The sequence below is a fragment of the Pleurodeles waltl genome, chromosome 12 (genome assembly GCF_031143425.1).
Source record: "Pleurodeles waltl isolate 20211129_DDA chromosome 12, aPleWal1.hap1.20221129, whole genome shotgun sequence".
Classification (NCBI taxonomy): domain Eukaryota; kingdom Metazoa; phylum Chordata; class Amphibia; order Caudata; family Salamandridae; genus Pleurodeles; species Pleurodeles waltl.
Genome location: NC_090451.1, coordinates 694,188,894 through 694,333,072, shown reverse-complemented (window position 1 = coordinate 694,333,072; position 144,179 = coordinate 694,188,894). Strand labels below are relative to the sequence as shown.

The window sequence follows — 144,179 nt, the reverse complement described above, 5'->3', positions numbered from 1 at the left end:
AGCCTATCCATGTCCTTTTGTGAAAGGACCCAAACCTGCCTGCTGTCCAATCAGGCACCAGCACCCTCTATAACCTTCTCCAGAGAAGCTCCCTCCCTCAGATTTTCCAGCACGAGAGTGAAAAATTATAACCTGAGAGGAAATGCGAGCATCAAAGGGGAGGAGGGTGGGTCACATGTGAATTTATGAAAGATACCAATACTGGATAACTGTAGTTACAGGTAAGTAACTTGTTTTCTTATCCTGTTTTGTATCTTTCATAAATTCACATGCTTGAATCTGAATAGACAGCAGTATGGTTGATAAACATTGTATCCAGCGTGGATGGAGGGTGCGAGCATGAAGGCCCTCTGTCTCCAATATAAATAATAATAATAATAAACTCATACATTTCTGTTGTGAGCTTCGAAGGAATACAGATACTTTTAAGTACATATACATAAATACTGAAATTCCTGCTGTAAATGCCGATATAAATATATGTATAAATATATAAATATATATCTATAAATACATACATACACATTACATATTCATATGGAAGCATAATAGAAAACATGGTTATTTGCATTTCAAACCATTTGTCTATAACTAAGGAAATGTCTCACCTTAATGAAAGAGATGGCGTAGAACAGCTTGTCCTACTAGAGAGTCTGTTTTTTGTGATGACTCCAAACAATAGTGCTGCGTAAAGGAGTGCGTAGTTTTCCATGTCGCAGCCTGGCATATTTTATCAAGGGCAATACCTTGAAACAAAGCAGCCGATGTGGAGACTGCTCTTGTGGAGTGGGCTCTCGGGCGCCTAGTCAACGTTTTTCCTGCCTTGGTGTGACAAAACTGGATTGTCGAAGAAATCCATCGGGCTATGGTGGCCTTGGTTACTCCTGTTCCCTGTCGTCCCAGAGAATAAGATACTAGGAGTTGGTCTGATTTTCTGATGAGCTTGGTACTTTGAAGATAAAATTTTAGGCATCGTTTGATGTCCAAAGAGTGGAGAGTTTTCTCTGCGATCGTAGTAGGGTTTGGAAAAAAAGATTCGTAGAATAACGGGTTCATTGAGGTGGAACGAAGATGGAACCTTGGGAATGTATTTGGGATTGGTTCGGAGCATAACGAAGTCTTTAGAGAAAACTAAAAAGGGTTCTTTAGTAGTGAACGCCTGTATATCACTGACTCTCCTGGTAGAGGTGAGAGCGAGCAAGGTTGACACTTTCCAGGTGATGTACTTGAGCTCCGCCCTATGAATAGGTTCAAAAGGAGCTTTCATGAGCTGGGAAAGGACAATATTAAGATGCCACTCTGGCGGAGGTAAGCGTACCGGAGGAAAAGTGCGGAACAGCCCTTTCATAAACTGTTTGATGACTCTGGATGAGCCGATCGATGGTATGTCAGCCGATCGCCTGTAAGAGGCTATAGCTGCTAGGTGAATCTTGACTGATGCATGGGAAAGACCAGCTTTGGAGACAGAGAGCAGGTAAGAAAGAATTTGCTCAATGTTAATCTGAAATGGGTGAAAATTATTCTGAGAGGACCAAACACAGAATCTCTTCCACTTGAGTTTGTATGTCTTGTTCGTGCTCTCTGCTCGTGCCTTAGATAATATAAGTCTACATTCTTGATCAATGTTCATTTCGTGGAACTCTCTGTACTCAGGAGCCAAGCATGCAAGTGTAGCGAAGTTGGGTTGGGATGTAAGATGAGACCCTGATTCTTCGTTAGAAGATTGTGGTTGCAAGGCAGGCGGACTGGATTGGCTACTGACCGGTGTAGGAGCTCTGTGTACCAGAACTGCCTGGGCCACTTGGGGGCTATGAGAATGATCCGGCAGCATTCGGTCTTCATTTTCCTGAGGAGCCTGGGAATCGGTGGAATGGGGGGAAAAGCGTATGCAAAGATCCCGGACCATCTCATCAAAAGAGCATTTCCCCACGACCCCGGGAGTGGGTATCGACTGGCGTAAAACTGGCATTGGGCGTTCAGATTGGTGGCGAACAAGTCTAGGATCGGCCGACCCCATCGTTGGAAGATGTCCTCGAGTATGGTCTGGTTGAGTTCCCACTTGTGACAGTTGTCGTCCGTCCTGCTGAAAGAGTCCGCTAAAGCATTGTTGACCCCAGCCAGGTGCTCCGCCCTGAGGCGGACGTTGTTCAGTGTGAGCCAGTTCCAAAGAGACTGAGCTTCTCTTGAGAGGGAGAGGGATCTTGTTCCTCCCTGCTTGTTGATGTAAAACATGCTTGTTGTGTTGTCTGTTCTGACTAACACTGATGATCCTGCGATGCGTGGCAGAAAAGCTTTGAGCGTGAGATGAATCGCCTTCAGCTCTAACAGGTTTATGTGCATCTCTTTTTGGAGCTTGGACCATCTGCCTTGAATGAGCATGTCCTGTAAGTGGCCTCCCCATCCTTCCAAAGAGGCGTCCGTGGTGATGACCAAGTCTGTTATTGGTGCTAGAAAAGTAAGCCCGTGGGAGAGGTGGTTGATGTGAGACCACCATTCTAACGCCTGCCGAATCTATGGTGTGATAATTATTAAGTCGTCGAAGGATCCTTGCGACTGGGTCCATTGAAGTTGCAGTTCTTCTTGCAGCGGCCTCATTTTGAGACTTGCTACCCGTACTAGGACTATGGCTAAGGAAATCATGCCCAGGAGCGATTTGAATAGTCGTACTGAAACAAACTTTTTTGCGGAGATTGTGACAGCCAATTGGGTCAGCTTCTGCTGCCTTGCTAGGGTAAGATATGCCTTGTTTTGGATAGTGTCTAATTCTGCTCCCAGGAAAACTCTCCTGCATGCGGGAAGCACAACTGACTTCTGTAGGTTCACTGTTAGACCCAAACCGTTGAATAGTTTTAGGCAGGCGTTTGTCGCTTTGGAAGCTAGTAGAGATGATGGAGCTTTTATGAGCCAGTCGTCCAGGTATGGGAACACCTGGAAACCCTTGCTTCTGAGGAAAGCTGCGACCGGGCAAAGCATTTCGTGAAGATTCTTGGAGCTGATCTGAGGCCAAATGGTAGGACTCTGAACTGATAATGGGCACCGGCTACTGTAAAACTGAGATATTTGCGATGTCTTTGGTGTATTAGTATATGGAAGTAGGCGTCCTGGAGATCTAGAGTTGTCATAAAATCTCCGGGATTCAGGAGGTGCAAGATATCTGACAGTGTGATCATCCGGAACGATTGTTTCCGAAGGAACTTGTTGAGTTTCCTGAGGTCTAGTATAGGACGCCACTCTCCTGATTTCTTCCTTATGAGGAAAAACCGGGAGTAGAATCCGAGACCCCGTTGTTGCACAGGAACTGCCTCTATAGCTCCTTTGGCAAGAAGGCTGAATACTTCCGCTTGAAGAAGACGAAGATGGAGAGATCTGCCTGATGTTGGTGGGTGAAGCGGTGGCTTTTGTGTGAATTCCAGGGTATGACCTCTTGTCACTATATCCAGCACCCATCTGTCTGATGTTATTTTCTTCCACTCTTGGATGAAGTTGGAAATATTTGCTCCTATTTGCTGATGTCGTGGGCATTGGGGAAGCATAGCCGGTGCCTGTAGAAGATCATTGTTTTCTGGGTTGATCTCTGGATTGCGAACCCTGCCTACGTTTACCTCCTTGTCTGGTATAGGAAGCAGTCGATGATTGCCTGTACTGTTGGTGGTATGAAGGCCTGTACTGGGATTGCTGATATTGCCTGTGAAAGGAATCTCGAAATGAGGTGAAACCTCTTCCTCTAGCCCCTGGAAAGGGCTGTTTCCGATACTGCAGGGTACCCAGGGACTTGGCGGTGTCCGTGTCAGTCTTGATGGCTTGAAGTGCGTCATCTACATGTTTGCCAAATAGAGATTCGCCATCATAAGGCATGTCTAGGATTCGGGACTGCACTTCTGGTCTAAAAGATGTGGCTTTGAGCCAACCTTGCCGTCGTAAGACCGCGGCACCCGCTAGTTGGCGAAAACCAGTAGAGGCTATGTCAAGAGCGCAGTCGATAATTTCTTCCGACGTACGCTCACCTTCCTGTAGGATCTTTCATGCCTCTGCTTGTTTATTTTCAGGGATGAGGTCCAGGAAAGGCTGCATGTCGGACCACATTTGGCGGTCATATCGACCTAGAATCGCTAAAGAATTTGCTGCCCTGACAGTGATTGCAGACATGGAGGAGAATCTTTTGCCTATATTGTCCAATCTTCGTCCTTCCTTGTCCGGAGGAGTAGAGGTAGGCGTCGATGGGTTTTTGGAGCGCCTTTGAGCAGCCTGTGAGATCAATGAGTCAGGCTTTGGATGGCCAGTAAGGCATGCCGGAGAATCTTGGGTTGCCTTGTACTTCTTATCCAGTTTTTGCGGAACTGGAGGAACCGTAGCCGGGTTTCGCATAATCTTTGTGCCTTCACTCCATATGAAATCAATAATCGGAATGGACCGTACCGACTTCCGTGATTGTTCCTTAAAATCATGTAGGAAACATTCCGACTGGGAGACAGATGTTGGAAGGTGAAAACGTACCGCGGCTCTGATTATGGAAACCACCTATGTCCTCGGGCGGAGAATCAGAGGGGCGAGAAGGTGGTGGAGAAGGAGTGGGGGCCAAGTAATGATCCCATTCCTCGGTAGGATGCTGTGGAGTAGAAATTTCTCCTTCCTCTTGTTCCTCTTCCCCTGAAGTGGAACCTTCATCTCTGGGGGGTGCAGCTAACACCGAGTGGGATGTCAATCTTGGAGTAGCTGGAGGAGGAGGGACATTAACTGGTGTCACCGGAGAAACTGGCGCTGGTGGATGATCTTCCGCTGCCAGTGGGAACCTTCTCCTATAATCCTGTAGCATAGATTGTAAATCCTGGATTAAGGAGGAAGGCATCTGTACAGAATCTCTGTGTTGAGGCTCTCGTGTTTCGTAATATTGTTCCTGATGAGAGTAGTATGGTTGGTATTGTTCATACTCATCCTCGTCATCCTCATCTTGGTACTTGACATGGAGCTGCGAGGGGCTATGTGCATCTCCGAATGGACCCTCGTCAGATTCCTCCCAGTCCAGAAGATGACTGGGTACTAAAGCTGACACCTTGTTTGGAAAGGTGTCTGTTGGATAAATGTCCGATGCGGGTAGAGATCTGATCCTGACCATGGCTCGGAGATCTGGAGACCTGGAAGAGGCAGGAGTGGCCTCAATCTGTCTTGCTGTCGATGGCGTGAAAGTTGATGGAGCCGTGGATGGTACAGATTTTTCCATCGACGATGGTCTCGTCGACGGTGGTCTCGTCGACGGTGGTCTCGCCGACGATGGTTTCGCCGACGCTGGTTTCGTCGACGGTAGTGTCGTCGACGGTAGTGTCTTCGTCGAGGATGACTTCTTTGACGGTGTCTCCGTCGATGGCGAAAACGCCGATGACAATGGCGTCGCTGACGTTATAGTCGACGGGGCAGTTGTCGACAGTGTTGTAAGACGATGTTTTTGCCGTCGATGATATACTTGTCGACGGAGTTTTGAGAGAGGGGATAGGATCCCTTACCGTAGATGTTAAGGTAGTCGACGCTGACGACGGTCTCGTCGACGATGTAGTGGAGACGGTAGTTGTTGGAACCGTCGTCGTCATCACGGTCGTCGACTGTGTTGTCGTTGTCGGTCTGATTTTTAGAGTCACTTTTCCAGAAGTGGAAGGCTCTGAGGAAGGAGATAGACGGTAGGACTCCTTCTTTTGAAGAGGAGAAGAAGGCTCAGAGGAGACTGAAGTCTGTAAGCCCTTCCCATGATGTGATTTCTGCCTCTTCCTGGATTTTTCTGTGTGGCCCAGGTCCTCAGATCTGGACCTTTTGTGTGGCCTCTCTGACCCACTCTCCTCACCTGAAGTACAGGGTTTGGCCTGTAACCATGTCAGGAGCCTGCCCTCACGGTATCTGAGGGTCTTTGTGGAGAAGGTGCGACATATTTTGCAGTCCTTAACCTGGTGTTGTGGGTAGAGACAATACAAACAGTCTTTATGTGGGTCATCCACATGGAGCCTTTTCTTTCCACAGGTCTTACAAGGGCGGAAAAGGCCTTTCCTAGAAGAATCCAACATATTTTCAACTCTTTTGAGAGAAAACGTTCTGAAGAAAAAACTGAGCAGAGCTCAGGGAGACTCCCTTCACACGACGTGCAGTAGAAAATCTGAGGAAGGAAGCTTCTCTGGAGAAGGTTCTAGAGGGTGCTGGTGCCTGATTGGACAGCAGGCAGGTTTGGGTCCTTTCACAAAAGGACATGGATAGGCTATGTGAGCAATTGCTGGCTCCATTATAGCCTATGGCAAACATTTTTTATTTATTAATTATTGCTATTTTATGTACCGTGGGACTCCCACTTCGACGACGGGGATGATTCATGCATGTGAATTTATGAAAGATCCAATACTGGATAAGAGTTATTACACCATTCATACAAAATATCTTCAACAATCATTTCACTTGCGTTCATCCTCAAGCCTCAATATGACCATATTTCTGATTTCTTGTCATATGTGGCATTCCGCAAGTCATTCATATCTGCGTCTATATTAACACACATAACTTACATCATATTCTACCAACTGTGGTGGGAAATAGTAACGGTAAAATGACTTCATGCTAGACCACAGGTCATGCTTAAGTTGTTACTTGTTATATTATTGACATCTGTAATCATAGTTTACAGAGATCTATCAATGCTACTAATTTGTACTACTTCCAGGGTTCTGTCCCTCAAGGTCAGCACATTTGGTTTCTTTTGTTGTTTATGATGTATATTCATCACCCGGATTTCTGATTTTGTCTATTTAATTAACTTTTGCATCCATTGTTTGAATAGGTGGAGTTAACTTCCACTTATGTGTGCAATCTCTTACTCAGAGTGAATGCTAACTCTTTATGGTCGCTTACATATTTCCTCAGTCTTGCATAGGGCTTCCATCTGAACCAACAACTAGGCCGTCATGTTCTTTGTTAGCTCAGTTTTAGCTAGGTCCGCAGTGGTTCGAATCACTTGCCCCCAAAAGTGCAAAATTTCCCTGCAGGGCAAGGGCAAGTGAACCAAATCTGCTTGTGTCGCCAAACATCTGGGGCATGGGTTCTCAAACATTGGGCACATTCTGTGGCATCTCTATGGGGTTAAATATATTTGATGGGGGATGTTATATTGAATATGTTAATTGAAATAGATTTAGAGTATGATAATACGTGGTTAGATTCTGGATCCTCCAATATCTATATTTTATTTCCCCTCAGGGACTATAGAGCCCTATAAATTCTAGTCACAGCTTTAGTTTAATTGCCAGATTCTACTATAGTTTCTAGCACCACGCATGAGTGTGGAGGGTTCTTCAGTGGAGGCCACTGTTTCTTAAACACTTAAAACAGTGCACTGAACATTAAAAGTGGCCTACAGTGACTGTCTACTCCTGCTGCAGGCTATGGAATATATGTAAGACCTCCCATCGTATAGTTCTTCCAGCATTGTAATACCAGCATCAGCTCACACCCTTACACCTCACATCTGTGTTACCTGCAATTTGTTTGAATTCTGGCATACACCATAATGGAAGCACAGGGACATAAACTGGTGTGTCCATAGTCTTACCACAGTATGCCAGCATCAGTTGACTACCTCTACCAGTGAAATGTGTTTGCGTGTCAGAGATGGGCAGATATTTTGGTTAGTAGGCTGTCATTCCTCTTCTGTGCTTTAAGGTAGGGAGGATCCTGTGGAAGCGGATATACTACTGATCAAGCAAACCACAGTAGTTGTGCAACTAAAAAATACTTTTAAATATTAGGTGCAGCTAATCCTTCTGACAATGGAGGGGCCTTCTGTCTAGTTCATGCAACTTTATGTCTGTGTCCTTCCCAGAGTAAATCGTTCAGGACCATGTCAGTTACCACAAAAAATCATTCCTGTGGGATCAATTGTAAGGTGAAGAACAAATATATCAATTGAGCGCCATGATCATCTTGGTAACTGCTGTCTTGTCCAATAGGGAGAGGGGAACTTTATTCCAGAATACCCTCAACACTCAGACTCCTTTGGAGGCTGTGTCTAGGTTGCCACCAATTAGGTCTTCTTTCTGGTGATATATTATCTGCCCCAGATATCTGAAGGTGGTTGGTTCCCATTGCAAGAAGAGGTTAGAAAGGCCCTGATCATTAAGGTCTGGGTTTAATCTCAGAGGGAATAGGCACTATTTATTTTAGTGGCACATAGGCCTTGTGTATCCCCATACACCAGGATTCATCTGCTGTAAGGGTGTAGCATGTACCAACAGGCACCATGCGACCTGGTCTTGTCCTTAGTAACATTTTCATTTTCTGCTTATGTACCCTCATTGCATGCCATACACTTTGTAAATTCATGTATCAGAGGGCATATTTTCATTTATAAATGTGTTTTGCATATAGTAATGATGCACATGTACAAAATATAATGTTAGCTTCAATACAATTTGATAGTGCATTTATAGTTTATAAATATGTATTATTGTGATTTATAATAGGTGTTAGAATCTACTGAAGGTACAATAGAATTCATATGCTAATTCATGCAGTTTACCTCATTCATCCCATGGCCTATTCTTTATAAAATAATTAGAAAAGTGTATTTAAACTGATATAGACATGTATTACGCAAAGAGGAATGTTCAGCTTCCTGGGAGATTGGTGCCAGCTGACTTGCAAACATCCCTAGCAAAGGCCACCTGGTCCTCAGGGCCAGGAAGTCCTTAGTAGTAGGCCTGTGCAGAACTCACAGAGTTTCACGCCACGGAATTCTGCAGAGTTACAGAAAAAATCCCCAAGATTCAGCGAAGTTCCGCAAGCGGATGGAATCGGGCATGTTGCGTTGCTTGCGCTGATTTTTAGTGCTGGGTGAATGGCGCTACACAGTGCGCCAGAAATCTCTGCTGCTTGAGTAGACGTTCTACACAAACAGTCGTGACCAGCCAGAATCACCTGCATTGAGAAATCTCAGATGGAGGTGTTCTAGCGCCTGAAAATCGCATCAGGTGACACAAATTCTCTCTTGTAGTTGTCAACTTAACATGGGCGGGCTGTGTGTGAGAAAAAACTCTGCCATGTGGCAGTTGTGAGAGTTTTTCCAGAACTCCCCGGAGCGCGGAGTGGTCAAAACTCTGTGAACTCCGCTGGCAGAGCGGAACTTTCACCCACCCCTACCTATTAGCTCAGACACCATACCTGAGACAGAGAGCGACCCCTTCTTCAAGTACAGAAGTTAACTTAACAACAGGTGTATTGTTCAGCTAATGTATACAGAGTAGAGGCCACCTAATGAAACTCTGAAAAGCTTTTTGGTGCTAAGAAATATTAGCTAGGGGCTAGAAAATATAGGTTGTTATCGAAGACTGATTACATCATTTTATTCAATGAATTATTGAACTACCATCACAGTGCTGCAATTCTTTTTAATATTTTGCTTACTAACCACTTTCATTGCCGCTGCTGTATTTATTTTTATAGTTATAGCTAGACAAAATATCTGCCGTAGATTAGGCCATTGGCAGGGCTGGTCCTGTGGGTGATTATTAGGTGATAATTACATATTGTAGACGATTTCCATTTCGATTAATGGTATGTAAACTTATCTCGTTGCTATCCCAAAAATCTGATATGAAAAAACATACTACTGACGCAATTTGGTAAATCCACCTTTGAATATATTACTTCCACTCTTACATAGAAACCAGAAAGTATATACTGGATCAACAACATAGTGCACAAGGTTCCTCAAAGCAGACACCACAAAGCCTAGCAAAAACCCACCCCTTAAGAGGTTGCATATTCTTTCTGGGTTACAATGATCTGTCTGGAACTCAACATAATCACACAATTTCGAGACAGTGGCCCAATGTCTGGCATAAACCTCCAGTATTATTGGGCATCTGGCATGCTGAATGTCTGCAGCTTCATTCACTAAATACTGGTGAGATCTTACATTTAGCATCTCAAGTTTCACGCCCCAGGATGCAGCCAAAGTAATGCCATTTCATCCAGGGATGGGTTGATCGGGGAAGGACTGACTGCAAATACACTACGACTGAAAGTCACAGGAGATGCCAACTGCGACAGGGTCAACTAGGGACTACAAGCAGCACCCAAGCATGGTCCTCCTCGATGTTTTGAATCATTTTTGGGATTAAGGTAACTGGTGGGAACACAGAGAGCAGACACGGACCTCACATAATAGATGGGGCATTGATTAGTTGTATCTCCAAGAGGCCCTTCCAGAGATAAATCACTTTACCAAGTCTTATTATCATAACATAACATCTCTGCTTGATGTCCAACGCTCTAATTAATTCGACCATATGTCTTCAGTAAGCCATTGTAGCATTAATTCTGATTTATTCCCTCGCTTGGCTGATATTGCTGCATTTAATACCACCCTGGTCAGAAGTGAAACATATTGGGTTTGTGACTACAGCTTGAGAAGATGGCTGCTTGGCCTGTGAACTCCGCTGCAGCATGCCGGCTAATGCCTCCTAAATATAGACAAAGGGTGTATTGATCCCGGTACAACCCTGAGATACGGAGGAAGCGAGTAAACCACAGAAGAAGCAACCGTGAGGCTGCTGCCCACCACCACCAACATTCACGCTAGACCAGCCTTCGACACGGCACCCAACCTACGGAAATACAACGTACACCCAGCGTGGTGAATGTGGGGTGGCCTCACTGAATATCCGGGGGCAGGTCCAACAATGTTATTGCCCCCGGACCACTGGCTGCTGGTGGCTTCAGACTCTTTCAACGCAGCACCTGGGACCCTTCTTGCCTGCTTCACCGAAACCGCTCTGTGACGCTTTGACGCACTTGACCCTAAAAGATTGCGATGTGGCCTTAAAAACCAGCTAATGAGAAAAGCCCAGGCCGTGCGCTACTCTGTGTGCTGTTTTGGGAGACAATGCAGGCAATACGAGGGATCCATATTCTATAGCCCACTTACCGACATCTTTTCGTGAGTACGATTTGATCCGGTGAATAATCATACCTCCTGTACTGTTCTTGACCCCAAAATGGAGACCATCACTATACTCCCTTGAAAGTGATTGTCTGCATACTTTCCAGCCAATATCTTATACCAAACAAACCTTAATTGCTATTCAGGTGGCACTTCAGCCCTCATTTAAGCAGCTACACTCCAAGTTGAGCCTATCTGATCACTTATACACTGATTCACAGTGTCCCTGATGTATGACCACTGAATCCTACATCAAGTTATTTCTCCACAACCCAGGACACGGACAATGGCAGACCACAAACATGAATCAAAGGAGTCAAAACGTACATTTAAAGAAAATAAAGCAGGCCAAAAGCGATCTGACTCACCTATTAGTGGCAAATCAGATACTACAGCCTCCTCGGATTTGTTTGTTCAAAAACATGATACCCTATAAACTCTTGCTTGGTCAACAAAAACTTGTACAGAGAATATGAAAGCAGACATATCCTATATTAAATCTGATCCCCACATACTGGGAGGGAGGTCAATGAAAGCAGAATCAACATCAGCTTATTAGAAGACAAGGCCTGTCTCATGCCAGAAAGCTAGCACAAGTTAGCAAGATGCTGACAACTCTGGAACAACACATCATTGAACTCAAACACTGCAACCGCATAGGGCATGTATGCATCTCTGGCTTGCCTCAAGGGACAGAGTTTCGTCTTGCAGACATTTTTGGAACACTGGATACCACAAACACTGGACATAAACTTTGCATGGGACTTGGAAATTACAACACATAGGGGGTTATTACAACTTTGGAGGAGGTGTTAATCCGTCCCAACTGTGACGGTAAAGTGACGGGTATACCACCAGCCGTATTACGAGTCCATTATATCCTATGGAACTCGTAATACGGCTGGTGGTATATCCGTCAATTTACAGTCACTTTTGGGACGGATTAACACCTCCTCCAAAGTTGGAATAACCCCCATAGTGCCCATCTTTTGCTCAATCTCTGAAATCACCCAGAACACTTATCTTCAGACCCTTACACTATGCCCAGGCAGAAATTATATTTGCCTATATGAAAAAAAGCCCAGATAATAACCCGGGAGGGGGCAACAACAGAGATCACCCAGGTCTACTCCAGAGAAACCATGCAAAAAAGGGAACAATTTTTTATCAAAGAGGAATGCACTGAAATCCCTCTCCATTCAATTTTCATTCATAGGTCCAGCCAAGATGTGAATACACTTTTGAGGGTAAAATACAATTGTTAATGGCCCTGCAGAGCTAGATACATTTCTTTCTGACGTTAATGACTCTTAGATGGCCACCTGAGCTTTATACTATCTGGACGAATTTGGATCACATCAGATTAATGCATATGCAGTGTTGTCCCTACGGGATTAATTACCAATTCCTAACTGCGGTTCACTAGTTAGTACTAATATTACTACTGACTAAATCATAGGAACCATTAATATTAAGGCCGACTGATTACTAATCATCATTAGGCTAACTATATCACTAATATCGCTTCACTAAGAGTGAAATCTATGCTGTGGGCCTTTAATATACTAATCTTGCACAAACCTTAATCGTGACTCATACAGGAGCTATTACTAAGCAGATCTATTCTTAGCTAAACAACCTTCACCTCACATCTGTATACCAAACTCCATATTCCTCCCCTTCTGATGCCTACCCAAAAGCTGTACATACTTGCTTGCAGTAACTAGACTTTCCATTACCTCAGCTTCCTGCCTACTGACCTGTCTGAGAACACTCAATTTGTACAATGTGATTTGTGTTGTCACATGTTTTTGATATACAGGCTGCCATATATGGTTATATGTTGGTTATAAATGTTGACTTTTTGAAATTGTTGATTAGATAACAACCTATTGGTTACCACTAATGTTTACACAGATATGCTTTAAACTGTTATTATCCTCTCAAAGCCGGTAGATTTACCTTCCCTATGCTTTGCTCACTGACTTCTCTTCCAATAAATGTTATAGTCGTTATAGCATCCCAAAGATATATACTCAAATATTTTTGACAGTATGATTTCCCAGGCTGACACCCTCACATCCTTATATGTTATTTTGATACAGACTTTTTTTTCCTAAGCAGCTAACGTCCCTAACAGTTCTTACTTACACTTACGTACATGGTGAAGGCTTGTGTTCTCCATGTGAACCACTTGTGTCCTCCACGGGCTTACCACATCCTTCAGGTGGCCTGGGTGGGCGGTGGTGGGAGTTCTCTGTGTATTTCAATTTATATATCTCTATCTTTTTTCTTTTTCTCTATCCAATCCCTCACTCCCTTTACTTCCCATGGCTGGGACATCACCACTTCAATCATTATACCATCATCTTACCTCTCACAGACATAAGTCATCAAAGGAATACCCATTAAAAACTAACCCAGATATATACACTTTATTCCACATTTAGGATACACATTCAATACATAAAATAAAGATACAGAATATTTAACTATTATCTCAACACAAAAGGCCTAACCCACCCTGTTAAAAGACAAAAAAAACTCCAAGCTATTGCCACAAAATGAAAAGAAACTTCGTGGTCTTTCAAGATATGAAAATAGGAATAAAGGAAGCTATCTTACAATGCAAGGGATGGGTCAATGAAGTTGCACGTTCTCCAGCTATAAAGAAGAAGAATTGATTGGTAACACCCATTTCCAAACATACAAACCTCCAAATTAGCTCTATAGAATCAAACGGTTACTCACTAGACTACAGAAGAATAATATGGAAATATATGTGAGGAACATTTACACCCCTACATCTGACGATCCTGAATATTAGATATAGTTAAATAAAAAGCTAACTCTGATTTTTCACAAATCCAAACTGATCTTGGGGGACTGCTTCAATATTCCCAGGGATGGAGTCACTGATAGGCAGTCTAAATGTGCTTTTGGACCCTATAAATCCCATAAACAAATTATGAACCTCTGCAATACACATAGACTTAAATTTATATGGTGACTAACCAACCCTTCTAAAAGGGAGTTTAGACTCTTCTCCCACCCCTACAACTCACCTCAAGAACAGATTATCTACTAGTGGACTGGGATAGCATAGGCACTATCTCCAACTCTACTACTGAACCGCTTTTGATATTTGATCATACATGCATAATCATGTCATACTCTCTCTCACGAGCTCCCACCCCCCACCCAAAATATGGAGAATGAAAAATATCCTAGTGGAAGACCCCAAAAACATAGCAATAATTAAACAAGGCATCACAAACTACCTATCTAAAAATGCTGACTCCTGCACTAACCCGCAAGTTATTTGGGAAGCCCTAAAAGCCATTATTCCTGGGGTCATGATCTAAATTATGCCAAGATCAACATAGAGAATAATTCCAAATTCTTGAATCGTGAGGAGGAAATCAATAACACGGAAAAAGCTTTTATCTGTAATCAATCTAAACAGGCGTTAAAAACCTTAGTAAAACTTAAATATGAATACAGTAAAATTTAAGCAACAGAGCCCACCTCCTCACACAAAAAACAAAGATCTCAACTTTTGTGGCCACAATAAATCAGGCAAACATTTAGCTTCCTTTCTAAACCAAAACATATAAAATCCCAAAATGACAACTGTCACCACCAAGAAGGGTCAAACCTCTTCTAAAGAATCATTTATCCTAGCCTCTTTTTACAAATATTATTTCAAACTTCACTCAAAAAAAGCTGCCAGGCAACTTCTGAAGAAACCATAAAGCACCTTAGAAAACTATGAAACCCCCAAATTGATGACCACTCAAAAGAACTCCCAAACAACCAATCTCACATTAAGAGATTATCAAAGCCAGAGTCTCACTACGAAAAGGAAAAGCCCTAGGACTTGATGACTTCCCAGGCATTTTTCACCATACGTGGGGTCTGTACCTATCACATCCTTTTAAAACTCTGATCACTTTTCCCACAGTGGATTCGTTACTGGTACACGATCTAATGCAACTATCATAATTATCCCAAAGGAAGGCAAAGACCCCATATAACCTAAAAATGACCGTCTGATACCCCTTATAAATTCCAACAGTAAACTTTAGCACTCATACTGGACCCCATTCTTATATCGATTATACACCCCACATAAACTGGTTTTATAAAAGGAGAAGGAGTGCAAACAACATTAGGATATTTAGTCATGCTATAAAAACAAATACATTGGACATCCCTGCTTGTGCCATAGCACTAGATGCTGAAAAGTGTTTGACAAAGTACCTTGGACTTTCCTTCGAGCTACCTTCGACGCTTTCCACATAGGACACAACTTCACCAAAATGACCTTATCTCTATACAACCAACCTATGGCCAAATTTAATATCAATGGTGATTTAACTAGTGGTTTAGTCTAAGAATAATCTAAGAATAAACTGAGATATCCCAGGATTACCAAAATGATGCTAGCACCACTGATCAACTTTCTCCTAAACATGTCCGCTATTCTCCTCTCTGGTGACTTCTTTAAAAGACTGGACAGTATTTTAAATGACTTGTTGAGACTGAGGATAGCACTTAAAAACGTAGACTACCAAAACATTTGGTGGCCTTAACTTACCATACCGTCGTATGTACTAAATAGCGTTCTTGGCCAGACACGGTATACACTGGCTCAATCTTTCCTCCCAAAATGATCTTACTTGGCTAGCCATCGAACAGAAACCTGTACACCCTTAAAACCTTATATCCATACTTTCCAATTGGAAATTTTTACCAAGCACTCTACATTAATACTTTCAGGCACGACCCAAGCTATCGGCAAACTAGATAATAAACTAAATCAAAAAATACCCGACTCCTCATTTGCCTCCCTTTGGCACAATACCAAATTCAAAATCAAAGGGAAAGGCATATTCTATGAAGACTGGGCAGAAAACGGAATAGTGCTAACTAAAGACCTCAGCTCCCCTTCTAATCCCCTTCCCTTTTCAATTATGAAATGTATATTCAAAATTGGTTTTTTAGACTTCTACACCTGACCTCTTCCATCGCACTTGGCATATTTCCTACACTGATAACCAAACCCTTCAAGAAAGCAACACTATTACTTGACATTATTATTACAATCGGCCTCAAATCCATCCTATCTGAATTTGAAAGACTTAAACCAACAATCAATTCACACCTGCTGGTCATGAACACAATTAATTAGAAGTGCTGATAACTCCCTTGACATATTTCTTTGCCTCAAAAAACCCTCAAACCCTCAAATTTGAAGAAAACTAGATGATTATTCGTCGTTCCACAAGCCCCCATGACCATCTCACTAACGTTGGGCCACATTACTTACAACCCTTGACCATCCACATTAAACGTATACCCATCTTCCTTTCTCATTGAATTGACCAACTGATCCAAAATCATTACAAAAAGAAAACTCCCACCCATAAGCATCTCCCTGGTGATGTCTCTCCTCTTTCCTTATTGCCCCTCCTCTCTCTTCCTCCTTTCTATATCTTACTTGTGTGCTTCTCAACTGCTTCTAAATTACTATTCAATATCTTTTTGGCTATCACTTTTAGTTGTTTGGTGTACAATATATTACCCCAGGAAATACACAATAAACTACTGTTAAAGTGGGACCGCTCACTCACTCGCTGCTTGTGCGCAATGAAGGGGCGGGGCTGTGCGTGGGGGGGGGCAAACTTTAAATAGGAAAATTGTAAAACTTACCTGACTCGCTTCCACGCCGCACTGCTGCTCCTTCTTCCTGGTCACAGGAGGCACAGGCTCCCAGCCTGCCTTGCAGCCAATCCTAACACAGCATGAAAGCAGAGTTAGGATTGGCTGTAGTGTCCTGTCTGGGTGCTCCCAGGCAAACTGGGAGCCTGTGCCTATTTTCTCCAGCAACACAGTGCCGGGTTGGAGAGAGCACAGTGCACAAGTGTGTTTGGCCGGCCAGAGGCCGCCGGCCACACATATATGCGCATTCGCCCTCCTCATCCCCAATGCCCGCCCATTTAACAATGAAATGGTAATAAATATACTTTATTATCGTTTCGTTGTTAAAGGTTTGCAGTGGCTGCTGCTGGCGGGGGATGCCGATGCTCCTCCACTATAGCGGAGAATCCACCGCTGCGCTCACTAAATATATTTGTATGCTTCTTTTCTGATGCCATGTATCACCGTACTAATTGCAATTGTTGAAAAAGTATTAAAATGAATTGAACAAAAAAAGGAAATGAAACATGCTGTTAATACTCTCTCTTGGCTGTTAAACACATCATAAAACTGTTTCACTTTAGTTATTTATGAATAAAAGGTGCCAAGGTGTAGAAATTATATTTTATGTTCGCAGTTATTTATAGCGTGAACTTGGCCACATGTTTAAGGCACAAGAAGATTGGGAGTTTTGCCTAGAATCACAGGATGTTGGGCCGAGGCCCGGATTCAGACCTGGTTCACCAGTTCCACCATCTGCAGCAATGTCAATAAAGTCACATCTCATCCATTGTGTTTGTTCTTTTTGGGTTTTGTCCTGGCAACATTTTTCGGATACCCTTCCTTCTTCTCATTGGCATCTGTGTTTAATTGTGACTTTTCACATTTAGTTCCTGTATGCTGTTTACCCTGCACACTGCAAACCTGCTGCTGCTTCACATTATCTTAGGTTGCTGTGGCAAATTTGTTAACACAGATGCCACTGCAAATCCCTGTTCTGGTTACACAGCAGGGTGAACTTTGTTTCCGGGTGAGTTTACACTACATAAATAATACATACATAGAAAACAAATGCATACATATAGTTCACTGAAAGACCCTACTGAAATGTTTTTTGCAGGTGTTAGATTTTAATGTGTAATTCAGTTTAGGGAAGTCTGGGGGGTCTTCGGTGGCCTGGCAGCTGCCTGTCTTCCATGTGTCTGGAGTGTGGAGGGTAGGCGGGTCTAAATGCCGAGGTGGACCTTTATTTCATTATGATATAGTATCTTTTAAAGAGGTGCATGCTCAGCTCTTGGTTCACTCGGACCCTCTTGGGTTCATATTTGACTTTTGCATCGAACTGCTGCCAGTGTAGGAGCCCGGTTCTTGTTTTTGGACAAGGCAATGGAGGACCTTGGAGGATCTGGCTCCTGAGCAGTGGATCTCAGGTCAGTAGTCTGAGTTGGAGGATCATGTTGTCCAGTCCAAAGGGTAATCAACCACCTTCTTTGTGTCTCAAAGCTTCACTTCATCAGCGATCTCAGTTATTCTCCCACAAGCAAGGAAGTAGCCAGAAAAATACAATACCCCCACTTTGAGCCACAAGGAACAAAATGTCCCTGCAAAGTGAGTGACCCCAACCCTTTCTAGTAGGGAGACAGTGGGAATTGTTGCCCAGAGGAATATGCTTCAGAATGATACATTTACAGCATAAACATAATTTGGCCAGAATTGCACATACACCAACACTGACTTCTTACTTTTTATGTATATTTTCCTTTTTCTCTTCATGTGTCTTTCCTACTTTTTATTTCTTTCTTTCCCTCCTATTCATTCTCCTCTCAATCTGTCTTTCCATCTTTCTTTCATGCTGTCCACTCTTCTTTCAGGTGTCTTTTGAGCTTTCTCGCCTTCTTTGTATCCAAGTTTAATGTTATTTCCTGCTTTCTAACTTTCCTTTCCTTAGTCCCATTCTCACATTCTTGTTCCTTCCTTCCTTCCTCCTGTTCTTCTTTTGCCCCTTATCTCATTCCTCTTTCTTTTTGTATTCCCTCCATTTGTTAATTCTTTATTTTTTCCTTCCACCAATCTCCCATTTCTTCTTTCAATTGTTTCACTTTTTTCTTCTGCTTTCCTTTCTTTATGCCCTTCCATTTTTATTTCTTTGTTTCCTTGTTTTTTCTTCTTGCTATCTCTTTTTCTACATTTCATTCTATTCTTCCCTCTCCCATTTTTTTCCCTTTTCCATCCTTCTCTCCTGCTTTCTGTTCGTCTTTTGTGCCTACGTACCATCCTACTTCCTTTTAACATTCTTTCCTTATTTCCTTATTTGCATTCTTCTTTCTCCCCCAGGCTATTCCGTTCCATTTGGCTGTACCCGGCTTTTTTATTTTACATTTAACACATTACTTTTCCATTCTGTCACCCCTTTTCACTTTTTTTTGTAACTCGTCCAACCATTCCCCAATCTTCCAGTATTTATAGGTCTTAGCTACTGCCTTGCAATGACCTGCTAGACAGAGATAAAAGTTAAGAAAGGCTGTAAAACATTTAAACCTGTTCCAGCCACCCCCACTTACACTGCATAGTGTGGGCTTCACTATGTGTTTGCCACAAGCCTATGGTCTATTAAATGTCAGTGCTCCGAATACCCAGGCTGCGTACCCTTAAATATACATCAGGTCCCTCTAGTCCACCACCAGACACTCCCTGCCCCTTTATATCTCTCTTCCAGGTTCCTGCATTCTCCATGTGTGACTTTTTTTTCCATCCTTCTCTTCCTCCTCCTCTCCCCTTTGTGTGTTTCTACCTCTCTTGCTCTCAGTAAATGTCTGATGAGGAGAAATAAGTGTCAGTCCTCAGAAAATAAGTGCAGGTGGGCCCCAACGGGCTGAGTATAAGAACTTGGTGTACCTATAAATTGCAGATTTGCATAGAAATTCCAAGTGATATCCTGGTTGAGGCTACAAAAATGGACAGGGCCCTCACTCATCACGAAGGCCCCAAATATGGTTGCACACTGGAAACTGGAGGGAGGGAGGGGGAAGAGGTCGCGTCATGAACCGACCCCCCCCCCCCTCCTTTTGGCCTGATTGGCAGATGAGAGGCACGGCACGGAAACACTTAAATGCTTTTGGGCTGAGCAGGGTAATGACGCCCCCTACAGCATGGAGGAATCCGTCGTGGAAGCTCCATTGTTGTATTTTATGCTGTTATGGTTGGAGGGGTGAGATCATGACTTGGGGGGACAATTAGGTGTTATTTTCTTACCTCAGCAGCGGCTGATGAAATTTGAAAGTGGCAGGGTGTAAAAATCATTCCCGACTTTGAGTAAGCAAAGCAACTATGAAAAATGGAGGGTAAAACTGTGCATTTTGCAACACATTTTGATTTTAAAAATGTGCTTAAAATGCTGCAGGTTTAAATGATAGTTCTGTATTTCTGTGCAAGGCACAGTGTATTCTCCACATAATGCTCTCTCGCAGAAGTGGCATAGGTAAAGCTTTTCACTATGTAACACACAACACACACTAACAGAAATGACACATCTGCAACAGAATCAGCCCATCAAGCAGTTTGTGCTCGTCTGTTTGTGCACAGAAGGATAAGTTACTTACCTGTAAATCCTAGTTCTCTTCCAGGGGTATCCTCATCAAAGTCATAAACATTGAATATTCCCGCCCTTGTGCGGGGACCCCGGAGCATATATCAAATATACACATATTATACATGTGTAATAAATAATCATGCAGACTATCATGTTAAAAACAGGCTAAAAATGCTTTATTTCTATGAATTTTTTTAAAAAAATTTTTTAAAATATTAAATACTACAATAGAGCATAAATATGTGCCCAAGCTCCTAAAACTAGGATTAGTGAAGTGAGCAGTAGCAAACTCTGGAGAGAAAATAGAAAAAAACTGCATTGAAAAACACTGAAGCATTCTTAGCCAATAGGCTGCATGCAGGTTAACACAGGAGAACCATAAAAACTTTGGCACCGTGCCTTTAAGACCCTGAGCACCTCCAGTATCCCACCATGCCTCAGGGGTGAAGGAAAGGTGACAGTTGGTTCACAGTTAGGTCAGTTCTTTTTACGGTGACAATTTTCATAACTGATTCAAAACACAGTCTGTCCTGCACTTCTAGGAGACGTGCGTCCGGGGAGGAGGGTGGGTTGTTTATGACTTTGATGAGGATACCCCTGGAAGAGAACTAGGATTTACAGGTAAGTAACTTATCCTTCTCTTCCAGGGGATCCTCATCAATAGTCATAAACATTGAATAGATTAGCAAGCCCATCCCTAAACCCAGCGGACTGTCCGATAGAAGTGCAGGAATAGATAGGTATTACGCAAATAGATTTCTTAGAGAGGCCTGCCCCACTTGGGCATCCGCGCTTGCATCTGAGTCTAAACAATAATGTCTTGTAAACGTATGGACAGACTTCCATGTAGCAGCCTTACAAATCTCAGATATTGGAACATTGTTAAGGAGAGCAGCAGTAGCCGCTTTACCCCTTGTGGAATGCGCTTTAGGCCGCGCTAGCAATTGTCTATTGGCTAGCTGATAAGTATTAACAATGCAAGAAACTATCCATCTTGATATTGTACGTTTAGATGCTGCCTCTCCTGTCCTTAAATGACCATAGTTTACAAACAAACGGTTAGAGTGTCTAATCGACTTTGTCTTGTCCAGATAAAATTTTAGCACTCTTTTCAAGTCTAATGAGTGCAATGCTTTCTCTGCCGGAGTCTCCGGATTGGGAAAGAACGTCGGTAAAGTAATGGTCTGATTAATATGGAATTCTGACACCACCTTCGGAAGGAAAGATGGGTGAGTTCGTAGAACCACTCTATTGTCATGAAAAACCGTGTACGGTTCTTTTGCCGACAAGGCCTGGATTTCACTGACCCTCCTCGCTGAAGTAATGGCCACTAGAAAAGCCGCCTTCCACGTAAGGTGTTGTAAAGAGGCCTTATGGATAGGCTCGAAAGGAGGGCCCATAAGTTTTGCCAGGACTATGTTCAGTTCCCACGGAGGAGAAGGCCTCCGAATTGGCGGAAAAACTTTCTTCAAACCTTCTAAGAAATCCTTGACTACAGGTTTTGTAAAGAAGGATTCCTGAGAAGGCGATTTGTGATAGGCAGTAATAGCAGACAAATGTACCTTAATAGATGATACCTGCAGACCTGACTTCGCTAGATGAAGCAAATAGGATAGTATGACATCCTCCTGCGCCTGTATGGGATTATGACCTTGCTGACAGCACCATATGTAGAATCTCTTCCACTTAAAAGCGTAGGAACGCCGCGTGGAAGGTCGTTTGAACTCTTTCAAGATGCTCATGCACTCCTGTGAGAGCCCTAGGTGCCCATACTGCAGGAATTCAGGAGCCATGCTGTTAAGCTCAGAGAGGGTAGGTTGGGATGTAGAATCCTGCCCTCCATTCTGCTCAGAAGATCCGGTCTGCACGGCAGCCTCCTGTGAGGTTCTTCCGACAGGTTGAGGAGATCCGTGTACCAGAATTGTCGGGGCCATTGCGGCGCTATAAGAATCATTCTGGTCCTGGATCTGTAAAGTTTGCTGATCACTGCCGGAATGAGGGGAATCGGCGGAAAAGCGTAAAGAAATATCCCTGACCAGTCGATCAACAGGGCATTCCCTCGAGATCCCGGACGGTAGAACCTGGATGCGAAGTCTGGGCATTTCTTGTTTACTTCATCTGCGAAGAGGTCCAGTTAGGGCCGACCCCATTGCGCAAAGATGTATTCTGCGACTTCGCCGTGCAGGACCCAATCGTGAACGTCCTCCAGGTGTCTGCTTAGAAAGTCTGCTTCCACGTTCTGCTGACCTGGCAGGTGAACTGCTGTAATTGACATTCCTCTGGCCAGGAGCCAATGCCATATCGCTTGGGACTCTCGCGATAGGGGTAGGGACCTCGTTCCCCCCTGTTTGTTCAAGTAATACATCGTGGTTGTATTGTCCGTCTGTATCAAGAGAGTTTTCCCCTGAATTAGCGGTATGAAAGACTTGAGAGCGAGATGGACCGCTCTGAGTTCTAGCAGATTGATGTGGTTCTGCTTTTCCTTGTCTGACCACAGACCCTGCGCTTGAAAAGGACCCAGATGAGCCCCCCCCATCCCTGAAGAGATGCATCCGTTACTAGGGTGTCGGATGGAAGCACCTGGTGAAACGGAGCACCCACTGACAGGTGAGGTCTGTGCATCCACCATCTCAATGACTGAAGTGCTACCTCCGGTAGCTGCACCGTGTCCTCCCAGCGACCTGTTCTTTGGCTCCAGTTGGTCTCCAATGCCTCTTGGAGGGGTCTCATGTGGAGTCTGGCATTTGGGACAATAAAGATGCACGATGCCATGGAGCCTAGTAGTGATGTCACCTGACGTGCCGTAGGTGCACTGGTTCTCAACAAGTCCTGGCACTTCTTGTTTATTGAGGATAGTCGTTCCTCCGAAGGATACACTTTTTGTATTTCTGTGTTTATGATAGCTCCTAGGTAGTGAAGATTCTGCGTTGGAGTCAATGTTGACTTCTGGTAATTGACCTGAAGACCTAGGGCTTCGCAAACTCTTAGTACAATGTCCCGATGGCTTCTCGCCTGCTCCGGAGAAGAAGCCTTTAGTAGCCAGTCGTCTAGGTATGGATATATGTATATCCTTTGTCTTCGGAGATGTGCCGCCACCACTGCCATACATTTCGAGAAAACTCTTGGGGCAGATTTCAGGCCAAAGGGTAGAACGCTGAACTGGTAATGCTGTAACGCTACTCGGAAGCGCAGGAATTTCCGATGCTTTGGAGCTATTGGGATGTGAAAGTACGCATCCTGCAGGTCGATGGAGCACATCCAGTCTCCCTGATGCAGTTGAGGGAAAATCTGGTGAAGCGCTAGCATTCTGAACCTCTGCTTCCTTATGTATTTGTTCAGCAGCCGCAGATCCAGAATTGGCCTGAAAACGCCCTCTCGACCCTTCTTTGCCACTAGAAAGTAACGGGAGTAGACCCCCTGTCCTCTTTGTGCAGGTGGAACCTTTTCTATGGCGTTCTTTCTCAGGAGGGCGAGAGCCTCCTTGCGTAGCAAGCTGAGGTGAGATGGATTGTCTCTGGTTGGTGGCAAGCGTGGTGGAGGCTGTTTGAAAAGAAGAGAATAGCCATGTTCGACAATATTGAGCACCCATTTGTCTCTTGTGATAGAGTGCCACTCGTGAAGATAAGCCGTAATACTTCCCCCCACCGGAGTGGTGTACAGTGTCGAGGGAAGCAAGATTTCATTGCTTGGTGGGTGCTTTCGGAGAGGACTGTTGAGGTCTGCTTGACCCTCGCTCCCTTGTGTTTCTTCGTTGAAAGAGAGGGCGTCCCTGTCGCTGTTGTGACCTTTGCGACCAATGAGGGGTTTGAACCCTCTGCTGGAAAGGGCGCCTATCATACGGCCTGTACCTCCGCCTGAAATCTTTCTTTCTTTCGAGGCCCACCGCCTTCAAGGTATCCACCTCGGTCTTCATGCGGGCCATCTCTTCGTCTGCATGGGCACCGAATAGAGAGCTCCCGGCAAATGGGAGATTCAGGATGCATTGCTGTGCTTCCTGTTTCAAGCCTGTGAGCCTCAGCCAGGAAGATCTCCTCGCACAGATACCATGTGCATACCCATGAGCAGCCAAATCCACCCCATCCGCTGCCGCGCTGATAACCTGGTTGGATACCAGGCATCCTTCTTGTAGTATCTCCTGGAAATCTTGCCTGTCTTCTCTGGGCAATTTTTCCGTAAATCTACTAAGGGAATCCCCCAGGGAACGATCGTACCTGCCCAGGAGCGCAGACGCACTGGAGACCTTCATTGCTGAAGCCGCCGTCCCGCATATCTTTCTCTCTAGAGAGTCTAAATGCCTGCTCTCTTTATCCGGGGGTACCGTGGATGAAGAAGCCACCGAGTGGGTCTTTCGGGCGGCAGCTATGATCACCGAGTCCGGTGGCGAATCTTTTCTAAGGAATAAAGGGTCTTGTTCTGGAGCCTTGTATTTCTTGAGAATCCTAGCCGGTGCAGACTTAAGCGAGGCTGGGGCCAGAAAAGTGTCCATAGTTGGCTGCAGCAAGCCAGGCACCAGAGGCAGCAACTTTTTCGACGCTGATCTCTGTTGTAGAGTCTCAAAGATAATCGATGAGGAGGTAGATGGTTCTGGAACCTCAATGTTGAGTTTCTGCGCTCCTCTTAGCAACACCTCGTTGAATGTGGTAATATCATCCACCGGTGAGACTCTAGCAGGTGGTGAATCTGTAAGGGTGGGTGAGTAACGCCCGACAGAAGAACCTGATGAAGACCAAGAGGGTGATCTTCTTCTTGACCGCGACCTGGATCTCCGTTGAGAGCGAGATCTGCTGCGAGACGCTGTAGCAGAGCGTCTAGGCCTCGCGGTCGGTTGGCGAGGAGCTGAACGAGCCCGTTCTGCCCTGGCTGTCGGTGATGGCGTTCTTGGCAGGGAGGCAGTAGGTGAATACATTTGCGAATACTGCTAATCTGGGGATGCCGCTGGTCTGTTGAGGCTCTCCAGCCATCTCGGAGATAGATTGATGGGCGAGACATGCCCAGATGATGCCGCTCTAGACCGAGAAGAGCCGCTCGGTATGGAGACCACTGGAGATGGTGCCTTGTCTGGCGTGGGGCGATGTTCTGCTCCCTGTGGGACAGGTAAAACCTGCATCGACGTCGATGGCTGTTTCGACGTCGAGGGGTGCCCAGCCGTTTGTTCCTGTCTCGCCGTTGAGTGCCTCGACGTTGAATGTCTTGACGTCGAACGACGTTCCTTGGACCTCGACCTGCTCGCCGTCGTGTGCCTCGACGTGGAGCGATGGGAGGTTGACGGCGGATGTTTCTCGTGCCGTTGTGGTGATGACGACGCTGTGTGTCCTGACGTCGGGGGGCGCACAGCCTTTGGCGGCGACCGGGCACGCCGGCGATGGCTCGACGTCGATCGGCGGGCTGCCGTCGACGGAGACCTGCCCCTGCTCTGATGTCCCTTCGACGCCGTTCCCTTCAACGTCGGGTGTGTCGCCGTCGACGGCAATCTATGCCGGTGAGACGGTGGTAGCGACGACGTCGACGGTAAACAAACAGGTATTTTCCTACCTGTCGACGTCGACCGGGCCATTCTCTCCTGAGAACGGCCTTCTGGATGTCTGGGAAGTGAGGAGGACGATGTTCTTTTCCTCTCCTGAAGCCCATGAAGCCGGATCTTCTCTCTGTCTTTCAGAGTCCTCCTAGACATGTTCTTGCAGTACTTACAAGTGTCAGGGCAGTGACTCTGAGGCAGGCACACTATGCACAGAGAGTGGGGATCTGACTGGGCCTTCTTCTTCCCACAAGCAGGGCATTTGACAAAAAGAGAAGGCATTTTTCTGTCAGAAAAAACCTTCCTAGCTCAGACAAAGATGTTATTTGTCGAGTGAAAAATGAAAAACGCTTTTTTAAATAATTTTTCTGAGAAAAAACTCAGAAAAACTGAGAGCTCAATGCTCCAGGATCCTCTCAGAAGAAGCCGGAAAAAAGAACTGACCTAACTGTGAACCAACTGTCACCTTTCCTTCACCCCTGAGGCATGGTGGGATACTGGAGGTGCTCAGGGTCTTAAAGGCACGGTGCCAAAGTTTTTATGGTTCTCCTGTGTTAACCTGCATGCAGCCTATTGGCTAAGAATGCTTCAGTGTTTTTCAATGCAGTTTTTTTCTATTTTCTCTCTAGAGTTTGCTACTGCTCACTTCACTAATCCTAGTTTTAGGAGCTTGGGCACATATTTATGCTCTATTGTAGTATTTAATATAAAAAAAAAATTTAAAAAAAAATCATAGAAATAAAGCATTTTTAGCCTGTTTTTAACATGATAGTCTGCATGATTATTTATTACACATGTATAATATGTGTATATTTGATATATGCTCCGGGGTCCCCGCACAAGGGCGGGAATATTCAATGTTTATGACTATTGATGAGGATCCCCTGGAAGAGAAATCACTGTTTCTGCACAACATGTCTGTCAGGTTCCTTCCCAGAGATTTTGATTAGAGACTGAAGGAAGCTCCTACATCGTGGTTTTAGGTCTGCTCTTTTAATCCTGATCTACTTGAACCCACATTTATTCCAAACTGAGAATGGGGCTGAAATCCGTCAGTCTGATGGAGGGACAGACAGGAGGCTCTTTGAAAGATTACATGGACCCATCAGAGCTACCTTGGGTAGGAGGTAGTGCTCTGGCCATCATGAATGACCCGAAATAGTGGGCAAAGGCTCAGGTGGCAGGCACTCCTGGGAAAGTTACACACACACCTGGCAGTGCTGTGAAACCATATGCAATACACCGAGGGCCTGATTTAGAACTCGGCAGGGGGGTTACTCTGTCACAACAGTGCCAGATATCCTGTCTGCTGAAATCTTAATGCCATAGGGTAGAATGGGATTTATATTTCGGCAGGTGGGATTTTAGTCACCGTTGTGTCTGAGTAACCTGTCCTCCGAGTTCTGTATCAGGCCCCAGTGCGGTGGCGTAACAAAGGCCCCTGCAGCTCCACCAGTGCAGGGGGGCCCTGAGCCCCCCAGGGGGGCCCTTCAGCACAGGACCCTGGCCTCGGAGCTCCTTCGAGGGGGCAGCTCTATGTATAGTGCAGGGGGCCCCCACAAGTTTAGTTACGCCACTGACCAAATGTCTTCAAGTTGTGAAGCAGCCTGCCGGAGGGGGGAGGTGGGGGGGGGGGGGGTTCATAAATGTCAGGGGGCTCCAGGCTCTGGCCAGGAGAAGCATTTATTATCTCCCTGGGAAACAAAGACAAACGTCATTCTGAAAAGGGTGTAACATCTTTTGGGGAAGAAAAGAGAATAACAGAGTCACACTATAATGGTCTGTCAGTAATATTTTTGGATGCCCGGTACAGACACTGTTGTCGAAGGCCTATTATGGACAGTACCTCCCTCCCCCACTCAGCACCACACCTCAATTGTTGCTCCTTTTCCCCTCCTTAATGATTATTTTTATTTGTTAATTTTTTAATACCTAAATACTTTTTGGTGCGGGGCTTCCTTTAGTCATGTCCTGACTAGAAGTAGGTGTCAAACTCCCTAATTTCTAGTTAAATATAATATTATAGACACTTTCAGGGTGACCGGCAATCATGGATTTGGCTGCACCGCACTTTTAAACAGGATGACAAGACTTATCTGTAATGTTCACATTTCTATACAAGCCCAGAGCTGCCAATACCCCTGATTCTTGTGAAACACCTTCAGTCAGTCCTGCTCCAGTTTTGCCTGCATTTTAGGGAATGTTCCTCAAGCTCCATGAAAACCTTTAGATTAGTTCCAATATTTAACATATAAGAGAACAATTTGAAAAAATCTGTTCTGCTATTTTGGGGTGGGTGGAAGGAGAGAGGCCCACTGCAGTGGACGGCAGCAGACGCCTCCTGTAGCTTGCAGTGTTGTGATAAATATGGGTGGGAGACAGTACTGAGCCATGGACCACTTGCACTAGGAAACAACTAACAGGATATTGAAAGACTCATTTATATCTAAAAGTTTAACCGCATAACGCTCTCCTTGGACTGCGATGTGGGCGCAAACGATAATTTTCACTCAAATTGGGATTACAGTTGTGCACATCTGGTGCACATCTATCCGTGCACATGTCACCGGGTAAATGCTAGCTATATTTTAAAATGCTGTTTAAAAAGAAGCAAAACGTGGTAATCAGTGTTAAAAAATCTGACTGTACGTGCTACTTTACCGTTATCACACACCCTGTATATGCCCTGATTTTGAACTAGCTCTGAGTGAATCAGAATCAAGAAAATGTATTCAGTCGTAAAGCAGCCATAAACTGTGCAACTGCAATACCAACTGACATATTATGCAAGTTATCCTTGACTTTTACCATTGATTAACAACCAACTTAAAACATACGAGTATAATAATACAAATCGTCAAGATACTATTATGTAAAAGGATAAACAGTAAAGACGAAATTAATCAAAGTATATTTAGACCTGAAAGAACTTACATAAAAGTAAGTCTCATCATCGGGTAACTGCTGGAGATGGCAGTAAGCCTGAGTGCAATGCCAAACGTTTCTAGATTTCATTAAAGGAGCTAAAACATTTTCGTGATTTATTTTTTATAAAAAACACAAAAGAAGATAAAATGTATAATTGTTTGCCCAGAGATATCATTGAATGGGCACAGTCTAGATTCAAGGGTGCACTGATAACTGAGTGAGTCAGCAAACAATACAGAGTAAATAAAACGTAGACGTCTGAATGTCAAAGCCACTGTGAGCCTACTATGAACTGAACGTGTGCACATTTCTTGATTTGCAGTAAATTCATGTTTGATAATGACAAAGGGTAAATCTAATCTTCAAGTAGATTTAATACACCAGACTGGTATAATCTATGTGTGAGCAGAAGGGAGTATCCAGGAAATAAAGTATTTCCTCCAGGGCTGGGCTGGGAACCCAAAGTGGCACTGGCAATTATGTCAGACCAGCCTTCTTTTTATTACTGGAGGCCGGTATTGCAGCACTGCAAAACCGGTCCCCACCCCCTCCGAGCCTCCTGGGGAAACGCAGGATGCCCACTACAGCCAGTCCGGCCTGACTCCCTCCTCAGAGCCATATTCAAAGTATGCTTGTTGGGGCGGGCTACGAGCTCTGCATTTATTTGGTTGCTTCTGTGAGGGGATTAGGAATGCAATGAGACTGTAGGGGGCACTCACACCTTAGTGCTCAATAACTTTAGTAATTCATCCATTTAATATTCTCTTCACCCTTGCCTTTTCATTCTATCCATCCTTCTCTCGATCCCACCTTCATTTCATCTTTTTATTTCCATCTTCTGAGCTATCTCCATTCACCCTTGTGTCCATTGATCTGTTTACCCAGCTCTCCACCCACATATATATTTATCCGTCCACCCTTCCCTGCTCCTTAGTTTCATTTGCTACCCCTCCCCACAGCTCAAACTCAATATTTTCCTGCAATGGCTTTTATGTTTGGAGACCAAAGGAGCCATAAGGTTGTCAAGGTTTTATATTACAAATACTGTCCAGTGCACCCCCGCACACCCCTACCCATCCCCCCACCCCCAACACCGAAACCCCTCTCACCCTCCCTCCCACTGCTCTAGCTGTTAAACCCAGGGTAGTGATTCATTTGTAATAGAATGAGCAATGTTGGTGCCCGAATCTCTGCTGAGAAGCCCTACATTGGTGCATTTAAACATCAGTGCCAAATATCTTCAATCCACCTCCTGCCTCTTTAATCTACTACCAGACAGGCTCTGCCCCTTCACCTCACTCTTGTGGGTTCTTGCTTTCTCCCTGACGAGAGTTTTACCGTCTTTCTCTTCCTGATTTGTGTGAGTTTTCCCTCTCTCGCTCCTGGTAAATGTCTGACCAGGAAAATTAAGTGCCCATTCCCATAAGTAGCCACCGGCAAGCACCTGCTCACATTAAGCGCTCGTGTGGGATCGATAACGCCCTTTCAGCACATCAGCTCCCAGCCGGGGTCGAAGGTGGCCTTTCCACGGCTCTCTGGCTGCACACGTCACCGCGTGAATTTGGAAGTCCCCTGTTGGTTGTGCGGCGCCTTTGGTGACTGGCGGAGCGGTGAGCAGAAGGAGAGAGGTCTGGAAACAGGTGAGTGCGAGGGTGCTGCCACCCGGGAGGGGTCAGCATGCCGTCAATAAATAAAATAAAAGGTAGAAAGAGAAAAAAAAGAAATATATACATTTCCGGAATAAGTGCATGTGAAGCCGCACCGCAGGTTCGCAGAGAAGTCGGGTTTACCGCCTAGAATCATTGAAATTGTATTTATATAGCGCTTACTATCCCTGAAGAGGCGTCGATGCGCTTTTCGGTGAGTACCACGCTACTCAGGAACCCAAGAGGAATTAGTGGAGAATAAGTATAGGGAAATATATAGTATGAGTTAATATGAGATGAGGATATGTGAGTTTTTTTGGGATTGACTAGAGTAACGGAGGGATCAGGCGCAGCTGCAAAACTTTTACTGAAAAACAATAATAAACTACATTTATTATTGTTTTTTTAGTAAAAGGGGGGCACGGGCTGTGACAAGCACTGAGGGGGAGTGCACAGCACTCCTCATTGCGCATGTATGTTTACCAGGCCGCCTCGGGCCGTCCAAACACACATGCGCAGTAGGCTCTCTCCAGCCTGGCACTGTGTTGCCGGGCTGGAGAGAGCAGGCACAGGCTCCCAGTCTGCCTGGGAGCGTCTTGGCTGAGCAGGATCAGGACTGGCCGCAGGGCAGGCTGTGAACCTGTGCCTGCAGCCTGTAGTAGAGAAGCGCTGCGGTGGTGACGGCAAACGGTGGCCACGATTCAGGTACGTTGTTTAAAAAAATGAATCCCTGCCTTCCCCCAAAACCCCTCCCCCGCATGCTGCCCTGCCCCTATTAAGCACCGCAACCACTCCTGAAAGGGATAGAGGAGGGAAGAATCCAGAAGTGTTTATTGGGAGTTTATAGTAATAGGATGAGGCTTGGGATGAGTAAAGGAAAGATGGAGGAGGGAAGAGTCTGTGGAAAGGGATTAGGGAGATCATAGTAGTAGAAAGGTTTTTGGATGAGTCAAAGGTGAGATAAAAGAGGGGGGATTTAGTAGGGTTGAATGGGAGATCATGGTAGTAAACTGAGGTTTGGGTGAGCTAGATGTGGCAGAAGAGGGAAGAGCTTAGGCAGGGTTATTTTGGAGATGACAGTAGTAGAATGGGTTTGGGATGAGTCAGAGTGGGGATGGAGGATAGATTGATAGAGATATAGGGTGATGGGGAGACATTTATTTTAAAACATTATTTAATATATATATATATATACATATATATATATATACATTTTTTATTAATAATTGTATTTTATTTATTTATTATTAATATATATATATATGTGTATATATATATATATTAACTTATTTATTTGTTTATAATTTGAATTTTATTTATAGATTTTATTTTATTTCATTTTATTTAATTTTTCTCTAGTACAGTAGAACTAGAGATAAATAGATATGTAAATACATAGTAAAGTAATATAGGTGAAAGGAATATAATATTAGGTATAATAATATGAGGAGAAAAGTGATATTGTATAAACACTGACTTTCAAGATTTGTAATATTTAAAGTTAATTAACTACTGTACTTTTCTAACAATTGTTTATCTTTCCTCAATTTTTGAATAGCGAAATGCTTATGATAATAAAACATTTGATCGATGTTATATTAAAACGAAAACAGGGATTCATAAGTATCTAATATAACAACGTATCTAGGAGCTATGCAATGACCTATGAACATGTTAAGCATAGAATAATATACACACACACAAACACATATCTCTCTCTCTATATATATATATATATATATATATATATATATATATATATATATATATATATATATATATATATATATACACACACACACACATACATATGACATAATAACAATACATATTTCCTAAAGAACTATAGATATCTAGAATATACACATACTCAGATTATAAATATTTATCAACACAGGCATTTGCAGTCCATTGCTGATAGGATATGGTGGTTATGAGGGAAAGAGACAACTCTTGAGTAGTCTTCTGAAGGCAAGATATTCATCTGTGGATCTTATATTTGGGAGTAATGAATTCTATTGTTTGGCTGCTTGGACGGAGAAGGATGTCCCACCTATTGTCTTCTTGAGCGGAGATTTCTTTGTTGAATGTATTTGGTTATTTTTTCTTTCTGATAAAAAGCGGTCCTGGTCCATGTATGGCTTTGTGGGTGATACAAAGCATCTTAAAGGTGGATCTTCTGGCAACGGGTAACCAGTGTAGTGCTCTTAAGGCAGGGGAGATGTGGGCTTGTGGCTTTTCATGTAATAGTAGCCTGTCAGCAGAGTTCTGAATATGTTGTAGTTTTTTCATAATAGATAGAGATTATCCACGGTAGAGTCCATTGGCATAATCTAGTTTGGATAGTATGAGAGAAATAGTAGCCTGTACCTTGTGTGGAAATCCGAGGTGGGTGAAGATGCGTTGCAGAGTCTTCAAGGTTATGAAGCTTGACTGTGCTAATTTGTCCATTTGAGCATTCATTGTTAACTTGGAGTCATTGGTAATTCCAAGGTTTTTAACTTCCTTGGATACTTGAGGAGGGGGACGGAGATCATCAGGCCAGGCGCACAATGGATCATCATTTTTCCAGTCACCGCATAGGAGTATTTCCGTTTTGGAAGAATTTAGTTTGAGATGGCTCCAAGTCATCCACTGATCAATAGCTCTGAAGCAACTGAAGATTTGTGAGTTTTCAATGTCTTTGGGGCATTCCGACTTAAGTAATATTTGTGTGTCATCTGCATAGTTGTAGCATGTGAGTTGAAAATCATTGATCAGTTCTGGTAATGACATCATGCAGATGATGAAAAGCAAAGGTGAGATGATTGATCCTTGAGGAACTCCAGCTTCTGTGAGGTAGGGTTTGAACGAGATAGGGGAGAATAGATACTATTATTTCTGTTTTGAAGGTAGGATGTAATCCAGTCAAGAGCAGTCCCTTCTATGCCGCTTCGTGGAGTTGCTGAATTAGGGTGTCATGGTCAACAGTATCAAAGGCAGCTGAGAGGTCCAGGAGAAGCATTGCAGCACCTCCAATGCAGATCATATCAGATTGCTATGAGTGCCGAGTCAGTGCCTCTTCTTGGGCAGAATCCAGTTCGGTAGTCTGAAAGTATGGAATTGTTTTCAATGAATTGTGACATCTGGGCGAATGCTGCTATTTCTATCAGTTTGCCAACGAAAGGTCCACTTGTAATTGGTCTGTAGTAGTTGGGGGTCCTGTGGGTCTAGGTTTGTTTTCTTTAATAACGGACGTATGTATGCCTATTTCAGGTCTCCAGGAAAAGTTCCTTTAGTTAAAGTTGTTGATGATGACTCTTCTTACAAGTGTGGCAGCAGAAGTAGATAAAAGAATGTTCTTGAAGATGTGTGGTGGACAAAGGTCTGAAGGGCAACCGGAAGGCCTGCTTGCTTTGACCAAATCTATAAATTCACCTTGTGACATTTGTTTGAAGGAGAGCAGAGGCCGGGTTGGTTTATTCTTGGAGGGGATTTTAGGAAAGGGGTTGGTGCTGATGTTTTTTTCTGTTTTAAAAAGGAGTCCAATGTGTCTGCCTTGGTTGTGTAATGAGTTGTCAGATTGTTTGTGAAATCTTGAGTAGTGGGATGTCTTCCTTCCTCGCATTTAGGTTTTTGAAATTTATTGAGAATTTTATAAATTCTCTGGTTGCAGATTTAGCAAGTAGAATTCTGTCTGAGTAGTACCTTTTTATTTAGCTTTTTTAATTGATGGTTTGTATACTTGGTTAAGTTTGTGTGGCTGAAGTTTGTCTTGAATGTTGTTTATTTTGAGCCAGGTCCATTGCAACTTCTGATGTGTTGCTCTATCTTTTTAAGTTCTGGGTTTTTCCTAGGTATTGGTTTTCTTTTATGCTGTTTAGTCTTTCTGAGTGGTATTAGGATATCGAAAGCTTCCTGTAGCCACTCAGAAAGTTTTGGAACAAAATTAATTGTATCTAGATCTGTTTTGGCTGTTAGTTTTGTTTCTAAGTCTTTAAAATTGAGTTTGCTCCATGGTCGAAAGATGCATGTATGTAAGATGCTATGGGGTGTGTTGATTTGTGGTGTTTTATGTTGGAAAGTTATCAAATGGTGGTCTGACCATGTGATTGGCGCGATGCTATGGACGGTAACTAGTTCAGGCTTTGCAAAAATGACATCTAGGATGTGTCCAGCAATGAATGTGGGATTGTGTACAATCTGATGTAGGTTCAATCCGAGTAGGCCAGTGGTGATAGCTTTTGGATGGGGTATATTGGGCTTCTCAAACCAAATGTTTAGGTCCCCTGGAATGCATAGGTTTGAGTATAATGTTATAAGATTTGAGGCAGTATCTAGACAAGTGTCTGAGAATGTTGAGTTGTTAGGGGGAGGTCTGTAAAGGAGGAAAAAGTTACAGGAGGAAGTTTGAGTAGGGTTGCGTCTGGTGAGGACAACCAACCAAAAATATATTCTGAAATTCTGAAATATCTTTATTTCACGATTAATAAAAACCATTGCAATATAAAACATATTAAACATGGTAAAATATCAATTCAAAATGACCAACTGCAAGAGTCAAAGGTTAAGCTCTTAAAAATGCTTGAAAGCAATGAGGACTAGCATTTTAACGGAGGCTGCTTAAGGTCATTAGAAGCCCTGCCTAATTGGGCTCATTACAGTCATTGATAAAGCTGCCTATTTGGACTCAGGAGGAGAGATAGCCTCTATGATCATGGATAGGTTTTAAACAAAAATCAAGAAAAATTGTAAAACATGTGAACTAACATTTACTAGTTGACGGCCAAGGCACTCTACTTTTCCAAACTTATTGCGAGCATTAATAAGACTGCCTGTTCTGAGACAGTGCTGAAGCATTTGTGAGCCGTGTGTTCATAGATCATAAGAAAATGAGTTACTTACCTGTAACTGTGGTTCTCCAGTATTGGTATCTTTCATAGATTCAGATGCTTGAATCATTCCCCGTCGTCGAAGTGGGAGTCCCACGGTACATAGAAAGCAGTAAATAGAGAAAAAACTTTTTTTTTTTTTTTTACTGAAATCCATAGGAAAAAACACATTCAATTATAGAACTATCAGCCTCTTTATAAAGAGCCCAACATTCAACCAATCAGGCGTGACCACCTCCTTAGAACCCTCAGCACAGAGGCTCAGTCTGTCAGATTTCTCTGCACTAGAGTACACAGGAAAAAATCCCAGAAGGTGAGCCTCTCTGGGGAGGAGGGTGGGTCGCATGTGAATCTATGAAAGATACCAATACTGGAGAACCACAGTTACAGGTAAGTAACTCATTTTCTTCTCCAGTATTGGGGTATCTTTCATAGATTCACATGCTTGAATCAGAATAGCCAGCAGTAAGAACAAATTATTACTTTTTTGTAGTACCAATAGAATGCATAAACATAATGCATGTTGTCTGAATGTATATAAGCAATTAACATCTGCAAATTAAGTGCTAACCATATTAAGTACATATAGAATCCATCTATTATATATATATATATATATATATATATATATATACACACCTCTACCTAATAAAAAACATATGTATCCATAACTGCACATATGCAAGTATATACTTTAAATTATACCTCAAACAATACACAGAGGACGGAGGGTAAAGATTATAGGCTCACCTTATGTGAACAAATTGCGCAAAACTGCTTGTCCTACCGCAGCATCCACCTTGTCAGAAGCTTCCAGGCAGTAATGCTGGGTGAAAGTATGAGCACGTGTCCATGTCGCCGCCCTGCAGATCTGGTCCAGAGGGATTCCAGCGAACAGAGCTGTGGAAGTGGATACCACTCTAGTGGAATGCGCCCGGACATTGGATGATAATGGCTTCCCCGCCAACTGGTGGGTCAACTGAATGGCAGAAGAGATCCAGCGCGCTATAGTTTGTTTAGTAACTGCGTTACCGTGATTGATCTTTCCATAGCTGATAAATAATTGTTCAGATTTACGGAAACCACTTGTTCTTTCTATATAGAACTTTAAACAGCGTTTAATGTCTAACGAATGCAGAGCTCGTTCCGCTGCCGTTTGAGGATTTGGAAAAAATGTTCGTAGAACTACTGGTTCGTTTAAGTGAAAAGATGATGGAACTTTAGGTATAAACCTTGGATTTGTTCTCAAAATGACCACCACTGGCTTGAATTGAAGGAAAGGTGGAGAAATTGTAAAGGCCTGAATATCGCTGACTCTCCTTGCCGATGTCAAGGCTAAAAGAAGGGCCGTTTTAAAAGAAACGAACTTTAGATCCACTCTATGAATAGGCTCAAACGGATGTTTCATTAATTGGGAGAGTACAATGTTCAAATGCCATTGTGGTGCAGGACGATGAATTGGTGGAAACTTTCTGAACAAACCTTTAAGAAATTGTTTTATTATTCTGGAGGACCATAGTGAAGGTGACTGAGACGTTCGTCGGTAACGTGATATGGCAGCCAAATGCACCTTAATCGATAAATGCGAAAGACCGGATTTAGCCAAATGCAATAAATATGGCAAAATTTGTTCAGGAGATGATGTTAGAGGATGGATGCTGGAAGCTGCGCACCACAAACAAAACCTCTTCCACTTGAACTTGTATGTGCGATTTGTAGACTGAGCTCTGGCGCAGGCAAGCACCTCTCTGCAATCCGGAGGGATATTCAATCCATCGAATTCACAGAATTCAGGAGCCAGGCTGATAAACGAAGAGATGTCGGGTTGGGATGACGAACCTGACCCTGGCTCATTGTCAACAGATCCGGTATTGCCTTCAGCCGAATGTGAGGTTGTTCCGATAGCAATAGAAGTTCTGTGAACCAGAACTGGCGTGGCCACCTGGGAGCGATTAGAAGAATCCTGCATTGTTCCCTCTTCATCTTTAGCAGAAGTCTTGGGATGAGTGGAAGCGGGGGAAAAGCGTATGCATAAATCCCTGACCATCTGATCAAAAACGCATTCCCCTTCGAACCCCTCTGCAGACGCCAGCTTGCGAAGTGTCGGCATTTCTTGTTGTCTTTGGTCGCGAACAGATCTAGAGTGGGTTTGCCCCAAAGACGAAAGAGACTGTCGAGAACCGATTGATTGAGTTCCCACTCGTGGCAGCTGGTTCGATTCCTGCTCAAGGCATCTGCCCAGGTGTTGGTGATCCCTGGGAGATGTTCTGCTCGGATGGAGATTCGATGCTGAATCACCCAATGCCACAGCTTCTGCGCCTCCAGAGATAATGCCCGAGATCTTGTCCCTCCCTGCTTGTTGATGTAATGCATGACCGTGGTGTTGTCCGTCCTTATCAAAACTGAAGAGTCTCTGATGTTCGTGAGGAAGGATTTGAGTGCTCTTAACTCTAATACATTTATGTGGAGAGTTGATTCTTGAGTGGACCATTTTCCCCTCACGGAAAGATCCTGTAAATGAGCACCCCATCCCTCCAGGGATGCGTCTGTTGTTACTATGTGCATGGTCCTGTCCTTCAGAAATGACAGTCCGTCTGAGACGAGGGGAGTTTCCTTCCACCACCTGAAAGCCTGTTTCGCTGCAGGGGTGATTTGTACTAGCTCGTCGAAAGAGCCTTCTGTCTGTTTCCATTGGTTGTCTAGTTGTAGCTGAAGAGTCCTCATGTGCAGACGACAGTTCCTTATCAACGGAATGCAAGACGATAGCATCCCTAGAAAAGACTTGTAAGTCCGCACTGAAACTGACCTTTTTCTGCTGAGCCGTGTTGCTAAGTTTCGAAGTTTCTGTCTTCTGTCCTGCAAAGCAAAGGCTTTCGCTTGTAAAGTGTCTAAGATGGCTCCTAGAAACGTGATGTTCTGAGTGGGCTCTATGTGAGACTTGGGGTAATTGACTGTCAAACCCAAAGCTCCGAAAAGGGAGAGACATCTTTCTGTGTCTCTGGCAGCCTTTGACGCTGTACGTGCCTTTATTAGCCAGTCGTCTAGGTACGGGAACACCTGTACCCCTAATTGCCTGAGGTGGGCTGCCACTGGCGCCAAAACCTTGGTGAACACTCTTGGAGCCGACTTGAGGCCAAACGGAAGCACTCTGAACTGGTAGTGAATGCCTGCGACCCTGAACCGCAAGAATTTCCGATGATTGGGGTGAATTGGAATGTGGAAATATGCGTCCTGAAGATCTAACGAGGTCATAAAGTCCCCTCGGTTGAACAGGCTCAGAACGTCTTGAAGAGAGATCATGCGAAAAGATTGCTTCTTGAGGTATCTGTTGAGCGAACGAAGATCGAGAATAGGCCTCCAGTCTCCGGTCTTCTTCCTGATAAGGAAAAAACAGGAGTAAAAACCTGTTCTCCTCTGGTTTCTTGGCACGATCTCTATTGCTCCCTTGTTCATTAAGATAGCAATCTGTTCCATAAGCTCGTTGAGATGGGCTGGCGGGGGGCCTCTTGGTGGTACTTGAGGAGGAGGTTGGTTGAATTCTAGTGTATGCCCCTGATTGATAATATCCAAAACCCATCTGTCTGTTGTTATTCTGGACCATTGGTGTAGAAATTCGGAAATTGTGCCCCCTATACGAGTGTTGATATAGGGGCTGGGTGCAGACACTTGATGAGGGTCACTGCTTTCTAGCTGTTTCTTTGTTTCTGAAAGCAGACTTTCCTCTCGTTTGTTGTCTGAAGCGAGCTGATGATTGTTGACGAAAGGAATGCGGCTGTTGCTGGCCATAGGTTGAGCGAAATTGCCCTTGGTAAGAGGAGTAAGGTCGATATTGTTGAAAACCTCCTCTATGTGAAAAGGTTCTTCTCCCTCTCGCTCCCCGAAAGGGTTGCCTTTTGTACTGAAGCGTTGCAAGTGACCTGGCTGTTTCAGTATCTGCCTTAATAGACTGCAATGCATCGTCGACATGTTTGCCAAACAAAAGCTCGCCATCATACGGCATGTCCAGAACCTTCAATTGAATTTCCGGCCTAAAAGAGGTAGCCTTTAGCCACCCTTGGCGTCTGAGTACCGCCGCCCGGCCAATTTTCGAAATCCTGTGGAGGAAACATCAATGTCAGAGTCTATGATTTCAGCTGAAATCTTTTCTCCTTCTTGCACAATTCTGCGTGCCTCTGCCCTACTGGCCTCAGGTATCATATCAATGAATTGTGACATGTCAGACCACATCTGACGATCGTATCTCCCAAGTATTGCTAGAGAGTTAGCCGCTCTAACAGTGGTGGCAGCCATAGTTGATTTTTTTTTACCTATGGAGTCCAACCGCCGTCCTTCCTTGTCTGGAGGGGCAGTCAGAGAAGCCGACGGATTCCTGGATCTTCTCTGAGCTGCTTGTGAAATAACCGAATCCGGTTTAGGATGGCTGATTAGACATGCTGGGGAGTTGTCAGGTGCCTTATATTTCTTTTCTAGTCTGGGCAAGACTGCAGGAATGGAGGACGGAGTCTGCATGACTTTTAGGCCCTCTTCCCAGATGAAATCGACAATGGGAATGGCCCTTACCGATTTTCTAGTGTCTTCTTTAAAATCATAAAGAAAGCAATCTGATTGTTTTGACGTAATCGGTAGCTGGAATCTTTTTGCAGCTCTTTCCATGACACTATGGAAACCCCCAATGTCCTGCGGTGGAGAGTCTACTGGCGGTGGTGTAGACGGAGATGGAGTCTGGATCTGATACTCATCCCACTCCGGTATTAGAGAGTCTGAGTCCTGTATCTCCCCTTCCTCCTGTTCCTCCTCGGATGACGGTGACGCAATACCCTGAACCGATGGAGGTGCTGTGGTAGGGTCTGGGAATCCGGAAGGCCTAGCTGGAGTGGACACTGGTGTCTGTGGAGGCTGTACCGGTGTAGAAGAACCAGGCGGGGGAAACCTTGCATAGTAGTTCTGAATCATTTGTTGAAGGTTGTTAATCAATGATACCGGCATTTGTACTGTCTGCTCTTGTTGTTCGAAATGCCCCTGATCCTGTTGGTGCGGAAAAGGCTGAAGATCCTCCTCTTCATCTTCCTCTTGGCATTTTATACATAGTTCGGACGGACTACGCGCTACCGGAAAAAATCCGTCATCAGAGTAACCATCGCCATCATCATCATCATCAGCAAAAAGATGCTGCGGAGGAACGGGTGCAACCTTGCTGGGCGATGTATGCGATGGCAGCAATAAAGACGACCTGCTCTGCACAGGTAAAATCCTTTGCGGTAGGTAATGAGATGTTCCAGGATAATGAACCGTCGACGGAACTGTCGTCGACGGAGCACTCGTCGATGGTGTCCTCGTCGACGGTGCAGGCGTCGACGGAGCAGGCGTCGACGGGGCCGTCGGTGTAGTTGGTTGATGAATGCGTCGACGGCAAAGATTTTAGCTTCTTACCCGTCGACGGCTTCTTAGTGATCTTGAAAGTGTGCGACGACGACAGACCATACTTTAGACTCACCGATGTTATCGTCGTAGACGACAGCGGAGACAAAGTCACTATCATCGGTGATGGAGGAGCTGTAAACGTAGCCGTCACTGTAGTCGTCGTCACAGGTAGACCTGTCGTCGACGGAGCGCTCGTCGACGGTGTCGATTTTTTGGACGTCGACGGAGGCAGTGAACTTGAAGGCTTTTTAAGCTTCTTTGAAGAAGAAGCAGGTGTTGATGGCTCTGAGTAAACCCTGCCACATGCTACCTTGGATGTTGAAGGTAGATCCCCGGTGTCCTTAAAAGCATGCAGCTTCTTGGCTGACTTACTGCTTGTAGGGGATAGGCTCTCCACAGACCTCTTTCTTTTCTTTGAGGCCACTGAAGTGTCACTCTCCTCTTCAGAAAGAGCTTCTCTTGCCTTCTTTTTCTGGAGCCAAAGTAGGAGCCTGGCTTCTCTGTCCCTCAGAGTCTTGTTAGGAAAGGTCCTGTAGATCTTACAGTCCTTGACCTTATGCTCTGGATGTAAGCAATAGATACATTCTTTGTGAGGGTCCTCACAGTGAAGTCTCAATTTGCCACAGGTCCCACAAGGCCTAAAAAGACCTTTTCTTGTAGACATGATGGAAAAAGTCTTGTAGAAAAAAGTCAAGTGAAAATTTCTAAGGATTTCTCTTGAAGAGATAGAAAACTGAGCAAAGCTCAGGGAGACTCCCTTACACACGACGTGCGGTAGAAAATCTGACAGACTGAGCCTCTGTGCTGAGGGTTCTAAGGAGGTGGTCACGCCTGATTGGTTGAAGTTTGGGCTCTTTATAAAGAGGCTGATAGTTCTATAATTGAATGTGTTTTTTCCTATGGATTTCAGTAAAAAAAAAAAGTTTTTTCTCTATTTACTGCTTTCTATGTACCGTGGGACTCCCACTTCGACGACGGGGAATGATTCAAGCATGTGAATCTATGAAAGATACCCCAATACTGGAGAAATATATATATATATAGGGAGACACCATTGCACTCCCAGAGGTTTAAGCACACTCATTTATTCACCAACCTTAAAATGAATGACCCACAACACGTTTCGACATCTGTTTTTCTCAAGTGGGTATAGTCTCTCATAGTACATGTTTCTTCACTTTATATATGGTTAAGGCATTGTGGGAAATGTAGTTTCTCTATTACTATAGTATTTCAATGAAAGCATAGCGCTAGTCTTTAATACATTTACCAATTTTATATTACGGTCAACAAACATTCTGCTATCCTCCGGACCCTTACTCCCATTTCAATACTGGGCTGCACCAGTGTTTTGGATACAAAGGACATGCACTCTCCATCTTGTTCAGAGAGTATGTCCAAAGAAATGCTGAAGTCACGCTTGATGCATTGGAAGTCCCGGCTCCAAGCCTATTTCTGTCTTCCAAAGTTAAGGACACGCGTTGGAAATTTGTATCCCCTTGCCAGCTTCTCCAATTTCTTATGATGTTAATGGGAGTGCAGCAGTGTCTCCCTTTGTATTATCAAGTTTGAAGGGGTTTTGTGGTCTTTTACCCCCTAACGCTGCACCGGCAGGGAGAGCGCGTTGCTTGGAGACCACGTTTGGGATGCATAAATTTATATATAAAGTAAAGGGACGTTCTAATTAGGTTCTGAATTTGCTCGCACAAAACCAGAGAAATTCAACTGTTATAGTTAGATAGTTAGAGTTATTTTAAGTAACTATTACTTGCGGCCTAAGGTAACTATTACTCCCGCCCCCACCATGCAGTTTTTTCTTCAATAATTTGACTTCTAGTATATCATTGATATTTTTATTGAAGTTATAAAAGTTGTCATGAATGCTGTAGTATCTGGGGTAATTAGCAGTGCATGGCGAGGGCGCGAGGTATAGTTCTTAGGCCGCGAGTTATATTTATTTGAAATAACTGTAACTGTAACTTCTGAATTTCTCTTGTTTTGTGTAAGTAAACTCAGAACCTAAATATAATGTCCCTGTGACATTTTTTCAGTGAATTTCTATGTTTTTTTATTCTATTTCCTAACTATAGCGTCCCTGTAACCTTTGTTTTTTCAGAGAATTTCTGTGTTTTTTTTTAACGTAAAGTAATTTTCATTACTATATGTTAATCCAACCCCCGCTACGCATGGCTTTTGGCTACATGCTGTAGGGTTTGGCCACAGGGCCTGTCTCTTTCGATATGAGAGGGTGTCTCTGGGTGTAAGACTGGGTGTGAGAGTGTCTGGGTGTGAGAGTGGGTGTGAGATGGTCTATGTGGATGTGAGACTGGGTGTGAGAGTGGGTGTGAAAGTAAGTGGGGGAGGGTGTCTCTAGGTGTGACAGTGTTGTAAACGTGTCTCAAGAAGTGGGTGTGTAAGTGTCTGTATGGGTCTGTGAGTGCATGTATGAGAGTCTGAGTGGGTCTGTGAGTGGGTGCATGAATGTATGAGTGGGTCTGTGAGTGGGTGCATCAGTGTCTTAATGGGTTTGTGAGTGAGTGCATGAGTCTGAGTGGGTCTATGAGTGGCTGTGTGAGTGTCTGAGTAGGTCTGTGAGTGGATGCGTGAGTCTCTGAGTGGGTCTGTGAATGGATGTGTGAGTCTTTGAGTGGGTCTGTGATGAGTGTGTGAGTCTTTGAGTGGGTCTGTGAGGGGGTGCATGAGTCTCTGAGTAGATCTGAGTGGGTGCCTGAGTGTGTATGTGGGTCTGTGAGGGGGTGCAAGTGTCTGAGTGGGTCTGTAAGTGGGTGCATGAGTCTTTGAGTGGGTCTGTGAGTGGATACATGAGTGAGTGAGTGCCTGAGTGCATTTGTAAGTGGGTGTGTGAGTGTGGGGGGGTCAGTAGCTGTGTCAATGACTCTGCCACATAGGAACCTCACCTGCCCTTTCAACCAACAAGAGTCCACAGCTTTGCATGAAATATCGACCGAAGTGGAGTTCTTCCTGCTTCCTTGGGTAAATATCCAGTATTTATTCTACACTATAGCTGTGTAATGGAGCACAAGGAAATGTCACCATTGACTTTGTATGTGTTTTGGCAACATGATTGTTCCTGATGCCAGTTTCTCTAGAATTCTGTGATAACATGAATCCTCCTATAGAGAGGCCAACGAGACTACAAAGACATGAACTCCACCAAACAGAGTCCTTCCTCTTATCTATATGACGTAAGTGCTTCTTTGTTTTGTGGAAATGCCCTCAGATTCCTCTCTGTCAAGAAAGTGCTATCAAAACTGAGGCAAACATACTGGGGGGTCCTCTCTGGTGTCTTTTCGGTCTTGTTGGCTTTTCTATAGGAGGATTCATGTTATCACAGAATTCTGGAGAAAGACGCATGAGGAACTATCACAATGCTAAATGCAGACAAGGTCGCTGAAGACTTTTCCTCATAGTCCATTATGCATCTGTAGAGTAGAATACACTATGGGCATTTACACGAGGGAGCACTTACAAACTAACCAATAGAAAGTACGCCTGTTGGGTAGACATGTTGTGCAAAACTGTGAACTTTTGGATAAACAAGCAATTGAGCTTCCTTTCAGGGCATAATGCTCATTTTACAGAAATACAAACCTCAACAGGAAGCACTTACAAATATAAGCATGGCAGGTGCCCCAGTTGAAGTTACACTTCTAAAAAGGACAAATTATCCTAATTCCTGGGCTGGACAAAGGCAAAGCAAGTGTTTTTACTCATCGATTCCATATTGGAAAATGATCTGAAATCCTTTGTGGAGGTGAATACATCTTTTATCTATTGGGACGCAATCTGTATGTGACTGTGACAATTGGGTTCTCTCTTGTCCTTTCTAGGGGGGGGGGCACATTGCCCCCCCTTCCCTGGCAGGTTTCAGCCCTGGGGACCCGGAGCCGATCTCTATTCAGTGGGGGAGGTGGGCCACGTAGCCCCCTTCTCACAGCCAATTGTGGTCCCCCAGTGACCCATCCCTAGGGCCCAGCCACCCAGTGTGCAATGGGACCACAGAGGTAGCTTCAAGGTCTCCATGGTCCCAGCGAGCTCCCCACCTCCTGCAGGAGCCAGCATTGCTGTCACAGACAGGGAGCTGCTAAACATGCAGCTCCCTGTCTGTGAGAGCAATCGTTTGACAGGTCTTGCTAGCTGGGAGCAGAATTGGGTTTTCTCTGCCTTGGTGGGACCTGTGAAAGCTCCCCCCAGGTCAGAGCAAACAGCTATGTCGCAGGGGTGGGCACCCCGAGACATATCAGGAGCCTGCCCTGGGGGGGGTGGCAGTTCCTAGGGCCATTATTGGCTCCTGGAGGGGGGGGGGGGCACATGCCCCCCTTAATTGTACTAACTTATCCCAGGTAGATGGAAGTCCCTGGGTGGTGGGGGGCTGCACGCCCCCCCTGCACAAACTCTTAGGGACTCCCCAGAGACGTGGCGGTCCCCAAGGCTTTGGGGGAGACTGTAAGGGCCTCCCCCATATAAAATAAACATTTTGCCCCGGGGAGGTGGTGGTCCCCGTGCGCAGGGGAGCTGCTTGGCCATCCCACACATTTTTGTCTAATCGCCCTGGGGAGGTCGTGGTCCCCTTGGCTAATATCAGCCCGAGGAGGGGTCCCTGTGCGCACCCATCCTTTCTCAATGCCCCTGTGACCTGGCCCACCCAGGGGTTAAATATAAGAAAAGGGGGGACACTGCCCTTTTTTTTTTAATTCTCAGAAAAATCCACAGATCTGGATCCGTGTTTTTTCTGAGATCTAAACAAAAGAATGCTTTTATCCCTGGTGAGGTTTGTAAGTGGACCAAGGCCAGGGGCTCAGGGTGACACTACCCTGGCCCTGTTTTATTTTTTTGCTTTCTTTTCTGGAACTCGGCTGATGCCAAGTCCCAAGATGGCTGCCAACTCCTCCTTGTGAAAATGTTAGCTGCCAATCAGATATCAGCACAGGGACAGATTGATTCGTGGAGGTTCCGCATCTCTATATATCTATATTATTTGACCTTAATATCTTCAAAACTACTGAACGGGTTTACACCAAATTACAAAAAGCACAATCTGAGCAGCAAGATCTACCTTCCTGACAAATTTGGTGTAATTCCGTTCAGCAGTTTGGGCTGTAGGCATGTCTAAAGACCCTATGGAAAAATGAATGGGGAAAACATGTCTTGGGACCCCCTTTTTTTCCGGCCCCGGCTTGACGGATCATACCAAACCCAAACCTTTCAAGACAGTAGATGAAGCCACTGAAGTATAAGTTTTGAAATTTTCATGAAGATTCATCAAGCGGCACCAAAGTTATTGGCGAAACAAAAAAACACTCTTCCTAACCAACTAGGTCGTAACTAACACTACCTACCTAGGTTATATGTGTATATATATATATATACATATATATATATATATATATATATATATATACATATATATATATATATATATATATATATATATATATATATATATTCACTTAAAAAAACAAAAGTTACAGGGACATTATACTTAGATTCTGAATTTACTTGCACAAACCATAGAAATTCAGCAGTTATAATTATGGTCAGCTCAAGTAACTATCACTTGTGACCTAAGGTAACTATAACTCGAGCCGCCGCCATGCACAGTTTTCTCCTCAATACTTTTACTTTTAGCAGTGCATGGTGAGGGCGCAAGATATAATTACCTCAGGCATGAGTTATAGTTACTTGAGCTAACTCCTGAATTTCTTTGGTTTAATGCGAGTAAATTCAGAATCTAACTATAAAGTCCCTGCAACCTTTGTTGTTTTTTAGACAGTTGCTATGAGTTTTTAATTTTTTTTATTTCCTAACTATAATATCCCTGTAACTGTTTTTTACAGTGAATTTCTATGTTTTTTTAATGTAAAGTTATTTTAATTACTATACGTTAAACCAACCACCACCACGCACAGGCTGCGGCTAGGCCCTGCAGCTTAACCCCTATAATCACTCAACCCCATGACACTCACAGCCTTTGGCCGGGCATGATGGGGGTTGGCTGCAGGGCCTGGCTATATTTTAAAAACATGCGTTGGACTGTGCGGATCTCCTTCCCCTCCCACCCAGGGCCATATATGACTCCACCAGGGGCGCCAGGGAGGTGGATGTCCATAGTACCGGGGTTCCGCAATGGACCCCCTTCTTAAAAGTATTTATAGCCCCTTGGAGGTAGCAGTCCCCGGGGCTATTTTTTTGTCAGGTGTTGCCCTGGGGAGGTGGTGGTCCCAGGGGTGTGGGGGCCATGAGGCCCCTCGCATAGTTGTAACACAATGTTCCTAGGAAGTGGCAGTCCCCAGGGCCAGTGGTGGTCCGCAGGTCCCCCCTTTTAAATTCATATGTTGCCCCAGGGAGGTGGTGGTCCCCAGGGTGTCGGAGCTGTGCACCCACCCTGCATATTTTATAAACATAGTTCCGAGGAGGTGGTGGTCCATGGGGCATGGGGGGTGGGGTCTGCAGGACCCCTCTATTATTTATATAGTATGTTGCCCTGGGGAGATGGTGGTCTCCAAGGCATAGGAGAGCCGTGTGGCCCCACCACATATTTGGAAACAGCCCGGGAAGCAGTGGTCCCAATGACCAGGGGGTCTGCAGAACGCCCCCATTATACTATTTTATTTTTAACACTGGGGAGGTTTTGTCCCTGGGGCGCAGGTTGGGCCATGGGGCCCCTCACATATTTATAAAGCCTCGCCCTGGGGAGGTGGTGATCCCCAGAGCTTGTAAAAGCCCTCGGAAGGGGGACCCGTGCACCCAACTCCTTTTTTTAACCTCATAATGTCCCCAGGACCTCCCCCACCGAGGGTCAAAGCATTTTAAATGCGTGAGACCTTGTTTTTTCTTTTAATTTACAGCAAATTTTGCGAATATTGGTGATTTTCACTATGATTTTTTTAAAGAAAGCTTTTTTGCCCTTGTGGTAGTACCAGGGGTACCCTACACCCAGGCTAGGAGGTTAGGGTGAACATACAATGCCCCCTTTACTTTTTTTTGTTTGTTTTTGAGACTCGGCTGAAGCTGATTCTCAAAATGGCTGCCAACACTTCCTGGTTGAAGTATTAGCAGCCAATCAGATCTCTGCACGAGATCAGGAGGATTCACGAAGCCTTCGCATCTCTAAATTTACAAATTTGGTTTTCTTTTAATATTTCAAAAACTTCTGGACAGATTTACACCAAATAACAAAAAGCACTCTTTCTGGACAAAGAGCTCCCTTCCTGCCAAATTTGGTGTAATTCTTTCTAGCAGATCAGGCTGTAGTTGTGTTCAAAATCCCTATGGGAATTAAAATGGGAAACTCACTTTTTTGACACTCCCCTTTTACTTCGCCCCCGCTTGACGGATCACTGTGAAACCTATAGACAAAACCTTTTTTTGCTAGAAATATCTGCCCAGGTAAACAACTCATAATTCTGATTTGGGCATAACCTCCTTTTACTGCCTGAATCGCAATTTCCATCAAACATCTAATGAGCACATTAGCATTTTAAGGGTGATGCAGCTGCAGCATGTTTTCAAAACAAAAACAATTACTTTAGTTGAAACCTTCATTTTATGCTATTACTAGGGGGCCATGCCCCTAAAATAAATATTCCTGGGTACAACCCTGCTGAACAGGCCGGAGCCTTCCAAGTTCCAACAGACGGGGCACCAGCTAAGGTGCTGCACACTTCCTTGCTGCTAGAGCGGGTAAGACTGGTTATGGGACTAAAGAATAAGTTACTTACCTTTGGTAACGCTTTTTCTGGTTGATACAGTAACTACCTGTGGATTCCTCACCTAAAGAATTCTCCCCACGCGCCAGCCTCGACGGAAATTTCTTCTAGCTCTGCACGTCGACGTCACAATCGCCCGACCACGCGACGCAGTATGATGTCATCTTGGCAATAAGAAGCTCTCGTCGACGTGCAGACGTCAGTTATCACCATTTTTTACGTGCCAAAGAGGCGAACAGGTGAACAGTGACCTTAAAGAGAACATAGTCACATCAAATGGAATGAAATCACAACATTTATTACAATAAAGATAAAGATAAAGCCAGGTAACCGCAATAAATGCTCTATATAAAAAGAAGGATATGTCAGACAAGTCCAAATATGTGTTCCTTGAACTATCTAAATTGGTGAATGAAATGTATATATACATGCTCCAACCATATATATAATAATTCAGGTATATACATATATACAAAACAAAGGATGCTCACCCGTGGATTTCATGGTATGACCAGTCAGGCAACGGGGAGGCGGGTGGGACCGTGAGGAATCTACAGGTAGTTATTGTATCCACCAGAAAAAGCGTTACCGAAGGTAAGTGACTTATTCTTCTGATGGATACACCTACCTGTGGATTCCTCACCTAAAAAATAGAGTCCCAAAGCAGTACTACCTCCGGAGGTGGGTGCCCGAATGGTCAAACCAAGAAATCCTGCAGCACCGAGTGAGCAAAATGGCCATCCCTCCTAACCTCAGAATCCAAACAGTAATGTTTAACAAAAGTATGGAGGGACGCCCAAGTCGCCGCCCTGCAGATGTCAGCCACAGGAACACCCCTAGCCAAAGCCGAAGAAGCAGCCTTAGCTCTGGTGGAATGGGCACAAAGCCCCACAGGTGCTTCTTTCTTCACCAAAGAATAACAAATTTTAATACATAGAATGACCCACCTGGATAGCGTTCTCTTGTGGACAGCTCTACCTTTCCTCTTCTCCACGTATCCAACGAAGAGCTGATCATCTTGCCTGAACTCCTTCGTCCTGTCGACACAGAAGCTCAGTGCTCTTCGTGGATCCAGCCGGTGGAGCCTCTCTTCCTCCTTGGAAGGAAGAGAGAGTAATAGACTGCCCCAAGGGAAAGGGTGTAACAACCTTCAGGAGGAAAGCCGCCTTGGTCCTTAACACCACTTTGTCTCTATGGAAAGAAAGGTATGGGGGCTCTACACTAAGAGCCTGAAGCTCACTGACCCTTCTGGCTGATGTTATGGCCACCAGGAACCCAGTCTTGAGAACTAGCAACCGCAAAGAGCAAGAATGCATCGGTTCAAATGGGGACCCCATTAAAAATGTTAGTACCAAATTAAGGTCCCACTGAGGCATAACAAATGGTGATGGTGGAAATTTGTTAGTAAGCCCCTTTACAAACCTTAAAACAATAGGAGATTTAAACAAGGAAGCCTGATCAGGAAGGCACAGAAAAGCTGACAGTGCAGATAAATAACTCTTGACTGTGGCAACCGCACAACCTTTCTGCGCCAGGAAAAGAGCAAATGACAATATGTCAGACAAACGAGCCTTTAAGGGATCAATTCTATTCTCTCCACACCAGCATACAAATTTAGCCCAACAACTTGCATAGATCGATTTGGTGGAGTGTTGCCTGGCCGATAAAATAACATCCACCACCTCTGGTGGGAAAGAAAAGGAACTCAGATTGCCCCGTTCAATCTCCAGGCATGAAGGTGCAAACTCTGGAGGTGGGGGTGTAGAATCTGCCCCAGCGACTGCGAGAGGAGGTCCACCCTGTAGGGGAGACAGAGCGGTGGGCACTGAGAGAGTTGGAGAAGGTCTGAATACCACACTCTTCTTGGCCAATCCGGATCTATTAAGATGACCTGGGCTCGGTCTTGGCGGATCTTCCTCAGAACTCGAGGAATCAAGGGTATGGGAGGAAACGCGTAAAGCAACTGACCCTTCCAGGACATCTGAAATGCGTCCCCCAAAGCTCCTTGCACCAGATACTGGAGGCTGCAAAATAACGGGCACTGTGCATTCTCCTGAGTTGCAAACAGATCTATCTGTGGATATCCCCACATCTGGAAGATATACAGAACCAGATCTGGATGAAGACGCCACTTGTGGTCGACCGAGTTGCGTCGACTGAGAACGTCCGCACGCATGTTCAGAGCCCCGGCCAAATGATGTGCTACCAAGCAGATCTTGTGATCCTGAAGCCAGGACCAGAGTTGAAGAGCTTCTCTGCAGAGAAGATACGATCCCACTCCTCCCTGTTTGTTTATATACCACATCGCGGTAGTATTGTCCATTCGGATCTGGACTGACTGACCGCGAATGGAAGGGAGGAAGGCCTTGAGAGCCAGACGTACTGCCCGCAATTCCAACAGATTGATGTGAAATCTCTGTTCCACTGGAGCCCAAAGGCCTTTGACCTCCAGGTCCCCTAGATGAGCTCCCCACCCTAGAGTGGAAGCATCCGTACCCACTGTGGCCACTGGTGGCGGTAGCAAGAACGGCCTTCCTTGTGACAGGTTCTCGACCGCTGCCCACCACTGAAGATCCACTGCAGTGTCTCTGGAGATCTTTATCGATTCCTCAAGATCTCCTTTGTGCTGAAACCACTGCCTGCGGACGCACCACTGAAGAGCCCTCATGTGCCAGCGTGCATGAGTGACCAGCAGTATGCAAGAAGCAAACAGACCGAGCAGACGAAGGACCTTGAGGACTGGAACTACCGCTCCATTTCGAAACATTGGAATCAACGCCTGGATGTCCTGAACCCGCTGGGGCGGAGGAAAGGCTTGATTCAATGTCGTGTCCAATACTGCCCCTATGAACAGGAGGCGTTGAGAGGGCTCCAGGTGAGATTTGGGCACATTGATTGAGAAACCCAGGTCGTACAACAATTGAGTTGTCGACTGGAGATGACGCTGCACGAGCTCCGGAGTCTTGGCTTTGATCAACCAATCGTCCAGATAGGGAAACACAGCTATCCCCCTTCTTCTGAGCTCTGCCACTACCACCGCCATCACCTTTGTAAAGACTCGAGCTGCTGAAGTAAGACCAAACGGGAGGACCGCAAAACTGATAATGCTGCGATCCCACCACAAACCAGAGATACTTCCTGTGCGATTTGAGGATCTGAATATGGAAATATGCGTCCTGCAAATCGACAGACACCATCCAATCTCCTTCGTTCAACGCCAAAAGAACCTGTGAAAGGGTCAGCATTTTGAACTTTTCCTGCCTGAGGAACCAATTCAAAGTCCTCAAGTCCAGAATTGGTCTTAACCGACCATCCTTTTTGGGGATCAGGAAGTATCTTGAATAACAGCCCTGACCCCTCTCCTGCTCGGGAACCAACTCTACTGTGCCTTTTGCCAATTGGGATAACATTTCCTGTTGTAGTAACAGAAGATGGTCTTCCGAACAGAAGGATGGGTGGGGAGGGAAGGAAGGAGGGAACTCCCGAAAGGGAAGAGCGTACCCCTTCTTCACAATGTCGATGACCCAAGAGTCTGTTGTTATAAGCTCCCACATTGGAAGAAAATGGGCAAGTCTCCCCCCTACCGGAGACAAGTGACCTGGGAGTGGTGGAGGACTAAGGTTGCTTTCCCTGCTGCACCCCTCCCGAGGAAGAGGAAGAGGCAGAGTGCTGCTGGGTGGCTCCTCTTGTACGGACTCTGACCCTGCCCCTGAAGGATCTGTATGGCAGGGAGCTTGCAGTTTGTTGTGGTCCTTGGAATCTGCCACGAAAGGAGGAGCCACGTCCAAAGCCCCTATACCTCCTATAAGACCTAAAGGAGGAGGAGGCAGCCGACTGAAGTCCTAACGACCTCACTGTGGCTCTGCTCTCTTTAAATCGCTCAAGAGCAGAATCTGCCTTTGTTCCAAAGAGTTTTTCACCATCAAAGGACAGATCCAGGAGAGTCACCTGCACATCCGTTGAAAAGCCAGACGAACGTAGCCAAGATTGTCGTCTGGAAACTATGGATGTGCCCATAGCTCTTGCCACTGAGTCCTAAGTGTCTTTCCCCCGACTGGAACACCTTGGTCGCCGCCGCCTGAGCATCCATCAGCAATTGTAACACTTCCTGTGACAAGTTCGGGTGGCCTTTTGCTTCCTCCATAAGGGCATGAATATAACGTCCCAAAATGCAGGTTGTGTTGGTTGACTTTAAGGCCATACTACATGAAGAAAAGGCCTTTTTGGCAGAATGGTCCATTTTCTTCGATTCCCTGTCCGCAGGAGTTCTGGGAAAGGAGCCAGGAGAGGACCTGGAAGAACAGGAGGCCTGAACTACCAGGCTCTCCGGTGTCGGATGCTTGGAGAGGAAGACAGGGTCACCTGGAGCCGTCCGATAGCGTTGTGCTACCGCCCTGTTGACAGCCGCAGAAGACACAGGTTTCTTCCAAATGTCTTTGATAGGATCTAGAAGAGCGTCATTAAAAGGCAAGAGAGGCTCTGCCGTCACAGAAGTTGGATGTAACACCTCTGTCAAAAGGTTCCTCTTCACCTCCGCAGCCGGAAGAGGAAGATCTAAGAAGTCTGCAGCCTTCCGTATTACTGCATGAAAAGACGCAGCTTCCTCAGTATACTCCCCAGGGGAAGCAAGATCCCACTCAGGGGAAGTATCAATGCCACTTGCAGTATCCAGCCCTTAAAAGTCACCAGAAGGCTTTAAGATCTCACCCTCTTCCAGGTGTTGTCTGCTGTATTCTTCCTCCTCCAGAAGGCGCAAAGCCAGACGTCTGGATTGAAGTCTAGATTAGAAACCCGGCGTTGATAAGGCGTCGGCCGACGCCGAAGATCTTTGTCGGCGCCGATCCTCGGATCCATCCGACGCCGGACCCTCTGGCTCCACAGGAACCTTGACTGTGGATTGGATCTGAGGCGAATCCATCGGCGCCGTAGCAGGGCATCGGCGCTGCTTCAGCTCCAGCAGACAAAAATGGCGTGAAAGGTGTTGACTTATAAGACGCCGGAACACCCAAATTAAAGGCCAAAGGGCCGGACGGACCTGCTTGTCCTCCACCCAGCGCCATGGTGGAAAAAATGTTAAACATGGCATTCAAAAAAGCCGTAGGATCCGTACCCGGCGCCGGGAAAGCCGGGTATTGCTGTTGCGCCGGCTTAGACGCCAAAGATGGGCCAAGCAACTCCTGGCTAGGAGAACCCTCTGGCCTCTGGAGAGGCTCTACCTCGAAAACCGGCCCAGATGAAGTCGGAGTCATAGGAGGTGGAGGGGTGACGGTCGGGCTAATCTCCCACGTCGGACGGCGCCGAGCTGACGGAGATGCCGATCTGGACCTGGACCGTCCTTTACTCAATCGGTGCCGGGAGTCGTGACGGCGCAATGAGTCTCCATGGCGATGATGAGCCCTCAAGGATCTTGAAGAGGACTCTCTCCGATGACGCCTCTCCTTCTTTTTCTTAGAACGGGCCAAGAACAATTTTGCCTCTCTTTCCTTAAGCGCCTTAGGGTTCATGCGCTGGCAGGAGCCGCATGACTCGACCTCATGGTCAGAGCTAAGGCACCAGAGGCAATTCTCATGGGGATCGGTAACCGACATTCGACCCCGCACTGGTTACAAGGCTTAAAACCGGATTTTCTTGGTTGCGACATTGTAACCGTTGATACGCAACTGTAGCTCCCTGTGAGCCTCGAAGAAAAACCGTTACTCGGAGGCACGGAAAAAAGGGAACTGACGTCTGCACGTCGACGAGGGCTTCTTATTGCCTAGATGACGTCATACGGCGTCGCTTGGAGTTGGGCGATTGTGACGTCATCGTCGACGTGCAGAGCTAGAAGAAATTTCCGTCGAGGCTGGCGCGAGGGGAGAATTCTTTAGGTGAGGAATCCACAGGTAGGTGTATCCATCAGAAAGGCCCCAGAGGACTTGCTACTAAGGACGCTGTGTCGCCAGGACACTTGTGACTATTTTCTAAGAGTTAGAGTGGACTCTTGAGTAAAGGCCTACTAGTGGACATTCCCTGAATGCAGCCACTAGTGAGTGGTGAATACCCCCAACCACATTAATAACCCCAACCCCATTAGGAAGAGTGGATAAGACTGGGATTTGCCAGTGAAACACTATAGCCCTGTCCTCAGTGGGAAGTATGTTTTTTGTTTCTAAATGCTATAACCTTTCCTTGAATGTGTAGAGTTAGAAATAAAGGGCCAGATGTAGGAAGCCGTTTGCATGGTGCAAACTGCGAAAATCGCAGTTTGCGCCATGCAAACAACCTAATGTGATGCTCATTCACAAATTGCGAGTCGGTACCGACTCGCAATTTGTGAATGCGACTCGCAAATAGGAAGGGGTGTTCCCTTCCTAATTGCGACTCGCATCGCCATGCAGAATTGCTTTGTGACCGCGAATGCAGTCGCAAAGCAATTTGCAGTTACCACCATTGTCACACTGGTGGTAACTCATTCTCAAAAGGGAAGGGGTCCCCATGGGACCCCTTCCCCTTTGTGAATGTGGGCATAAAGGTTTTTTCAGGGCAGGCAGTGGTCCAATGGACCACTGCCTACACTGAAAAAACGAAACCAAATGGTTTCGTAATTTTTTTCATTTTGCAACTCGTTTTCCTTTAAGGAAAACGGGCTGCAATTTTTTTTTTTTAAACTGGTTTATTCAAAAAGCAGTCACAGACATGGAGGTCTGCTGACTTCAGCAGGCCACCATCCCTGTGAGTGCAGGTACTCGCTATGGGGTTGCAAAAAGCAACCCACCTCATTAATATTAATGAGGTGGGTCTTTGCGACCCCATAGCGTGAGGCAGACGGTGTCTGAGACACCGTTCTGCATCCAAATTTGCGATTTGGAAATTGTGAGTCGCACCGGCTCGCAATTTCCGAATCGCAAATTCGGACCTTACTACATCTGGCCCAAAGTTATTTTTCTTATTATAAAATAAGTATTTGGATGGACATTTGTATATTGTCTCTGCTGTGTGCTCTTTGAGATATGAGTTGCATCTTCACACTTTCCCCCAGTCTCCCCAGGGATCCTTTGGCTGCTCGTTCACAGCTACCACTGAGAGTCAAACGCAGAAGGGGTACTTGGCTCAGGATTGATAGTAAGTCAGACACCGGGACATCAGGAGTGAAAGGCCTCAACCACCACGGTTGGACCCAGTAAACCATGCGTGCCCTGTGGCCTGCAAAAGAGGTTCTGACAGGGGGTTTGAAGCCCTTGCCTATATGGGTAGCACGCTACACCATGTAGGGTGTGTGGTTGGATGAGTCGCTTTTGTTTTCGATCCTACATGGGAAGTGTTTGCATGATGTACATGATACCAGCAAGGTGCAATATTCGCTTTGTAGGACGCAGATCCTAGAGGTGTGATAAATTAAGAGATGTAAAAGATTGGCATGCTGTTTTTGTTTTTCACTAAGCTGACAGCTTTGAACAGCTCTACGGGTTCCTTTAAGGCAGTGGTTCCCAACTAGTGGTCCGGGGATCATTGTGGGTCCGCAAAGCCTTCTCAGGGGGTCTGTGAGTCCTAAGAAAATTAACTAATATTAACAGATAAATAAAGTGTATATAAATAAAGTGAATAAATGTACAACTGAAATTAAAACTTACTGTAAATGTCAATATTTTTTAAATTGGAGACTAAAAATTAAATTAGTGTCCTCAGATTGATTCTTGGGAACAGTGCAGGTGTCTCAAACAGAATACAGTATGGAGAATGTGTGGCTTCAGTTTAGTTTAGAAAAGCTCTAACCTTCCTATTAAGATTTTTTTTTTATTTGTTTGCAAATTAAATAAAATGTGTTAGTATTTGTGTATGTATTTATATGGAATGCTTATTTCTGAATTTTTGGTTTATTGTTTTACGGTTCAAATCATCAACAATGTTTAGGCCTAGGTCCCTGGCTTCCAGGAATGACTTAGTGGGGGTCCCCGGATTCCAATAATGATTCAGTGGGGGTCCCCGGGTTCCAGTAATGATAAAGTGGGGGTCCTCAGAAGTGAAAATGTTGGGAATCCCTGCTTTAAGGTATTTCTCATGATCGTAAGCCACTTAGCTTGTTAGATCATTAAGTTGCCCATTCTGAGATATCTTGTTTACTGTTAATGATCCTTGACAAGTATAGGCTGGAGGGAGAGTGGAGAGGTCTGCTGGGATGGACTTTGTTAATATTATCTCATAACTGATTGTCATTGTGAGGTGTTAAGGGGAGACTTAAGGCGTTTATCCATGGACAACAAAGGGCAACTGGTCCATCGTGGAAAGAGGGGGGTCATTGTTTCAGGCAGTGAAGCGAAAAGTGCCCTTCAAACTTCTGACTTTTTAAAGGTCACAGGGCCTGCTTACCTCCGCCTCCTGCTGGCAAATGCCAGTTTTCATGGGCAACTGCACCCCGTACTTTGACCCCAGATGTCGCTATTGGGGACTTGATGCCCTCGCCCGATCACACACCAGCTAAAAATCTTCTCTTTTAATTCTGCTGCCTCCCCACCATGACTCCTGTACCGCTCCTAACTACATCGCTCCCAAAATTTGGTAGCATCTTTGTGCATTCCATTCTTTATAAGGTGACCACGTGTCATGGATTTGCCAGCATAGTCCCAATTTGTTACCAGCTGTCCAGGCTGATTTTGGCATATTTAGGAAGTGTCCCGAATTTCACAGAGGGGCGATTCAAAAAGAGGACGGCAAGTTTTTGTTTTCCAAAGCAGGACGAGTTAGCAGTCCTATCGAATAGAAATTTATTAGCATGTATGATGCTGGGTTTAAAATTCACATTTCATGTAGTTCTCTAGTGCCTCATTGTCTGTGTCCCTATGTTGAAGAGTGGGTTGTATATTGGAACAACAAATTCCTTTACCACGCATGCCGTTACTCCGCCGTCTTTACAATGAATGGGGAGGTATAATTTACTATTTCAACTCCAGTCTGCACAACAGTATAGTAAGCTTTGGACTTTAAGTCCTATGTCACTTTCCCTAAAGCATGCCGTTGTAACAATATGCGCGGTAAAATAATGCGTGGTAAAGACGTCTTCGGTATGATGCCTGCGTTGTAAACGCAGTGCGTGGTTCGCGCCATTTTGTAAATGCTGTTTCCCTGATGAACGCTGTCACATAACTAATTAGGAGCCTGATTTAGGTTTTTTAGTAAAGTAATCACTCCATCAGGGTGACGAAGTAAAATACTTTGTTGCCCAGATGGAGAAGTCATACTCTGAATTTAAAAATGTCCACCAGCCCAGAAGACATCTCTTAGCAGTGGAAGGACTCGCCATCACGGTGGTTCTTGTCAATGTATTAAAAGTTTGATGGATGGTGCCATCAAAATGACAGTAGTGTCAATCAAAATTTTAACATGTTTTTGTTGTGTCAAAGACAAAATCTCAAAGCGTGTTATCGAAAAAAAACAAAAGTTAATAACCTTCCCACCATGGGAGTTTCTACTCTCCCTTTGTTCCACGTTTTTCACTGCGGTATGGAATAATGAAAACGGGCCATTGGACCTCACACAATTTGCGGGTGGTCGAAAGGCCAAACCTCCCACCGCCCTTTTCCCATCAGGCTGTCTGACAAGGATGCGAGAGAAGAGCTGACATACAAAGGGTCTGCCTGTCTGTAAATCAGGCTGGTGCACGTTTACCCTGGCAGAGAGGGTACCCCGTTGTCACTGCGACAGAGTACCCTCTCCGCCAACTCTAAACTCTCACACACACACACACCACCTCCCCTAGCATCCTTCTATAGCAGTGTCACGGACTCGCCATGGCTACGAGATGTCCCTGGGTTTAAGCCCTGACGCGCTCCTCCCGCTGTTGTGAACTTCATGTTTAAGTGTCTCCACGGCAGAGGCGCGCGTCTCCGCACTCTAGGCGCTGTGCGGTCAGAGTCGTGGCAGGCAGGGAGAGGTCATGAGGTCATGGAGGTGGTGGGGGGGGGGGTGGGCGAGACATTCGTGCAGAACCGGTTAACTGGATTCCTCCAGAGCAGGTAAAGCGCCAACACGTCCTGGTGGCGCTCAGTCGTGCGCAGAGTTTCCCGTAGGTACCTCCAGGCGGGACTAAGAAGGGACCCGGTTACCGACAGGGGGAGGCGAGAGCAAGGTCAGAAGACAGAGCACAGAGGGAGAAGAGAGTCAGGTTGGTACAATAACATCTGTGTTTATTTCTGAATATTAAAGATAACGGGATGAGATGGCGCGACCTCTGAGGATGTCATTCTTGTGAGAGCAGTTCTATGTTGTCACCATAGAGCCTGGCTGCAAAAATGTTATTTCAGAACAGGATCCAAGTCGAGCTCAGCTAATGCACCTCAATCCTGGTGCACAGCACCCCTTCAAATCACGTCTCAGCCGATGCCCAGCATTCCTCAGCTGGAACACCCTGTAAACTCTTCCAGCAATGCTTACAGCTCAGCCAATGCACCTTGTCCTGGAGTTAGAGCATCCCTTGTTAATCTAATACCAGGACAGAGCAGCCACACAGCTCTGCCTCAGCGCCGAGTCCTGCGCTTGCCTTTCCAATGGTGGGGACTCCAAGACTCTCGCACAGCTCCGCCAGTGTACCTTGTCCTGGAGTTAGAGCATCCCTTGTTAATCTAATACCAGGACAGTGCAGCCACACAGCTCTGCCTCAGCGCCGAGTCCTGCGCTTGCCTTTCCAGTGCCTGGGACTCCAAGACTCTCGCACAGCTCCGCCAGTGTACCTTGTCCTGGAGTTAGAGCATCCCTTGTTAATCTAATACCAGGACAGAGCAGCCACACAGCTCTGCTATAGCACCGAGTCCTGCGCTTGCCTTTCCAGTGCCTGGGACTCCAGGACCCTCGCACAGCTCCGCCAGTGTACCTTGTCCTGGAGTTAGAGCATCCCTTGTTAATCTAATACCAGGACAGCGAAGCCACACAGCTCTGCCTCAGCGCCGAGTCCTGCGCTTGCCTTTCCAGTGCTGGGGACTCCAGGACCCCCGCACAGCTCCGACAGTGTACCTTGTCCTGGAGTTAGAGCATCCCTTGTTAATCTAATACCAGGACAGAGCAGCCACACAGCTCTGCTATAGCACCGAGTCCTGCGCTTGCCTTTCCAGTGCTGGGGACTCCAAGACTCTCGCACAGCTCCGCCAGTGTACCTTGTCCTGGCGTTAGAGCATCCCTTGTTCATCTAATACCAGGACAGAGCAGCCACACAGCTCTGCCTCAGCACCGAGTCCTGCGCTTGCCTTTCCAGTGCTAGGGACTACAGGACCCTCGCACAGCTCCGCCAATGCACCTTGTCCTGGAGTTAGAGCATCCCTTGTTATCTAATACCAGGATAGTGCAGCCACACAGCTCTGCCTCAGCACCGAGTCCTGCGCTTGCCTTTCCAGTGCTGGGGACTCCAGGACCCTCGCACAGCTCCGCCAATGTACCTTGTCCGGGCTCGCAGGACCCCCTGTGACCTCAGTCCTAGGAGCCACTGACTGCTTTGCCAGTGGATCTCAATCCTGACCTTCAGCTCTCCCGGCTATTCCAGTATTAAGAGCTCCACACAGCTCTGTCAAAGCACCTCAGCTCTCACATGAAGAGGAGGACTTTGGGCTTAGTGGGTGGCTTTGGAACCTGGGGACCAAGATTCTAATGCCCCCCTCGGCCCAGGACCAGCAATCTGTGATTCTGGGCATCTCACACATTCTACCTGTGTGGCACTCCGTGCACTTCACTTGAATTTTGTGTTGTGTTATGTTCTGTTATGCTGATTTGTAGAGCGCACTATCACCCGTAGGCTGTCCTGGTGCTGATCAGGTGGGAGTCCAGCCAAAACCAGGGCCTAATGGGACAACTCGAAAAACCAGAACTTCAGCTTCTTGCACAGTTCAAGAGAGGAGGAGGTCATTATGAGTACTGGCAGGGCGTTCCCTGCTTTAGGAGCGATGTAGGAAAAGGCTCAACCACCAGACCTTGTTTTCCGTATGTGTGGGTCGTGTCCAAGCAGGAGTGCAGATCACCATCGGTATCTGGAAGGTTTGTGAAAGCAGATGTGAATGTTAAGGTAATTTGGCCCAGGGTAAGTGTGGGGAAGGATTTAGGATTGCTGTGTACGGAGAGCCAGTGGAGCACCTGCCGATGTGGTGTGATGTGAGTGCAGCGTGGGAGGTTGAGAGTGATTTGGAACGCCAAGTTCTGATTGGTTTGCAGCCTTCTGGTGAGTTTTCTGTTGATGCCGACACAGAGGATATTTCCACACTCAGTTTTCGGGGGCTGATTGGGAGCTGTTTGAACAAACGTATTCAGCATTTTTAGGGTCTAGAAGTATGAGGTGGTGACGGTGTTAACTTGGGTGGTCATGCCAAGTTTCTTGTCGATGGCGATCCCGAGCTTCTTGGTGTGGGTGGTGGGGGGGGGGGGGGGGGGGGGTGGTGTTGGTCTTAACTCTGTTGCCCCAAGGTGAAGTGCTCTTCACGAAGATCATGATTTTAATTTTGTTGGTGTTCAGCTTTCAATCAATCAATCAATCATTGTTTGTTAAGCACAACTACTCATCTGTTAGGGTCTCAAAGCGCTGGCGGGGAGGGGGGGAGAGTGCAGCGTGTACCGGTGAGAGGGATTAAAAAAGCCATGTCTTCAGTTCCTTCGTGAAGCTGGGGAGGGAGATGGTTTGTCTGATGTGGATGGGTAGGGCGTTCCAGGTGGTGGCTGCGCGGTAGGAGAAGGAGCGTCCTCCTGTTCTGCGAAAGCTGGGCTGAGCGTAGGGCACTGTGGGGTACGTGGAAGTTGAGTCGCTGGTTCAGGTTGGCTGGTCTGGTGTTGTGGAGGGCTTTGTGTGCATGGGTGAGAATCTTGAACATGATTCTTTATTCTATGGGGAGCCAGTGCAGTGTACGTAGGTGTTGGGAGATGTGGCAGTGTCGGGGTAGGTCGAGGATCAGTCTGGCGGCAGCGTTCTGGATGTTTTGCAAATTGCGGATGAGTTTTTTGTTGATTCTGGTGTAGAATGTGTTGCTGTAGTCCAGGCTGCTGGTGATGAGTGCGTCTGTGACAGTCTTTCTATGTTCAAGGGGGATCCATTTGAATGTCTTGCATAGGAGGCAGAGGGTGCGGAAGCTAGTGGGGGTGACTGAGTTTATTTGATGGGTCATGCTGAGGTCGGCGTCCAGGTTGATTCTGAGGTTGCGGGCTTGGCTGGCGGGGATGGGCTGGTTTCCGAGAGTGGGTAGCCACCAGGAGTCGCTCTATGCGCTGGGTTGGGGGCCCATGATGAGTACTTCTGTCTTGTTTGTGTTGAGTTGAAGGCAGCTGTCTCTCATCTAGTTGGTGACTGCTTTCATACCTTCCTGGAAGTTGTCTGGCCTTGTCGGGTTCGTTGGAGAGGGAGAGGATGAGTTGGGTGGTGGCGTAGGAGATTATGTTTATTCCATAGCTTCTGACGAGGGTGGCTAGCGGGGCCATGTAGACTTTGAATAGCGTGGGTCTGAGAGAGGATCCCTGGGGCACTCCGCAGGTGGTGGGTGTGGGATCTGCGAGAAAGGGGGCGAGTCTCACTCGTTGCGTTCTGCCGGAGAGGAAGGATTGGATCCAGTTGAGGGCCTTGTCTCTGACGCCGGCTTCATGGAGTCTTCTTAACAGGGTGTGATGAGAAACTTTGTTGAAATCTGCAGCGAGGTCAAGTTGGATGAGTGCCGCCGTCTCTCCCTTGTCCAGTAGGGAGCGGATGTCATCTATTGTGGCCAGGAGGGCTGTTTTGGTTCTGTGGTTTGACCTGAATCTAGATTGGGAGATGTTGAGGATGTTGTGGTCTTCTAAAAAAGTAGGGAGTTGGCTGTTGACTGCTTTTTCAATGACTTTCGCAAGAAATTGAAGTAGGGAGATGGACCTGAAGTTTTTGAGGTCAGTGGGGTCTGCCGAGGGTTTCTTGAGGAGGGGGTTGATCTCAGCGTGTTTTCAGTCGTCGGGGAACAGTTTTAGTCAGCTTGTCTTCCCCCAGAGGGCAATTTCATCAATGCCGGCATTGAATTAAAAAAATATGACTAAATGCAACAGAACATGAATAGCGAGCACAAGAGGCTGCTTGCACTCCCTGAATGCGCTCTCATGGTAGGACTTTTTCCCACCCCAAATTACTTATAATTACGGAAGCAAGAGTGATTGCATAATTATTGCTAATTCTGCTTAAAGAGTAACGTGGAATTACCAAAATGACTCAGATTACTGTAGCGTAATTTAAACTCTGTCCATGCCTACTCACTGTTGGAGTCACAGGTGTGAGGACCGGGCTGGGTGGTGTGACGGTGACATGTAGGCTGGAGCAGGCAGAGAGTTAATCTCAGGTGAGAATCTCTCCTCGTCTGCCTGCGTGGGGCCAGACCCAGATGCAGACTGTTGTTTCTGTTCCCTAAAAGCAGGAGACCACTGCATGGGGGTGGCGGAAGAGGAATTGCACTGACTCACACCGTCAATATCACCCCCAACGCGCCACACAGCCGCAGAGGAAGAGAGGTACGTAGGGGTGATTACAGTAAATAGGCTAAGAAAAACTGGAGGGAGAGGGAAAGGAGAAAACTGGTGAGAGAGAAAGAGGGAGAAGAGGTGGGTTAAAAACAAGAAATTAGTTGTCCACGGTCTAATATTGCCTGAGTAACTGGAAAAATGTCAGTAATTACACATTATTCTTGTGATGTGAAATGAGAGAAATTACATGAATACTCCACTTTGAGTAATAAGAGTATTTTGGGGAAAAAATCCTACCACAGGTGGACAGGAACAGTAAATTAGGAGAGAGAGGTTTGCTGCTGGCTACTGCTGTTCATGTTCTGTAATATTTTCTTAACACAAAATGCATCTTCAGGCCATCTTTGGAAGCAAGGGTGCATTTTCCAATAAGAAAACAGCTCTAAGTGCTGGTTTACGCTGTTACACAATTATGCATAATTACAAGTGTTAAAACTTGAGAGAATTAGGCCAGTTACGGCCAAGTCTCGAAATGAGCAGCATGTGGGGTTGAGAGAGCGAGGGAGAGAGGACAGAGACAAGGGGAGAGAGACAGAGTGACATGAGTTAAAGTAAACAGTAAAGAAAGACAGGGAAATAAGAGGTAAGCGAGCAAAGGAAGAGGGAGATACGATAAAGAAAGAAACACATAAAGAAGAGAAATAAGGAGGCAGGAGAGAGGATGAGAGGCAAATAAAGAGTGAGGAGATGGATTGGGAGAGATAACTAAAGAGAGAGGAGAGATAGAAGTGAAAGAGACAGACATAAATGGGAGGCAAGGAGAGCGGGACAGAGATATGAAAAGAGATAGCCACAAATAAGTGAGATCAAAGATAGAGCGAGATAAGAGAGGTAGAGATAGGGAAAGAGAGAGAGAAGCCGATGATATCAGAAAGATAATGTTATGAATTTGACAGAATCTGGTGCAGATTTTGAAAGTTGCCTGGACTCATAACTCTAAGCTGAGGGCCTCTCCTCCCCAGCACTCCCCCTCTCAGGTGGCTCTTAGGGTTTCACTCTCTTCCTTCATTTTCTCTGTTTTTCGTCAGATTCTTTAGAACATGATGGATTTTCCTCATCTGTCAACACTAGCACCTTTTTCACTCTTTACTAATCCTGGTCTCTCACTCGGTTTGCTGTTTCGTTTCTATATTTTAACGGTTCGACATATAAAATGTTCATCTCACTGTAAAAATGTTAACATTTTAGTTGGTCTGTGCTTGACGGAACATGCAGTTTTAAAACTCTGTATATGTAAAATGTCTCTTAAAAAGAGTTAAAGAAAAAATAAGCTAGCGAGTGAAGGGGGCAGAAAGAGAGCGAGGGGGCTGATGGGGCAGAGAGGGGCCTGGTGGGGCCAGAGCTGCTGACTTCAGAACTGGGGAACCAGGTATGAGTCCCGGCGCCGGGTCGACAACATGTGATTCTAGTCAAATCAATTCATCTCCTTTTTGCCTAATAAATAAAAAGAATCTGACTTTGTGTGGTGTAACCACTGATGTAACCGGTGCTCACGTAAAGAGCTTCAGTGTCCTTGGGCCGACCACGCGTTATGCAAAACTGCACAAAAGAGAGAAAGCCAGAGGAACAAGCATTGGCAAAGCCAATAGGTCTGGCCTATGTTAGATCTAGAGCGTTTGTCAATGCTTTTTGTTCGTGTTATACAGCAGGGCGGCTGTTCTGCAGCAAACCTCAATGTAAACAAAAAGTGCTATGGTGTGGTTGGTGCGTGCCATGTTATGCCGCTTTTTAGGGGCGAGCGCAAAGCACTCCGTCCCCTGTAGTAATCTCTCTTTGGGGTTCCAACTATGCCCATGTCACGTCAGTCACTTTCATTGGTTCATGGGCTTGCTTTTTAAAATCCGATTGCTTTCATTTGTGAAAGGCATGCATACGTCATGCCTTTGCCGGTGTTTAGCCCACCTACACAGCACCAGTAAACTACTGAAAACATACGAGGTTCGATGTTTTCAGCATGGTTTCCGGAATACTTTATCTGTTTTTTTTCCACGCAGGACAATCACACTCAGCTTTTCCGTTTTCAATTTCGGCACGATCGCGCTGCATTTTACATGGTGCGATCGAGCTGCGTTTTTTTTTCATTTAATTTGTGTGGCAAGAAAAGTCAGGTTAGGAGTTTACTACGCTAATAGCTCTAACTCGAGCTAATGCGAGACCCACTGAATTGAAAATGCTTGTTTTGTTTTACTTCCAAACATGCTGACTGCAGCCACACTGCTGTGCAACATTGCTTAAAAAACATTGACAAAGCCAAATAGTGGAGCTATTTGGCTTTGTCATTTTTTTGCACACCAACACACAGCACTAGTCTTTATTCACCCAAAACCGTACATCAAAATGACTCCATAGGTAACTGGTGATCCCTTAGTCCATGAACCACTGAATAATCCAGATACTTCTCAAAAGGCCCCCAGGAACTCGCATGCACCGATCATCACAGTAAAATTATACAAAAAGCTCAATGGATGGCCTGTGAAAGAGAAACAAGAGAGGGCATGTGGGTCAAACGTGTAATGCATTACAGGAAAACAGAGAATTAGAAAAACCCTCTGTTTACTTACGATAGGTCATTCACACTTGAGGAATACTTTGTTTTTGACAGAGTTTCCTTTGGAACTTCTATATCACTGCCAATAACATTGAATACATGGAAAGCTGAGTGGAACTTGCTAGGATTTCAACTCGTGACCTGAGCATCACTACATATTTCAGTGGCGAGCGTTTAACTTAAAGCATCACCATGCCCTTGCTCAACCTGCGAGTGTTGCACTTTGATCATGTTATTTCTTGAATGTCCAGACGAATAGTACTGAACTGTTAGGAGCGGGACTGTGACTTCACAGTTCCCATGTGTACACAACAAAGGATACAGAGAATGGTCCCTGCTTTGCACTGTAAATTAACACGTCTGGGTGCATTCAGAAAGGAAAGTGGTCTTTTATCTTATGTCCTTCGCAATTTTTTTTTATTTAGGGCCAGATGTACGAAGCTTTTTGCATGGCGCAAACAGCGAATTTAGCTGTTTGAGACATGCAAAAAGCACATCGCGACACTCATTCCCATTTTGCGAGTCGGTAACCTGGTTACCGACTCGCAAAATGGGAATGCAAGTTGCAAATAGGAAGGGGTGTTCCCCTTCCTATTTGCGATTCGCATTGCGATGCAGAATTGCTTTGTGACCGCGAACGCAAAGCAATTCGCAGTTACCACCAGTGTCACACTGGTGGTAACCCATTCTCACTCGTTTTCCTGTGAGGAAAACGGGCTGCAATACAAAAAAAAAAACGTCCTTATTAAAAAGCAGCCACAGACATGGTGGTCTGCTGTCTCCAGCAGGCCACCATCCCTGTGAGTGCTGCGAATCGCAAGGGGGTCGTAAATTGCAACCCACCTCATTAATATTAATGAGGTGGGTCTTTGTGACCCTCTTGCGATTCGCAGATGGTGTCAGGGACACCATCCTGCATCCGGGTTTGCGACTTGCAATTTGCGAGTCGCAAACTCGGAAGTTGCTACATCTGGCCCTTAATTCCTAGTACTCTAGGACAGGAAACCACATACAACTTGATCCAACTGCAGCCTCTTTGCGCCACTTCTATGAAGTAAGCACATTTAGTGCAGCTAAAGGCAGTGGTCAGTTTGTCATCCGAAAACACATCCATCAAACCAAACCATTAGCAAAGCCAAATGCCCCAGGACTTGTAAGAGCTTTCATTAAGATATGAATGCAAGCTGTAAACAATGGTATTGAATTGCAGGGACCAGTGTGCCTAGTTTTATCTAAGCCAACACGGAGAGTGGGAGGATGGGGATGAGAGAGAAGAAGGGAGATTGCAATGGGAGGGTGGGAGGTGAGAGGGAGGCATGGATGCCAGGAGGAAGAGTAAAACACAAAAAATAATTTTTTTAAGCAAAAGCACTATGGAGAGAATAGCAGGCAGTGGTAAGTGGGAGGGGGGTGTAAATAGTTCCTCAATTCATGTTTGGAGCTACGGATAACTTAAATCAATCTGTGCTTGGTCCCTGCTCCGCACAAATGACCGGACATTAAGTTCTGCGTGCAATGCACAATTGAGGAGCCTGTACAGAAGAGCGATGTGAGACCAACAAATGCAAGCAGTTACTATTGAGACCTGGTGCCTCTCTTACGCCGCCTCTGACCACTCCCTCGACCACACCTTTATTTATATCTTATGCCACATGACCTCGGTAAACAGCAACTAGCAAAAGGGGAAGGGGGAAACATAGGGGCTAAACCACACGTTGGCACCCCTCCAGTCGTATCATCATTGGTAGTGCCCTGCGACCAGTTACTACACTGGTGCCACACTACATTCCTCCCAAAAACCAAAACAGCATAAATACATAACATAAACATAAGTCATGCATCCAATAGGTGATCACGTAGCCTCGAAGATGGAGCGGGGTTGCTGCACAAATTGTATCTATTGCTCCCAGATCTACTGGGACCTGTGCCTTGACTAGGGGCACTTACAGGCACAGTATCCTGAGGGGGGCCTGTGAGGTAGTCTCCGACAGCTTGGGATTGGCACATCATAATCATTGCCATCAGGTAGCAATGACAGATCATCTGTCAGCACTGGTGTGTCAGATTCTCGCTGGGTGTCTGTCGAGGAATGGAATCTCTTAAATATTGATATATTGCGGGTCACGATGTCAGTGCCACGTTGAGCTACAACTGAAGATCCATTCCAACAAATGATTGTCCATGGAACTAGGTAAAAAGACATACGGAATCTGATGCACATGGACAGTTCTTTTAGCAACACTTGGTCGCCAACTTTGAGGTGTGATGGTCGAGCCCGTCGTTGGCGACTGGCATAATGATTTGTAGCAGATCGTCGCTCATGGACCTGATCAGGATCTATGGAACCAGGGACCCAGAGTCATACCCTCAGGATTTGCGGGAGGCAGGCAGCACAACAGCGCATGGAGGCAGGTGTAATGACTGTCCACCGGCAGTGATAGCTGCTTGGTGGTGGCCGTGGTGGTGCTGCTGCTGCTGGTGGTGGTTGTGGGGGGAAGCTCCAGCCCATCCCCTGCAGCCTCAGATGGCTGCCCACTGCTGGTGGTGGTGGTGCTGCTGCTGGTGGTGGTTGTGGGGGGGGGAGCTCCAGCCCTTCCCCTGCAGCTTCGGGCAGCTGCTCACTACTGGTTGTGGTGGTGCTGATGCTGCTGGTGGCGGTTGTGGAGGGAAGCTCCAGCCCATCCCCTGCAGCCTCGGATGGCTGCCCACTACTGGTCGTGTTGGTGCTGCTGGTGGTGGCAGTTGTGGGGGGAAGCTCCTGCCCATCCCCTGCAGCCTCGGACGGCTGCCCACTGCTGGTGGTGGTGGTGCTGGTGGCGGTTGTGGTGGGAAGCTCCTGCCCATCCCCTGCAGCCTCGGACGGCTGCACAACCATGGTTGGTGGTGGGGGCTCTGACTGAGTCCTTGCATCAGGCCCCTTCTTCTTCCTGCCTGCTGGTGCAGGCCCCTTGCTCTTCTTGGCTGGAGCTGGGGATGGCTCCTTGCTCTTCAGGGCAACAACTAGTGCAGGCCCCTTGCCCTTCCTGGCAGCAGCTATGAATGGGTCCTTGCCCTTCCTGGTGGCAGCTGGGGATGGCTCCTTGCCCTTCTGGGCAGCACTTAGGACAGACACCCTTTCCGTGAGGCTGGCTGGTGGCCTGGATCCTTTACCACCACGAGTTGCTGTGGACACTACTGGGCCCGTGAACTGGGTGGCTGAGGTGCTTTCCTGGCTTTTAGCCACCCTGGCCAGACGTGAAGGACGGGGGGAGGGGTAGGGAAGAGGTCAATGTTGGAGAGGAAAAACATCTTAGGGACATTGGGACGGGAAGAGGGAGAAGGTGTGGGAGTGGTTGTGGGAGGTGTCTGTCTGCTGTGTTTGGGTGCAGGTGCATGGGCTGGATGTTGTTGTGAGGTGGGTGGCTGTTGGGTGTCTGAGTGCTTGCGTTTGTGTACCTTGGGAGAGGGGGCACAGACACAGTGGGCGAGGACACAGGGGACATGTTCATTACTGTTGGGGTGGTGTCTGCTAGTGAGCTGTGTGTTATGATAGGTGTGGTGATGATGGCGGTAGTGGCTGAGGATGTAGTGCATGCAGGTGTGAGTGGAGACACAACTGGGAGGAAGGTGGAGGAGGAGGAGGGGGACACAGTGGAGGTAGTGGATGTTGGTATGTCTGCATCTGGATGGTGTTTGTGTGCGTGCCTGTGGGATGAAGTGTGGTGCTTGTGTTTGCCTGAACCACTCGTGTGTTGTCTTGGGTGCATGCTGGTCTGCCTGTCTGCTTGGGATAGGTTGGGGTTGAGGGGAATGGGATTAGGTAGAGGAAGTTGAAACAGGGACAGTGGCTGGCATCAGAGAGGAGGCCAGAGCCTGGATTGATCTCTGTTGGGCCGCTAAGCCAGTGTGAATGCCCTCCAGAAATGCATTAATTTGTTGCATTTGGGCTCCCAGCCCCTGGATGGCATTCACAATGGTTGGCTGCCCAACAGAGATGGGTCGCAGGAGGTCAATAGCCTCATCACTCAGGGCAGCAGGGCTCACTTGGCCAGGACCTGAGGTGCCTGCGGCCAAGGAGATGCCCACTGCCCTGGGTGAGCGGGCACAGGAAACTTGCTGAGGGGCTGCTAGGAGGGAGGTGCTGGTACGGGGTGGCGGCTGTACCTGTAGCTGGGGTGGTCACGGAGGTGTCTGCCACCACCAGGGAGCTTCCATCGGAGGAGGTGTCTGTGTCCGAACTGTCCCCTCCAGTCTCCGCCATGGTGCTCCCCTCGCCTCCATCCCACTGGTGCCCTCACCATCGGTGGACTCTGCCTCCTAGGTCTTGTGGGATGCAGCTCCCTCCGTCGCCGGTGCCTCTGCTCCTCCGCCAGATGCTGCTGCTAATGCACATAAGGACAGGATGACAAAACAAAAAGGAGGGGGAAGAGACCAAGAATACACTTGGTCAATGGCTGCGCCAACACTACCGTTGGCGTACACTGCACCCCCACACACAGTAAACAGCCCTACGCACTATGCAGTGCACTACCAGTAATAATAAAGGGGACATCCACCAACACCCCCTACACGAGGCCTTCACACACACCACTCTATGCATTCATGCCCCATGCATCGTGCTCACAGTGTACTCACCTGTTGGTCTGGAGGCCCATACAGAAGTCCGTACTGGGGTAGGACCCCATCCACCAGTTGCTCCAATTCCACCAAGGTGAAGGCAGGACCCTTTCCCCAGTCACACTAGCCATGGTAGGTTCCGGACACAGGTCACAGCAGCGCATGCAGTGTAGGTCCTCTCCTGTTGAAGGTCAGGTAGCAAGTGAGTGAACAGATAGAAAATGGAGGCGACGTCCGCGGCGGTGCATACCGTCACCGCCGGCGTACATCACCATTGGCCACTGTACCCCATAGGGGCCAATATTATCCAATGGGGCATGTTGGCCCCTCCAGGACCAGTGGTGTTGTTCCATTGGCCGGCTGAGGTGCCCCCCACGTTCCCCGTCCTCCTGAGGTGCCTGCCTATTTTGGAACTGATGCCCCTGCAGTGTTCCCTCCATGTTGGTGCAGGAGACAAGTGGGGCCTTGGACTTTGTGATGTGGCCCTGTGGCCCACGCACGTAGAGGACTGGGGAGTGTCCATTGATTTGTACATATGTATATACTTTTAAATTGGATGTAGGTATTTTGATGTATTTATATTATTACACTCACTTTCATCCATTCGTGTTTTTCTTGCATTATTCCTGAGGGGTACAGGGTAAATATGTTTTATTACTGCATCTGATTGTGTGTATGGTGTTTGGGGGGGGTGTTGTGCATGTGTGTGTGTCACTCTCTTTTTCCTCCCCCTCTCCCCTGTGTACCAGGTGGCTGTACTCACCGTGGTCGTCTTCGCCATCGTTGGTGTTCGTGGTGGAGCAGGACGTAGAAGATCATAGGGAATATCTGCAGCTCAGGTTCCATGGCGGCGTGGTTGTTCTCTGTGTCTCCAATGGTGAGTCCTTTCCCTTCTGAGCTCAGTTTTCGCCAGGCTTTTGATGTCGTCCGTACTGCCCTGGAAAAGGTGGCGGATTGCTGGGTCTAATACAGTGGGTGGAACATTGACTTCCACCTGGCTGTAGGCAGCTACCGCCGTGGTGCCTGTTGTTTCCGCCCTGGCAGTCGGTGTGGTAAAGTATCTGTCTATCTGAGCTCTTTCTGCCATGGTCATAATTTGGCGGTAGGTACCGCCGGCCTGTTGGCGGTATTACCGCCACTTTATCACCAACCGCCAGGGTTGTAATGAGGGCCTAAGTCCCACATTACAACCTGGCCTCCGCCACAAATTATTTTCAACAAATACCTTCACTTGGCAGTAGAGAAAGTTACTATACTAAAGGGTAAGTTAGAGGGATAAAGCTAGGTAGAGGTTTAGCTATAGAATAGCGGGGTGTTACTCATCATGTGCTATGCTTTTGCCTAGTCATATTAGTTGATGAATGAAACTTGATAGAAGGAAAAGAAATTGGAACATGCCTAAGTCCGTCATGGAAGCCATGAAATAGAAGTCACTTGGGCAGAAAAATATGGCACATGCCGAGATAGAATTTACAATTTTGGATAGACTGGGACACAATGAATAAGTAAAGTATTAGTAGTATGTGACTGAGTGTGCACTGGGAAAAACACCTTGTTGTTGGTTTGTAAAGCACTGCACGCTTCGTAAAGCCGGATTTTTAATTGAAGCAGATGCACATTTCACAGCCTACACTACAGTGACGAATTAAACCATGCTGCAGTTTTAAGTGGCAAAATGCTGTGGATTGGGATGTGATGGGAGGGAAATCGGCCTTGCTTAACAAATACAGTGTTGTCAATAAGAAAGCATGGTGACTTACCACTTGTGCCTGCCACCACTGGGAGTGCTCCCCCTCTGACCGGCTGGGCTGCCTTCGTCCCTCTCCCCGCCTGCAGCGCTGATGTTCTGTGCAGCTAGAAAAAACCCATAAATTACCCATTTCAGATACCAGTTTTGCCACCTAAGTAATTATTTTACACAAATTACCACAGCAATAACTTACTGCATTTCGGTTAGTTGTATCTTCTACATATCCTATCACTTTGGGAGGGTTTTAGGGATGGGTAGATTTCACGAAGTTCTACTCCATGGAATTCTACGGAGTTATCCGAAAAACTCCACATGATTCCCCAGAATTTTACCAACCCTTTAATATACATGAAAAGATGCTATTTTCCAGCCTAATAGCATAGAAGGCAGTAAATTTAATTATGCATCAAGACTGTTGTCCCAGGGATGTAGGGGGTAATGGGTGGACTAGTATGGGTGGCTGTTGCCTCTTGTGGATTGCAGAGGCTATGGTACACAGGGACATAACTCACAGCTGTGACCAGGATGCTCTGTTTCTGGCATATTTTGTATGAAAGCTGCATGAAAAGTGGAGCATACCTGAGAATTGGTGGGCGGCATCGCAATGGTACAAGGAAACTCATACCACACTGTGCACCTGGGGCAGCCAGTTATTAAATCACATCAAACACCGCTTTGCATTATTGCTTTTGTAGTCTCCAGGAAACTGAACAGAGGCTACAAGCACTCTCTGCCAAGCAAGACACTCCGGGCCCACTAGGAGGCGCCAAGGTAATAATGTGACCTCAAACGCTAATTTGATTGTTCACTGCACATTGGTGCAACACACTCATTTTCTATTTTTTTTAATAATGAAAGAATCATGCTTGATACCATAGACTACATGCAAACCATTCCACTAGAGGAGAGGTTTCCAAACACGGACGGGACTTACATTCAGAATGCTCACAGGAGATCAACCGAGTGACTGTCTTTTTCTTCAGAAGTTCCGACTGGCAGCAAAATCAGCATTGATAACATGATGGGCTTTGTGTCTTTACTACCTCCCAGTAAACACAACAGACTACTAGAAGAAATGAAGCTGCCACTGAATTTGCACTGGAAGATAGCGCTGTGCCCCGGAACACCTGGTCCATCCACAAGAGAGACGGTTTTCCAGGCATTCAAGGTTGTTGTGTTTGCTGATTTCTCTAGTCTCTATACTGATGTTGGGAACACCCAGTGGTGAAGGGTGGGCATCTGAACAGCCTAATCCGCAACTATCCAGCTTTTGGCATATCGGAGGAACCTGGATGAGAGGGTGAGAGCAGTGCAGCAAGGACTGACATTGACCTGTGAGAAGGTCAGTATCAGGGAGTGGGTCTCCTGTTCTCATGTTAATGTTAGAGCATTAGGGGGTCAGTAGCAATCGATGATGAGTTGCCAATAACTTGTTGTCTGTTAATATTTCTCTTTGAGAGAAGCTATTTGCTCAAAGGCCAAACACTTTTGGTGGGGTTACCAAATGACTCATGTTAATGTGAACACATGATCCAGCCCTGGGTTAGGTACTTGTGGATGGGAAACTAAGCGGTGGTTGAGCGGAGCTTTTATCGAACTCCATGCTCCAAGCAGAGCATGGAGTGGGCAAAACTCTGCCAGGGGAGTGGAGTTTACCGCCCACCTCTAGAGGTTCGTTGATTGACAACATGTTAAAAAAGCCAGGTAGTCAAGTCAACCAAAAACTCTTTCTCCTAATGGAGGGACAAGGTTACAAAAGAATGAGAGAGAAGCGCAATAAAGGGCTGGAAGAGAATAGTTAATGAAAGGTATATGGCATTGGTTGGCAATGGCATCTCATTCCTTTCCTTTGATGCTGCACTGTCATTGAAACTGCTAGTATACTGTATAAATAAGACACATTGGGGGTCCATGACAATGGCCACTCTATCTCTTTTTGACTGTTTGATCAAGAAGGTGTTCTCAACCAACATGTTTGGTGAATAATTGACTTGGGCCTGCAATCTTCTTCACTGGGCCAAAAATCTGCTCCCTTACTCTTAACAATAGCACAGGAAATATAACGGGGGTAATCTTACTAAAAATGAAAGCAGAAGAAAGTTACAGACAGGAGAAAGTCAGCTGCAGAAACAGGAAATATAGAAAAACTGAATAATACAGGGATAATAAACATCAGACAGAGAAGTTAAAAAAGAAGTAAACTATGAAAATATGCAAGACCAAATTATTTTTACTAGTGTGAAGAAGTAAATCAAGAAATAATAATCAACAAGACCTACTGGGACAGCCGAACCATCAGCTGAGGGCGTGGTGCTGGTGGTGGTAGTCCCACCCACCGCAGAGCTAGTGGTGGCAGCTGCTTCCCCCTCGGATGCTCTATTGCCCTTGGGTGCTGATGTAAATAATAATAAAAAAAAAATGATTAGTGGTAGTCTCTGAAAAGAGAATTTTAACAGGCACATCATTGTACTTGCTAAACCAGATAGCCTATTACCAGTTTCCTAAAGCTAAAATCACATTTTAAGCTACTCATGCATTGAGGGCATGAACATTGTTTCCCCCTTTGATGGGTCAAGTCAGTCTCCCTTTGCAGTGCATACTACACATCAGGGAGATTGGGACTGTATGAGCTACATAATGGCACAGAGAAGAAAGCTAACACCCTGATATACTACTATCTTAATAGGAGTTGCCATCCTGTCTTAAATTAGCCCAAGCAAGTACTGCCGCCGAGCACTTTGGTAGCTCACAGTGAAACGAAATCTAGACAGTGTGATTCATTTGACATGCACTTTTCTCCTACTGTGCAATACCCTCCCTGTCAGGCTGACATCATACACCACTACTCCCAGGGTCCTGAGTTATCAAGGGTTTGTTGTTTGTGTTGTCCTTACCTATAAGGATTGTTTTTGTGTAGAGAGGAGTCCCCTTCCTTCACAAACAATCCAGGGGTCTGTGTAATGTATGGGGTACCCTTGAACCATGGCTCAAGGGGGCCTGAATTGGTGCGGTATGCAACACTTGGTTGCACTAGCATAGTGTGGGAGCAGGAATGTGATATATCCTGATAAATTGATAAATATGTTGCATTCCTGTCTCCTCCCTTTGAAACAACATATCAAGTTGTCTTACTGCCCTGTTCTATGTGAAATTAATTTTGATAACTTTGTGCACCAATGCACTCAGCAAACTGCATAGAATAAAACCTGGCATATTATTACATCACATGCCCAATTCTTTGAGAAGAAAGGCAGTGGACAGAACTGCAAGCACTCTCTGATGTTAAAAATGCATTTACTTAGGCCAGTGGCAAACACCAGTATTAAAAAAACACTTGTCACACCAGGGTACCACTCCCATAAATAAAATGTATTTTTTGCACCAGAGGACACATGTGCCCATGATAATTGTTGGAATGATATACCTATATATCTATTCTATATACATATATATAAATATATATTATAGACAGGTGGCTAGACATACATACATAAATAAACACACGTAGCACACGTTTACATTTCTAATAAATTAACAAATTCACATTCTATAAATGTATTATATTTATTTTTATACATATATTTATATCATGAAAAATGAATATGCACACTTATTAACCGATGTGAAGAAAACAAGTTACTTACCTGTAACTACAGTTATCCAGTATTGGTATCTTTCATAAATTCACATGCTTGAATCATCTCGTCGTCGAAGTGGGAGTCCCATGGTACATAAAAAGCAATAATTAACAAATAAAAAAAAATTCTATAGGCTATAATGGCAACACCAGTCACTCATATAGCCTATCTAAGTCCTTTTGTGAAAAGGACTCAAACCTGGCTGCCAGCCAATCAGGTACCAGCACCCTGTAGAACACTCTCCAAAGAAGCTCCTTCCCTCAGATTTTCTAGCACGAGAGTGAAAAAGATTATGACCAGAGAGGAAATGTGAGCGTCTAAGGAGAGGAGGGTGAGTCGCATGTGAATTTATGAAAGATACCAATACTGGATAACTGTAGTTAGAGGTAAGTAACTTGCTTTCTTATCCAGTATTGGATCTTTCATAAATTCACATGCTTGAATCTGAATAGCCAGCAGTACTCTTGATAAACGTCATGCCCGCAGTGGATGGAGGGTGCGAGCATAGAAATCCTCTAAAACACATTATCAAATAAGCAGCTCATAAATCTTGTATTATGAGCCTAAAACAAATATATATATATATATATATATATATATATATATATATATATATGTGTGTGTAGATATAGATACAACAGTATCTCAAACCATATTGCATAGCAATTATAGACTATTGCATATAAAATAGTTTCTACACAATAAAGGAAAGGTCTCATTTTAATGAAAGAGATGACGTAAGACAGCTTGTCCAACTAGAGAATCAGTTCTCTGCGACGACTCCAAACAGTAGTGCTGCGTAAAGGAGTGCGTAGTCTTCCATGTCGCAGCCTGACATATTTTATCCAGAGCAATGCCCTGAAACAGAGCAGCCGATGTGGAGACTGCTCTCGTGGAGTGCACTCTCGGGCGCTTAGTCAACGGTTTTCCTGCTTTGGTGTGGCAAAAATGAATTGTAGAAGCAATCCACCGGGCTATGGTGGCCTTGGTGACCCCTGCTCCTTGCTGTCCATGAGAATAAGATACCAACAGCTGATCTGATTTCCTTATTTGTCTGGTACTCTGGAGGTAAAATGTGAGGCATCTCTTGATGTCCAAAGAATGCAGAGCCTTTTCTGCGATTGTAGATGGATTTGGGAAAACAGTTCGTAGTATCATGGGCTCATTCAGGTGAAATGATGATGGCACTTTCGGAATGTACCTGGGGTTGGTCCTGAGCAGAACAAAGTGATCTGAAAAAAACAGAAAAGGTTCTTTAGTAGTAAAAGCCTGTATATCGCTGACTCTCCTGGTGGAAGTAAGAGCAAGCAGGATTGCCACCTTCCATGTGATGTACTTGCGTTCAGCTCTGTGAATAGGTTCGAAAGGAGCTTTCATTAGCTGGGACAGGACTACATTCAAATGTCACTCTGGCAGAGGTGGACGCACCGGAGGGAAAATGCAGAAGAGGCCTTTCATGAACTGTTTAATAATCTTGGATGAGCCAAGTGAGGGCATATCAGCAGAGAGTCTATAGGAGGCTCTAGCTGCCAAATGAATCTTAAGTGATGCATAGCATAGACCGGCCTTTGAGAGGGTGAGAAGGTACGAGACAATTTGTTCCGGCTTAATCTGTAAAGGATGAAACTTGTTCTGAGAACACCAAACACAAAACTCTTCCATTTGAGCTTGTACGTCTTATTTGTACTGTCCGCTCGTGCCCTAGATAAAATCCGTCTGCATTCCTGATCAATGTTCATACCCTGGAACTCTCGGAACTCAGGAGCCAAGCATGCAATTGAAGAGATGTTGGATCGGGATGAAGAATCTGACCCTGAATCTTCGTGAGAAGGTCATGGTTGCAGGGAAAGCATATAGGATTGGCAACTGACCGGAGTAGAAGCTCCGTGTACCAGTACTGCCCAGGCCATCTGGGCGCTATGAGAATGAGCCTGCAGCACTCCGACTTCATCTTCCTGAGGAGCCTGGGGATCAACGGGATGGGGGGAATAGCGTAGGCAAAGATCCCGGACCATCTCATCGAAAGAGCATTTCCCCACGACCCGAGGAGTGGGTATCGACTGGGGTAGAATTGGCATTTGGCGTTCTGATTGGTGGCAAACAAGTCTAGGATCGGTTGTCCCCAGTGTTGGAAGACGCTGTCGAGTGCCTTCTGGTTGAGTTCCCACTCGTGGCAGTTGTCGTCCATCCTGCTGAGAGAATCCGCTAGGGCGTTGTTGACCCCTGGCAGATGCTCCACCCTGAGGCGAATATTGTGCAGTGTGAGCCAGTCCCAAAGAGATTGAGCTTCCCGTGAGAGGGAGAGGGATCTTGTTCCTCCCTGCTTGTTGATATAAAACATACTTGTTGTGTTGTCCGTCCGGACCAACACTGATGACCCTGCAATGCGTGGAAGAAAAGCCTTGAGCATGAGGTGGATCGCTTTAATTCCAACAGATTTATGTGCATTCTTTTCTGAACATCCGACCATCTTCCCTGAATGCGCATGTCTTGTAAATGGCCTCCCCAGCCTTCCAAGGAAGCGTCTGTGGTGATGATAAAATCTGTTATTGGCGTTAGAAAAGTAAGTTCTTGGGAGAGATGGTTGGTCTGAGACCACCACCACAAAGCCTGTTGAGTTCTTGGTGTAACACTTATTAAGTCATCGAAGGATCCTTGCGACTGGGTCCATTGGAGCTGTAACTCCTCTTGTAAAGGTCTCATTCTCAATCATGCTAGACGAACTAGGACGATGGCTGAAGAAATCATGCCTAGAAGCGACTTGAACAGTCATACTGAAACAAACTTTTTTCTGGAAATACTGACAGCCAAGTTGGTTAGTTTCTGCTGCTGTGCCGGGGTGAGGTATGCCTTGTTTTTGATGGTGTCCAGTTCTGCACCCAAGAAGTCTCTCCTGCGTGAGGGAAGGATGACTGACTTCTGTAGATTTACTGCTAGCCCCAAACTGCGAAATAATTTCAGGCAAGCGTTTGTAGCCCTGGACGCTAGTAGTGAAGAAGGAGCTTTTATGAGCCAGTCGTCCAGGTATGGAAACATCTGAAAACCCCTGTTGTGGAGAAAACCTGCGACTGGGGCAAGACATTTCGTGAAAAGTCGTGGAGCTGACTTCAGACCGAATGGGAGAACTTTGACTAGATAATGGGCACCGGCCATAGTAACGCAGAGATACTTGCAATGTTTTTGATGTATTGGTATGTGGAAATAAGCATCCTGGAGATCCATTGTTGTCATAAAATCTCCAGGATTGAGAAGCTGTAGGATATCCGACAGCATGATCATCTGAAAGGATTGTTTCTGAAGGAACTTGTTGAGCTTCCTGAGATCTAGTATCGGTCTCCACTCCCCTGACTTCTTCTTTATCAAAAAGAACCGGGAATAGAACCCAATACCTTTTTGCTGAACCGGAACCTTTTCTATCGCTCCCTTGGCAAGCATCAGGAATACTTCCTGCTGAAGCTGGCGAAGATGGAACGGTCTGGATATTCCTGGTGGATGATGCAGTGGTTTTTGTATGAATTACAAGGTATGACCTCTTGTCACTATATCCAGCACCCATTTGTCTGATGTTATGTTTTTCCACTCCTGGAAGTAATTGGAGATGTTCGCTCCTACTTGTTGAGTCTGTAAATATTGGGGAAGAATAGCCGGTGCCTGGTGATGATCATTGTTTTCTGGGTTGATCCCGGTTTTGGGAACCCTGTCTTCTCTTTCCTCCCTGTCTGGAGTATGAGGCAGTGGATGGTTGTCTATACTGCTGCTGCTGATAGGATGGTCTATATTGGGGCTGCTGATACTGCCTGTGAAAGGAACCTCAAAATGAGGTAAATCCTCTTCCTCTTGCACCCCAAAAGGGCTGTTTCCGGTACTGCAAGGTACCTAGGGACTTAGCAGTATCTGTGTCGGTCTTGATTACCTGCAGTGCGTCGTCTACATGCTTGCTGAAGAGAGATTCTCCATCGTAAGGCATGTCAAGAATTCTGGACTGCACTTCCGGTCTGAAAGATGTGGCTTTGAGCCAACCCTGTCGGCGTAATACTGTGGCACCAGCCAGCTGACGAAAACCGGTGGAGGCTATATCTAGAGCGCAGTCAATCATCTCTTCAGGCGTATGCTCACCTTCTTGGAGGATCTTCCGTGCCTCTGCTTGTTTGCTTTCAGGGATGAGGTCCATAAAAGCCTGCATATCAGACCACATTTGTCGATCATAACGACCCAAGATCGCTAAGGAATTTGCTGCTCCAACAGTAATTGCTGACATGGAGGAAAACCTTTTGCCCACGTTATCTAATCTCCTTCCTTCTCTATCTGGAGGAGCAGAGATAGGCGCAGATGGGTTCTTAGAACGCCTTTGAGCCACTTGAGAAATAACAGAGTCCAGCTTTGGGTGACCAGTTAGACATGCCGGAGAGTCCTGAGTTGCCTTGTATTTTTTGTCAAGCTTTTGTGGCACTGGTGGAACTGTTGCCGGGTTGCGCATGATCTTGATACCCTTGCTCCATATAAAGTCAATAATAGGAATGGCCCTTACAGACTTCCTTGTTTGTTCTTTAAAATCATGGAGGAAGCATTCAGACTGTGAGACAGATGTTGGCAGGTGGAAGCATGCGGCTGCCCTATCCATTAAATTGTGAAAAACACCTATATCCTCTGGTGGAGAATCTGAAGGGCGAGGAGGCAGTGGAGAAGGAGTGGGGGCTAAGTAGTCATCCCATTCCTCAGTAGGATGTTGTGGCGTTGAAATATCCCCTTCTTCCTCTTCTTCCCCTGATGTCGAAACTTCATCTCCAGGGGGAGCAGCTAACACAGAATGAGGAGTCATCCTGGGAGTAGCTGGAGGTGGGGGTAAGCTCCTTGGTGTAACAGGAGAAGGTGGTGGTAGTTGATCTTCTGCTGTAACTGGGAACCTCCTATAATCCTGCAACATTGACTGTAAGTCCTGGATTAAGGAGGCAGGCATCTGGACAGAGTCTCTTGGTTGAGTCGGTTGATAATAGTGCTCTTGATGAGAGTAATAAGGTTGATATTGATCATACTCATCATCCTCATCGGCTTCCTGGTATTTGACATGCAACTGGGATGGGCTGTGTGCATCTCCAAATGGACCCTCATCCGATTCCTCCCAGTCCAGCAAATGACTAGGTAATACGGTTGACACCTTACTTGGTGAAGTGTCTGTAGGATAGTGTTATAAGTGTGAGTGAGGTCTGGTACAGTAGCTTGGAGTGCTGTGCCATATAGAAAAGTGTCAAATAGCAGAATTGACCTTTTTACAATGGAGTGTACGGGAATAGAGTGGATTATGGAGTTAGACAGTGGAGTGTACAGGAATAGAGTGGCATAGAATTTTGTAAAGGGCCATAAAGTGTGGTAGACTTTTATGAATTGGAGTCATACAGGGGAGCGGCATAGAGTGGAGTGGCATACACTGTAGTGGCATAGAGTGAGTTACTGCAAAGTGTAGTAGCACACAGTCAAATGGCAGACAATGGAATACTATACAGTGGAGTGCAGAACAGTGGAGTGAAATGGAGTGGAATAGCATAGAGTTGAGTGGTGTACAGTGGAGTAGTGTAGAGTGGAGTAGGGTACAGTGGATTAGCTTAGAGTGGGTGAGGTCTATTGAAGTGGCAAAGCGCAGAGTTGGGGAAATTGGAGTGGTCATTCAGTAGAGTGGGGTGCTGTGTTGTATAGTGTTGGAAACTGTCATAGAGTAGAGTGTACAGGCAATGAGTTTAGTACAAATGTGGACAGTGGAGTGTAAAGGGATAGAGTTGAGTCTAATAGAGTGGCATAGAGAGTAGAAGAGTTTTGTAGAGAGAGTACACTGGAGTGGCACAGAATGTAATGGTGTATAGTGTAGTCGCATACAGTGGAGTGGCGTACAGTAGAGTGGTGTAGACTGGAGTGCATACAGTGGAGTGGGGTAGAGTGAAATAGCACACAGTGGAGTGGCGTACATTGGAGTGGTGTGCAGTGGAATAGTGTAGAATGAAGTCGCATAGAGTGGCGTGCCATACACTGGAATGGCATAGAGTGGAGTAGCGTACCTTAAAAAATACTTACCCTACTTAACTGCAGTACCCAAAAAGCATCATCTTTACACCATAATGTATAATCCTGCCAAATTTCATGTAAATCTGTTCAGATGTTTTCACGTTATGTCAAACACAATAGTCTATGGAAAATGAATTGGTGGAAAATGCATTTTGGGCCACCCTTTTTATCTTTGCACCCCCTTGACGATTCACTACAAGAATTGACATCATCTCACAATCTAGAAAATGCTATAGGTCCAGAAAGTTTTGTGGTGATTGATCAAAATGGTGGAAAGTTATTAGGGAGCTAAAATCTGAAGAACTCCTAGCTCTGGGAAAACTAAATGATTTAATGTGATTTATTTATTTTTATCTATTGTGTTTGTTTATTGGTTTACAAAATCATGTGACCATAAAAGTGTGTTTTAGTTGTGCATGCAGTAATTCCTAACATTTACATTTGCAGTCAAATTCGTTTTTTGGGCTTCTGTGCTATTGTTAGTAGGATTGTGCTACATATGAAGCCCACAGTGAACAAAAGACTATTATTAATGTTGTTATAATAAATGTGATTATTACATTTTTTCCCAGTGGCCAACTAACATATCCCTCAATTAGTAATTTGTGTAGCTCAATGCAAGGTCACTTTTTGATTTTGTCGCACAGGGGTACATAAGGAGTATGTATTTTGTTTAGCTTGTTGGTAGTTTTATTTTGTAAGGCAGAGAGCATTCAAAGAAAACATGTTGATTAAGATGTATTCTATTTGTTCTGTATCTGTAGGTTTCCATTAGCATGTGACCATAAAAGGGTCATATAGTTGTTCATTTAGTAAATCTGAAACTTCACAGTTGTCTACTTTACATTTTTTCAGCTTCCGGACTACTTTTAGTAGGATTGTGCTATATATGAAGCCCACAGTGAATGAAAGGCAATCATTATATTTCATGTAAAAATTGAGATTATTTTTTTTCTTAGTAGCCGGCCAGTTAGTATGTCTTCCAAATTGTAATTTTTGTAGCTTACTGCCAGATCACTTCTTCATTTTGTTGCACTGGGATACATAAGGAAGATGTTTTTTTTTTTTGCTTGTTCTGCACAGTTTTATTTTGTGAGGCAGAGAGCATGCAAATAAATCTTAGTAGATTAAGATGTATTATATTTGTTATGTATTTGTTGTAGGTTTCCATTAGCATGTGACCATAAATGGGTCTATTAGTAGTTCATGAGGTACCTCTGAAACTTTACATATGCAGTCTAAATTTTTTTTGGGGGGCTTCCTTGCTACTTTTAATAGGATTGTGCTAAACAGATATCACTAAGTTGTTGACCCATATAACTTCATAACCACTTCATAACATCGCTTACAATAGCAAAAAGAAACATCTACACTGTCTAATGTACATTGTTGTGAAATTGTATTACAATCTATTCAGCTGCTTTGATGCCATGTGAAATACAAAATTCTATGTAAACTTCATTACATTTGAAGTCTATTTTGGGACCCCCCCTACTTTCTTTACAACCCCTTCACCAAGGGTCCTGAACCTTTCAGTCCTCCCAAAATGATACGGGGGCAGCAGGTATGAAAAGTTTTATGGACATTCGAAAAACGGGTGCTAAATTACTAGGGGACAAAAATCTGAAAAAATCCCTAAAAATAAAAAGGAACAGGAGGAGGACAGAAAAGGTCAGGAAATTAAGGTAAAAAGTACAAAAAGTCACAAAAAACACAGACAGAAACGTGAATACACTCAGGTAAAGGCAGACAGTGATAAAAATAAGTAAATAGCAGGTGCGATTGAGATTGGGCTGATCAGAAGGAGGAGGAATAGGTAGGATTAGAAAAAGTATGAGTAGGTCAGGAGGAAAAGCAGAAGTAAGTAAAAACAAATGGCCTTGCCCTTGCGCATCACGTGGTTCAGTTTGTCCTGGTTTTCTGTGAAGAATGTTCTACTTGCATGAAAAAAACAGCAGGAATGGCAAGAAGATAATTTTTCTGCCCACTGGCGGAATTCCACTGAATCTTGCGGAGATTTTGGGTAATCCGCAGAATTCTACAGAGTGAAATTCCAGGCCTAGTTTTATTTAACTTTCTTGTCCCATGTGATAAGTCCACTCACACTTGTAGGGTACCGTTTGTATTGAAAAAAGTGTGGGAAACAGATTAAAAGAACATTAGTTAGTAATTATATTTCTCTCCCTTTTTGGTTTGTAAATCGGCGGGCAAGAAATAACACATTTGGGAAAACGCCCTCTGAATCACATGTTATTATGGGTTACCTCAAACTAAGAGTTGTAGAATAATCACTGTTCCTAAACTCAGAATCCTGACACACTAAAAAAATGCATGGCTTTCCTTCAAAGCCATTTTTTCCATTAGATGTTATTATGAATTGGTGGATGGTCGGTACACAATGAAAAATTATTAAAAGCTGGAGCCCGATTTATAGCTCAGGATATCACATGCTTTTGAGCAACCAACAAACACTACATATTTCAGCGAGCACAAGAAGTTTCTGAATGTAAGTGTACATTATGTTTGTGGATTATCTATTGGAGCAAAAAAGTACAAATGATAACTTGGTCATTTATTTCTATTTTTTTCGGACTTAGACTCATTAACCTTTGATTATAGCTATTGGGTGCTTTGGGAAAACTCTAAACAATCTACACCAGTGACCCCTTGCTGATTTCAGAATGTTGCATACTTTTCTGAATGCTTTTCAAAAAAGTAGAGCTGTTCATGCAATGGTGTCACACCTCTTTCTACCACGAACTGCAAGTAGGGAGAAGCCACGGAATTAGGAAACTGCAAAAACTGTGGTGAAAAAACATCTTTACAACTCTGCCTGTTCCTGACATCTGGGAAGGGGGCGATTTTGGCACAGTAACACTTTTCGTTGATGCAATTTAAAAACAAGCATTTGCAATGTATTAGGGTCTCACATTTGTCGGAGTTACAGCTGTTCACAGTTGTAAACTCCCAAACAGATTTTTCTTGCATTAAAAGAAAAAAACAGCACGATAGCGCTGCTACAGTTCACACGTAATAATACCTATCGGAAAAAGTGCAATTATGAACGTAACCGGCAAAAGTGCAATTAACTGTGTAATAAGGTCAATAGTATGCGAAGCGCTCGACTTCTACCCAGCGAGATCGCGCTGCGAAAATAGAGAAAAAGTAGTCCACAAACCCAGCGAGCCTCGCATGTTTTCTGTACTTGGTCGCTGCACTCAAGGAGGGCTAACCACCGAAAAAGGCATGACGTATGCGTGCCTTCCACTAATCAAAAGAAGCGGATTCTAACAGGCAAGCCAACTTGCCAATGAAAGACACTGACATGACGTCGACGGGGCTCTGAGCCCTTTTCTAATACCTAAAGCATCTCGCTAGCAATACGCATGCGTGAGCAAATGCGACGCAGGCTCGGCCCTAAAAAACACACAAACCCTTTCTTGCACAGCACATTTTTCTCAAAAAAAATTTGTTCGGTTCCCTGTTGGGTAATGCAGATGCTCTGGTTGCCTTTGGAATGTCAGGCATGTTTTTAAAAAAAGGTCACACATTGCGCCAATTTATTTTTTGTGGAAAAGGATGTTATGAAGGCTAATGTGAGACTTGTGCCAAATGTCACAAAGGGGTTTGTCATTCTAGGGAGAAAGGGCTAGCAGTGAAGTTGTTAAGTAGGATTTGATGATTGCATATTTCAAGGGGTCAATAACTTTCCAACTCAGAAATTAAGGTCCAGATGTACAAAGAGGTCACAAATGGCGAAATTTTGCCATTTGAGACTGCTAAATGTCCTTGTACCATGTACCAACCTTATTTTGCAAGTTGGTAATCCATTACCGACTTGCAAAATAGAGTTTGTGACTTGCTATTGGGCAGGGGCTTGCCAAGGGCGTCCCGTCCTAATAGTGAGTCACAGGGGGATGTATGAGTGTTTTGCAACCGGGAATGCGGTCACAAAACAATCGCAGTTACCACGAATTTCAAAGGAAACCTTTAATTTCTTTTTGTAATGCATCACGCATCCTGTTTTTTTTGTAATGCAGCAGCTTTTCCTTTAAGGAAAATGAAATAATAAAAAAAAATGTTTTATTTAAAAAGCAGTCACAGACATGAAGGACTGCTGACCCCAGCAGGACACCATCCATGTGAGTGCTGGCCATTCCTAAATAGGTCGCAAATTGTGACCTACCTCATGAATATTACTGAGGCAGGTCTCTTGCAACCCATTTTCAAATCGCAAATAGTGTCTGAGACACTAATGTATATCAGCATTTGCGATTTGCTAAAAATCGCAATTTGCGAATCACAAAAGCAGACCGTCGTACATGTGGCCCTAAGTGTTTATCATGTTGGAAAAGGAAGGAGAGGGAAGGCGGTCTTTATGATTACCACAGGGCAAGGTTCCAGAGAGAGAGTGGAGACATTGGTCACCATGACCAAATTTGACTCTTCTTTCGGCAAAGGGTAAAGAAGAAAAAGGAAGATTGGTGAAGGTACTATGCAGACCTTGCGTTAAAGTCTCGGAATAGCCACCATGTCATAGAGTGCTGTAGTCGAGTATTTTCTCTTCCCTTGACGATGGCCCTATGTGTACCTTGGGCTCCTATGGTGATGAGACATTCATTGATTGGGTCAGGCATAAGGCAGGCAAAACTCACCAAGGAGGACACTGACTAATCAAAATGCCCATGCATGAAACAGAAACCCTGATGGTACTAACCTGATGGTGTCTCCCACTCAGAGGGCTCTTTGGGTATTCAAGGGTTTCCCACAGGTAGGAGCCAAGAGGTGTCTCTCTTTGATGCACGGAGTACTACAAGAATTACATTTTCAAAATATTGTTGGACATAAAAAATCTTGTCCTAAATAGCATCTACAAAAGGTCCATTGAATCTGCTGTGGGTCCCAAGTTATTCACAGTGGATAGTAATCAGGGCAAGCAGTCAGGAAGCCTGGAACCTGGTTTTGAATTTCAGGTATGCTGTTTCTGAACTCACAGGGAGGTCGGTGGAAGTGGAGGTTTGTGAGTCCTTTGTTGTGCTTCTAGCTTTGCGGCAACATTGAGGAGCTCCACAGAGAAGCAACTTTCATTCCATCGTCTTGCCTGAATCTACATCCATTTTGGATGCAGAATATGTTAGAAAATTGGTCGAAACAGAATACATTCTACAACACTTACAAAATGGTTTTAGGTGATGAATATGTCAAACAAAGAGACAGTGAAATCTGGAAGTGTTCTTTGATATATGCAGGCATTTTACTGTCTGAAGAGAAGTAAACTGTGGGAAAATATTGAAAGAAAGCAAGAACAGTGATTTCCTATGCAAAACAAAGGACCTCTATATGATTTTAGAAATGTGAAATACGGGTGACTAACTGAAATAATTCTACCCCAGACACTGATTGAGAATGACCCAGTGACTACCACGGTTAGTTGTCCATATGATCACATACTCCTTTCTAGCCAATCAAAACTGAGCCAGCAAGTTAGGAAAGAGGCGCCAGCATCCAGTGACAGGGAAATTAGTCTCTACAGAAGTGTGCATGAAGCAAGATAGGCAAAGGAAGAACTTCAACCTTCTGAAGAAGAACAACAGGGGCCACTTTATACATAGTGCCTCAGGGGCGCTAAGGGCGTGTGAACCTGCTTAGTCAGCCACCAGGGAAATATTTTAATATGGAAGGGTCCGCAGAGGCTTGTGCATCCTCTTCTGTAATACTGATATGCCAGGCCACATGTAGCACTAACGCCATCTTCAGAGGCAGTTCCCTCATTTGCATGAGGGCATGGCCCCATGAAATTGAAGAAAACACTCCGCCCCTGCACTTGCGCTCTATCACCGGTGCGGGCACGGATGCGGGCGCAGTCACTTACTTCACCCACTTGCAGGGGAAATCTCAATCCTCAATTTAAATTGCAAGCGGGTTGATGCCCTTGCTGTGAAACACCGTGTAAGCAGCCGCTCTGTATTTCACTGAATGCCCCAGCGCAAAGTGAGTTTGCAGCTGCCTTGGGAGCAGCGCACTGATTGTATTTGGGATCACTGTCCTTGTTTGTGCCCTTCCGCATATGCTTAAACCTGCACCCATTACTTAATTTGGGTCCAGGAGTGCATTTATGTGATCAGTGGCTGAACCCTGATATATTCACCAGTTTTTCCAATCCTCCCATAACTTGGAAGAACCACAGGAAGCAAGAAGTGAGGAGATACAAGTAGAAGAAGTATGAAGTGTTGGAAAAAGGGGTAGGGTATTTAGAAGTAAATATGCACAAAGCAGGAGTGAGAGAGAGTGAAAGAGACGTGAGGAGTAAAGGGAGGAAAGTTTCGGGAGAGATTGTGAGGAATGGAAATAAAATGGGAGAGCCCAGAGATAGCAGGAGTGAGTAAGAATGAAAGGTGGAAAGCAGAATGATATGGAGGAAAAGTGTAGGAAGTTGGCTCTGTATGCACTATTTCAAAGTAAGGAATAGTATGCACAGAGTCCAAGGGTTCCCCTTAGAGGTAAGATAGTGGCAAAAAGAGATAATACTAATGCTCTATTTTGTGGTAGTGTGGTCGAGGAGTAGTGTTAAGCATTTGTTGTACACACACAGGCAATAAATGAGGAACACACACTCAGAGACAATTCCAGGCCAATAGGTTTTTGTATAGAAAAATATATTTTCTTAGTTTATTTTAAGAACCACAGGTTAACATTTTACATGTAATACTTCAAATGAAAGGTATTGCAGGTAAGTACTTTAGGAACTTTGAATAATCACAATAGCATATATACTTTTCAAATAAATCACATATAGCTATTTTAAATCTAGACAGTGCAATTTTCACAGTTCCTAGGGGGAGTAAGAGTTTGTTAGTTCTTGCAGGTAAGTAAACCACCTACAGGGTTCATGTTTGGCTCCAAGGAAGCCCACCGTTGGGGGTTCAGAGCAACCCCAAAGTTACCACACGGCTCAGGGCCGGTCAGGTGCAGAGTTCAAAGTGGTGCCCAAAACGCATAGGCTTCAATGGAGAAGGGGGTGCCCCGGTTCCAGTCTGCCAGCAGGTAAGTACCCGCGTCTTCGGAGGGCAGAACAGGGGGGTTTTGTAGGGCACCGGGGGGGACACAAGTTAGCACAGAAAGTACACCCTCAGCAGCACGGGGGCGGCCGGGTGCAGTGTGCAAACACACGTCGGGTTTCCAATGTAAATCAATGGGAGACCAAGGGGTCTCTTCAGCGATGCAGTCAGGCAAGGGGGGGGGGCTCCTTGGGGTATCCACCACCTGGGCAAGGGAGAGGGCCTCCTGGGGGTCAGTCCTGCACTGGAGTTCAGATCTTTCAGGTCCTGGGGGCTGCGGGTGCAGAGTCTTTTCCAGGCGTCGGGATCTGGGAGTCAGGCAGTCGCGGTCAGGGGCAGCCTCGGGATTCCCTCTGCAGGTGTCGCTGTGGGGGCTCAGGGGGGGCAAATCTGGCTACTCACAGTCTCGTAGTCGCCGGGGAGTCCTCCCTGAAGTGTTGTTTCTCCACAAGTCGAGCCTGGGGAGTCGGGTGCAGACTAGCAAGTCTCACGCTTCCGGCGGGAAACGCAGTTGTCTTGAAGTTGCGTCTTTGGAAACAAAGTTGTAGTCTTGGGTGAACAGAGCCGCTGTCTTCAGGAGTTTCTTGGTCCTTCTAGAGCAGGGCAGTCCTCTGAGGATTCAGAGGTCGCTGGTCCTGGGGAAAGCGTAGCTGGAGCAGTGTCTTTAGAAGTGGGGAGACAGGCCGGTAGAGCTGGTGCCAAAGCAGTTGGTGTCTCTGTCTTCTCTGCAGGGTTTTTCAGCTCAGCAGTCCTCTTCTTCTTAGGTGGCAGGAATCTGAGTTCCTAGGTTCTGGGGAGCCCCTAAATACAGAATTTAGGGGTGTGTTTAGGTCAGGGAGGGCAGTAGCCAATGGCTACTAGCCCTGAGGGTGGCTACACCCTTTTTGTGCCTCCTCCCAAGGGGAGGGGGTCACATTCCTATCCCTATTGGGGGAATCCTCCATCTGCAAGATGGAGAATTCCTAAAAGTCAGAGTCACTTCAGCTCAGGTTGCCTTAGGGGCTGTCCTGACTGGTCAGTGGCTCCTCCTTGTTTTTCTCATTATCTCCTCCGGCCTTGCCGCCAAAAGTGGGGCTGTGGCCGGAGGGGGCAGGCAACTCCACTAGCTGGAATGCCCTGTGGTGCGGTAACACCAGGTGTTACAGTCTTGCAAGGGGGAGGTGATAAGCATCTCCACCCAGTGCAGGCTTTGTTACTAGCCACAGAGTGACAAAGGCACTCTCCCCATGTGGCCAGCAACATGTCTCGAGTGTGGCAGGCTGCTAAAACCAGTCAGCCTACACAGGTAGTTGGTTAAGGTTTCAGGGGGCACCTCTAAGGAGCCCTCTGGGGTGTATGTTACAATAAAATGTACACTGGCATCAGTGTGCATTTATTGTGCTGAGAAGTTTGATACCAAACTTCCCATTTTTCAGTGTAACCACTATGGTGCTGTGGAGTTCGTGTATGACAGACTCCCAGACCATATACTCTTATAGCTACCCTGCACTTACAATGTCTAAGGTTTTGCTTAGACACTGTAGGGGCACAGTGCTCATGCACTTGTGCCCTCACCTATGGTATAGTGCACCCTGCCTTAGGGCTGTAAGGCCTGCTAGAGGGGTGACTTATCTATACTACATGTGAGGTTGGCATGGCACCCTGAGGGGAGTGCCATGTCGACTTACTCGTTTTGTCCTCACCAGCACACACAAGCTGGCAAGCAGTGTGTCTGTGCTGAGTGAGGGGTCCCCAGGGTGGCATAAGATATGCTGCAGCCCTTAGAGACCTTCCCTGGCATCAGGGCCCTTGGTACCAGGGGTACCAGTTACAAGGGACTTACCTGGATGCCAGGGTGTGCCAATTGTGAAAACAAAAGTACAGGTTAGGGAAAGAACACTGGTGCTGGGGCCTGGTTAGCAGGCCTCAGCACACTTTCAAATCAAAACTTAGCATCAGCAAAGGCAAAAAGTCTAGGGGTAACCATGCCAAGGAGGCATTTCCTTACACAACCCCCCCCCCCCAAACGAAAGAGGATGAGACTAACCTTTCCCAGGAGAGTCTTCATTTTCTAAGTGGAAGAACCTGGAAAGGCCATCTGCATTGGCATGGGCAGTCCCAGGTCTGTGCTCCACTATAAAGTCCATTCCCTGTAGGGAGATGGACCACCTCAACAGTTTTGGATTTTCACCTTTCATTTGCATCAGCCATCTGAGAGGTCTGTGGTCAGTTTGAACTACAAAGTGAGTACCAAAGAGTATGGTCTCAGCTTCTTCAGGGACCAAACCACAGCAAAGGCCTCCCTCTCAATGGCACTCCAACGCTGCTCCCTGGGGAGTAACCTCCTGCTAATGAAAGCAACAGGCTGGTCAAGGCCATCATCATTTGTTTGGGACAAAACTGCCCCTATCCCATGTTCAGAGGCATCTGTCTGCACAATTAACTGCTTGGAGTAATCTGGAGTTTTTAGAACTGGTGCTGTGCACATTGCTTGTTTCAGGGTGTCAAATGCCTGTTGGCATTCTACAGTCCAGTTTACCTTCTTGGGCATTTTCTTGGAGGTAAGTTCTGTGAGGGCTGTCACTATGGATCCATATCCCTTCACAAACCTCCTGTAGTACCCAGTCAAGCCAAGGAATGCCCTGACTTGAGTCTGGGTTTTTGGAGCTGCCCAGTCCAGAATAGTCTGGATCTTAGGCTGGAGTGGCTGAACTTGGCCTCCACCTACAAGGTGTCCCAAGTAAACCACAGTTCCCTGCCCTATCTGGCATTTGGATGCCTTGATAGAGAGGCCTGCTGATTGCAGAGCCTTCAAAACCTTCTTCAGGTGGACCAGGTGATCCTGCCAGCTGGAGCTAAAGACAGAAATATCGTCAAGATAAGCTGCACTAAAGGACTCCAAGCCAGCAAGGACTTGATTCACCAACCTTTGGAAGGTGGAAGGTGCATTCTTTAAACCAAAGGGCATAACAGTAAACTGGTAATGCCCATCAGGTGTGGAGAATGCTGTCTTTTCTTTTGCTCCTGGTGCCATTTTGATTTGCCAGTACCCTGCTGTTAAGTCAAAGGTACTTAAGAATTTGGCAGCGCCTAATTTGTCAATCAGTTCATCAGCCCTTGGAATGGGATGGGCATCTGTCTTGGTGACAGAATTAAGTCCTCTGTAGTCCACACAAAACCTCATCTCTCTCTTTCCATCTTTGGTGTGAGGTTTGGGGACTAAGACCACTGGGCTAGCCCAGGGGCTGTCAGAGTGCTTAATGACTCCCAATTCCAGCATCTTGTGGACATCCACCTTGATGCTTTCCTTAACTTGGTCAGACTGTCTGAATATTTTGTTTTTGACAGGCATGCTGTCTCCTGTGTCCACATCATGGGTACACAGGTGTGTCTGACCAAGGTTTAGGGAAAAGAGCTCAGCAAACTGTTGCAGGACCTTCCTACAGTCAGATTGCTGTTGGCTAGAGAGGGTGTCTGAATAGATCACTCCATCAACTGAGCCATCTTTAGGGTTTGATGAGAGGAGATCGGGGAGAGGTTCACTCTCAGCTTCCTGGTCCTCATCTGTTACCATCAACAGATTCACATCAGCCCTATCATGGAAGAGCTTCAGGCGGTTCACATGGATCACCCTCTTGGGGCTCCTGCTAGTGCCTAGGTCCACCAGGTAGGTGACCTGACTCTTCTTCTCTAGCACTGGGTAAGGGCCACTCCATTTGTCCTGAAGTGCCCTGGGAGCCACAGGCTCAAAAACCCAGACTTTCTGCCCTGGTTGAAATTCAACCATTGCAGCCTTTTGGTCATACCAAAACTTCTGGAGCTGTTGGCTGGCCTCAAGGTTTTTACTTGCCTTTTCCATGTACTCTGCCATCCTTGAACGTAGGCCAAGTACATAGTCCACTATGTCTTGTTTAGGCTCATGAAGAGGTCTCTCCCAGCCTTCTTTCACAAGAGCTAGTGGTCCCCTTACAGGGTGGCCAAACAGAAGTTCAAAGGGTGAGAACCCTACTCCCTTCTGAGGCACCTCTCTGTAAGCGAAAAGCAGACATGGCAAGAGGACATCCCATCTCCTTTTGAGTTTTTCTGGGAGCCCCATGATCATGCCCTTTTAATGTCTTGTTGAATCTCTCAACAAGGCCATTAGTTTGTGGATGGTAGGGTGTAGTGAATTTATAAGTCACTCCACACTCATTCCACATGTGTTTCATGGATGCTGACATGAAGTTGGTACCTCTGTCAGACACCACCTCCTTAGGAAAACCCACTCTGGTAAAAATACCAATGAGGGCCTTGGCTACTGCAGGGGCAGTAGTCGACCTAAGGGGAATAGCTTCAGGGTATCTAGTAGCATGATCCACTACTACTAGTATGTACATATTCCCCGAGGCTGTGGGAGGTTCAAGTGGATCCACTATGTCCACACCCACTCTTTCAAAGGGGACCCCCACCAATGGAAGTGGAATGAGGGGGGCCTTTGGGTGTCCACCTGTCTTACCACTGGCTTGACAGGTGGTACAGGAGACACAAAACTCCTTGACTTTCTGGGACATGTTGGGCCAGTAGAAGTGGTTAACTAGTCTCTCCCACGTCTTGGTTTGTCACAAATGCCCAGCAAGAGGAATATCATGGGCTAAGGTCAGTATGAACTCTCTAAACTCCTGAGGCACTACCACTCTCCTAGTGGCACCAGGTGTGGGATCTCTTGCCTCAGTGTAAAGGAGTCCATCTTCCCAATAGACCCTATGTGTTCCAGTTTTCTTGCCATTGGACTCTTCAGCAGCTTGCTGCCTAAGGCCTTCAAGAGAGGGACAGGTTTCCTGCCCTTTACACAACTGTTCCCTTGAGGGTCCCCCTGGGCCTAAGAGCTCAACCTGATAAGGTTCTAACTACATAGGCTCAGTTCCCTCAGAGGGCAGAACTTCTTCCTGAGAAGAGAGGTTCTCTTTTTGTTGTTGTGTTGTAGCTGGTTTCCCATTTGTCTTTCCTTTTCTCTTGGTAGGCTGGGCCATTTTTCCAGGCTCCAGCTCTACCTTTTCACCCTGAGCCTTGCACTGTGCCCTTGTCTTGACACACACCAGTTCAGGGATACCCAGCATGGCTGCATGGGTTTTCAGTTCTACCCCAGCCCACGCTGAGGACTCCAGGTCATTTCCAAGCAAACAGTCTACTGGGATATTTGAGGAGACCACCACCTGTTTCAGGCCATTGACCCCTCCCCACTCTAAAGTTACCATAGCCATGGGATGTACTTTAGTCTGATTGTCAGCATTGGTGACTGGATAAGTTTGTCCAGCCAGGTACTGACCAGGGGAAACCAGTGTCTCTGTCACCATAGTGACACTGGCACCTGTATCCCTCAGGCCTTCTACAGTTGTCCCATTAATTAAGAGCTGCTGCCTGTATTTTTGCATATTAGGAGGCCAGGCAGCCAGTGTGGCTAAATCCACCCCACCCTCAGAGACTAATGTAGCTTCAGTGTGACACCTGATTTGCTCTGGGCACACTGTTGATCCCACTTGGAGACTAGCCATTCCAGTGTTAGCTGGAGTGGAGTTGGAAGTGGTACTTTTCTTGGGACAGGCCTTGTCTCCAGTTTGGTGTCCAGGATGATTACAGCTATGACACCAGGCCTTTTTGGGATCAAAGTTTTTACCCTTGTACCCAAAATTGTTTTGTGAAGAGGCTCTGGGCCCACCCTCCTGTGCAGGTTTTTGGGGGCCTGTAGAAGACTCTTTACTATTTTTGTTTTTGGATGTCTCAACACTCTTCCCCTTGGGAGGCTTTGTGACCCATTTCTTTTGGTCACCCCCTGTGGAAGTCTTGGTCACCCTAGTCTTGACCCAATGGTCCGCCTTCTTTCCCAATTCTTGGGGAGAAATTGGTCCTAGGTCTACCAGATGCTGATGCAGTTTATCATTTGAACAATTACTTAATAGGTGTTCTTTCACAAATAAATTGTACAGCCCATCATAATCATTTACACCACTGCCTTGAATCCAACCATCCAGTGTTTTCACTGAGTAGTCCACAAAATCAACCCAGGTCTGGCTCGAGGATTTTTGAGCCCCCCTGAATCTAATTCTATACTCCTCAGTGGAGAATCCAAAGCCCTCAATCAGGGTTCCCTTCATGAGGTCATAAGATTCTGCATCTTTTCCAGAGAGTGTGAGGAGTCTATCCTTACACTTTCCAGTGAACATTTCCCAAAGGAGAGCACCCCAGTGAGATCTGTTTACTTTTCTGGTTGCACAAGCCCTCTCAAAAGCTGTGAACCATTTGGTGATGTCATCACCATCTTCATATTTAGTCACAATCCCTTTAGGGATTTTCAACATGTCAGGAGAATCTCTGACCCTATTTAAGTTGCTGCCACCATAGATGGGACCAAAACCCATCTCTTGTCTTTCCCTTTCTATGGCTAGGAGCTAACTCTCCAAAGCCAATCTTTTGGCCATCCTGGCTAACAGGAGGTCATCTTCACTGAGGCTATCCTCAGTGATTTTAGAAGTGCTGGCCCCTCCTGTGAGGGAAGCAGCATCTCTGACTAACACAGTTGGAATCAGGGATTGAGGGTCCCTGGGTTCCCTATTTAGGACTGGAAGGCGGGAATTCTCCTCCAAGTCACTATCCTCATCCTCTGGGTTGTCATCCTCAGAGGGGTGGGCTTTTTCAAACTCTGCCAAAAGCTCCTGGAGCTGTTGTTTGGAGGGTCTTAAGCCAATTGGGATTTTCTTTATTTATTTTGCAGAGAGACCTTAGCTCCCTCATCTTAAGATGGAGGTAAGGTGTGAGGTCGAGTTCCACCACATTCTCATCTGCACCAGGCATTATATTTCTAAAAGTTGGAATACTTTTTAAGAATCTAAAACTAGTTCTAGAACCTAATTCAAACTTTTACAAAACTTTTAAACTCTAAAAGAAATGCTAACAGGGACTAACACAAGGCCCTAGCAGGACTTTTAAGAATTTAGAAAAATAGTTCAAATTGCAAAAATCAATTTCTAATGACAATTTTTGGAATTTGTCGTGTGATCAGGTATTGGCTGAGTAGTCCAGCAAATGCAAAGTCTTGTACCCCACCGCTGATCCACCAATGTAGGAAGTTGGCTCTGTATGCACTATTTCAAAGTAAGGAATAGTATGCACAGAGTCCAAAGGTTCCCCTTAGAGGTAAGATAGTGGCAAAAAGAGATAATACTAATGCTCTATTTTGTGGTAGTGTGGTCGAGCAGTAGGCTTATCAAAGGAGTAGTGTTAAGCATTTGTTGTACACACACAGGCAATAAATGAGGAACACACACTCAGAGACAATTCCAGGCCAATAGGTTTTTGTATAGAAAAATATATTTTCTTAGTTTATTTTAAGAACCACAGGTTCAAATTTTACATGTAATACTTCAAATGAAAGGTATTGCAGGTAAGTACTTTAGGAACTTTGAATAATCACAATAGCATATATACTTTTCAAATAAATCACATATAGCTATTTTAAAACTAGACAGTGCAATTTTCACAGTTCCTAGGGGGAGTAAGAGTTTGTTAGTTCTTGCAGGTAAGTAAACCACCTACGGGGTTCAAGTTTGGGTCCAAGGTAGCCCACCGTTGGGGGTTCAGAGCAACCCCAAGGTTACCACACCAGCAGCTCAGGGCCGGTCAGGTGCAGAGTTCAAAGTGGTGCCCAAAACGCATAGGCTTCAATGGAGAAGGGGGTGCCCCGGTTCCAGTCTGCCAGCAGGTAAGTACCCACGTCTTCGGAGGGCAGACAAGGGGGGTTTTGTAGGGCACCGGGGGGACACAAGTTAGCACAGAAAGTACACCCTCAGCAGCACGGGGGCGGCCGGGTGCAGTGTGCAAACACACGTCGGGTTTCCAATGTAAATCAATGGGAGACCAAGGGGTCTCTTCAGCGATGCAGGCAGGCAAGGGGGGGGGGCTCCTCGGGGTAGCCACCACCTGGGCAAGGGAGAGGGCCTCCTGGGGGTCACTCCTGCACTGGAGTTCCGATCTTTCAGGTCCTGGGGGCTGCGGGTGCAGATTCTTTTCCAGGCGTTGGGATCTGGGAGTCAGGCAGTCACGGTCAGGGGGAGCCTCGGGATTCCCTCTGCAGGCGTCACTGTGGGGGATCAGGGGGGGCAACTCTGGCTACTCACAGTCTCGTAGTCGCCGGGGAGTCCTCCCTGAAGTGTTGTTTCTCCACAAGTCGAGCCGGGGGCGTCGGGTGCAGAGTAGCAAGTCTCACGCTTCCGGCGGGAAGCACAGTTGTCTTGAAGTTGCTTCTTTGGAAACAAAGTTGCAGTCTTGGGTGAACAGAGCCGCTGTCCTCAGGAGTTTCTTGGTCCTTCTAGAGCAGGGCAGTCCTCTGAGGATTCAGAGGTCGCTGGTCCTGGGGAAAGCGTCACTGGAGCAGTGTCTTTAGAAGTGGGGAGACAGGCCGGTAGAGCTGGGGCCAAAGCAGTTGGTGTCTCTGTCTTCTCTGCAGGGTTTTTCAGCTCAGCAGTCCTCTTCTTCTTAGGTGGCAGGAATCTGAGTTCCTAGGTTCTGGGGAGCCCCTAAATACAGAATTTAGGGGTGTGTTTAGGTCAGGGAGGGCAGTAGCCAATGGCTACTAGCCCTGAGGGTGGCTACACCCTCTTTGTGCCTCCTCCCAAGGGGAGGGGGTCACATTCCTATCCCTATTGGGGGGATCCTCCATCTGCAAGATGGAGGATTCCTAAAAGTCAGAGTCACTTCAGCTCAGGTTGCCTTAGGGGCTGTCCTGACTGGTCAGTGGCTCCTCCTTGTTTTTCTCATTATCTCCTCCGGCCTTGCTGCCAAAAGTGGGGACGTGGCCGGAGGGGGCGGGCAACTCCACTAGCTGGAATGCCCTGTGGTGCGGTAACAAAGGGGGTGAGCCTTTGAGGCTCACCGCTAGGTGTTACAGTCCTGCAAGGGGGAGGTGATAAGCATCTCCACCCAGTACAGGCTTTGTTACTAGCCACAGAGTGACAAAGGCACTCTCCCCATGTGTCCAGCAACATGTCTCGAGTGAGGCAGGCTGCTAAAACCAGTCAGCCTACACGGGTAGTTGGTTAAGGTTTCAGGGGGCACCTCTAAGGTGCCCTCTGGGGTGTATGTTACAATAGAATGTACACTGGCATCAGTGTGCATTTATTGTGCTGAGAAGTTTGATACCAAACTTCCCAGTTTTCAGTGTAACCACTATGGTGCTGTGGAGTTCATGTATGACAGACTCCCAGAACATATACTCTTATGGCTACCTTGCACTTACAATGTCTAAGGTTTTGCTTAGACACTGTAGGGGCACAGTGCTCATGCACTTGTGCCCTCACCTATGGTATAGTACACCCTGCCTTAGGGCTGTAAGGCCTGCTAGAGGGGTGACTTATCTATACTACATAGGGAGTGTAAGGTTGGCATGGCACCCTGAGGGGAGTGCCATGTCGACTTACTCGTTTTTTCCTCACCAGCACACACAAGCTGGCAAGCAGTGTGTCTGTGCTGAGTGAAGGGTCCCCAGGGTGGCATAAGATATGCTGCAGCCCTTAGAGACCTTCCCTGGCATCAGGGCCCTTGGTACCAGGGGTACCATTTACAAGGGACTTACCTGGATGCCAGGGTGTGCCAATTGTGAAAACAAAAGTACAGGTTAGGGAAAGAACACTGGTGCTGGGGCCTGGTTAGCAGGCCTCAGCACACTTTCAAATCAAAACTTAGCATCAGCAAAGGCAAAAAGTCAGGGGGTAACCATGCCAAAGAGGCATTTCCTTACAAAAAGCAAGAGAAGGAGGGGCTTGAAGGTGCTTAGAAAGGATAAAGGAAAAAGATTGTGAAGCAGTACATCAAAGATGGGACATAGGTACCAGTGCATCAGGTGCAATGGTACAGGGGCACTGTGGTGTTAGGGGCCCACTGCATACTAGTTACAGCTATTTTTGCTACCTAAAAAAAGGGCTCAAGGGACCATTATCTTTGCTTGCATTATAGCCCATGGCTCCCTTGCAAGGCCAAAGAGCACACATTTCTAAAGTGGAAGGTGTCTTTCATGGACTGCTTCCACTTTGGACATGGATTCCACAACGATTCTGGTGTTAGTAACTGATTAATGGTTTGAGACCTCAATTCTGGTCACAAACCATTGAAATATTCTATAAGGAATTGCAAGCAGTTAGGCGCTGGAGGTGTGGGAACTCTTTTCTCTAAAGAGTCATCCGGAGCCACAGATTTGGTACAATGTGACTTGGGTTTGCAGTTCCAAAGCCTACAAGTTTGAACATCTCAACCCCAAAGCCCTTTCTTGTGTTAAATCCTTACCTTGGCGTTTTCCAAATGAGATTGGCTAGAGTTTCACAGTTTCTTTGTATGTTTGTTTCAAGTACATCATCTCAACATTTTTTCTGTGATTCTGTTAATTCCAAAATATTGTGTTCTGTGGTCCTTGGTATTCTTTGAGTTTTTCTAACTCTGCTGTGTTGTATTTCTTGTAGGACAGAAGGCAACATGAATAGATGGAGGAAAGGTTTTTGGGGACTGTGCCTGTTCATATTTTTAAATGTCTGGCTGTTTGCAAAGAATGGTTGGAGGTGTTGGCCCTCAGGCTGTGTGGGCATCAGCAGGCAATCACCAGTCATGCTGGCCCAGCCACTTTTGATGAGGCGCTCCGTCTGGCTCACATACGGCACGCTCTCCTACCACCTCAACCTCACTCAGCACAAGGCAGAGTTCCCACACCTCCAGAACTACAACTGCACTGTCCTGCAGGAGAAGAAAGGTCACTGCCAAACTCCTGGTGGTAAACCGCTGCTGCTGCTGGCCATAAAGTCCCACCCAACATCGAGCGTCAGGAGAGCGGCCCTGCGCCAGACTTGGGCAGTGGAAGCGGAGGTGTCGGGCTACTGGGTAAAACGCCTCTTTTTAATGGCTGTATCCTCTAGTCTGGGGCGCATGAGGTTGGTGGAAGAAGAGGACAAGGAGTTCCAGGACATTCTGCTATGGGACTTTACCGAGAGTCACCATAACCTTTCGCTGAAGGAACGCTGCTTCCTGGAGTGGCTGCAGTACAACTGCAAGGAGGCGGAGTTTATTTTTAAAGGTACATCTCTACATTCTTTTTTACAATGGTGTAGTTTGTTATCCTAATAAATAGACATTCCCCAACCCCTACTTTAACCACCTGTTCTTTCTCAAAGGGACAGTGTGCTTTAATATAAAGGCAATACTAAGAACTGTCAAATTTCAGAAGAGAATATACAGAGGGCTCTGCAGCAATCTGACATCATGTAGCAGTGCAACACTTACATTTCTAGGGACATGAAAACAGGCAGCTCAACTTCAAAGTAAGACTTACTTCCAGTTGGGAGAAAGCTGAATTACGGGTCATCGCCCCGCCTACAATGGAGCAGATGGTTTGGGACCATTCCATTCCTAAACAATTCTCTTAGCATGGGATTTGCAACTGCTTTAATGGCTGCCTCTCCATGTAGCTCAATTTGTATTCAACTCTAAACAAACCAGTGTCATAGTGGTCTCTGTAAAACAAAGTAGAAGTGTCAAAGGTGGTTGTGCCACTGGATGTCAAGTGGATCTGTGACTATGAATCGGGTAACCAGCTGAGACAGATGAGGTGGAATGATTCACCCTGCCTGGGAGAAGCCCCAGTGTGGGGATTACAGGAAGGTACCTGCATGTGAAAGTAAGTGGTGCAGGAAAGTGTGCTCAGTTTGTGATCCCTGGGGTCCCATAAAAGAGTTGAGATGACAGCTGGTGGCCATTTGCCACACCATCCCATCCTAAATCTACATACTCTCCACTGTGGGTTCCAAGTGCAGAAGCCTTTGTCCCTGTCATGAGATGGAAAGCAGAGTGGAACCAACTTGAAGATGTCTCATCTTCTGTAAGAGAGCTGATGGGCTGGATCAGTGGCTCCTGCGGTGTCCTTAACAGAGGTATAGAGAACAGTTTCTGTGACAGTCTTTTTCATTCAACTGATTTAGAGATTACAAAAAGAAGAAATGCCTGGGTACAACAAAAATATGAGTAAGGGAAAGAAGGAATAAAAGATTTCACTCCCAAGTAAGGCAAGAAAAATCACTTGGGTGGAGAAAGGGACAACATCTGACTTGTGATCAATGCTTAAGTGAGAAGTGAAGTCTCAATCACCACAATACTTTAAAAAAATGAAGAGATAAAAGACCAGGGCAGTAAAACTAAGGCTGAACTCCACTATGAAGGAAAGGAAAATATGCAAGACTGATGCACAGGGGCAAAGCGGCATAGATAGTAGAAAAGACGAACAGCGTGATATAACCATAAGAAGGAAAAAATGTCCTGCAGAACATTTCAGCTCAAAGAATCTCAAAGTTGTTCATGCTAACCAACTTGGTAGAGTGAATGGACATTGATGTTCCTCTCATTCATCTCCTTGGTGTACTTAAATAAGGACTTAAATAAGGATGCAAAACCCTCACCCACCTAAAACAAATTTATCATTTACAGTTTGCTCTTCTTGTGCAGGAACGGCAATGGGAAAGGTCTGATTAGAGCAGTGGTTTTCAAACATGTTAATGCAGTGCCCCCCCCCCACCAAGTGGGAATAAATCAATCATCGCCCCCCCTTCAGAATTTATCATAACTATTCTAATAAGTTGACAATGTTTAAATATTAAATATTTAAACATCGCAGTTAAGATCTGTTACCTTTTTACAAATGTATTAAACATTTTTCTGCTTAACACAAAGCACTATTATCTGCATAATCTTTCCTTTAGCCAGAGCCTGGAGTCCCCCCCCCTCAACTGGGATCACTTGAGGCCTCTCAGAGGGGCCCACCCCCAGTTTGAAGACCCCTGGATTAGAGCATTGATAAGTTGAGTGGGAGCAAGTGTCCTGCACTAGCTAAAAAACTCACCTCATCCAGAGGACCTGCCAGCCGGTCAACCTATTTAGTCCTTGTGCCATCCAAAACTGTCACTCCGTACACTGAGCTCAAATATGTATGGAGCTGGTGTATCATAAGCATGTTTCCATGGTGCATGCAGTATTTTATGTTACATTGTGGCACCTGACACAATCACACAGCATCAATCTCAAGTCTACTGATAAGGTGGTTATCAAAAAGGGGAACTCTTTGTAGTTCTGTGACCTATTTCAGTTGTCATATGTGCCTTTTAGCATCATCCTGTGCCTACTGATAGGCGATTGCTGATGAAAGAAACTTTATGTAGTAAAATGATCTTTTACCGTCAGTATTTGGGAGTTTTGATGCTACATTAAATGTTTTCTTTAGCAGAAAACTCGTGTATATCAAGTATAATGGCATGGTCAGTTGATCAACATTTTTGTGTTGTCATTCAAGTAGAGCAAATTATTTCTCCAGCGTTTGATTATAGTACGTTACTAGGTGGCCCCCTACATGGGATCCATATGCCCAATAGGGTAAACACGCTAATGCTGCAGTTATCAAAATAGGATATCCATCTCCACTTTTGAATATTGGATGTGCCTGTTTTAAATCACACTTAGGGAATGGCACCTGAATGGTTTGCAGTGGGGTGTCTTTGATTTATCACAAGCTGCACCATTGAGTGCATGTAACCTCTTACAGTGACAATGTTGAGCTTTATATTTATTCTCCTTGTACCTCCAATTTGGTGTTCTCTTCCAACAGGCGATTTCTCAAATAGGGTTGTTTCCTTTGTGTGACATCAGCACTTGCATCTCACAACGCTCTAGTTTGATCTAGACAGATTAGCGTCAGAGCAAGGGTTGCATAAACAGAGGTCTAGGTCTTAAAGAAAGCCACAGACTCCATATCGGGCTTTAACTTGGTGGCTTAAGCATGTCAACCAAGGGATGGGAGGGCCACTGATCATCCTTTCACATTCTAACTCTTTCCATTGGTCTTTAACTTTACCATAGACAGCTAGAATAAATTGTCCTCTAATTAATTTATCAGTAGTGCTAGTCCTTTCTTTGTGTGGACCCCTCTGTCTGGTCTAAATATTCAACAAAAACATTTCCAGCAAGAGCTCCAAATGAGGAAGTCCATCCAGACAAAACACTAAAGGAGTCCAGTTGAGGAACCACCCGACAATGAAGCATCCCACTTAGGTGGATGAGCATTTTGCATACTTGAAATAGGTACATCTGGGAGAAGAATGAGTAGTCCATTAATGTCCATCTCACTCTATCAAGGTGATTACCATGATCAACTTTGAGGTTCTATTGGCCTGAAGTGTGTTGCCTCTAGGTACATAAGAAGGCTATACGTCAGAATGCTCTTACCTCTTACTCCCCTTACTGTTAAGAAGAGCCCATGCAGAACACCAAGAAAACCTGACACAATGGGCCAAATGTACAAAAATACAATTTTGCATTTCTTAAATAGCAACTTCATAGAAATCGCTATTGAAGAAATGCAAAACGCTGTTTACAGAGGTACATATTTCCTAATAGCAATTCCTACAAATATCTACTGCTTTTTCAATGATCCTGCTGATTGCCTTGCTCAGTGTTCTGCTTCTGTTGGTGGCTTTATTGATGATGTTGTTATAGTACTTTACTTTGGATGACGCAATGAGCTGCCTGAGTAATACTTAGAGAGACTTCAGTATCAAGGGTTCCTCAGGAGTTCAGTCAATTAGACAGTTAATACAGATCAAAAAGAGGATTTGAAAATTAAAATATAGAAACAATCGGAGAGAGGATTGGTGGGTCTGTAATAAAGTCCATAGTTTTTTTCAGTCCTTGGATAGCTAGGTAAAACATGTCCTAAAAAAACATTGTCATGGCATACATAGCACTGGACAAGCACATAAAACATTATTTAAATAGTGGGTAATAATGAGACAGATGGGGCGAGTATAGCCAGAAAGAACTGTTTGCTCCGATCTACTTAAAGTGCATTCTAAGGATAAATTCCTAGTTGTTAACAAAAAAAAACAAAAATCTAATGGTCTTGTAGTGCAATTAAATACCCCTGTTTTTATAACTTAATGGACATACACTATTTAACACTGGATAAAAAACCTGCTTTTGTTACTACATTCTTAGGGCCTCATATTGAGTTTGGCAGACAGGGTACTCCATTGCAAACGCCATAGGCCCACCTGTCTCATTTAGACAGGGGGGGCCATTTAGTTTTCGGTTGACAAAACTCTAGTTGGCTCTGTTCACTAAGAATTTTCTCTAGTGGCCCAATGGAATAGGGGGTCATAGGAGGAAAGACATTGCAGCCCTCATTACAACCCTGGCGGTCGGTGATATAGCGGCGGTAATACCGCCAACAGGCCGGCAGTATAAAAAAATGGAATTATGAGCACGGCAGAAACCGCCAACACAGACAGCCACTTTAACACACCGACCGCCATGGCGGTAGCAACAAGCACCACAGCGGTAACCGCCAACAGCCAGGCGGAAGACAATGTACCACCCACACTATTACAACAAGCCAATCCGCCAGCTCTTCCCGGGCGGTACCAATGCCATCAAAAGCACGGCGGAAACAGTACACAGAAGGGAAACGACTCACCTCTGGACACTTAAGGAAGAACCATGACGTCATGGAGCCCGAACTACAGGTGTTACCTATGCTGGTTTACCTCCTCCTACACCAAGAATACCAATGGCGGCGAAGATGACCACAGTGAGTACCGCACCTAGCACACAAGGGAGGAGAGGGAGGAAAAAGAGAGTGACACACACACACGCAACACCCCCACCCCCACCCCCAACACCATACACACAAACAGATGCAACAACATTACATATCCACCCTGTACCCCTCAGGAATAACACAAGGACAAAAGGAAGTGAGTAAAGTCAGTGTAATAACATAAAGTTCTAGAAATACGCCCTCAATGCACAAAACAGTATCTACAATATATACAAATGGAGTGACACTGCCCAGTCCATAATCTCTGTGGGCCACAGGGCCATATCACATAGGCCAAGGCCCCACTTGACTCCTGCCTCAATACGGAGAGAACACTGCTGGGGCATCAGGTCGAAAATACACAGGCACCTCAGGGGGAAGGGGGGGCACCTCAGCCGGGAGATGGTACAACGCCACTGCTCCTGGAGGGGGCCACTTGCCCAGCACTCTGTCCTGGGAGTGCAAAGCCACAGTCACTCTAGTGGGTGGTTTGCCCACTGCATGGTCCTGGGGAGTGCAAAGCCACAGTCTCTCTAGTGGGTGGTCTGCCCACCGCTTGGTCCTGGGGAGTGAAATGCCACAGACTCTCTAGTGGGTGGTTTGCCCACTGCTTGGTCAGTGGGTGGTCTGCCCACTGCTTGGTCCTGGGGAGTGCAAAGCCAGTCTCTCTAGTGGGTGGTCTGCCCACTGCTTGTTCCTGGGGAGTGCAAAGCCACAGTCTCTCTAGTGAGTGGTTTGCCCACTGCTAGGTCCTGGGGAGTGCACAGCCACAGTCTCTCTAGTGGGTGGTCTGCCCACTGCTTAATCCTGTGGAGTGCAAAGCCACAGTCTCTCCAGTAGGTGGTCTGCCCACTGCTTGGTCCTGGAGAGTGCAAAGCCACAGACTCTCTAGTGGGTGGTTTGCCCACTGCTTGGTCAGTGGGTGGTCTGCCCACTGCTTGGTCCTGGGGAGTGCAAAGCCAGTCTCTCTAGTGGGTGGTCTGCCCACTGCTTGTTCCTGGGGAGTGCAAAGCCACAGTCTCTCTAGTGAGTGGTTTGCCCACTGCTAGGTCCTGGGGAGTGCACAGCCACAGTCTCACCAATGGGTGGTCTGCCCACTGCTTGGTCCTGGGGAGTGCACAGCCACAGTCTCTCCAGTGGGTGGTCTGCCCATTGTTTGGACCTGGGGAGTACAAAGCCACAGTCTTCCTTGTGGGTTTTCTGCCCACTGCTTGGTCCTGGGGAGTGCAAAGCCACAGTCTCTCTAGTGGGTGGTCTGCCCACTGCTTGGTCAGTGGGTGGTCTGCCCACTGCTTGGTCCTGGGTGTGCAAAGCCACAGTCTCTCTAGTGGGTGGTTTGCCCACTGCTTGGTTCAGGGGAGTGCACAGCCACAGTCTCTCTAGTGGGTGGTCTCCCCACTGCCTGGTCCTGGGGAGTGCACAGCCACAGTCTCTCCAGTGGGTGGTCTGCCCACTGCTTGGTCCTGGGGAGTGCACAGCCACAGTCTCTCCAGTGGGTGGTCTGCCCATTGCTTGGTCCTGGGGAGTACAAATACACAGTCTCCCTTGTGGGTGTTCTGCCCACTGCTTGGTCCTGGGGAGTGCAAAGCCACAGTCTATCTAGTGGGTGGTCTGCCCACTGCTTGGTCAGTGGGTGGTCTTCCCACTGCTTGGTCCTGGGGAATGCAAAGCCACAGTCTCTCTAGTGGGTGGTTTGCCCACTGCTTGGTCCAGGGGAGTGCACAGCCACAGTCTCTCTAGTGGGTGGTCTGCCCACTGCTTGGTCCTGGGGAGTGCACAGCCACAGTCTCTCTAGTGGGTGGTCTGTCCACTAGTTGGTCCTGGGGAGTGCACAGCCACAGTCTCCCTAGTGGGTGGTATGCCCACTGGTTGGTCCTGGGGAGTGCAAAGCCACAGTCTCTCTAGTGGGTGGTTTGCCCACTGCTTGGTCCTGGGAAGTGCAAAGCCATAGTCTCTCTAGTAGGTGGTCTGCCAACTGCTTGGTGCTGGGGAGTGTAAGGCTACAGTCTCTCAAGTGTATGGCTTCTCCACTGGTTCTGGAGGGGGCTTTGTGCCCAGTGTGCTTCATCCTGGACAGGAGGGGGTGAGTGGATGTCTTCTTCCACTAGTTCTGGAGGGGGCTTTGTGCCCTGTGATGCAGATCTTGGGGAGTGCAAGGTCACAGTCTTTCACCTGGGTGTCACACCTACAGGGGCAAGGACGCACTACAGCCCATGGAGGCACAACTACACACTGCCCGCCGGCTGTGACGGCTGCTGCGTGGTGGCAGTGGTTGGGCTGGCGGCGGTGCTGCCTGTGGTGGGGGAAGGCTCCAGCCCTTCCCCTGCAGCCTTGGAGGGCTGCCCACTGGGGCTGCTGCTGCTGGCAGTGGTGCTGCTGGCGGTGCAAGTGGTGGTGCTGGCAGCATTGCTGCCGGTGGTGGGGGGACGCTCCAGCCCTTCCCCTGCAGCCTCGGACGGCTGAAGTGCCATGGCTGGTGTTGTTTTCTCAGATGCTGCTCCAGCACCAGGCTCTATATCCATCCTGCTTGCGGCGTCTGTGCCTTTGTCATTGCCCTTGGCAGCTGGTGGTCCCTTCCTGCCCTAGGCAGCTGGTGGCCCCTTCTTGCCTTTGCCAGCTGGTGGTGCCTCCTTGCTTTTGCCAGCTGGTGGTGCCTCCTTGCTTTTGCCAGCTGGTGCTCCCTTTTTGGCTTTGCCAGCTGGTGCTCCCTTTTTGCCCTTGGCAGCTGGTGCAGGCACACTGGCTGTGTGGATGGGTGTCGTCTCGGAGCCTCTCACAACTGCAGTGGCTGCAGAAATGACAGTGGCCGTGGACTGTGTGGCTGTGGTGCTAGCCTGGGTCCTGATCCCCCTGGCCCGAAGTGAAGGACGGTGGGGGGGGGGGGCGGGCAGGGAATAGGTCAAGGGTGGAGAGGAAAAGCTTTTTAGGGACACTGGGGCTGGAAGAGGGTGATGGTTTGGGAGTGCAGGAAGAGGAAGTGGTGATAGGAGGTGTCTGTCTGCTGTGTTTGGGTGCAGGTGCATGGGCTACATGCTGTCGTGAGGTGGATGGCTGTCTGAGTGCTTGAGTTTGTGTACTTTGGGAGGATGGTGATGGGGGTAGTGGATAAGGATGTAGTGCATGCAGGTGTGAGTGGAGACGCTTCTAGGAGGGAGGTGGACGACGAGGAGGAGGGGGACACAGTGGAGGCAGTGGATGTTGTTGTGTCTGCATCTAGATGATGCTTGTGTGAGTGCCTGTGGGATGAAGTGTGGTGCTTGTGTTTGCCAGAGCCACTTTTGTGTGTTGATTTGAGTGTATGCTGGTCTGATGGTGTGCTTGGGATAGGCTGGGGCTGAGGGGAATGGGACTGGGTAGAGGAAGATGGAGGAGGTAGCAAGAGACAGGGACAATGGCTGCCATCAGGGAGTTGGCCAGAGTCTGGAATGATCTCTGTTGGGCCGCCAAGCCAGAGTGAATGCCCTCCAGGAATGCATTTGTTTGTTGCAAATGCCCTGTTAGACCCTGGATGGCATTAACTATGGTTGACTGCCCAACAGAGATGGATCGCAGGATGTCGATAAACTCCTCACTGAGGGCCGCAGGGCTGACTGGCGCAGAGCCTGAGGTGCCTGGGGCGAAGGAGATGACCACCCTCCTGGGTGAGCGGGCACGGGAAACACGCTGAGGGGCTGCTGGGAGGGCGGTGCTGGTACGGGGGTGGGCGGCTGTACCTGTAGTTGGGGTGGCCACAGAGGTGTCCGCCACCACCAGGGAGTTTACATTGGAGGAGTTGTCGCTGGCGGACCTGTCCCCTCCAGTCTCCGCCGTGGTGCTCCCCTCGGCCTCCGTCCCACTGGTGCCCTCACTGTCGGTGGATTGAGCCTTATTGGCCATTTGGGATGCAGCACCCTCTGTCGCCGGTGCCTCTGCTCCTCCACCAGATGATGCTAATGCACACAAAGACATGGTGACAAAACAAAAAGGGGGTGGGGGAGGAGACAGAGGATACACTTGGTCAATGCCAGCTACAACACCACCGTTGGAGTACACAACACACAGGGAACAGCCCTATGCACTAGGCCATGCACTACCATTTACAATCCTAGTCACCAGGCCATGGAGTACAATGCCTAACGCCATTAGCAGCACACCTGAAACCCACAGGACCCTGCCCAGTAGTAGATGCCCACTATCATATTTGGGGCTGGAGTGCATCAGAGCCTGCCCAACATGGGACCTACCCTGCCAAGTTCGTCCTGGTCTAGGGGCACCCACAAGCCCACATCCCCCACCCAGATAACACCTCAGCACGTGCAATTTTCAGATTCTGAAACTGTACTCACCCCTTTGTGGCTGCTGTGATGCCTTCAAGCGCCCATCCAACTCTGGATAGGCCACCGCCAGGATGCGGAACATCAGGGGGGTCAGGGTTCGACGGGCACCCCTTCCTCGTTGGGAGGCCATTCCCAACTGGGCCTCTGCCGTCTTCCTTGCCCAGCGGCGCAGGTCCTCCCACCGTTTGCAACAGTGGGTGCTCCGCCTGTCAAAGACCCCCAGAGTCCGCACATCCTTGGCGATGGCACACCAAATACCCTTTTTCTGATGGGCGCTGACCTGCAGACAATGATACATAGGAAATGGGATCAGCCATACTGTCCGGCCTTTTACACTCATGGCCCACCATGTCCCTCCCATCCCCTTACGCACAGACATTGACCACCATACATGCAGCACTCTGCCTAGAACCCCTCAGCCACCCCCCCCTTACACGAGGCTTACACACACACAGCACTCCATGCATTCATGCCCCATGTATAGTGCTCACAGTTTACTCACCTGTTGGTCTGGAAGACCATAAAGTAAACGGTACTGGGGTAGGACCCCATCCAAGAGTCCCTCCAACTCCTCCGAAGTGAAGGCAGGGGCCCTTTCCCCAGACACTCGAGCTATGGTCACTTCCAGACACAGGTCACAGCAGCACTTGCAGTGTAGGTCCTCTCCTGTTGAAGGTCAGGTAGGAAGTGAGTGAACAGATAGAAAATGGCGGTCACGTCCGCGGCGGTTCGTTCCGTCACCGCCGGCGTACATCACCATTGGCTACTGGAACCCATAGGGCCCAATGATAACCAATGAGGTGTTGCACGGCGGTCCTTGACCGCCTCCTGCAATGGTGCACAACGTCAGCGGAATTAACTCATTTCCACTTGTCCCTTCACACAGGTCAGGTGGCTGCCATTTCAGGGGGGAACAGGCCATGGCACCTAACTGCGTCACAGCAGACATAGGCACATTTACGGGACTACACATTAACATGCTGTTTCTGTCACAAAATGCAAGGCATTTTACTCTGAGGATATGTTTGAATATGACCATCTGCTCACCGTTTTTCACCCTAGAGTTCAGCCGCTGAGGATGAATAGGAGATGGAGACATACCCCCGTGTACAGACCCCTGGTGGACTGGCAACAATGAAGGACAGGCACATTATCCTCACCTACAGACTTGATAGGGCCACAATCCAAGAGCTGTGTGCCCAATTGGAGCCAGACCTGATCTCAGCTATCCGTCACCCCACTGGGATCCCCCCTCTTGTGCAAGTCCTATCAGTGTTCCATTTCTTGTCAAATGGCTCCTTCCAAGCGACAGTGGCCATGGCAGCAGGGATGTCACAGCCAATGTTCTCAATAGTACTGACCAGAGTGTTGTCTGCCCTGATGAAACACATGCGCAGCTACATCATTTTCTCCCAGGTGGAGGATTTGGCCCCAGTGAAGGCTTACTTCTTTGCAATGGGACATATCCCCAACATCATTGGTGCTATTGATGGTACACATATTGCCTTTGTCCCCCCCCCCGGAGAAATGAACAGATGTACAGACATCGAAAGAGCTTTCACTCTATGAATGTGCCGATAGTGTGCCTGGCGGGCCAGTACATCTCCCACGTGAATGCAAAATCCTGGGTCTGTGAATGATGCCTATATCCTGAGGAATAGCAGCATCCCATATGTGATGTCTCAACTCCAGAGGCACCGAGTGTGGCTAATAGGTGTGCCCATGGTCCCCACACAGTGAATGTTGGCATATGGGTGTGGGGTTGGCCCTAAGGGTGAGTGTCTGGTTAACAGGTATCCCTCGATATTTGCAGGTGACTCTGGTTATCCCAACCTCTCATGGCTACTGACCCCAGTGAGGAATGCCAGGACAAGGGCAGAGAAACATTACAATGAGGCACATGGGCGAACAAGGAGAACCATTGAGCGCACCTTTGGTCTCCTGAAGGCCAGGTTCAGGTGCCTCTATCTGACAGGTGGATCCCTGTGCTACTCACCCAAGAAGGTCTGCCAGATCATCGTTGCATGTTGCACAACCTAGCCTTGAGAAGCCAGGTGCCTTTTCTGCAGGAGGATGAGGCTGAAGATGGTTGTGTGGCAGCGGTGGAGCCTGTGGACAGTGATGAAGAGGAGGAAGAGGAAGAGGATGTGGACAACAACTATGATACAGCAGTACTTCCAGTGTAACAGTGACACACTGGTAAGACACTGTAACCTCACCTTCCATTGTTGTTATGTGAAGTGAATTTTCTCTGGCTAGCTGCTGTTCCCACTACAAAGGCTACTTTTTGTACCCTTTAACATGTCTATTTGCAGATATTTGCGCCCTCCTGTGGCTCCTGGTGTATTGACTGCAGCACATTACAGGTCATACCTATGTATACATTACTGTACTGTCTGTTTGCAGTGTCTACAGATTATTAAACAACTACATTCTTAAATCATTTGACATGCTCCATACTTGTTTTTTCCAAGGGTGTTTATTTCAGTGCTGAGAAGTAAATGGGGATGTGCAATGCACTTGGGTGATGGGGGAGGAAAATCCAGGATGGAGTCCAGTCTATTGGTATCACAGGTGCATTGACCAAGGGGGCATGGGGAGGGTAGCAATTTCAGTTGAAGGTGGACAGGGTGACAGAGTGGGACACAAGGGTGACAATCAGGAGGTCTTATTTCCTGGCTGGGGTCTTGGCAATGTTCTCTGGCTTCTGGCTGGATCGCAGGGACCATTTGCGGGGTGGTTCTCCTTCTGCAGGGGGAGGAGTGCTGGGGGCCTGTTGTTCCTGTGGTGGGGACTCTTGTCCACTAGCATCAGCGGAAGACTGTTCATCGGTGTGGCTAGTGTCAGGGGCCCGTTGGTGTTCCACTGCCAACCTCATGGTGTTGGCCATGTCTGTCAGCACCCCTGCAATGGTGACCAGGGTGGTGTGGATGTCCCTCAGGTCCTCCCTGATCCCCAGGTACTGTCCCTCCTGCAGCCACTGGGTCTCCTGCAACTTGGCCAGTATCTGGCCCATGGTCTCCTGGGAATGGTGGTATGCTCCCAGGATGTTGGTGAGTGCCTTGTGGCAAGTCGGTTCCCTGGGCCTGTCCTCCCCCTGTAGCACAGCAGTCCTCCCAGCTTCCCTGTTGTCCTGTGCCTCTGTCCCCTGAACCGTGTGCCCACTGCCACTAACCCCAGGTCCCTGATCGTCCTGTGTTTGTGGGGTTGCCTGGGGTACCTGTAGTGGTGGACAAACTGCCGATTGACGTGTCCTGGGGACAGTGGTATGGGCCCTCTGGGTGGGTGCTGTGGTGCTGGTTCCTGAGTGGGGAGGCTCTGTGGTGGGATGGGATTGTGCCTGGGTAACCGACTGTCCAGAGGTCCCTGATGTGCCAGGTTGGTCATCCTGATCCAGGCGTGCAGAGCTGCTGTCATCACTGTGGGCCTCTTCTGTGGGGGGACCAGATGTTGCTGGCTTCTCCTCTCCGGTGACGTTGTGTGGGGGTCCTGTGGGGATGTAAATGCAGCGTTATTGTTTCTGCGTGTGACATCTTGTGCATGGTTATGTTTCCCTCTATGGTTATTACCAAGGCAGCTTTGGCTTGTGTGAGTTGATATTTGGTTGACTAAGTGACTGTCACTAGTGTGCCTGCTGTAGTGACGGGTGTCCATGCAGGGCTGCGAGTGGTGTCCATGCATTGTGGTTGCATGTAGTGCTGGGTACTGGGATGGGTGGGTTGTGATGGTGGGGTGTATGTGAGGTGGTGGGGTGATGGGGGTGAGGGCAGGGGTGGGGGTATGTGATGGCATGCAGGTAAGGCGGGTGATAGTAATAGAGATTTGACTTATCAGAGTCCAGTCCTCCTGCTATTCCCACCAGGCCCTCAGGATGCATGATTGCCAAGACTTGTTCCTCCCATGTTGTGAGTTGTGGGGGAGGAGGTGGTGGTCCACCGCCAGTCCTCTGGATAGCGAGCTGGTGTCTTGCAACCACGGAACGCACCTGTAGGAGGCTGGACTGGCTTGTAGTGAGTACCAAGGGGTACGTGCACCTTGCACCAGGCCCGGTTATCCCTTATTAGTGTATAGGGTGTCTAGCAGCTTAGGCTGATAGATAATGGTAGCTTAGCAGAGCAGCTTAGGCTGAACTAGGAGACGTGTGAAGCTACTACAGTACCACTTAGTGTCATATGCACAATATCATAAGAAAACACAATACACAGTTATACTAAAAATAAAGGTACTTTATTTTTATGACAATATGCCAAAGTATCTTAGAGTGTACCCTCAGTGAGAGGATAGGAAATATACACAAGATATATATACACAATAGCAAAAATATGCAGTATAGTCTTAGAAAACAGTGCAAACAATGTATAGTTACAATAGGATGCAATGGGGAAACATAGGGATAGGGGCAACACAAACCATATACTCCAAAAGTGGAATGCGAACCACGAATGGACCCCAAACCTATGTGACCTTGTAGAGGGTCGCTGGGACTATTAGAAAATAGTGAGAGTTAGAAAAATAACCCTCCCCAAGACCCTGAAAAGTGAGTGCAAAGTGCACTAAAGTTCCCCTAAGGACAAAGTAGTCGTGTTAGAGGAATAATGCAGGAAAGACACAAACCAGCAATGCAACAACTGTGGATTTTCAATCTAGGGTACCTGTGGAACAAGGGGACCAAGTCCAAAAGTCACAAGCAAGTCGGAGATGGGCAGATGCCCAGGAAATGCCAGCTGCGGGTGCAAAGAAGCTTCGACTGGACAGAAGAAGCTGAGGTTTCTGCAGGAACAAAAAGGGCTAGAGACTTCCCCTTTAGTGGACGGATCCCTCTCGCCTTGGAGAGTCGTGCAGAAGTGTTTTCCCGCCGGAAGGACGCCAACAAGCCTTGCTAGTCGCAAATCGTGTGTTTGGCGTTTTTGGACGCTGCCGGGGCCCAGGAGGGACCAGGAGGTCGCAAATTGGACCTGAAGAGAGAGGGAACGTCGAGCAAGACAAAGAGCCCTCACTGAAGCAGGTAGCACCCGGAGAAGTGCCAGAAACAGGCACTACGAGGATGCATGAAACGGTGCTCGCCGAAGTTGCACAAAGGAGTCCCACGTCGCCGGAGACCAACTTAGAAAGTCGTGCAATGCAGGTTAGAGTGCCGTGGACCCAGGCTTGGCTGTGCACAAAGGATTTCCGCCGGAAGTGCACAGGGGCCGGAGTAGCTGCAAAGTCGCGGTTCCCAGCAATGCAGCCCAGCGAGGTGAGGCAAGGACTTACCTCCACCAAACTTGGACTGAAGAGTCACTGGACTGTGGGGGTCACTTGGACAGAGTTGCTGGATTCGAGGGACCTCGCTTGTCGTGCTGAGAGGAGACCCAAGGGACCGGTAATGCAGCTTTTTGGTGCCTGCGGTTGCAGGGGGAAGATTCCGTCGACCCACGGGAGATTTCTTCGGAGCTTCTGGTGCAGAGAGGAGGCAGGCTACCCCCACAGCATGCACAAGCAGGAAAACAGTCGAGAAGGCGGCAGGATCAGCGTTACAGAGTTGCAGTAGTCGTCTTTGCTACTATGTTGCAGGTTTGCAGGCTTCCAGCGCGGTCAGCAGTCGATTCCTTATCAGAAGGTGAAGAGAGAGATGCAGAGGAACTCGGATGAGCTCTTGCATTCGTTATCTGCAGTTTCCCCAGAGACAGAGACCCTAAATAGCCAGAAAAGAGGGTTTGGCTACCTAGGAGAGAGGATAGGCTACTAACACCTGAAGGAGCCTATCACAAGGAGTCTCTGACGTCACCTGGTGGCACTGGCCACTCAGAGCAGTCCAGTGTGCCAGCAGCACCTCTGTTTCCAAGATGGCAGAGGTCTGGAGCACACTGGAGGAGCTCTGGACACCTCCCAGGGGAGGTGCAGGTCAGGGGAGTGGTCACTCCCCTTTCCTTTGTCCAGTTTCGCGCCAGAGCAGGGGCTAAGGGGTCCCTGAACCGGTGTAGACTGGCTTATGCAGAATTGGGCACCTCTGTGCCCAACAAAGCATTTCCAGAGGCTGGGGGAGGCTACTCCTCCCCTGCCTTCACACCATTTTCCAAAGGGAGAGGGTGTCACACCCTCTCTCAGAGGAAGTTCTTTGTTCTGCCATCCTGGGCCAGGCCTGGCTGGACCCCAGGAGGGCAGATGCCTGTCTGAGGGGTTGGCAGCAGCAGCAGCTGCAGTGAAACCCCAGGAAGGGCAGTTTGGCAGTACCAGGGTCTGTGCTACAGACCACTGGGATCATGGGATTGTGCCAACTATGCCAGGATGGCATAGAGGGGGCAATTCCATGATCATAGACATGTTACATGGCCATTTTCGGAGTTACCATTGTGAAGCTACATATAGGTAGTGACCTATATGTAGTGCACGTGTGTAATGGTGTCCCCGCACTCACAAAGTTCAGTGAATTGGCTCTGAACAATGTGGGGGCACCTTGGCTAGTGCCAGGGTGCCCACACACTAAGTAACTTTGCACCTAACCTTTACCAGGTAAAGGTTAGACATATAGGTGACTTATAAGTTACTTAAGTGCAGTGTAAAATGGCTGTGAAATAACGTGGACGTTATTTCACTCAGGCTGCAGTGGCAGGCCTGTGTAAGAATTGTCAGAGCTCCCTATGGGTGGCAAAAGAAATGCTGCAGCCCATAGGGATCTCCTGGAACCCCAATACCCTGGGTACCTCAGTACCATATACTAGGGAATTATAAGGGTGTTCCAGTAAGCCAATGTAAATTGGTAAAAATGGTCACTAGCCTGTTAGTGACAATTTTAAATAAATGAGAGAGCATAACCACTGAGGTTCTGGTTAGCAGAGCCTCAGTGAGACAGTTAGGCACCACACAGGGAACACATACATGCACACCTATGAGCACTGGGGCCCTGTGTGACAGGGTCCCAGTGACACATACATATAGGCCACAACCTTATGAGCACTGGGGTCCTGACTAGCAGGGTCCCAGTGACACATAACAAACATACTGAAAACATAGTGTTTTCACTATGAGCACTGGGGCCTAGCCATCAGGATCCCAGTGAGACAGTGAAAACAGTGACAAACATCCTGACATACACTCACAAACAGGCCAAAAGTGGGGGTAACAAGGCTAGAAAGAGGCTACCTTCTCACACAACCCCCCCCCAAACGAAGGACAATAAGGCTAACCTTGGCCAGTTGAGACTTTATTGTCTAAGTGGTGATAAGTAGAGAGTAGCTCTGCCATAGACTGGTTACTCCCTTTATCATCCACTATATGGTTACTTCCCTGTGGGGATGTAAACCACCCTGTTTGAAGTTTTTTAGCTAAGCAACAATGTGAAGATGTATTTTCAGAGTTTCTATCAGTAAGTTTTAGTTTAGAGCAGTGGGAATTGTCCATTGAACCTATTTGTAGTGATGGAAATGCCAGACAGGGATGCTGTCTCAGAAAAGCCATAGCTGGGCAAAAACGTTGTCCATATGGCTGGAAGAGAGAACAGGGATGCTGTTTCTCTTGGGTTGGAGCAGGGCAGGGATGCTGTCCTATCAGCTCCACACTAGGGCAGGGATGCTGTCCTAAGTGTTGTGAGGCAGTGCAGAGTTTCTGCACTAAAGTTTCTCTGGGAGGGTTGGAGGGATGCTCCATATTAACTATAATGGTGCTCTTTTTCTCACCAATGTTAGTTATCCCACAGAGAGGTACTTCCACCTCAGGGAGTACAGTTTTGCCAACTGATGATTCCCTTGGAACAGGTGCCACCCCAGGAGAGGTTTCTCCCACCACAGGAATGGTATCCTGAATGGTAGGGTGGTTAGGGGATACTGTGATACCCTTTTTACCTGTTGATGGAGAGGGTTCCTGAGTTTTCAGGCCTTCTCTCCTTTGCTTTTTCATTTCAGTTGAAATGAGAGGGAACAATTCCTCAGGGATGCCCAGCATGGCTGCATGGGCATACAACTCTACATCAGCCCAACCTGAGGCTTCTAGGTCATTACCTAAGAGACAGTCTACAGGTAAGCTAGGTGATACCACCACCTGCTTAGGGCCAGTAACTCCACCCCAACTAAACTGAATTATAGCTAAGGGAAGAAACTTAGTGGAGTTATGGACATCAATAATCTTATACTGTTGTCCAATGATGTGTTGTTCAGGAGGCACTAGGTTTTCAGTCACCAAAGTGAAACTGGCACCTGTGTCCCTGTAGGCCAAGGCCTCAACACCATTTATTGAAACTGTCTGCCTGTACTTATCCATTGTAAGGGGACAAGCAGCCAGTGTGGCAAGGCCAGTGCCACTAGGTGTGACAGAAACTGTCTTGGGACTGATTACATCAGTTTCCACTATGGACCCATAAGTGAACCCAACTACACCCTTTGCTTGACTGTTGCCAGCAGTCCCACCACTAGTACCACTACTGCTAGGGGCACTAGAGCTTGATGTATTAGTGGTGGTAGGCTCAGGGGGTTTACCTGGACAGGACTTATCCCCTGGCCTATGGCCTCTATTTTTACACACAAAGCACCAAGGCTTTTTAATGTGTGCAGGTTGGGAAGAAGAGGAAGAATTTGTTTTATCCCCACCCTCTGAAGAGTGTTTAAGATTTTAAGTGGGATCTTTGGTTTTACCCTTATCCCCATGCTTATCTTGAGATTTTTCACCATCTTTCTTCTTATTGCCATCTTTGTCACCCCCTGTATGAACTTTTCTGTTCACCCTTGTTCTGACCCATTTGTCTGCCTTCTTTCCCAATTCTTGGGGAGAGGTCAGATCAGAGTCTACCAGGTACTGGTGCAACAAATCAGACACACAATTATTAAGTACATGCTCTCTCAGGATTGTGTTATACAGGCTTTCATAATCAGTAACTTTACTGCCATGTAACCACCCCTCCAAGGCCTTCACTGAATGGTCAATGAAATCAACCCAGTCTTGTGAAGACTCCTTTTTGGTCTCTCTGAACTTTATCCTGTACTGTTCAGTGGTTAAGCCATAACCATCCAGGAGTGCATTCTTAAGAACTTGGAAATTATTAGCATCATTTTCTTTCACAGTAAGGAGCCTATCCCTACCTTTTCCACTAAATGATAGCCATAGGATAGCAGCCCACTGCCTTTGAGGGACATCCTGTACAACACAGGCCCTCTCAAGTGCAGCAAACCACTTGTTAATGTCATCCCCCTCCTTATAAGGGGGAACTATCTTGTGCAGATTCCTGGAATCATGCTCTTTTGCAGGATGACTATGGGGAATACTGCTGCTGCCACCATGGGTATCTAAACCCGACTTCTGTCTTTCCTTCTCTAATTCAAAAGACTGTCTATCCAAATCCAGCTGTTGCTTTTTAAGCTTCAGTCTGGTTTGTTCCACCCTCAACTTATTGAGTTCCCTCTCTAACATTCTGTCATCAGGGTTGGTGGGAGGGACATTTCTAGAAACAGAGCTATGATGGGAATGAACAGAAGGAGACCTGTCCCTTACAGAAGCCACCCTAACAGCTTGGTTTACAGAAACATTACTACCAGTATGGTGAGAATAAATGCTTTTGCTATGATGTGAGACAACACTATTTATTTGGTGTGGCTCATCATCATTACCATCTATGCTAGATTGTCTAGTAATGGGCAGGCTGGGAAGTTTCTTTCCTGAATCTTTTCCTGGGGGAGTCCCTGAATCAGATTGGGAACTATTAGGTACTTTTTCAACAGATGGGGCACCTACGGCCTTATCCTGTTCTCTAAGCATGTTAAGTAACAGTTCCAAGGAAGGATTCTTCCCTACACTCAAACCTCTCTCTATACAGAGACTCCTTGCTCTTTTCCAGCTAATAAGAGAAAAAAGTTTTCAGAACTTTTTGGAAAGACAGAAAAAACTTTTTAAACTTTTAAGAACGTTTTGAAAGTTTAGAGGTACTTTTCAGCACTTAGAAAAGAGTGAAAAGAGGAAATGCAAAACTTTTTGGCTATGTGTATATACACTGACCTTGTGTTGTATATTTTTCTCTTATGAAAAGTACAATGACAAGAGTGGTAAGTAGTCTCAAGCACTTATCCCACCACTGCACAACCAATGTAGGAGGCTGGACTGGCTTGTAGTGAGTACCAAGGGGTACGTGCACCTTGCACCAGGCCCAGTTATCCCTTATTAGTGTATAGGGTGTCTAGCAGCTTAGGCTGATAGATAATGGTAGCTCAGCAGAGCAGCTTAGGCTGAACTAGGAGACGTGTGAAGCTACTACAGTACCACTTAGTGTCATATGCACAATATCATAAGAAAACACAATACACAGTTATACTAAAAATAAAGGTACTTTATTTTTATGACAATATGCCAAAGTATCTTAGAGTGTACCCTCAGTGAGAGGATAGGAAATATACACAAGATATATATACACAATAGCAAAAATATGCAGTATAGTCTTAGAAAACAGTGCAAACAATGTATAGTTACAATAGGATGCAATGGGGAAACATAGGGATAGGGGCAACACAAACCATATACTCCAAAAGTGGAATGCGAACCACGAATGGACCCCAAACCTATGTGACCTTGTAGAGGGTCGCTGGGACTATTAGAAAATAGTGAGAGTTAGAAAAATAACCCTCCCCAAGACCCTGAAAAGTGAGTGCAAAGTGCACTAAAGTTCCCCTAAGGACAAAGTAGTCGTGTTAGAGGAATAATGCAGGAAAGACACAAACCAGCAATGCAACAACTGTGGATTTCCAATCTAGGGTACCTGTGGAACAAGGGGACCAAGTCCAAAAGTCACAAGCAAGTCGGAGATGGGCAGATGCCCAGGAAATGCCAGCTGCGGGTGCAAAGAAGCTTCGACTGGACAGAAGAAGCTGAGGTTTCTGCAGGAACAAAAAGGGCTAGAGACTTCCCCTTTAGTGGACGGATCCCTCTCGCCTTGGAGAGGCTTGCAGAAGTGTTTTCCCGCCGGAAGGACGCCAACAAGCCTTGCTAGTCGCAAATCGTGCGTTTGGCGTTTTTGGACGCTGCCGGGGCCCAGGAGGGACCAGGAGGTCGCAAATTGGACCTGAAGAGAGAGGGGACGTCGAGCAAGACAAAGAGCCCTCACTGAAGCAGGTAGCACCCGGAGAAGTGCCAGAAACAGGCACTACGAGGATGCGTGAAACGGTGCTCGCCGAAGTTGCACAAAGGAGTCCCACGTCGCCGGAGACCAACTTAGAAAGTCGTGCAATGCAGGTTAGAGTGCCGTGGACCCAGGCTTGGCTGTGCACAAAGGATTTCCGCCGGAAGTGCACAGGGGCCGGAGTAGCTGCAAAGTCGCGGTTCCCAGCAATGCAGCCCAGCGAGGTGATGCAAGGACTTACCTCCACCAAACTTGGACTGAAGAGTCACTGGACTGTGGGGGTGACTTGGACAGAGTTGCTGGATTCGAGGGACCTCGCTCGTCGTGCTGAGAGGAGACCCAAGGGACCGGTAATGCAGCTTTTTGGTGCCTGCGGTTGCAGGGGGAAGATTCCGTCGACCCACGGGAGATTTCTTCGGAGCTTCTGGTGCAGAGAGGAGGCAGGCTACCCCCACAGCATGCACAAGCAGGAAAACAGTCGAGAAGGCGGCAGGATCAGCGTTACAGAGTTGCAGTAGTCGTCTTTGCTACTATGTTGCAGGTTTGCAGGCTTCCAGCGCGGTCAGCAGTCGATTCCTTATCAGAAGGTGAAGAGAGAGATGCAGAGGAACTCGGATGAGCTCTTGCATTCGTTATCTGCAGTTTCCCCAGAGACAGAGACCCTAAATAGCCAGAAAAGAGGGTTTGGCTACCTAGGAGAGAGGATAGGCTACTAACACCTGAAGGAGCCTATCACAAGGAGTCTCTGACGTCACCTGGTGGCACTGGCCACTCAGAGCAGTCCAGTGTGCCAGCAGCACCTCTGTTTCCAAGATGGCAGAGGTCTGGAGCACACTGGAGGAGCTCTGGACACCTCCCAGGGGAGGTGCAGGTCAGGGGAGTGGTCACTCCCCTTTCCTTTGTCCAGTTTCGCGCCAGAGCAGGGGCTAAGGGGTCCCTGAACCGGTGTAGACTGGCTTATGCAGAATTTGGCACCTCTGTGCCCAACAAAGCATTTCCAGAGGCTGGGGGAGGCTACTCCTCCCCTGCCTTCACACCATTTTCCAAAGGGAGAGGGTGTCACACCCTCTCTCAGAGGAAGTTCTTTGTTCTGCCATCCTGGGCCAGGCCTGGCTGGACCCCAGGAGGGCAGATGCCTGTCTGAGGGGTTGGCAGCAGCAGCAGCTGCAGTGAAACCCCAGGAAGGGCAGTTTGGCAGTACCAGGGTCTGTGCTACAGACCACTGGGATCATGGGATTGTGCCAACTATGCCAGGATGGCATAGAGGGGGCAATTCCATGATCATAGACATGTTACATGGCCATTTTCGGAGTTACCATTGTGAAGCTACATATAGGTAGTGACCTATATGTAGTGCACGTGTGTAATGGTGTCCCCGCACTCACAAAGTTCAGTGAATTGGCTCTGAACAATGTGGGGGCACCTTGGCTAGTGCCAGGGTGCCCACACACTAAGTAACTTTGCACCTAACCTTTACCAGGTAAAGGTTAGACATATAGGTGACTTATAAGTTACTTAAGTGCAGTGTAAAATGGCTGTGAAATAACGTGGACGTTATTTCACTCAGGCTGCAGTGGCAGGCCTGTGTAAGAATTGTCAGAGCTCCCTATGGGTGGCAAAAGAAATGCTGCAGCCCATAGGGATCTCCTGGAACCCCAATACCCTGGGTACCTCAGTACCATATACTAGGGAATTATAAGGGTGTTCCAGTAAGCCAATGTAAATTGGTAAAAATGGTCACTAGCCTGTTAGTGACAATTTTAAATAAATGAGAGAGCATAACCACTGAGGTTCTGGTTAGCAGAGCCTCAGTGAGACAGTTAGGCACCACACAGGGAACACATACATGCACACCTATGAGCACTGGGGCCCTGTGTGACAGGGTCCCAGTGACACATACATATAGGCCACAACCTTATGAGCACTGGGGTCCTGACTAGCAGGGTCCCAGTGACACATAACAAACATACTGAAAACATAGTGTTTTCACTATGAGCACTGGGGCCTAGCCATCAGGATCCCAGTGAGACAGTGAAAACAGTGACAAACATCCTGACATACACTCACAAACAGGCCAAAAGTGGGGGTAACAAGGCTAGAAAGAGGCTACCTTCTCACAGCACCTTCCCTCGTAGGTTGTTCCACCTCTTCCTGAAGTCATCCCTTGTTGTGGGGTGCTGTCCCACGGCGTTGACCCTGTCCACGATCCTCCGCCATAGCTCCATCTTCCTTGCAATGAATGTCTGCTGCACCTGTGATCCAAATATCTGTGGCTCTACCCGGATGATTTCTTCCACCATGACCCGTAGCTCCTCCTCTGAGAACCTGGGGTGTCTTTGTGGTGCCATGGGTGTAGTGTGTGTGAGTGTGTGTGGGGTTCTGTGTTGGGGTGTGTGCTGTGAGGTGTGTGTGGATGTAGTATGGGTGATGGTGTTCTGTGGCTCTGGTTCTGTGGGTGCTCCTGGTGTGTCTGTCTCTCTGTTGTAAATTGTTTGTGGGTAATGTGGGTGTGTGTTTTAAAGTGGTTTGTGGGTGTGGGTGTGGTGTGTGTATGTGTGTCAGGTGGGTGTAGTTTGAATTGTCCAATGTGGTGTTGTTTTGTTAGTGTGTGTGTATTTTGAGCACAGTGGTATGTACCGCCAATGGTTTACCACCGTTGAATGTCCGCTGCGGTGATTCGTGGGTCATAATCATGTGGGCGTAGTTCTGTTGGCATAACGGTGTTGGTTTTGGTACCTCCAGTTTATCACTGACCTTTGGTCTGGCGGACTTGTGTGTGGTCTGTATAGTGGCGGATTTCTATGTCTGGGCCATTATATGGGTAGCGGTATACCGCTGCGGTCGCCGTATGTTGGCGGCAGTCAGCATGGCGGTAAGTGGCACTTACAGCCAATGTCATAATGAGGGCCAACATCTCCTGCCCTATTTAGGGTGGATGGTTTAATGTCTTTTTTCCTGTCTGCCACTGCAAGGAAAACGGGGCTGTGAGGTAAAAAAAAAAAAAAAAATTAACCCCACACCATAGGAGAAAACTTCTCAGATCAGGGGGGAGTCATTCGTTTTTTGTTTTTCTGAAAATCCAAAACCGACCGTCTACCAAACGTTTTGTACATTGTAAAAAACCGCTGTGACTGATGTTCCTTTTGATATACAAAGATGACTGCCGGACCGGTGATCATTTCTAAATTTGGCAGACGATAGTCCGACGGGGTGTTAGAGGTGTTCTCCATCCGCTCAACTATAAATCAGGCCTTTAATCTCCATCTTCATTTGTGGTACAGTATTCTAACTCAACATACACAAATAAGTAAAAATTAATCCTTCTAATACAGATATAAGGGTCCCAGAGAACCTAAATAGATAAATTAAGGCTAAGAAGTTTGACTGGTACAGGTGCATGAACTCTTGTGATTGGGACAGGGCATTCCAGAGAAAACAAAATGGGACATCGAAGTAGGAACAAATATTTGACCCAATGCTTGGGAATGTTTCATAATCATACGTAGAGTGTATTTCGATCAAGTACTGTCAATTTAAATATTTAATTTATGTTCTATTGCAGGTGATGATGATGTGTTGGTGAATCCCAAAGCTCTGGTCAGTTATCTGGGAACATTTGTTAATCAGTCCCAGGCCCTTCATGGACACTTGCATCGCCATACCAAGCCACTGCGGATGGGAAAGTATGCAGTCACAAACTCACTTTTCCCATATTCAGTGTACCCCAAATTCCTGTCCGGTGGCGGCTTTATCATGACTGGAGATGCCATCCCTGGCCTTTATCGAGCCTCCATCGAGTTGCCTGTTTTTCCACTAGATGATGTTTACTTGGGGCTTCTGGGATTGGCAGCCAATGTCACGATGGTACACAACCCCCGCTTCTACACGTTTGGCTTAGAGTATAAGATTTGCCAGTACAAGGAGGCTCTGGTGATCCACCACTTTTCATCAGACCAGCTGGTGAGAATCTGGCAGGAAGTACAGTTTGCAAAGTGTGACCCGGATGCAGTTCTAACTTCCTGAGATAAGAAATGTGCATGTCTAATTGATGTGATGGAATCCAGCTCTTCAGAAGCCCTAGTCATGGTGTAACAAAAGCCACGCCCCATCCCCACAAAGTAACAGAAGCATAGTTGCTGGAAGTAGGGGTGGCAGGAGTGCTGCAGCACCCTCAAAATAACCAGGTTGGACTGCCAAAGGTGAAGGAGCATTAAAGATGGTATTACATTTTGTTTCTATCTTTTCACATTTGCCCTGCATTCAAGTGGAGAGGTCAAATGTCTGTCTAGTCTTCGGGAAAATTGCTGCCTATTCCTTTAACACGAAGACTGAGACGAGTGTTTTCTTTTTTTTCTTACATCAAAGTGGAAATATTTTGTGTAGTGAACTATGTGGCTATCTTGCTGGTATGAAAGGAAAGGCTGCAGGATGCCTTTTTCTTCTAAAACACAACAAAATGTTGATACATGTAAATGAACTGTACGGGTATGTCCAAATAAATTAACAGGAAAGCACAAAATAAGTGCTGTTTCCTCAATTCTGAAGTATGATGGAAACAAACATTTGTAATAGGATCAAAACAAACCAAGACACTTTGCTTTGTAATGAGCAACCAAAAACGTTCCAGCTGACAGCCATTTTCCACCAGCTGGAAAAACGTCCATGATGAATGTTCCAAAAGTGGTATTTCTGGGTCCTGGACGTCATTTAGCACTGGAAAGGTCGGTGCCCATTAACTTTGGAGCGAGGGGGCGTTACCAGCTGTAATAGTTAATTTTATAATCAGAATTCCCTCCCTCTAATTACGAGGCATGTCAGAGTGAGGACACATAAATAAGTGAAAACACAAAATTGGTTGAGAGGCGTCATGTAGGTAGCTGCTCGGACTTGTGTTGGGCTTTAAAATTAATTCTTGCATTGCAATGGAGGCACTGATCAATTGACAGCATTTGTTTCAAAATGCCAATTAATGCAATTACAAACCATCACCTCGGAATCCTAACTGGAGACGTGAACAAAGGTGTAAGGACGGGTATCAAAAACTATGCTGTTTTTCATAGAAGACGCAAAAAAGCTGGGTATAAACCTTCAATTAATGTCTCGATGTGAGTAAAATATTCAATATAGAGCAGGTACTCGGAACTGAACACACACTTGACCAAAAGAAACTATACATCATTGTAACAATAGCACAGGTCAAGTTAAGCCCATGCCACTGAAAGGCTTCACGACTTCAAAATCGAATAATGAAAGGGAAGACACCAATCAAACCACAAGAGAAACCCTCTGAAATTCATTGAAGCCACACACTAGACCTAACCTCCCAATGACATTTAGGAGCAGAACAATCTGTTGGATACTAAAAGGAGAACAATGTTCAGACAAATGGAACACCACAGGAAGGGCAAGCATAATATGCACTTCCAGAAGCAAGTCTGCTGCTCTTCCTCCTCCCACACAAGCTTTCATTGATCCTTTGGTTTCACTACCCCTTAGTCTGGCATAAAGCGGAAGGAAATAAGCAGGCTAGAAGTGCACAGGTCATAGTACAGACCTGCTCCACAGGAAGGTAGTCACCCATGCCAAAGTGCTGGCAGGTGCCATTTTTACATTTGAGAAGGAAGAAGAAAATATTCCAGTCTGTACTCTGTTGTGCTTCCCTCATTCATTAGAGTGGGGCACCATATCTACCTTCTCATCACTGCTCAGTTTCCCAGATCCATTCGAGATGTGCTGCTTCAGTACAGTATATTTTCTTTGACATTTCAGACTTTTAGTCCTATTTTATAATGGAATAAAGAAGACTCCAAGTCCCAGAATTCAAAGAAGAAACCTGGACTGGAGCAGCACATCACGCATGGACCTGGGAAACTTGGCAGCTTCTCCTCCTAACTTGAGTGTAAATGCTACTGAAGAAAAAAGAAAAAGTCTGTGACATCTTCGCCAGTGGGTTCGCACACTTTCCATTATTTTTTCTGTTGCATGCTCAGCATTAATACTTGATTCATTCATAAGGACTTTTGTTGTTGAAAGACATCCTGTAGATCTTGTTGTTGGCTTAGAGCTTACCATTGGTTGGCTTATTTTCATTCTCATTTGCTTGGTTCTTATTGAATGGCTTTCCTTCCTCTGCTTATGTGCCCACCTTTGAGTTCTCCCCTGTGTGCTCCTCCCACCTTCTCCTCCAAGGCTCCCTATCCTTCCCGTCCATGCCCATAAAAACAATTTTTGTTCATTTTTCAGTTTTTGTTAAGGCTTGGCAGCTGATGTTTGCTGTTGCGTTGCACCATTTTTAGAAAAGCCCTTTTGCAGATGTTAAAAATTATTTTCTATTTACCATTCCAAGTGACATCTGATAGAGCGTTCCGACCTAATAAATTACCCGTATCTGGACGCTCTTGGGTCGATGAATCTTTTGACCAAGTGGGGCTCTCTTCACCCGAGATTAGTCAATTTAATCAAATCAATAATCAATAACGAACATAAGCAATGCCCTGATCAACATAACACTTCACAATTAATCCAGAAAACATTTCGGCGAACCATGACCTTTCGGCCATGAATAACCACACCAGTTCATTCAAAGTTAATGAATTTATTTCCCTATATTAACAAAGCTAGCACGATATAAATGTGTCTCAACACCAAATGATATATGTAAATGAACATTAATAGCTGTCCATAACGGCGAAAAAGATGCAATTTATGCAGCATTTGAATAACAATGCATTCGATAATAGCAACGCAAACCACTAAAACTATAATCTGTAATGGGCTAATTGCATACATTAGTCAGCATAACAAGGTCTCAAATTGCATCGTGCAACAAATGAATCCTCATCTAACCTCAAATTAGCATCTGCATGTGGGACATCATGCAAAAACAATTTAGCAACATTAATTTGGAAAACTCCTAACTAGGGCTCTTATAAAAAATCAGCAGTTGGTTACCTAAAAGAAACACAATGCAATTGTACATTTTCCTTTCATATTTACCAAATTCAATCAGCATTCAAGGAAGTCTTCGTCTCACAAGTACCGGTTTCGATCAGCATGGGACGGGGGCAAAGGGGCAAGGTGGACGGGGCAATTGCCTCACAGCGGCAAGATAAAAGGACAAACTACTACTTCATGCAAAGGGGCAAATCAAAGTTAAAGTCTCTAGGGCGAGAATTACTTAAAGTCTCTTTCTCTCGATTAGAGAAAGCATCAAAGTCTCATTCAAAATGGCGTCGAACATCAATTGGCATCGTAGAAGATGGCAAAATGACGAGGTCGGCAAGATAGGCCATAATGGCTGCAATGTCTAGCAAATGGCGGGTAATGGCCAATGGGCAAATGGCAAAATGTCCAATGGCTGGTAATGGCTAAAAATGGCTGCTTTCTTCTTGTGCACCAGGTTTTTATAAACAACAGTTCAAATCCAGGAGGGTCTTCCATTGGAGGGTTCATAGGTTGGCTTCAAATTGTCCAATCAAAAACAACAATTCACAAGCTTCTACCTAGGCATACATTATCCTTGGAGTCGGGAACGTAAGTTGCAACATATTTTACCAATTAACTCACTTTCAGAGCTTCCATTGTCTGCACCTGCAGATTGACCTTGGAGCAAAGAAGAAGATGCCAGGCTGGCACGAAACCTTAAAGATAAGCATGTGAACCGATCTCACTGGAAAAGTACAGCTTCAAGCAAGAATACACGTTTTATTAGCACATTAGAAAAACACGAGCATCTAAACCGTGAGACAAGGCAACTAGGCCGAAGCCTCCACTAAAGTTATGCTAAGTTAAAACATTTCAAACAAGCAAATCATAGCACACGTTTACGGTTATGTCAGATTAGTACAATTCTAATACATCACGTTATATAAAGCACGCTTATAAATGTTGGCGAACTACTCTGAGGGCACATTTGTCCCCGTACAATCTTTATTAGTTCGGTTAAAGTCACACTTGATTATTGCAGCACTACGTTTATGAGCTAATAAATGTAAAACCTTCATTTCTGCGTCATCAATCCCTCCTCTGATGACTACTTGTCATCACACAAAACTATTCCCACAAATTTTATTCCGTTAAAATTCTGTCAGTTCTCTTTGCCTTTTAGTTCCCCTTGTTCTTGCCTTGTATTCTTCTGCCATTCTTTTCATCATTTTCTCTTCCTTCCTTCTCTTAATTCTTGCCATGATCATTAGTATTCCTCTCTTTATTCCCCAAATCCCAAAGATGCAAATTAGTACTATTAGTATTCCCTGTATTATTTTTAGTAATATTCCATTCCAAATGCCACCAAGCCAATTTCCCACTGAAGCAATTCCCTTTCCAACCTTCTCCCAAACTCCTGGTTCTTTCAATTCCTTCAAGTCTGCACTCTCTTTTGTTAGATTTGCAAGCATTGTTTTAATCGTCACACTGTTGTCTGGTATATACGTGCAACAGTGACGCGCACCAAGCATTTTGCAAACGCCGCCATCCTTTGCTAAAAGAATGTCTAGGGCAAGCCTGTTTTGAAGAGTCATAACTCTTTCTGCAGCAAGTTCAGCATCCATCAGGATTATAGCACCTGAAAACTTTGTCAACATGTTATCCACTATAGTAGACAACTTTCTTATTTTGATGGAATTCAACACAACTCCCAATGAAGGAATCATGGCTCCAAATATATCTCCTACCACAGCAGCTGCGGTCTCTCTTTTCTGGATACGATGAGATCCAGGCGTCTTTGGAATCACTGATAGGTCATCCAGTTGATAAACCTTTGGGAACACTATACCCAAATAACATCTCCCCCACCATCCCTTTGGAAGACGATAATAGGCATTATGCCCACAAATGTAATATACACCAGGTATGACAGGGTCAAGTCCGTTCAGCATGAATGTCCATTTGGCCTTAAAGATAAACGTATGTTTACATTCACTCGCTCCCACGAAAATGTTATCATAATAAGATTCACCACGATATATACAAAATTTCCCTACATGCCAAGCGTCTAAAGCTATTTTTCCTTGTGTTTTTATTGCGGCAAAAGCATAATTATCTACTGAAGTCCTCTTACTTAGCTCCTTTTCTAATTTCGCATTCATTTGTGCCCTTCTATCATCTGTGCGATCTAAAAAGCTTATTTCTACTGCAGAGAGCGAGCAGGTAAGATTTTCCCTATGAGCGTGAGCTGTTTCAAAAGGTTGCATTGGCTCGAAAAATTCCCTCATTATTTTAGCATCCCACTCTTTAGCAATCTGGCTTAGTTGCGTTATTATAGGAACATATGCAAAGGTAACATCATAATTTGAATAAAAATACTGTATGTTAGTTTGACCATAAAATCTAGAAGTTACTAAACTACATGTAATCCCATATGTAAGAGGCATGTGGTGATAAGTCACCCCTTCCGTTACCGATGTCGGTATCTGTGTACACACATAACAATCTTTCGCATCCATAGTCTCAACATATTCTGTTAGTAGGCGATAGAAAACATTATACGAAAGTTCCTTCTTATCATGCAAGTGTCTCTCATCTAATTCTAGTCTTTTCAATGCGGTTAGTTCAGTGACAGTAACAGGAGCAGAAGTAGAAGCATCAATTTTCTCATTCTCACCCTTACCACGCGTTGCAAGCACTATTGCCATTATTATTAGTACACATGCAGTTATCAAGCCTATACACGCATATTTACAATATTTCACTCTACTGTTTTGTGTAGCGTACCTAGTCATGATCTTTATAGAATCAGAGAGCTAGAAGCACCTATAAAAGAAACGATTTAGCAATTAGTTACAAAGCTGAACGAGCGCAATGTTCACACAGTTTTCTTCAGGAGCCCAGTCACTTATCGGTTAGCAGCATTTGTCTCAATTCGGCAATAACTCAGTCTCTTTTTTTTTTTTTTATCAGTTCAATCAATAACTCAGTCTTTTATCAGTTCAATAACTCAGTCTTTTATCAGTTAGCAACGTTGTCTCAAATCGGGTTTAAGAGTCAATCAGGTTATCAAAGTCTTATCAAGTTAGCAAATGTCTCATCCGGTTTAGCAATGTCTCAGCCGGTTGTATCACGTTAGATTATAGCTAGCAATGTCATTTATCACCCTTTCAATCAATAGTGTCCATAAAACTTTTCTTTTCTATTGGTATCTCTTCTTCTTCGTTCTCGAGGCTAAGAGATACAAATTCGTCAGTCCAATCGTCATTGACTACATATGCCCATTCTGGACCGGAATATCTCCTGTTTGGTATCCTTTTCCTTTTCAATTTTGCATCTCACTTTGATTCTGTCTCACTGGTACTTTCCTCTTTGGCCAAGTCTTTTTCTTCACTTGATGTTGGTACCACGACAGACACTTCCTTTCTTTTCTCTTTCACTTTTGGCCCTTCACTGTCGTTCAACGTTTCTCTAGTTCTTAGTTTTACTGGTGATATACTTGGCCTTCTCTTTGCACTGTGTCCACTTGATGGACCTGCGATCTCTTCTGAAGAAGCTTGAACAGTTTCGTTCTGTTCTGCCTTGTCCCCTCCCCCTGGGGAGTCAGTCAGGTTTTCCTTTTCTTTTTCTGTACCGTCTGCTTCTGGGAAAGCCCTCCTCTGATCAGGCTCTCCTGCTTCTTCACCTCTTTCGAGCCCTTTGTCACCGTTACTTTCTTCAGGCTCTTTGTCACTTTCAGCTGCTTCAGGCTCTTTGTTACCTTCAGCTGCTTCGTCGCTGTCTGAGGTTTCTCCTTGGTCTTCCCCAAGTGAATCGGTTGTTTCGTCCTCAGAGAATATTTCTCTCTCCTCTATCTCTGACTGTTCGCTTCTAATTCTGTTTTGTTCTGTCTCAGCGCTCGGCACTTTGTTATCAGGTACTGGCAGTTTCAGCGCTTCAACTTCCTCATCTGTGGGACACAACACTTTCTTTGTATGACTGGCGTGGATCCAGTTGGGAACTCCCGCACACTTCACAGCGGTAGTGGTCGTCAGGATCACTTGGAAAGGGCCTTTCCAACGGGGTTCCAGACACGACTTCCTCACGTGCTTCTTTATCACGACCCAGTCACCTGCTTTCAGTGTGTGTCCTGGACCTTGGATCGGTGGCAAGGTGGTTGCTTCCACCTGGTGAGAGAAAGAGCGAACCACGTCAGCCAGACCTTTGCAGTAGTCTAACACCATATCATCTGTAATATTCAAAAGCGCGTTTGCGGGAACTGCAGGAAGTCTCATGGCCCTGCCCATGAGAATTTCGTGCGGGGACAATCCAGTCTTTCTGTCAGGGGTGTTTCTCATTGACATTAACACCAAAGGCAATGCGTCAGGCCATTTCAAATTTGTCGATGCACATATTTTCGCCATTCTTGATTTCAGTGTACCATTCATCTGCTCCACCAGTCCTGAGGCCTCAGGGCGATAGCTACAATGCAGTTTTTGCTCAATGTTCAGCGCTGCGCAAAGTAACTTTATCACCTCGTTATTGAAGTGACTTCCTCTATCTGATTCTAAAGAGATCGGGAATCCGAAACGTGGTATCAACTCCCTCAACAATAGTTTTGCAACTGTAAGGCTGTCATTTCTACGTGTGGGGTATGCTTCAATCCAGTGACTAAAAATGCACACAATCACCAACACATACTTCAGACCTCCATGCACAGGCATCTCAATAAAGTCCATCTGCATTCTGCTGAACGGGCCACTCGCCCTGCCAATGTGGCTCATGTTCACAACCGTTCCCTTTCCTGGGTTCATCTGCTGACAAATGACACAACGATGACAAACTGCTTCTGCAACTTGACGGAATCTGGGGTTAAACCAATCAGTTTTGAACAATCTTATCATGGCATCTCTCCCTAGGTGAGCCTGCCCATGATAGAACCGCGCTAGCTGCGATAAGAGACTATTTGGTAAAACAAATTTTCCTTCATTTGAAACCCATAACTCATCTGGTCTCCTTGTACATTGTGACTTAATCCAGGAAGCTCTTTCATCCTCCCTGACGCTATTCTGTAATGCTTTTAGTTCATCCATTGTATCCACGACCTTCAAGGCAAATGCTTCAGCTGGTTCGAGCTCTGGCTCACTTATCAAATTCCATTCATCCCTGAGCAATATACAGTTCAAGGCACAAAATCTTGCGACTTGATCCGCATATGCATTTCCCAGGGAAACATAGTCCTGTCCTTTTGTATGAGCACTACACTTTACCACTGCAATTTCGGCTGGCATCTGAATGGCGTGTAACAATTCCCTTATTCTCTCCCCGTTTTTCACTGGGGACCCTGAAGAGGTCAGGAAACCTCTCTGTGACCATAATTGCCCAAAGTCGTGCACAATTCCAAACCCGTACTGACTATCAGTGTAAATGGTAACCTTCATCAATGTAGACAGTTGGCATGCTCTTGTAAGGGCTACAAGCTCTGCTACTTGTGCGGAATAGACTCCTTGAAGCCAGGACGCTTCCAAGACACCTGATACAGTACATACAGCATATCCTGCTTTCAAAATTCCCATCCCATCTCTTAGACATGAACCATCAACAAAAATAATATGGTCATTTTCATCAAGCTTAGTATCCCTAATATCAGGTCGGGGTTTTGTGCAAAATTCAGTCACCTGAAGGCAGTCGTGCTCGACGTCTTCAGCGTTCTCAATTTCAGCATTTTCACCGGGAAGCAAGGTTGCTGGATTCAACGTAGTGCACCTTTTCAGCTGCACATTCGGTGAGCCCAGAATTATTGTTTCATACCTTGTGAGTCTTGCTCCAGTCATGTGTTGCGTTCGGGAGCGGGTCAAAAGTATCTCAACTGAGTGAGGGACCATGACTGTTAATGGGTGTCCCATCACTATTCCTTCACTCTGAGTGAGGCTGATACCAACTGCTGCTACGGCGCGCAAACACCCTGGCAGTGCTGCTGCGACCGGATCCAAAGTAGCTGAAAAATACGCTACTGGTCTGTTTATGCCACCATGGGCTTGGGTCAAGACAGACAAAGAACATGCATCACGTTCATGACAAAACAATGTGAAAGGCTTTGTGTAATCAGGCATACCTAAAGCTGGAGCCCTGCACATGCATTCTTTCAATTCAATAAAAGCATCCATCTCATCTCCTTTCAGCTCAATTTCATCCAAGGCATCCTTCTGGGTCAGTTTCAGTAAAGGCTTTGCTAGAGTTGAGAAGTTGGGAATCCACTGGCGACAGTAGCTCACCATCCCCAAAAACTTCATCACCTCCCTCCTTGTCTTAGGTGGACTCATTTGAAGTACACTTGTTATTCTTTCCTTCATTATTCTCCGTGACCCTTTCTCTATTTGATGACCCAAGTATTTCACTTTCTTCTGACAGAACTGCAACTTTGAAGGAGACACCTTGTGTCCATTCCTTCCCAAATGGTTCAGTAGAGCAATGGTGTCGGCTGTGCAGCCACTTTCTGTCTTAGATGCAATCAGTAAGTCATCAATGTACTGTACTAGGGTTGACTCGAATGGCAATTCTAACGCTTCTAAGTCTTTCTTTAGAATCTGATTGAAAATTGACGGTGACTTAGAAAACCCTTGAGGAATTCGACACCAACTGTAAACTCTGTCTAAGAATTTGAAACAAAAGAGAAATTGGCTGTCCTCATGAAGAGGCACCGAAAAGAATGCTTGTGATAAGTCGATGACTGAGAACCACTCGGCATCGCAAGGGATTTGAAACATTATCACAGCTGGATTCGGTACTACAGGGCAGCATTTAATTAGGATGTCATTTATTTTCCTCAAGTCCTGCACAATTCGGACCTTTCCACTCGGCTTTATTAGTCCCATGATTGGTGAATTACATGGACTGCTTAACACTTCTTTCAGTACTCCCTGTTTTACAAACTCGTCAATGAGTTGGGCGACTTTCATGAGGGTGTCTTGTGCCATATGATATTGTGGGGTCTGGGGAAAGGTTACATTGGGTTTTACGGTCACTTTCACTGGTTCCACTCCTTTCACCAATCCCACCTCTTTTCCTGTCATATCCCACACTTCCTTTCCGACTGTTTCCCGTAATTCAGCTGGAATATCTTCTTCAGTTATCATCGGAAAAAGGTTAATCAGAGGATATTCTTCATCGACAGTTTCCATCTCATCCCCTTCTACACTGTCCTCTTCTTCCCCATCACTGCTCGTCTGAATTCTAATTCCATCGTTCGAACACATAATCGAACATCCCAATTTGCACAATAGGTCTCTCCCTAACAGTGCTATCGGGCTTGAGTCACATACCACAAAATTATGTGACCCTTGATAGTTACCAATTCTGACTGGTACTGGATCTGTGATTGGGTTCGTCAGGTACCTGTTTGCTACTCCCACTACTTGAACTGTTCTCCCTGAGAGTGGCAAATTTGGTACTTCAATGCTCCTAACAGTTGAACGTGTGGCTCCTGTGTCAACCAAGAATGAAACACGATGACCCATAACTCTTCCCTCCACATATGGACCCTTTTGATCAACTTCCAAGGATGCTGCAAGCACACAATTTCCCTCCTCATCTGAACTTTCACTCTCCCATACATTGTTTATTCCATTCTCACTGTGTAATGGGAACTGTTGTACTGTGCCATTTGTATTCATCACCTGACCCGAGACCTGTGGAGGAACCATCGCTTGCTGCTGACTCACTGGTGCCAAAGGTATTTGCATTTGCTGATTAGGTACCATGGGAAACTGCTGTTGCATTGGCTGCATTTGCGTCATCTGCATACGGGGCATCTGCATCTGCTGCGGCTGCATGGGCTGTAATCCCTGCAGCTGATTTATGGTCTGAAAATTTGGGTTTGGACCTCTCATTTTCGGTCCCCTCATTGTCTGGAATGCATTGATATCATTGTTTTGCTGACCAACACCTACACCTTCCTGCACCACCATCGGGCACTCGCGTTTCCAATGTCCGACGATTCCGCACACGTGACACGGCATCACCCTTTTCATTGCCTGCACACCATTCGGAATCGCAACAGTGTTCAAATCCGGACCATTACTCCCAAAGCCTCCTCTGCCTCTGCCTCTCGCCTGTGGCTGAAACACCATGTTTCCCTGCAGCTGCGGCTGTGGTATCTGCTGTTGGAACCCTTGCAACCCTTGCAAACCTGTCTGAGCTGCTTTAAGTTGCATCATCATCACTTTCTCTTTCAACCTTTTCTGTTTCACTTCAATTTCGTCGCTACAGTATTTCGCATAATTCAACACCTCATCAATAGGTTTCGACTGCCAACAAATCAAATGCGTCTTTATCATCTGACTTATCTCTGGTCTCAGCCCTTCCACAAACCTAAACACAAAATGAAGCATGTCCTTCGCCTCTATTGTTTCCGTGCCACTGTAGTTCTTGAACGCCTTCAACAACCTCTCATAGTAACCATCAATCGACTCTTTAGTCTCTTGGGCAGTTCGATCAATCTTCTGCCAATCCACATTTTTCGCGGCAACCTTCGTCTTCAAATGCTCAATCACCTTATAGCAGTGGTTCCCAAACTTTTTCGACCCGCGGCTCCCTACATCTATATTTGCCATTGCCCGCGGCTCCCCATTATGTTACTTTTTTTTTTCTTCGGGTGGGCGATGTAAGCCCAGCCTCAGGAGTACTTTAATTATATCAACGAGCATAACATGGATGTTTTGTATGTTTCCTCCTCCCTGCTAGACCACATCTCCTCCAATTCAACCTCTCATTCTTAAACGTCTAAACAATGTAGCCACATCTCCCCCCTGTGTCACAATTGCTGTCCTCCATGCACGTGTTTTCTTCTCTGTTTACAACGTCATTACATTGCCTTGAACACACACACATATCACACCTCACCTTTGGTGCACACATTCTGCCTTCAATCTGGACACTTTCTCCTCTAAAACTACTTAACAGTACTTGATCATTCACCAGTGCTTAATTTGTGCTTGTTGTTTCCGGTGCTAAGCAAGGAAGAGAAAAACGAAATAGTGTCACAATGAGAGAAAACAGCTGCAAGAGTGAGCTGAAGGGGCAGGGAGTGGCTTTAAAATCATTGAAGAGGCCTGAGATGGCTTCAGTATTACACTGCCTCAGTATTCAATTTTCGCACATTTAATTGCAGCAGCCACATGGTTAAAAGGAGGACTTTGGGCACCGGCACGTTTTTATTTACAAATTAAGCACTGCCGTTCACACTCCCACTCTGCAGTTTCTTGAGAATTTAGGAGGCACTGCTGCCTTAAATTATTTCAAAGGCTTCAGCTTTTGATAACTGTGCTTTCCAAGTTCCACTTGGTCTGTACCTCCCATAGCCGTTTTTCTGGCATCCCAACGAAAATTGCCTTCCCTGGCAGTAAGACTCAGTAAGTAATCTGATTTGGGCATGCAAGTGAGGGAGGACTGTGGTCCTATAATTTATTTTTAACAATTTACTAGCATTTAGTAAACACAAATGGGGAAAAAAGGAAAGGTGTGCTTAGTAATAAGAAAAGGGTGGAAGGTTAATCTTTCACAAAGCAGAAATGCTGCAATTTTCCCCTGGACTTGTCATCAACAAGGAACTAATAATTCTAATAATGTCTTCTAACCTAAATAAACAAACTCAACCTCTGTGTGTGTGCTGAATCAAGCTGTTAGCAGTTTTCTTCTGTCCCGAAACTACACAGGGGCCTCGTGCTCGCCCCTGGGAAATATCCATCTGTTTTAAAAACAGAACATTAGTTATTAATAATACTATAATTACTATATCGGTTCTGCTTAGGAGAATTTCCTGCACATTCCTGTGATCTCCGGTCCTGCGGTGCCCTCTCTCTCACCCTAGATTAGAAATCCTAATAATAATAACTATAATTACCTGATTATTGTAAATTCAACAAGGAACACGTCCGATGTGCACTTCAAGAGGATCCCACGGGAGCAATAACATTCCAGTGCTCTCTTCTGAATTTCGGCTTTTATTTAATAATGCTAAAGAGTTACTCGGCCGCAAAATACTTTAAACTTGTCGTAAACAGGTCATTTATAAACTGCACACATAAATCTTTTTAAAATGTTCAATTCATGTTTCCAAAATGTGCGTGGCGCCCCTGGCAACTTTTAACGGCGCACCAGGGTGCCGCGGCACACAGTTTGGGAACCACTGCCTTATAGTACAAGCTCATTACCATAGGTGATGGTGCACCCGTATCCCTGTCTCTCTCTGGTTCACTTGTCGGCCAACCTACAGCCCTTTTGCAGTCTTCCCACAAATCTGCCGGAACCACAATCTCAAAGAGGGTGTTCAGGTCTTCCCAAAGACATTTTGCAAGCTTCACAAACCTATCAGTCTGTTGATACCATTCAATCGGTTTCTCTCTCAGTTTGGGAAAATCATCCGTAAAAGACTGAATGTCACTTCTGTGCCACGGTACATGTATTAATTTTCCCCCTGCTGTCTCCCTCATTGGTAACATGGTTATTGCATCACTACTCTGTGGTCTTTTCTCCTTATGCTCTGGGACACTATCTTTCTTCTTTTCCTTTTTCTTTGCCCATCTACTTTCCCATTTGTCTAAGCACCTCCACACTTGTGCACTCTGCAGCAATTCTCTAAGGTGCGTTTTCATGCCTGCTGACCTCATGTGTTCAAAGTCTGTGGTCCCGAAATCCAATCTATAGCTCCTGCTCAAGTGTTTTGTCTTGTCTATCTCAACCCCGTTTTTGTCAGCTATTTCTTGCAACCTTCTATGTACCTTGTTCACTTCTCTCGTAATCCTAGGACATAGATACCTCAGCTCTTCTTCCGAGTAGGACTCTAACCTATTCAAACCCATAGTCCCTTCCACCAATTCTTCTGCTTCCATGTTCAACCTGACTTTATTCAGATAGTCTTCTCCCTTCCCACTGGCTGAGCTTTGTGTGGAATTCAGACTGTTGAACCACTGCGTCAGCTGTTGCGCATTCAACCCCATCAGTGTAGCATTCACATCGACTGCCATTGATGGTTGCGGCAACTTTTCAGTGTTCGATGATAGCGGTATCATCAGTGGGGGACTCGACCTCACCACTGTTGACTGAGCACATATGGGACTAAACTCCATCAAGGACCCAGATCCAGTTGGCAGAGTCGCTATCGGAGTTGTCTCTGGAGTGTTTTCTATGCACCTCCTTTCCGTCCCACTCTGCACCACTGATCCTTGACCGCTCATACCTGAGTTAGGCTGAATGTACAAAGGTACCGGTGGACCTACAGTAATGGGTAGGGATATCGCATCTGGGTTCTGTCCATTCCCCAGGTTCTGAGACATGTTCATTCCCACACTATGGGTCATCATTGCCGGCATGCCCGTCTGACTCCCCGTCATCTGAGCATGTGCGGTTCCCCCCTGCATCTGCTTTTGAGGCATCAAAAGCTGGGTTGACTCAGCTTGTGCCAATGTTGGGTTGCGACCATTCTGTACTCCCATTACGGTTGGATCTAGAATCATTCCCGTACTGTTGTCACTGCTGTAGTACCTTGGGACCTGCGGCTGATAATTTTCTGCTGTTTTCAATATAGGCACATCTGGATATATTCTCCTAACCTGCGGTATCTGCGGGGTAAACAGTAAACTCGGGTCCTTAGATCCCGATGGCGTTTCTGAATTCGGGGTTTCATTATTCTGTACCGGTGCCGGAGGGGCAGAACTGGTACTTGGAACCTGTTCACTCTCTGCATAAGGTGGTGGACGGTCGTTCAGCAATTGCATGATGAACTCCTCATCCTCTGACTCGTCTTCCCTCCTTAACTTTTCCTCGTCCTCTCTATCTTTGGAACACCTCCTGTTTGTCTTACAGGTAGCTTTCTTGCCTGTCGCCTCTTCTTCCTTAGCAATTGCGGGAAACAATTTTATCCCCTGCAATATATCTGACCTCCACACCTTCTGTGCATTATTCCACCTAGCGTCCGCTAGTGTCTTTTCTACCTTTCTTATCCTGGCCTCGAACTTCTTTTGCTGTTGCTGTCTAGCCATTAGTTCCCAAACCGCTAGAGCCTCAAACTGTGCTGGCCTTGGAGGTACCTTCATGTCGTACATCGCAAATCTCAAATTCTCTAGGATCCTTATATTGAATGTCCCATGGATCGGGAACGCTACGCTCCCATGTTTCTCTGTCAGCTTGTGCCATTGCTTTAGCCAAAGGCACAGAGCTACCCCCCTTTCCTCCATTACAATGTAAGCTGGTGTACCTTCGGGTGGCGTCTCCTCTCCTACGCTCGCTTTAATGTAAGACTCCCCCTTCATCGCACTCTTTAATGCTTTAAAAAATTTCATTTTCTCGTCTTTTATTTCACAAAATTTGTAATCAATATGTGACTTTAATTCCCGGAATACTCTTCGCTTGCCTTTCCCCTTCCAATCGAGCCCCATGGACTGCGTCCAATCCGTGCGCGACCCTTCTCTGCAACCAACCTATCCCAGCGCGGCTCCTAGTGACGTCACACTCACACACACTGCGGCTGACAAAGCCTCGCGGCTTGTCCTCCTTCACTCAGCTCCTCTCGTAACAACTTCTAGCATGTATCGCGAGCAACCAAATAATAATAAAACAGATCTGTCGGTTTACTACAGGAAGGGTAACACAATCGCTTCAGGACCTTAGGGATTTTTCACTAGCCTCGGCAGTTATTCCATCTTTCTCGGTCCCCACTTTCGCAAGCAAATTCTGACCCGCAGACTCTGCTCTCAACTTGTCAATGATCTATTCTAGTGCACTTAGAATTTGTCAAAGCCCGAAGTCGAAGTTTTCTTTCACTCCCTTAACACACGTACCGACCCGTTGACCACGCCCGGTCAACCTATTAAACCGACCAGACCACAACATAAAACAAGTGTCTCATACACTTTTCAACATACTCCGGAGTCTCTTGACCTCGCAGGGCCCGTCTCAACAACAACAACCACGTGGACCTTTTTCTGCACAAAGCGCCACATGCACATGAAGTTCGACGACTTCCCTACTCTCACACTCGGAGTCGCACCTCCGCTATTCTCTAAAATCCTCGCAACCTTTTCAAACAATCTGCGGCAATAAGCTGTGCAAGCGCAAAATCCTAACTTCACTCATACCGTCACTAGTACCGCCAACGCCGATTTCACACCTCCATTCTTTCCATTCGCAAGCTCCGAGATCCCGGGAAAGTCGCGGGGGACTTAGGGCATCATCATTCTCTCAATCTGTTTTACCCAAGAAAAATCTAATTCAACACCATATACTTCTCGAGTGGGGTCTCAAAAGAGCGTAACCTTCAATTCAACACCATATACCTCTCGAGTGGGGTCCCAAAGGGCGAAACCGTTACCTCTCGAGTGGGGTCCCAAAGGGCGAAACCGTTACCTCTCGAGTAGGGTCCCAAAGGGCGAAACCGTCCTCTGCTACCATCTACTGATAGAGCGTTCCGACCTAATAAATTACCCGTATCTGGACGCTCTTGGGTCGATGAATCTTTTGACCAAGTGGGGCTCTCTTCACCCGAGATTAGTCAATTTAATCAAATCAATAATCAATAACGAACATAAGCAATGCCCTGATCAACATAACACTTCACAATTAATCCAGAAAACATTTCGGCGAACCATGACCTTTCGGCCATGAATAACCACACCAGTTCATTCAAAGTTAATGAATTTATTTCCCTATATTAACAAAGCTAGCACGATATAAATGTGTCTCAACACCAAATGATATATGTAAATGAACATTAATAGCTGTCCATAACGGCGAAAAAGATGCAATTTATGCAGCATTTGAATAACAATGCATTCGATAATAGCAACGCAAACCACTAAAACTATAATCTGTAATGGGCTAATTGCATACATTAGTCAGCATAACAAGGTCTCAAATTGCATCGTGCAACAAATGAATCCTCATCTAACCTCAAATTAGCATCTGCATGTGGGACATCATGCAAAAACAATTTAGCAACATTAATTTGGAAAACTCCTAACTAGGGCTCTTATCAAAAATCAGCAGTTGGTTACCTAAAAGAAACACAATGCAATTGTACATTTTCCTTTCATATTTACCAAATTCAATCAGCATTCAAGGAAGTCTTCGTCTCACAGGTACCGGTTTCGATCAGCATGGGACGGGGGCAAAGGGGCAAGGTGGACGGGGCAATTGCCTCACAGCGGCAAGATAAAAGGACAAACTACTACTTCATGCAAAGGGGCAAATCAAAGTTAAAGTCTCTAGGGCGAGAATTACTTAAAGTCTCTTTCTCTCGATTAGAGAAAGCATCAAAGTCTCATTCAAAATGGCGTCGAACATCAATTGGCATCGTAGAAGATGGCAAAATGACGAGGTCGGCAAGATAGGCCATAATGGCTGCAATGTCTAGCAAATGGCGGGTAATGGCCAATGGGCAAATGGCAAAATGTCCGATGGCTAATGGCTGGTAATGGCTAAAAATGGCTGCTTTCTTCTTGTGCACCAGGTTTTTATAAACAACAGTTCAAATCCAGTAGGGTCTTCCATTGGAGGGTTCATAGGTTGGCTTCAAATTGTCCAATCAAAAACAACAATTCACAAGCTTCTACCTAGGCATACATTATCCTTGGAGTCGGGAACGTAAGTTGCAACATATTTTACCAATTAACTCACTTTCAGAGCTTCCATTGTCTGCACCTGCAGATTGACCTTGGAGCAAAGAAGAAGATGCCAGGCTGGCACGAAACCTTAAAGATAAGCATGTGAACCGATCTCACTGGAAAAGTACAGCTTCAAGCAAGAATACACGTTTTATTAGCACATTAGAAAAACACGAGCATCTAAACCGTGAGACAAGGCAACTAGGCCGAAGCCTCCACTAAAGATATGCTAAGTTAAAACATTTCAAACAAGCAAATCATAGCACACGTTTACGGTTATGTCAGATTAGTACAATTCTAATACATCACGTTATATAAAGCACGCTTATAAATGTTGGCGAACTACTCTGAGGGCACATTTGTCCCCGTACAATCTTTATTAGTTCGGTTAAAGTCACACTTGATTATTGCAGCACTACGTTTATGAGCTAATAAATGTAAAACCTTCATTTCTGCGTCATCACATCCTCATATTGGAAAACAAAAACAAAAAAAGCAACATGCTGGTTACATATTGCTGTATGTGCACTCACACATGCATCACAACACGCCGTTATAGAGTCATTATACGTTAATATGTGCGTACACATCATCACACTTTTTCTATTTGTTTTATTTTTTTGATTTCCCATCAACAAAAAAGGTGCATTCCTTGTAGTATAGTCAACTTTCATGTATGCAGTATTAAAATGTTACATATTTTATAAACATTTATTTTGATTTCATGTGCTTCCTTATGATGTTGATGAATAGGTTTCATTAAAACGATAATGACATTCTTAGCTTAATGAGTCTAAATGTCATATGCTAATGTTGACAAATGTAGTTCCCCATAATTGTAATTGTAATCGTATTTATATAGCGCTTACTACCCCTGACGAGGCGTCGAAGCGCTTTTCGATGAGTAGCACGCTACTCCGGTACCCAACAAGAATTAGTGATGGATTAGTATGATTTAATAAGGAGTACAGTTTTAGTATTATTATGAGTTAATTTGAGTTGCGGATATGAGAGTTTGTTAGTTAGATTGACTGGAGTAATGGAGGGGTGGAGGAGGAAAGAAATCCAGAAGTGTTAATTGGGAGTTTATCCTTCATTTACTCAATCCAAAGGCTTGAGATGAATAAAAGGGGAGCGGAGGGGAAAGAGGATGTGGAAGGGTTAGGGAGAGCATAGTAGCAGGGTGAGATGAATGCAGGAAAATTTAGTAGGGTTGTGTGGGGGGTCACAGAGGTAGAGTGAGGTTTGGTGAGTTAGATGTGGAGGTGGAGGGAAGAGCTTAGGCAGAGATATTTAGGAGATGAAAGTGGTCGAAGGGATTTGGGATGAGTCCGAGTGAGAATGGAGGATAGTTTGATAGAGACATGACATAAGAGTGATGAGTAGATAAGTGTGATAAAAGAGAGCAGAAATTCATAGATATCTAGTATAACAACCCAAAAAAAAAACCAGGAGCCATGCAATGATCCACAAACATGCCAGGCACAGAAACAACATATACACATACATACACATATATATATATATTTATACACACACACACATGAATACACACACATATGCACATACAATACATAATTAGAATAATGGGTAAAAAATACTTAGTCAGACAGGTTTAAAAGAGTGTGTGTGTATTTTATTGTTATTGGTTTAGTTTCTGTAAAATGAGCATCGTGGCCTACCCAACCGGAGTATTTTCTACGAGTATGTCAGTAAGCGTTACCTAGCATGTTTTATACGCCCCGTTTATATTGTACACTAAGGGTACGTGATGGGCCACGGGGTAAACGTCTCCAGAAACCTTGTGTGCCTTTGGCAATGTGATTGTTACTAGTGCGTCTTTGTGGAGATGTCCTTGTGCTTCTGAGCCTCAACAACGCACCACCGGAATCGGCGGTAAACGCATTGGGGTCGTTTTGGAAAGCTGTCCATCATTCTGGTAAAAGGCGGGAATTCCTTTACCTACTTCGAGGGTGGACGGGGCGTGGCTCAGCGGGCGGAGCTTACAGGTGCTTTATAAAGGGAGAACCTTCTACTCTGTGTCTCCAGCAGAGGAAGATAGAACCCGCGCGTCTCAGTCAGATACAGATTACGCTCCAGTACATCATCAGTTCACCTCCAGGATGGATTCTAGATCTTTTTCTGCTATGGGATCACTGAGCGCACAGCCTTGCTTTATCTTTGCCAAGCCCAAGAGTTAGGGTGGCTTGTCCTTTCCAGAAGCTGAGCTTCAACTGCGGCACCTGCTACGATTATATTTGTAAGTGCTTCCTTTGAGGTTTAGTTTCTGTAAAATGAGCATCGTGGTCTACCCAACCGGAGTATTTTCTACGAGTATGTCAGTAAGCGTAACCTAGCATGTTTTATACGCCCCGTTTATATTGTACACTAAGGGTACGTGATGGGCCACGGGGTAAAAAACGTCTCCAGCAACCTTGTGTGCCTTTGGCAATGTGATTGTTACTAGTGCGTCTTTGTGGAGATGTCCTTGTGCTTCTGAGCATCAACAACGCACCACCGGAATCGGCGGTAAACGCATTGGGGTCGTTTTGGAAAGCTGTCCATCATTCTGGTAAAAGGCGGGAATTCCTTTACCTACTTCGAGGGTGGACGGGGCGTGGCTCAGCGGGCGGAGCTTACAGGTGCTTTATAAAGGGAGAACCTTCTACTCTGTGTCTCCAGCAGAGGAAGATAGAACCCGCGCGTCTCAGTCAGATACAGATTACGCTCCAGTACATCATCAGTTCACCTCCAGGATGGATTCTAGATCTTTTTCTGCTATGGGATCTCTGAGCGCACAGCCTTGCTTTATCTTTGCCAAGCCCAAGAGTTAGGGTGGCTTGTCCTTTCCAGAAGCTGAGCTTCAACTGCGGCACCTGCTACGATTATATTTGTAAGTGCTTCCTTTGAGGTTTAGTTTCTGTAAAATGAGCATCGTGGTCTACCCAACCGAAGTATTTTCTACGAGTATGTCAGTAAGCGTAACCTAGCATGTTTTATACGCCCCGTTTATATTGTACACTAAGGGTACGTGATGGGCCACGGGGTAAAAAACGTCTCCAGCAACCTTGTGTGCCTTTGGCAATGTGATTGTTACTAGTGCGTCTTTG

General features: G+C 46.0%; 1 protein-coding gene across 5 annotated transcripts; it reads left to right on the top strand.

Annotated features, from left to right (window-relative positions):
• The first annotated feature begins 58,390 nt into the window (after window positions 1–58,390).
• LOC138266858 (beta-1,3-galactosyltransferase 5-like) lies at window positions 58,391–124,056 on the top strand. 5 transcript variants are annotated; one of them, XM_069215562.1, is made up of 3 exons: window positions 58,391–58,507; window positions 98,955–99,559; window positions 123,072–124,056. In XM_069215562.1, exons 2-3 carry the CDS (start codon window positions 98,968–98,970, stop codon window positions 123,530–123,532), a joined length of 1,053 nt encoding a protein of 350 aa, XP_069071663.1. In that variant the 5' UTR covers window positions 58,391–58,507; window positions 98,955–98,967; the 3' UTR covers window positions 123,533–124,056. The 5 variants fall into 5 exon arrangements, with proteins under 5 accessions (XP_069071663.1, XP_069071666.1, XP_069071662.1 ...); XM_069215565.1 differs by lacking the exon at window positions 58,391–58,507 and adding an exon at window positions 60,277–60,391 and having other exon boundaries at window positions 98,960–99,559; XM_069215561.1 differs by lacking the exon at window positions 58,391–58,507 and adding an exon at window positions 60,277–60,391.
• The last annotated feature ends 20,123 nt before the right edge of the window (window positions 124,057–144,179 follow it).

What these genes read in the sequence shown, in the direction of transcription:
- LOC138266858 (XM_069215561.1), top strand. An exon ending in GGCGGAGTTTATTTTTAAAG is followed by an intron (nt 99,560 to 123,071) that starts GTACATCTCTAC and finishes GTTCTATTGCAG; the next exon opens with GTGATGATGATGTGTTGGTG.